At 45.2% G+C, this 144,179-nt stretch overlaps 1 protein-coding gene across 1 annotated transcript; it reads right to left on the bottom strand.

Moving 5' to 3' along the window:
- Positions 1-64,334: 64,334 nt before the first annotated feature.
- LOC119456809 (nephrin-like) lies at positions 64,335-121,377 on the bottom strand. The gene is made up of 12 exons (XM_037718626.2): positions 121,314-121,377; positions 120,228-120,548; positions 101,293-101,409; positions 86,283-86,486; positions 82,703-82,999; positions 81,751-82,041; positions 80,104-80,498; positions 78,621-78,933; positions 71,639-71,666; positions 71,349-71,437; positions 69,964-70,061; positions 64,335-67,831 (listed from the first exon to the last, which is right to left on the bottom strand). The coding sequence occupies exons 1-12, from the start codon at positions 121,375-121,377 to the stop codon at positions 67,610-67,612; spliced, it is 2,439 nt and encodes an 812-aa protein (XP_037574554.1). The 3' UTR covers positions 64,335-67,609.
- Between the last annotated feature and the right edge of the window lie 22,802 nt (positions 121,378-144,179).

Below are 144,179 nucleotides of genomic sequence, written 5' to 3'. Positions count from 1 at the left end.
TCGAGCACCAGGCGTGCGCGTGTATCTCGATGACGTCTTGGAATGGGCCGCCACCCGGGAAGAACATGACAAGAGCGCCTTCGTTGGGCAGTGGAACTACCAAAGCAGGCTTGCTTTGACGTTCACTGCAACCAAATGTAAATTTGCGGACACCGAGGTTGAGTTTCTGGGTGATATAATCAGCCAAGACGGAATAAAACCGAATCCCGCATTCAGTGCATCAGTCGCCGAAATGCCGAGCGCGGTTGATAAGACGGCGGTTCACCGAATGATTGGTGAGCCCAATTCAGGAAATATATTCCTCATCTTGTTCAAAAGACCAAGTTGCTGCGAGGTCTCACCAAAAAAAAGAGCAAATATTCGCGTGGACAGACACGCATGCCGCCTAGTGAGCTACTATTTGCACCATTGTAAGCAGCACACCTTTGCTGGCAATTTTTGATCCTGCTAAGGAAACAAAAAGCAGCTCTGACGCATCAAAAATGTGCCAAGGGTTGGACGGTTGCAGCGCCATGGAGATCGCTGGCGACCTGTCGCCTACGCATCACGTACCATGACTGAGACGGAGCAAAGGCACTTGGAAATAGCAAAAGAAGCAATATTCATAACATTTGGGCGTGAGAATTTTCACTATTGTGCCTACGGCCTAAGAATTATTGTTGAAATGCACCACCGCCCAATCCTAGCAATTGCGTTGAAAGGAATCAGTGATATGTCACCAATGCTTCAACGTTTTCTGGCCCCCCAATCATGGTCATCGTATTTCCTTAGCATACCAAGCTTCATCATCATCAGCAAATATTTATGTCCACTGCAGGACGAAGACCTCTCCCTGCGATCTCCCATTACCCGTGTCTTCCGCTAGCTGATTCCAATTTCTACCTCAAAATTACTTAATTTCCTCACCACACCTGCTCTTCTGCCGTCCTCGACTGCGGTTTCCTTTTCTTGGCACCCAGTCTGTAACTCAAATGGTCCACTGATTATCTACCCTATCCATTACCTGGCCTACACAGCTCCATTTCTTTCTCCTAATGTCAGCTAGAACATCGGCTATCCCATTTGCTCTCTGATCCACACCGCTCTCGTCCTCTTAACGTTAGGCCTAACATTTTTCGTTCCATCGCTCTCCGTACGGTCCTTAATCTGTTCTCGAGCTTCTTTGTTAACCTCCAAGTTTCTGCCCCATATGTCATCACAGGTAGAATGCAATGATTGTACACTTTTCTTTTCAACGACAGTGGTAATCTCCCAGCGAAGATTTGGCAATGCCTGCCGTATGCACTCCAACCCAGTTTTATACTTCTGTAAACTTCTTTCTCGTGATCAGGGTCCCCTGTGTGTAATTGACCTAGATAAACGTACTCCTTTACACACTCTAGAGGCTGACTGGCGATCCTGAATTCTTGTTCCCTTGCCAGGCTATTGCACATTGCCTTTGTTTTCTGCATATTAATTTTCAACTACACTCTTACGCTTTCTCGATTAAGGTCCTCAATCATTTGCTGTAGTTCGTCCCCATTGTTGCTGAATAGGACAATCTCTTTTGCAAATCGAAGGTTGCTGAGATATTCGCCGTTGATCCTCACTCCTAAGCCTTCCCAGTCGAAGAGCTTGAATAATTCTAATCATGCAGTTAATAGCATTACGGAGATTGTGTCTCCTTGCATGACCCCTTTTTGATAGGTATCTTCCTACTCTTCATGTGGAGAACCAAGGCTGCTATGCAATCCTTGTAGATATTTGCCAAGATATTCACATATGCCTCCTGTACTCCTTGATTCCGCAATGCGTGTATGACTGCTGGCATCTCTACTGAATGAAATGTCTTTTAAGAATCTATGAAAGCCATACAGAGAGGATAATTACAGCGTAAGTTGTTAAGGGCTCATTCCAATAGCCGTTTCAGTTGGCGGTGGTGTCACCGCCGCCGGTGTCGGTAACCGCTATCACCAGAAATAAAAAAAAAACGTACCCAGTTCCCGCCCTAATCGAACCCGGGCCCGCTACGCGAGACTCAGATACTCTACCACTGTTCCACGCAAGCGCTTGCTATCAGGCAGCGGAAAAATGCCCTATAAACGCGCCCTTGCGTGCGTGAAGACACGATGATGATGATAGTAATTTAATTGCATTCCCTGTGAAACGGGGCTGTTACAAATGGTCACCTATCCTGCTTGATTTATACAGGTATGCTATACATGTTTTATCTAGCATTTCTGTGTACATCTCCTTAGTCTTTTTTATTTTTTCTTCCCTCAAAATCTGCCTTGTGCCGCTGCCTATGACTGGAAGAGATCCCGTCGTATCAATCTGTTCCCTGCTTTTTTTTTTTTTTTTTTTTAACCGGGAGGGGGGAATAAACTTTATTATAAATAGAGGGGGGGGGGGGAATGGAGCCCAGGCTGGACAAGAGGACTAAATCGGGGCCCAGGGAGCCGCAACACTAGCGGACCACTCTGCCAGACTGGTTTGAATGTCCAGGTCGCAGTGTCGATTCCCACACCTCCGGTGCTTCGTGAGCTCTCTAGGGGGCGGATTTCTGGGGCATCCCCATAGAATGTGGTCCTGGCTCGCCTCTGCCAGGCCAAAATATGTGCATTTTGATACATTATCATCTTGGATGATGGCAACTAGGCGACTGGGGCTTTAAACGCTATGAGTTTGAGCCCGCTTGAGAGTTGTGGCCTGCGCACGTGTAAGAGAGTCGTGCGATGGCGGATCGAGTCGGCGTTCTTCTCTGTATACAAATACGCGCGATGCGACATGCGCACCGCGTAGCGTCGATACGTGCACATATTTCATTGCAGTTGCGTATTATTACACCAGTTAGAACGCCATGTAGCAGATGCACAGGTCACGGCACAAGTCAGAAGGTTTGAGGAAGAAAGAATTTTAAGGAGTTGTATAGATGAACGCTAGAAAAAACATATATTGTGTACCTGATTAAATCTCTAATTCTGATCATCATTATCATCATTATCATGGTATCCTGCCACTTGACTTGCGACATGAGATGCGCGCCGCATCGCGTCTATACGTGCACCATTTGCATTGCAGTAGCAAATAATTTCACCAGGTGGAACGACATGTAGCAGTTGCATATAGGTAGCGTTACAAGGTAGATGGAGAAGTCTTGTGTAAGAAAAAGAAGATTATCTGGATGTAGAAATATTGATATAATGAAAAACATGTATGGGATGCCTGATTAATTCAAGCCGGATAGGTGACTCTTTGTCACCGTCCAGTTTCAAAGGAAATGCCATTATATCACAATCATCATCACTAGCATCGTATCGTGCCATTTTGACACGCCATGTGACATGCGTACAGCGTAGTTTGGAGGAGGAGGAGGAATAAACATTTATTGTGGAACCAGCACTTTAAGATGGCCGGGCCTAAGCCTCCCATGAGGGGACGTCGAGGGCTTGCCTCGCCGCCGCCTCACGGGCGTGCTGGGTCACCCAGGTTTGGTCGTCGAGGGCGGAGCTCCGCAGAGCCTCACGCAACCTCGACGAGAGGGTCGTGGTGTTAATGTGTGTGTACTGTGCTGGGCACTCCCACAGCATATGCGGAAGCGTAGCCGGGTGAGTGCCACCGCACCGGCAGTTGTGGTATTGTAAACTTCAGGGAATATAAGGTGGAGGCGGGCGGGTGAAGGGTACGTGTTTGTTTGTAGCAGACGCAGGGTGGTAGCCTGCGCCCGGCTGAACTTGGGGTGAGGTTTGGACACGTACAAAATTTTCTTTGCAGTTCGGTGATATTCCACCACTGTGTCCCGACATGTAGCAGTTGCATATAGCAGTTGTATGCTGCATGTAGCTGGACCTGGTTAACTCAAGCAGGCTAGGTGACTATTTGTCACCACCGCGTTTTGAAGATGCCAATAAACCATCATCATCATTAACAACAGCAACATCGTACCGTGCCACGGGTCAAGGGACGTGAGATGTGCGCCACGTATTCTGGATATCTATTCGGTACAAGTTACGGCGCCTCCTCGCAAGGTACGAACCACTGCTGAAGAAGCGAATCGCTAGAGCTACGTGCGCGGCTGCAACCAGGCATCATCTAGCAAAGCAGACTGCGGTGCAGAGAGCAGTACATGCCGTGGATCGCCGTCGATGCCGGATGGACAGTTCAGATCGTTCTCGGGAAAACGAGGCGACGAGACTTCGCCGCTAAGACCCTGTTGTGCATGGTGTCGAAATTATAGCTACTCTTGAGCCGCTCCTCCAGCTTATGCTGTGACTGTGTTGCATGTGGCCACGCAGGCCTGTGACATTTTTTTTACAGCGAAGCTGTATATGGCTAGCTTGTGACCAAAAGTGCGTGTGTCGACAGGGTGTGTAGAAAAAAGTCGCGTCGATAAAGTTGAATCCACAGTAGCCTGCTGCGCGCCGGTGGTACTCCGTGGCTCCGGAGTGGATGGCGGAATAACAAAACGTCATTGTGTACCCACTAATGTCCATGCCTCGTTTTCTTGTGCCGTCGGCATCGCTCTAGCGATGTTATCAGTAGTGTGGTCTATCTATGGCCAGGACGCGCGTAGTCCGTACTGAAGAAGAAGAACATGCACGGAAAGAGCGCCGGCGTGAGCAACAGCGTGAATCAGTGCGAAGGCGACGGGAAGCCGCTATAGCCGAACGCATGTCGTCCGAAGGATCCGTAACGTCGGATAGTTGCGCCGTGACCGATGAAGGAAAACAGCGTGCCCGTGAGGATCGCCTTCCCGAACAAAAGCGGGAGTGGGCGCAAAAGCACAGGCAACCAATTGCAGTATATCACAGAGACCACCATGTAATAGTTACCATGGTGACAAAGTAAATAGAAAATAAAAGACGATAACAACGACAAAGTCATGTGCACGTGTATTTATTCAATCAATATACCAATGAACAATATATAACTCAACTTAGTTATCAACAAGTACTGCTTCGCTGGTCTTCCATGTTCACATAATGGAAGGGCTCTGAATTTTTTCTGCAGCACGGTGTGAGATGGAATGCAATTTTTAGGGGGGGGGGGGGGGGATCACTAGTTCTACATTTAGGCACGAAAGTCCTAACAAAAAAAAACGTGCAGAAGCGATGGTCGATGATTGTCAGTTTAAGCGAATAGCTCGAAAGCTTCTCGAAAGCTATTTGCGTTAGTAATGGCATAATGTGCATGCCTTTTAGCCTTTGAAATTGATGTGGTTCAAGGCGTATACTTGTTCCAAGGAGAACATTTAGGTAGCGTTCGTTGTTTCGTTGCCTAATTCAGCAGAGAATAGTTATCAACCAATACGTCGGTAATGGTACAAAGAAGCTCTCCTGCAGCCACTACAGGGAATGAGGTCGACTGGAGAAGAGGGAGGCTGTCATTCTAAATGCTAACCGACAGCATCCAAACCTTGAGACGCCCAAAAGCTCAATCGCGACAGCACGTGCTGGCAGGCCTGGCGGTTCGCCTATACGGACAACTCTAAACACACGATGTTACGAAGGCATGTCTGGAAAGGAGCAGAGTTCGAGCTTCGAATTGTTCATTGCCTATCTTCACGATCTTTCCGAATAGCCTGGGCTATTTAATAAAATTTTACCAAATTATTTGCAAATGCCAAATCTGGAATACATTAGTTTCCGAGAACTATATCCGCAAGAAAGGCTTTTATTTATACTGATATAACTACCGTTGGCGTTCGGTGACAAATGGGCCTCATCAATCGGTTACTTGAGAGAACGTGCCCATTGCATAAGTGACTTTGTGGCAGTGCTGGAAATCTGAACTCCGACTACCGCGAGCACGAAAACTGCTGCAAGTGTCAGAGCAAGAGTTTTGATTAAAAACACAGATTGAACATGATAGAGAATAATTTAAAACTCTCACGGCACAAGTTTCCGGCATGATGCAGCACAATCACTCAACAATTATCGCAAATAGGAAGCCTTCGTTTTCGTACGAGCTTCTAGTGTTTAATGAAGATGACTTTGAAAGGAAAACATTTAGGCTAAGCTCCTTTTAATGCGTTCCGTGCGACATTAATTACCGCGCAGTAACGAGACCCGTGCTTTAAAACCGCAAGGACGTCATGGTGTGCGACGTGCTGTGAATACATTACACCCCCTTTTTGTGTTGTTACTGTTTCGCGTATCGAGGTCTGAGAGAAAGTCGGGTGCGTGAGCAGGAGCAGAGTAAATAATCTGTATATCAGAGATCAGGTCAAGCAATTAAACAGCATGAACATTTCTTTTCTTTGCAATTATGAGCTAGGTTTGTAATTTTGCATCCCGGATTTTTAGGTTACGTTCTGGAACAGACGGTTATTATTCGTACGTGGAACAGCAATGCCTGGGTATTTAATTAAAAATATTTTGTAAGTACCTTTTTTAAATATTGACCTTGGGGCGCATGTTGCAATTTCGAAGTTGAAGCCGAGCAGTAGAGTAGCCACTACTGTATATCAGAAGTACTAAGGCTACCCCCACTTACGCACCACTAGTACGCTACTTGGTGATTTCTTCGTTGAAGGAACGTGAAGAGCTGTACCGAGAACTAAGTATCGTTCTTTGGTGGGTTAGAGACCGGTGAAGCTGCAAAATCATAAATATATATGGTATCAGCCGTTATCAGAAGCTTGCATTGTTCCTTGTAGCAACGCATTTTGCCCTTCGCTTCGACTACAATGCCATAGATGTAAACTAGAATGCAGCTGCTTGGTAGCTGTGCATGTGAATCGGTTGTAAATAACTAAGACGTGTCTTATTAATCTAAACGTCTTGAAGCGCGTAATGTTTCCACCTCTGAATGACATATCAGTGGTCTTATTTTTCTTTAATTACTGCGCGTTTAAACGTATAGAAGAAATCAGCAACTTGAATGCAGAGGTATGGCCTTCCACGGTTCTACAACGGAGCAGTATTAGAGGAGGTGCAATAAGGTACTGGCAATACACAGCGCGAAAACAAACACGGGGACGAATAGCAGACACGGACAAGCGCTTGTCCGTGTCTGCTATGTGTCCCCGTGTTTGTTCTCGCCCTGTTTATTACCAGTAAAAATAACCAATTAGCCCAGTCAGTCACCGCAATAAGGAAGCCCCGCCAATCATCTTTTGCAGTTTCACCATGAGGGTGCTCCAAAATGAACGAGTCTTCTCAAGACCAAGGATATAAGGGTTGCGTAAATACAAGAGGGGCAGCAAGCAAGCTATGAGCAAAAACCCACTGGAGAAGAGAGATCCAAATGCACAGTTAAACGCTGGAAAATCCGCTGCCATTTCTGTCTTTTTGTCAATGTTCTTTTTTTGTTTAACTTGCTGGCTGTCCACTTTTTACATAATGCTCCTTATTTTTATGTTTAGTTTTTAGTTTATACAAAAAAACTGTCTAGTTCTTAAAAGTTTGCAGGATTTCCCGATAACACAACTGCTTGGTGTGAGACCTGGCTCCCAGACTATAGCGACGTACGAACATGTTTGTTTTAACGTCCTTATTTCAACCCTGTATAAAGCCACGCATCGCTAAACAATAAATAAATAAATTGTAGCTGTCGTTTACTTCTTGATGGAAAGATACCAATTTATGGGTGGTAAAGGTAAGGGGCCGTAGTCGCAAATCTCATTTCGATGACATATAGCCGTGGATGTGACTTGCATCGTTTCTCTCATTGACAAACCCACACACACTAAAATCTGCGGGCTATACTCCATTGAGATAAACCGAACAAAAAGGATAATCTCTAAAGGAATAAGACGAGACAGTGGATGGAATACCCCAGGTGCAAAAAGACCTCCGGCCTAAGCAATGAAGAACAAAGAAATCTTTCGTGAAAGCCAGGTAATCCTGTCAGTGATGTGCTGTAGTTTATTAGGCTACTCATCAGACAATCGGCTTTGGAAAATCCGGTAGAGCCGGTTACGCTCCTTTTCCCGGTTCTACAGGAGAAGGACTACCAGGAAACGAAGGCGTTCATTGGCCTTGCGTAAGAGAAAACGAACATGACAACTAAACAAGTATAGCGAAGCGACACAGAAGCGTATGTATATTGCCGGCACTGGGGCAGTGCTTCATAAGGAGGAAACAAAATTACCTTGACTGCTTCGACCTTGAATCTAATACGTATATTTCAAGGTTGTACGAACACGTCGATATAAAATACGGTTGCTTTACCTGCATAGCGATATTCTTAGACGATGCAAAATATTGGTAAATTAAATCGTGAAATATATTTTAAGATATGCAGCAGGTCCAACGCGTTGAAATCTATATACAGCGAAGCTTTGTGTGAGTACATAGAGTCGAAACAAGAGTTTATCTTTATTTAATGTGCTCACAAAGGGACACAGAAGGCTTTATTCCGGCATTACAGAGAGGTTAATGGACTGCCATCGCCGTTGCCGTGGATGGGCGTGGTGGTGGTGTCACGCTGAAAAATGGGCCGACCCTGGTGATAGTGTAGAAAAAGTCCAAGATCAATGGCGCATACCCCAGCCATGTGGGCCAATCCTGGTGATAGCGAATAAAGGTACCAAGGTCAATGGCACACCCCTGTGGGCTCGGTGATCTGTTACGCGCCCTTGAACTACTCTTGTCGCACGTGGCACCCAAAGAGACATAATCACTAGCTCTTCTCCCGTCGAGAAAATGGGAGTAAGCGAAGCTTGTCGTTCGATTCTAGCGTGAGCGCTTCCGAAGCCAGGACGAAACGCCAGCGAAGAGCCGCTTACCCCGAGTTGCGGAAGCGCGATGTTGAGGCCAAACGTCAACGAAGAGCCATCGACCTTGAATGCCTGCGACAGTGTCGTCTTTCCACAGGCTTTGCTCACCCCTATTTTCTCGACAGGGGAAGGGATCCGCCTTGCGAACTCCACGGCTAGAATTTGTAAATTACAATAGGGATCATAAGGTAATTAGCTAAAAACTTAAAAAGCGAATTTTTTTTAATAAGTCACGTTTGCATTACAATTTTTTTACGCAAGTAAAGTCCGCCTCTTAGAGCAGACCAGGTCATGAACTAGAATTGTGCTATCTGCCACGGGAAACGTTTAAAATTTTTTGAAAGTGTTCGCTGAAACAGTCGGTATATTGTTCCACAAGCCAGCAGATGGGCATTAAAAAAAAGTCAACGCCCAAGCACTCCGTACAGATACCAGATAAGTTGAAACGTGCGGCCCTGGTGTTTAACTGGGTTAATCCCGACGGTTCATTAAAGTATTTCTCAATTATTGTTTATGTCCTTGTCTTTCTTAATGAGGTTACACACACGTTCGGCTGCGACGGAGCGAACGACGTCACTGACGGTATGCCCGTAGTCCATCGTTGTCGCTTGCGTTCGATGTCTCGAGTTTTATCGGCAGCGTGGTTAGCAGCATTCGCCCGCCATTGCCGCTCGCGATTCTTCGAATTTAAATTGCTTCAAAATTATATCTGTCCGTTACGTAATACAATGAATGGCTCATAGCCCCTTAAGCGATGGCTCATACCCCCTTCGACGACGACAGAAGAGAAGTGAAATTCTATGCTGGAATGATGAGCGGCAACGCAGCCAGCTGCGGAAGAAGACAACGACGACGAACGCGGGAGCAGTGGCACGAGCGCGTGCTGAGCACGAGCACGAGTGCAACCCGAGTAGCGCCAACGAACCAGCTGTGGAAGAAGACGACGATGCTCGTGACAATGCTGATGATAATAGTTTTCTGTACACAGGCGACGGACAGACGCTTTTTCGTTTCGCCTAGCCATATAAAGCTTCGCTTTAAAACTCGAGCAGAGCAGGTCGGTCGTCAGCGTCAACTTCTTTCCTGTAGCGAGCGAGTGCGCGGCGTGGCAATGCAGTTCCCTCGCTGACGTCACACGCGAGAGGGCGCCGCTCAAATATCTTGGGGAGAATAATAACTACTAGACAGAGTAAACAGGATTCTTTATACAATCAAATATGACGACACGTGTAAACATTTCAGCTTTTTCTTTTGTGCGTAAAAAAAAAAAAAACTGCAGTCTAGCACTTCCTACCAGCGTGCTATAAACGTTGCATACGCACTTTTATGATCATATTTATTTACAACTGCATGTGGAATTACAAAAAGCTGACAGCTTTATATCCCTACACATCAAAGCAAGCCAAAGATGGATCTGCTTTCAGCGTGAAGCCGTTAAAGTAAGTAAAATGACAAAAACGTCACAATTGATAATGAAGTTCAGCTAAAGCTGTTCTAGAAAGTTATGTACACGTGTTTTGTGCACAGATATCCGCTTATGAAGATAGCTGTGAAAGGTTCATAAAATGTTTTTCGGTGTTCCTTCGTTGTCGTTTATGTGTACATTTGGTTTCATCAGAAATCTGCTTCGGTTCATAACGCACACTTGGTGTATATGGCTTACTTACGCCACGTGTGCATTCTGAAATGAAAAATAGGACGCCTATTTGCGAAAAACACCCCCAACACGTAAGCGCGGAGATAGGATTTGGCCTGCCAACGCAGTTATGCAAGCGAAAGTCATCCGTAATATTGGGACACTGTTTCCGCATACAGAGGTTTCGAGTTCGGTTTGCCTGCGTCTGAGTTCTTACAGATGGTCAGGGCAGATATGGCTTAGCGTGATGTGACATTTGGAAATACGGAAATAATAACTAGAAGATAATAATTAGGCAAACAAGTTCAGGAATTCACGGCGGGGCGGAAAACTGGGAAGTAATTTCCAATCATCAAATTCAGGCTGCCATTTACACTATTGATTTTTTAACACACGCTTTTTAACGATACCAGAGAGAGATTGCAATGTACGAGGTAGAGCACTGCACGGGCCGATTTATTCAGCCCGGGCCCGACCCCGGTCGTTCTTACGTTGGGCTGCCTGCCCGAGCCCGACCAAAAGTTTTAGGCGAGACCCGGGCCCGGCCCGGGCCCGGAAATAATCTAACGTTACCCGCCCGGCCCGGTCCGCCACCCCTTTACTTAGGCCCGAGCCCGGCTAGAAAACGACCCGAACCTGGCCCGAGACCGAAAAAGATATGTTTTTCAGAGTCGAGACGCGCTAGGATAACTCGCTGCACGTTACATGCACACCACCAGATAGTCCGAGCCCGGCCCGTGCTCGCGTCATGAAAACTCGAGCCCGGCCCGGGCCTGTGTCAAAAAATCCCGAGCCCGACCCGGGCCCGGGTCAAAAAGAACATGCCGTGCCAGAGCCCGGCCAGAGCCCGTGAAAAAACTGCCCTACCCGGCCCGCAGGCCGGGCTCGGGCTTTTGGGTAAGCCCGATGCCGTGCACTGCTCTAGTACGAGGTGCTGCCCAAAAGTTCCGGGAATTTGAAAGCGTGAGCAAACTGCGTGTGGTACATATTTCCGCCGCTAGCTATGGCTAGCAGTACGCCTCGAGGATCAGTGTGCTGAACGACTTGCATCTAAGAAGAAGCATTGTTTTGCGAAGTGTTGTTTTGCAACGCGATGTTTCGCTTATGTGGCGCAGTTCTTAGCAACCATTATGGCAGACTTCAAGGGGCAAAGGAATTTGCATCATGTTTTGTTTTAAACTTGGCAAAACTGCGGCAGAAACTCATCGTATGCTAGAGGACGCTCTTAGGATTCGACGCCATGAGCCAAAGTAGGATGTTTTTATTGCATAAACGCTTCAAAGAGGGTCCAATGTGTGTTGACGATGATGAACGTTCTCGACGCCCGTCAAGGAGCACAATCCCGGAAACGATAGCGGAAGTTCGTAAGGCTATCCTTGATAAATCGAAGGCTAACTATAAAGCATGTCTGCGACATTGTAGGACAATCGTATGGTACAGTTCAGCCAATTTTGTCGGATGTTTTGAACATGAGGCGCATTTCTGCAAATTTCGTGCCACGACTGCTCAGTGACGAACATCGTGTTTCTGTCTGTACAGAATTGAAGCAAAAAAAGAGAGAAAACTTGTAAGACGCTTAAGCTTCGCTTTTAAGAGTGGAACGCGATAGCATTTAGAGATTCCTGACCGCTTCTGACGCTTCCCGACAACTGCAGCTTATGCAACCGTAAGGGTTACCGGTAAAACTGGTGGTGAACGCTATGCACGAAGGCGAGCTTTCTGGTAGAAACGCGGCCTCTTGCGTGGGCCGATCCCGGAAATAGTGCATAACCGCCCCCCCCCCCCCCCCCCGAAAAATTCCATCATTTTAAGGTTTCCGTTGTTGTTTCGCACTTTAATATTTCATTCAGGGAAGAGTTAACATAAAAGGCATGTGCTGTGGATGTTTCGTTTCGTGACATTTGTTTGCGTATTGTCATTCTCAAAATTCCAAAGAATAGCTTTTTCAAGAATGTAAGACAAGGTATGAGGAACATTAGTGATAGAATGGTGTGGCAATATAACCCGCATATGCCGCACGTCATATAGCAAGGCGTGTCATATACATATACCTGAATATATGCTGAAGACCTGCGTGGTTGGGGGTGATTTCCTCGGCCGCGGTCGCTGGCTCCGACGCCGAGACCGGCGCCGACGCCGGATTTGCTGTGACACGGGGCCCTTAACGCTATCGCGTTAGCAAGTCACCGATGCTGAGACATGAGTTTACGGCTACGATCCTGAAACAAAACAGCAGTCATCGCAATGGAAGTCGCCAAATTCCCCGCGGCTGAAAAAGGCGCTTCCAGTTCGTGACAATCCATGCTCATCCCTTTCTTTTGTTCCTACGTGAAATTGTTCACCAGAAATTCGTACCTCCTGGACAAACCGTGAGCTTTACTGTGACGTTTTGAGCCCCGTAAGGGAGAGCATTCGTCGCAAACGTCCGGAGAAGTGGAAGAACAACTGGCTTCTTCATCCCGACAACGCGCCCGCTCACACGTAACTCGTTGTTCGACAGTTCCTGACTTCAAAACAAATCACCGTACTTCCGCACCCACCATATTCGCCTGACCTTGCCCCTTGTGACTTTTTCTTGTTCCCACAGTTGAAGTTGAGGCTGAAAGGACGTTGGTTTCACACTGTTGAAGAGATCAAGTCGGAATCCCATGCGGGCTTCAACACACTGTCGCCTGGAGAGTGCCACGAATGCATGGAATCGTGGTAGAAACGCTGGGATCGGCGTATACGTGCTCAAGGGGACTACTTTGAATAAAACAGTGCTGATTAGGCGTTATGGTGAACACATTTTTTTACGACGGAATTACCGGAACTTTTGGGAGCACTTCGTATGCTCGGAATTTTGCGGACTCAGTGTTCAAACTTGGTCTAAATGTGGACTACATGGACACCTTGGAATCCCTTATAATGTGACACCCGCAAGCAGATACTAAGGGAAGTGCTTAATTACATAAACCAAGAACACGATGAAATTCCAAATTTTGTCATTGGAGAGGGTGAGATAGCATTGTGAAAAGCCGTCATTAAGGGAACAGGGTAGGCCCTATAGCTCGCATGTATTTTAGCCTATGTAGTGACCTTTCTTCTTGGTATCTGCTAGGATTAAAGGATTCGTGTTGGTATAATTGTATTTAGCTATATGTGTTCTCGTTACTGACAAGAATTACTGTTATATTTAGTTCATTTCTTTTTGCTTCTTCCCTTATAATGTGACACCCGCAAGCAGATACTAAGGGAAGTGCTTAATTACATAAACCAAGAACACGATGAAATTCCAAATTTTGTCATTGGAGAGGGTGAGATAGCATTGTGAAAAGCCGTCATTAAGGGAACAGGGTAGGCCCTATAGCTCGCATGTATTTTAGCCTATGTAGTGACCTTTCTTCTTGGTATCTGCTAGGATTAAAGGATTCGTGTTGGTATAATTGTATTAGCTATCTGTGTTCTCGTTACTGAACAAGAATTACTGTTATATTTAGTTCATTTCTTTTTTGCTTCTGTTTTTAGTGGACCGTTCCAATTCTCTAGCCAACGTGGACAACGAACAGCTTGTCGGACAAAATTGCCTGCAATAATTTCCATAAATCTAGTTCTGTAGACTCTCCCTTGTGCTGCATTGGTAGTGCGAAAAAATGATTATAGCTTTTGTGGTTCCAGACAAAAAAGGTCAGACGTCGCAAAAATTCATGTTTTGAGATAATTGGCTTTGAAGTGATACCGCAACGTCTAAGGATTTGGCTAAGAATAGAAAGCTAGGCAGCTTTTTGCTGTGCCAGGCGAGCAATAACCATTCCGCTAAACCTAGAGAAAGCCTGCGTTTTCCTTTCTAATTTTTTTTTCAACACGGGGGGTGTACAGATCAAGTACATGTGTAAAAGGGGTCGTGGCCGGACATCACCTAGGTTTTGGAGAAATTCGTTTTCAGGGTAAATAAATCGCACACGCGTAAACGACACAGTCAGCATTGTTCATGTAAGACTGGGGATTCCAAATGTGTAACACACACAAAATCTATTTTTTGCGGAATTTGCCCTACTCTGCTCCATGAAGTACCGTCGTTTTGTGGTATATTGTCCGCCTCGGCTGCGGAAGGTCGTGGGTTTTATTCCCACTGCCGCCGGGCACACACGGGTTCCTCGAAAATGGACACAAGCACTCCCCCGGCCTGGCACTCGGCTTTCTTCAGGGGTGACGTGCTCGGGTAAAGAGCCTACGCCCTTAAATCCCGTCGAAACCCTCGGGAGCCCAACATTGAGACAATAGTTTAACCAGTAGACTTGTGAAGCCGTTATTAAGGCAGCAATTAGGGGCTAGGCGATTAAAGGAACTATTTTTATGCAATCATCAATGAAAAGTGTACTAGCGGTAAGTTCTTTAACTTAAGGTTTCCAATATAAGCAAAAATAAATACAGGGGCCCCAGCAACGGGCCACAATGTCAACTATACATGTTTGCAGGGAATGTGAAATATCCCGAAGTCTAACTAAAGAATAAATTTCAAGGTATCTAAGATGTGCGGAGAAAACGTTGCGTACTGCGTTACAGTAATAATCAATATAAGAGCTGGCAGCAATGATATTGGATTGTAGAATACGCGCAAGAGACATAGAAAAGTTGTAGATTAGGATTGACTGCTACGAATGAACATGTAAATAAGTGGAACAATGCCAGAACTATATTGCAATTATTCTATCCCTTGAGCAAAGGGTTCACTAGGCAGTTTTAGCGCGGAACTACGCCAATAGTAGATTTCGAACAACCCAGTTTTGTAATGGAAGTTACGAATAAAGCTGCGGATTTAACGAAATCCTCCTTCATCTTATTCATAAAGTGTGAAAAGGCTTTCGATTGCGCATAATTTCGGGCTTCGTGCAAGTGCTGCGTGAGCAAGGTGTAAAGCTATTTGAAAAAGAAAAAATATTGTCAGCCACCCGAATCGAAGCTAATTTGAAGATCAGTGCGCTCACTCTTTCCACTTATTATAACATTAGATGGGCTATGAGGCTGACGGCAACGCGGCAACTCCCCAGTCGTGACGCTGCGTCAGCGTAGTTCACTTTAGATGCTCTCAAACGGCTCATTAGCCGAGTGGTATAGGTATATCGCAATCTTTGCTTATTCCGTGGCCTATTGTTACCAGCCAACACATCAAACACCGTGGGAGGTGTTAACATTGTCGCAGAACCGTTTCAGTGGCGTCGCATTTCGCGAGCACTGTACTGTGCTACGTCGGTAAAGTTTTGTTGCCAATCGCCGCGATTACCCAGTGGAAATGCCGTTCTGCTGCTTGGAACCAGAGCGCGGGTTTGATTCCTGACCACAGCGGCTGCAGTTTGATTAACAACTCTTGTGTACTTTGACGCTAAAGAAACCAAGGCTGTTAAATTATTCAGGAGCTCTCCACAACTGCATCCCTAATATTGATTGTGTTGCTTGTGGACGTTAAACCACTTGAATCAATTATCCAAGTTTTGTCACCCCTCTTATAGACTCAAGCGAACGCTTTGGAAATGCCCCCTTTTTGTCTCAGATATACTGATGCGTGCACTTTCGGCCGCGCTCTTTCTTATACTGGCCTGTTTGTCGATTGTTGTCATGCTGTACCAAGTTGATATTTTGACTAAAGAAACTTTTCACTTCAAGTCCAGCACTTCTCCTTGTAGCTCAAAACTCTTTGACGAACTTTCTTTGTTGCCCAGTTTTCTTTCTTCGTGCTTTTAAGAGTCGCCCATGCGATGTTGGCTGTACCCGCATGACTTAGTAATGCATTTAGCCGGATAAACATCGTGAAGCAAGCAAGAAAGACCGGAGAAAGCATATATTGCTTGTATTTTCGGTTATTGCAATACGAATAGCAGCACTAACTATCAAAACGGTAGAATACGCTCCAGCGTACACACAAATAAACAGGGGAAAGCATGGCGGAATGCCTGTCGGCATTAAGAATTGCACTCTTTCCCAAAGAGGTGAAGGTCAGTCAACTGAATTCTGCTTTGTGTGTGTGTGTTTGTGTGCGGTAGGGTGCGCATCTGTCCGATAAACTTTTGTAATCTCATCATCGCGGAAACTTGAATTATCCTTCGCCTAATTCTAAGACGAGAAAATGTGTAAGATCCATGTAGCCATGTGTGGTACCAACGCAATGACTTGTTGAATTCCAGTTCGTGCCCTGAGGCCCCGAAGAAATGCAGTCTCATGCTTGAGTTTTGTGTTTCGAAGACTTTTGCGAGTTGCACTTTTCAGACGGACCCATCGCAGCAGCAGTTGCTAATGCGTCCGAAAATAATCGGTTCCACCAACAGCTCGTGCTGCAATGTTTGCACGCGTTATAAATATCTGGAGCAGGGATAGACGAATAAGCCATACATTGGAAGGGTGCTGCCTGCAGACGTCCTGGATGGCCTCGTTAAACGTCGGTGGCTGGGAGGGCTGTTGAACCGGCGTTCAAATATTAAGGCACCGCATCAGGATTGGTGGCGTCCTTAGGTAGGAAGGCAAAGTGTGCTCGTTACCTAAACGGGGCCCTGTTACGAAATAGATGTTTAACTTGTAGGAATTGAGAGCAATCAGTATAATGGCGGCTTCTTCTTTACTGAGGCGTGGGCAATAGCTGGTGTGAAAGTGGGGCCGATAATGGTTTCGGGCCTGCGAGCTGGTTTGGTAACCGGCTTGTATGCCTGCGAAGGAACCTAAATGGGTGTTCGATTTTCCGTGCGACATATCTTCTGATCCACCTCGTCTATCAGTTTTCTGTCTACATGGTAGAGTGGCCGACTGTGGCAACATTGCATTGTGACTATATGTATCAACATTGAGGAAAGCGTTTGAATGTATTCTTGAGTATATTTAGAGAATATTTTTCTGACGTGAAAATTGTGCACCAATGAAGTAATGCACAGTGCACTTGCAAATGTTTAACGCCGGTAGCTTTTATTTCTTGCTGTTCTGGTTAGAATATTGCCGCCAAACAGCAGAAAAAGACTATAGCATTATGTCTTATGCCGGCATCGATGAAAAGGAAGTAGAGGTTCCTCCTCGTTATCTTGGCTGGTTGCTGTTACGTCTGTGCTACTCGCCCTACTTGTAAATATTTGTAAATACACGTTCTTTGTGCAACATTTTCTCGTGGAGGTGCTGGGTATGGAAAGCTCCGAATCCATATCCACTGGCATCCGTCTGAAGTTCCATCATAGCAGATGGGTCGAAGTGCACCAACACAGGAGAAGTCGTCCATGTAATCCGTGCAAATCCATGTAAGTCCGTGTAAATCGGTGGCCGAGGCATGAACCTAAATTTCTTCAGCGAGGAACACCCGGGTAATCGCGCAGAAACGCTGTTATGGTGACTTGTTCCGGTTAGCATGCAAGTTACACCCTTTCAAAATTACAGTGCCGAACGTACCACAAGCTCAATCTTCACACAAAAAAATTAAAAATAAATAGCTAGCGCCAGCCCGTAGGTCAAAACCAAGAAAATATTGCCGTACATATTGCGTTCACAGTGCGTCTTTCTGGCACTGACTTCTGAAGTAAATCGCAGGAGATCACGATATTATTCGCACACGTAATTCTATAACCAAAAATAACGTGACTTTATTTCACTCTTAGCATAACGCTTACATTACCAGATCAATATCACTTGAGCTGTGGGCGTGCTCCAGTTTCCAGGGCATTGTTTCAGAAGTGTGGGCAAGTGATGACTTTACCTCTGCTGGAACGAAGCTGCGTGGGTTGCTACTCCAGCAATCTATTATACCATTATACCACCCTGGTTATACGGGCGCTCGTGGAGAGAAAACGCTATCGCCACCGCTTTTCTTGCCACCGCTCAACAGTGCATGAACTGCTCCCCAGCGGAAGTTAGAGCTGGTGAGAGGCCCTTCAAAAACGCGGATTGCGTTTAGCTGTAACAAACGACCAAGTGCAGTGCGCTCAAGTGTTCTGGCTTCCGCTGCTGGCAGTGCGTTATGAGCACACCACAATGTGCACACTAGCGTTCCTTCTGGGCTGATGTGTGTTAAGCACTGCTCTGAGCGGAACGGGCAGTGAGCATTTAGCTGACATTGGTGACGCTCCTCATCGTGCTAGCATTTTGAGACGCCTGGTAGTGGCCCGGGCGCTGTTCATTTTACCCAGAAGCGGTTACCTTGCGCGCTACGCCACGTCGACACGTTGCACATGCATATAGTTAAAACACCGTCCGAGTAGTCCAAACGCAACCCTAACCTTTGATATTGCTGTCAAAGCTTCCGCCTTTGCACGAAAGTGGCAGTTTTTTTTCGGTAATCCACCTGCATTCTGGTAAAGACTTTGTGTGCCAAAAGGCGTTAACAATAGGCTCATAGGATATACGTAAGTGAGCTCCTAGCACCGTCACTTTCGTTACGCCTTGGGAGTACACGTGAATATTTTGTTGCGTGACGAAGTAGAAGTATCCTTCATATTGTTTTGCTAATTGCGCACTAGTGCCGGAAGGCCAAACCAGTGACTGAAGGACTCAAAGTTTTCTAGCTGTGGATGTCGCAGTGTGCATCCTTTTGTTTGCTTCCAAACCTAGAAGAAGGTTTCCCATCGAAAATCACTTCTTAGGCTCGAGGACATTATTAAATAACAGATTTTAAGGCAGATGAGAAAACGCGAAGTCCTGTCGGCACCCCGTGACTTGGAACCAGAAAGAGAGAGAACGAGAGAAATTACAATTGTTAATTCTATAGGAACTAAGGACCCACTCTTGGCCTCCTGGTAGGCTCATGCCTCCTGACGCCAGCACGTTATTGATATGATGCATCAGAGGCGGCAACCATGTTTTTTCAAACTTTCGTGGAGGAGCAGACCACTCCTCCCCGCTGTCGGGACGCTTGTACGGTGTTCTTTTTTTTTAGAGCATTTTGTTTCTCAAGGTGCATATGGCTTGGCACACCCACAAGGTGTGTTTTAAGCATGAAATGCTTTTAGCTACCGTTGTCAGCGACCTTCAAGTGACCTTGAGCCAAAAGCCAGAGCCATTATTCCGGCACTCAAATGAGAACATTCGGGCATCGTTGCCAGAAGAAAATGAGATCATCCAGGCAACCAGCCAAACTTATGTAAAGGCGGTCTCTGGCCACCAACCCTTTTTAAAGGAACGCATTACTTACACTAGTTAGGCCTGCTGCCCAAAAAAGTTACAAAAACATTGCTTTCGAGTTCTTCCTAATACTTGGTCACAATATCACTGGAGCTGTAATTTCTAGTACGCTGAAGTTTTATTTGTCATTTTGCAATAGCGACGTTCAAAACGCAGATACAGGACACCATACACGTGATTGTCATCTTTTTGCTCTGAAACAGGGTTGCGCGTGTTCTTTTCAACGCGAGCAGTCTGTGAGTTCCGCGGCGCGGGCTTAGCGCCGCCCCTTCGAGAGATGGCGCCACGCTGCTTGACCAGACAGCAGCGTCCGGTGCACCGCGGACCCTTTTGTGGCGTGGTGAGGTGTGCCCTTGCGAACATGCACTATACCCATTTTAGGATTGTAGCTAGTGTAAGGAAGAAGTGCGTCGTGTAGAGCTCCGCAGCCGCATCGCCAGCGCTACTGAAGTGGGGCTCGGGTTCGACGCTGTTCCTGGTGCGCCTGGCTAAACCTACGCTGTTGTGTCTTCCTGTCGGCGTTCTTCGTGTCGTCCACAGCCGTGTTAGACTTCCTTGTCATATTTCTTCTACCCCTCGCTGAAGACGGAGCCGCACAGGAGGCCTAAGGCGTCGTGAGGACGAAGGGCTCGTGATACGGCTTGAGCCGATCGACGTGGACAGTTTCGCGGCCTCGGCGACGCAGGTCCGTAGGGGGCATCAGAGGTTCGATGACGTAGTTCACCGGAGAAGTTTGCTGCAGAACCCGGTAGGGTTCATGGTATCGGGATACAAACTTGGAAGAGACATCTGGTGTCGAAGTAGGAGGCACCCACATCCAAACGAGAGCGTCAGGCGAAAACTGGGTGTGGGGGCTCCCGTCGTCATGACTAAATTTCCGTAGCGCTTCTTCTTGCGTTGTAAGGGAGCGAGCTAGTTGCCGACATTCTTCTGCGTACCGGGCGGCTTCGGAAACCGGTGTACCCTCTGATAAGTCGGGACGGTAAGGAAGAATAGTGTCAATGGGAAATGACGGTTCGCGGCCATATAGAAGAAAGAAGGGAGAAAAGCCCGTCGTTGCCTGGGGTGCCGTATTGTAGGCGTACGTGACATAGGGAAGAATGAGGTCCCAGTTGGTGTGGTTGGAGGCGACATACATCGAAAGCATGTCGCCAAGAGTTTGGTTAAAGCGTTCTGTCAATCCATTTGTCTGTGGGTGATATGCGGTGGTACAGCGATGAATAATGCGGCATTCAGTGAGAAGTTCTTGAAGGACATCGGCGAGAAAGACGCGGCCTCGGTCGCTCAGTAGTTCGCGGGGAGCGCCGTGACGTAGAACGAAGCGTTGAAGCAGGAAGGAGGCAATGTCACGAGCCGTCGCGGCTGGTAGAGCGGCCGTTTCGGCATACCTCGTGAGGTGGTCTATAGCTACAATGACGCAGCGATTGCCAGCAGCTGTGTATGGCAGAGGCCCGTATAAGTATATTCCAACCTGGTCAAAGGGTCGGGAAGGGCACGGCAAAGGTTACATTGGTCCAGAAGAGCGGCAAGGATCAGGCTTGCGGCGTTGACATTCCGTGCAAGAGCGAATGTACTTTTGCACAAATGTATACATACCACGCCAATAAAACCTATGACGTAGTCTGGTGTAGGTCTTAAAGAGACCAGCGTGTGCACACTGAGGGTCAGCGTGGAAAGCGGCGCATACATCAGTGCGGAGCTGCCAGGGTATTACAAGCAGCCATTTGCGGCCGTCGGAACTGTAGTTACGGCGATAGACGATGCCGTCGCGGATTGCGAAGCGTGAAGCTTGCCGGAGTAGCACTCGGGATGGTGGGCGTTCAGGTGAATCTGAGATGTAATCTATCAAAGATGAAATCCAGGAGTCCTTGCGCTGCTCCAAAGCCATGTCGACAGAAGCGAATGGGGGAAGTGGGTCGTCTAGGACGGAGACACTGACAATGTCGGCGTGGACAGGCGAGCGCGAAAGAGGCTCGGCATCGGCGTGCTTCCTGCCTGAGCGGTAGACAACGCGGATGTCGTACTCTTGGAGCCTCAGCGCCCACCGGGCTAGGCGGCCGCAGGGATCCTTGAGGGATGACAACCAGCAAAGTGCGTGGTGATCGGTGACAACATCGAAGGACCGGCCGTACAGGTATGGACGAAATTTTGTTATGGCCCAGATGATCGCTAGACATTCTTTTTCCGTGACTGAATAATTCGCTTCAGCTTTCGTAAGAGTGCAGCTCGCGTAAGCAACAACATATTCTTGGTAGCCGGGCTTTCGCTGGGTGAGCACAGCGCCAAGACCAACGCCGCTAGCATCCGTATGGATTTCCGTGGGAGCAGTTGGATCGAAATGGCGCAGTATCGGTGGTGTTGTAAGCAGGCGACGTAGCGTAGCGAAGGCCTCGTCGCAAGCCGGGCACCACGCGGAAAGATTGGGGTCTCCCTGAAGTAGCTCTGTCAGTGGTGCCACAATCGAAGCGAAATTTCGAATGAAGCCAATGAAACTACGCAAGTCTTTTAGAGACGTTGGCCTTGGGAATTCTTTAACAGACAGCACGGAGCTTTGCGGCATCGGGCAGAACTCCATCCTTCGACACAACATGCCCGAGAATTGTCAGCTTGCGTGCCCCAAAGTGACATTTTTTCAGGTTGAGTTGGAGGCCAGCGTCATTGAGACAGCGTAAAACCTAATCCAAGCGATCAAGGTGAGTAGGAAAATCTGGTGCAAACACTACTACATCATCCAAATAACACAAGCACGTGTTCCATTTGAGGCCTCGAAGAATAGTATCCATCATCCGCTCAAAAGTCGCGGGCGCGTTGCAAAGGCCGAATGGCATCACACGAAATTCGTATAAGCCATCTGGTGTAATGAAAGCTGTTTTAGGCTTATCGTCTGCAGCCATAGGCACCTGCCAATAACCAGAGCGTAGATCGAGGGAGGAAAAGAACTCTGCACCTTGTAAGCAGTCTAAGGCGTCATCGATCCGTGGCAATGGATCAACATCCTTTCGGGTTATTTTGTTTGCGCGACGGTAGTCCACGCAAAAGCGGGTCGAGCCATCCTTCTTTTTAACTAAAACAACTGGCGATGCCCATGGACTGTCGGATGGTTCAGTGACACCACGCTTGAGCATTTTACCTACTTGCTCATCAATGACGCGTCGTTCTGTCGAAGATACGTGGTAGGGTTGCTGCCGTAGCGGTGAGTGAGCACCGGTGTCAATCCGGTGGCATACAGTCGTCGTTCGACCCAGAGAAGTGCTATGGCTGTCAAAAGCAGGGCGAAATTTGTCGAGAAGACGGAGGAGGTCATGGCGCTGCTTGGGGTTTAAGGCGTTGTCGATGACGTGGCTGAAAACGTCTTCAGGCGATGTGGCAGGTACGGGACTACCGGAGAGGGTGTTGACCTCGGATGATCCATTAGGAAGTTCCAACGCGGTAATGGTGTCGTAAGGCTCTCCAGTGCCGAGAGATTCACCGCGAAGCAACGTAATCGGGAATGGGAAGTGGTTGTAGACAGTAAGGTGAGTAGCACCTGCGTGAAGGCCAAGCAGCGTGGTTGGGAGTGGTGAGATGTGGCGACGAACGAAAGCAGTGGAATGTGTGAAGAGTACGGTAGAGTCGGAGGCAATGGAACAGGATACAGGTGCCAGAACGGATGCGTGCGGAGGTATCTGAATGTCGTCAGTAAGGGATAACTAGGTGCAGGAAAGCGAAAAGTCGTAAGATATGGCATTGCCAAGCGAAGAGAAGGCGACTTCTGCACGGGAGCAATCAATGGCAGCTTGGTGACGAGAGAGAAAATCCCAACCTAAAATGATATCGTGGGAACAGTGGGGAAGAACGACGAACTCGACGAAGTAGAGCACTCCTTGAATTTCAAGTCTGGCGGTGCACGCAGCCACCGGCTGGACGTGCTGTGCTGTGGCCGTGCGGAGTAATGGACCGAAGGAAGGTGTCGTGACTTTTCGTAGTTGAGCGGCATAGTTTGTCGGCAATCACAGATATGATTTGGTGGAGGTTTCTGGGTATCCTGTAATCCTGGAATTGCGCAGCCGGATCCTCCCTGCCATCATGACCTCCGCAAGCGCCACGAGCTTACCACCACCTGCTCCCCAGTCCTCCGTGTGCCCCGCACACTCTGTCAGCGGGACGCTCCTATATTTAGCGGTGCTGATGACCACGACGTTGATGACTAGCTATCCTTATACGAACGCGTGAGTCTTAACAACAAATGGGATGACACCACGAAATTGACCACCGTCCCTTTTTACCTCACCGGAATTGCCCACTTGTGGTTTCGCAACCACGAAAGCGAAGTCCCAAGCTGTACTGTGTTCAAGACAACACGAAGTTCGGCACGAAGCTTTTGAACAGCCGCCCTACTGTTCAAAAGCTTCGTGCCGAACAGCATCTGCAGTCGCGCTCCCAGCATCCTGGTGAGACCTTTACGGGCTACATCGAATATGTCCTCGATCTCTGCAAACGCGTCGATGCATCCATGACTGAGGGCAACAAAATCAAACATATACTGAAGGGCATCGACGAGGACGCGTTTCAGATGCTGATTTCAAAGAGCCCCTCTACTGTTGCCCAAGTTATTGAACTCTGCCAAAGCTATGACGAGCTCCGCCGTCAACGCCTAGTCACCCGCCCTCCTGTTCCCCATCAGGAATCGTTGTCCGGCTTGAGCTCTCCTTTTCACGATTTCACGATTCCAACCTCCTCTCGCAGATCAAGGCTTTCGTCCGGGAAGAAGTTGCTCGCCAGCTCTCCCTTATCTCCAACCCGCCGGAGTCCAGTTCATCCCTTAGTCCGACCCTACGACACGTTATAGAAGATCAAGTGTCCGAGGTCCTTCCTCTGGAGCGGCGCCTCAACTCACTGCCCCACTGACTTACGCCGATGCCGTTGCACGACCACGCCCAACGACGTTCCGGGCTCCGCCTCCGACGCCTAGCCCTGTTTTTACCCCGCACCTCCACCAAATATGACAAGGAACTCTAACACGGCTTTGGACGACACGAAGGACGCCGACAGGAAGACACAACAGCGTAGGTTTAGCCAGGCGCACCAGGAACAGCGTCGAGCCCGAGCCCCACTTCAGTATATATCGCTGGCGATCCGGCTGCGGAGCTCAACACGACGCACTTCTTCCTTACACTAGTTTCATCTCCAACCAATCTGCTTTGCCGCTAGCCATTTCATGTTTATGTCTACTCTTGATTACGCGAGAGCCAGTATTTTTTCTAAGGGCAGGCTCCGCAGTGTTTACAAATTGTAGTGCCTGGGTCCACGTTAATATTATATGCATAGTGTTGTGTCAGTAATGCACTAGCTCTCCCAGTTTGCAGAGCCCTTGGTGTTGTTGCTACGTTTCTTGCTGCTATTCCACTGCCCGAATAAAGCCGCTTAACGATTGGTGGATGTATAGTGGAGACGAGACAGAGCCTTGTATCCTTGTAACTTGACACTCCAGCCCGTCTTTCGTTACGCCCGAAGAAGGTCGTGCATACACCGCTGCACCATTGACCTCCGTGGTCTGTCTTGGACAGTTGCGTCAAAGCAACCCTAGAATTTTCTGCTGCTCGGAGGACCATGACGTATGCTTCTGACGCATGAATGGCTCACTTCTTGTGAGCGGAGAATCGCAATCACGAGGCCGGCACCATGAAACTAAATGCTGGGGGTTTTCATTTGGGCAATGTCACCAGCTTGTGGTACCGAAACTCAACCATCTCATCATCTCATGATGTGTGTGGCCTTCGAAACAATGTTCATGAGTGTATTCAGGTGCCCCGCCTTTCACAAGCTGTGTACTGAGCAACGTTTGTGTGCTTGCGCGCAGCAAAGCTATAACCACTGTAGCAAAGCGGTCGGACATTCACCAGTTATATAGAGAATGTCGTCAACCTCTGCAAGCGCGCTGATGTCGCGATGGTGCATTCCGAGAACATTATGCACATCTTATAAGCGCTCTATTACGGCGGCTGCTGCGTATGGCGCGGCCGCGCGAGCCCTATCCTGAAACCGATCTGCGATGCCGACCGTCGGGCGTCTAGGCACTCCGAGGACCGATAGCTTCGTGTGCGCTATGTCCCCTATACGCTAGTGCGTCACCCGCGTTCACGACGTGAAACGTCACTGTAGCTTTTTACCTTTTGTTATGCTGACTCATTGTTTAGCTTCTGCGACTAATATCTTGTCTAATATCCCTAATGTGCAGCCTATGGACGCCCCTTCAATACAGCAGCGTAACCGCCCCGTTCAGCTGCCAGCGGTGTCAGTACTGGCATCGGCGTTCCCACGAGAAAAGTGCACGGTCTCTCAATGAATGATCATATACAAGCAAAAGCATAATGTATGTCTACTTTGTGGAACACATAAATTGTGTGCATGAGGAGGGTAGGAAGAATGATAAATAGGCAACAATTATCCCGTACTACGTTCTCCCTCTCGCTCTTTTTCGAAGAAGTGTGGTCGCTCATATCAGCGCGACTGAGAGTGATGCAACAGTGCTTACATGCCCAAAATCTGCGTGTTTTGCTATGTTTGACAGTGTTTGATGGCACTGATGCGCTGCTAGTATTATATCTCACGCGAGCGACGAACGGTCACTGTATCTGCCGATGTAAACAAATGCACCGTTCAGTACTTTGGATTGTCAGCGGCGTTCATCCGAGATGCAAATGCGGAAACCAGAGCTCCAAAACATTTTAAAGTGGCTATACTAAACACTTCCCTGGGAAGGGGTAAAACACTTCAAATAGCAATCAGCACGTATCAAACCATCAAGGGTTAGGTCTAACCTTGTTCCTTATGTTGCAGCGCGATATGTTTTGCACGAGTGGTGGCTCTCTTTGTAGCGGGCTGAATGCGAACGTTGATTCATGACTATTGAATTCGTCGGAACCATAGAATTCACTGCTTGACAGATCCGAAGAGCTGGTGCAGCTGTCATTGTCCCCCGAAGCTCCGGCGTGGTCGCAAATCAGCTGAGCGTCTGCACCTTCGTCGCTGTTTTTCGCCGCTCGGGCGAGAATGACATGACTTGCATGACAGTGAAAGCTCGATGATCTGAAATGTGTCTTGCGTCTCCAGGAAGATCAAGGATGCTGCATTGGACAATTTGCGATGTTAATTCAGGGGGGAAATACATTCGATCTAGACGACATTGCGATTGCCTTTGCTGCCATGTGGCCCCAAGATTTTCGCCATGCATGTGTACCCAGGCATCTGACCAATTGTAGTATTTCACTATACGAGATAATTCAGCTGCATGCGCATTGGAAGCATTTTGCCTTGCCCCTCGTGAGTCGCGCATAGGGTCGAGGACACAGTTAAAATCTCTAACCATGAAAAATGGATGGTTGTCTAACAAAAATGGGGAGAGTCTAGCAAAGAAGTCATTGCGATCTTAACGTACGGCGGGCCCATAGACATTCAATGTCCGAACTTTCCTCTCGCCCCAAAAGAAATCAAAAGCGATCACACGACCTTCTAAATCAAATAGGCGGTGACTTCCATGTAGAAGCACCTTACGAAAAACAGCTTCTACACCTCGACATCGCCCAGGGCTATATGAAAAGTATGCTTTTACAGAAAATTCATCACAAAACTTTTTAACTTCCTGCTTGTTCCTTAAGCTACATTCCTGGAGAAAGAGGAGGTCGACGTTTTTCTCGCGGGCAAAATGAATTACTTCTCTCTGTTTATCTCTGCTACGAAATCCCTGCGCGTTAAGTGTCATTATGTGCAAGTACATGGTGAATGCGTAAGTTGCGTACAAAATCGACTAAGGCAAATTGCTTACCATAGGTAAGTTGCGCACTGAATCGGCGTCGTACATCGTTGCAACAGCCAGAACGCAGCAAAGTAAAAAGTTGTCGCAGTTTCACCTGAAAGGCGAAGCATCAATTGCGATAGCAAATTTGTAGAGAGCTATACGGAGTAATGATATTAGCTTTATACAGTTTATACAGCTTTATCAGCTGTATAAACTTGGACATGCAGCAGCACCGGCAACACGCAGAACTATTGTCGACGCCGTCGGCGTTTTGCCCGCGTTCGCTCAAAATGCGTGCGGCGTTGGTGACTGTTGCCGGAGCCTCTGATATAAATAGGCACTTGGTGCCGCTATCGAGGGGCTTTAGGTGCCGCAGCTAAACGTCGCCTCCCTTCCCTCCCCCTCCCCCACGGCCTCTCGCACGTCGGAAGACGGCGCGTTTGCTCTACATATATGGTGATTGTAAAGGAGGAAAGAGACGCTTACTTCTGCAGCCCTTAAGCGAGCATGGCGCAGAACGCGCGTTTGTTCGCCGTGCGTTCACTCCCCGTGAAAGCGCGCGCCCCTCGCGCCCTTTCACTCGCACATACAGCGTTCGGCGCGTTTTTTGGCGCTGAGCCGTGCTCCCTCAAGGGCTGCAGAAGATAGCGCCAACCTTTCCCTTTCCCTCAAGAACCACTTACCACCGGCGACGATTTCATCTTCATTGACGTCATACGGAACCTCACGGCGACGGCGACGGCGACGGCTACGGCGACGGCGACGCCGACGGCAGAAATCTGCTTTTGAGTGTCCATATAATTGCTATCGCAATAAAAAAAGTTGTCGCAGTTTCACCTGAAAGGCAAAGCATCAATTGCGATAGCAAATTTGTAGAGAGCTATACGGAGTAATGATATTAGCTTTATCAGCTGTATAAACTTGGACATGCAGCAGCACCGGCAACACACAGAACTATTGTCGACGCCGTCGGCGTTTTGCACGCGTTCGCTCAAAATGCGTGCGGCGTTGGTGACTGTTGCCGGAGCCTCTGATATAAATATGCACTTGGTGCCGCAGCTAAACGTCGCCTCCCTTCCCTTCCATCCCCCTCCCCCACGGCCTCTCGCGCGTCAGAAGAAGGCGCGTTTGCTCTACATATATGGTGATTGTAAAGGAGGAAAGAGACGCTTACTTCTGCAGCCCTTAAGCGAGCACGGCGCAGAACGCGCGTTAGTTCTCCGCCGTGCGATCACTCCCCGTGAAGCGCGCGCCCCTCGCGCCCTTTTATTCGCACATACAGCGTTCGGCGCGCGGCGACGATTTCATCTCCATTGACGTCATACGGAACCTCACGGCGACGGCGACGCCGACGGCAGAAATCTGCTTTTGAGTGTCCATATAATTGCTATCGCAATAAAAAGCATAGGAGCATCACAGAAGCGAACGTGAAACAGGCACTGATTATGTTCCTCCCACAGGTTAGTCGGAAGCAAGCTGATTACTAAAATACCAAGGATGCAGAGTCTCGCACAGGGACGGGAACGCGATGTCTGCGCCAAGCATCATTCCGTGAACGCTGCGTCAGCTTCGTAGTGTGGAGTAGAGGAAAAGCAGCCCTTACGGGCAGCAGAAGCGGTGTAAGGCGCCATCGTTAGTACGTCTCCGAATCGGAGACAACGTCCATGGTAATGGTGTCTCGTGGCATTTTCTTGCATTTCTTGGAAGGTGTCGCCGTTGGTTCTGATGACGTAGAACTCTCTGAAGACAGAATTCGTTTCGCGTCTTCAGACGCCGTTTGTGAGCGCGTGCGTCTCTCCTTCACCGCCGCACTGGTACTACTCGCAAGCGCTGTCGTTGTCTTGACAACCGGCGTGATCTTCGACGGACCGGCCGAGACTTCGGAGACGCCGAGATGGCGTCCATCTGCGTCCTCGACAGCGTTCGGTGTTGTAGCACATGTAAGAAGCCGTTCTCGCTGTGATCGCGTAAGCGGGGCATCTAACGCAGGCTCCTCGTCATCTTCCGTTGCAGTCAACGACATTGTGGCAGGTAGCGTCTCGTTGCTCTCCTCGTCAGTAGAGGGAGAAGACGCTGTGTCGCCCGCACCGGCGGACGCTGGCGTTGGCACCTCTGGTGCACTTTCTTCTTCTCCTGGTTGATCGGTGGTTTGCGCTGTTCGTTCAGGTGCGTTGTCCTCCAGAGCTGGCTGGGCGGGCGTTGCTGGTGCCACAGCAGCAGCATACGAACGTGGTTGCACGCAGTCAACAGTGGCGTGCTCGCCATTGCAACGTCTGCATGGCGCATTGCACGTTGCAGTGGCGTGACCGAAAATGGCACATCGGGCGTATCGAGATGACGTGCAAGAGGCCCCAAAATGACCTTCTGTGCCGCACTTGGAGCACACTCTCTTCATTCCTTTGTATTCTAGCATTACGCGAAAGCCAGTCACCATGATGAAATTCGGTGGAGGTTTTACCATCTCGAGCTTGACCAGTCGGCTGCCATTGCTGATATCCGTCCTGTCCTTAAAAACAACATCGGAAATGCCTCGGCACTTCCCATACAGTGCAAGTGCAGCAGTCAGTACGTCGTCACTGACACAGGGTGGAAGACGATGAAACACCGTCACATAAACCACTCATTCAATCATTTGCCCATGCGTTCCAGCGGTACGACCTTGTTGGCGAGTAGCAGAGCCTTTCGCCGCCATCTTGGCTGCCTGAGCCGCGGAGCAGACAGCTGCCAAGAACGTTGCCGCCATGATGTTGCAGATACTGCAAACCTCTGGCACCTACGACTTCTTCGACGGAGTCGATGATGGCGTCAACCGGCGTTGAAACCGGTACATTGAAGAGAAAGCACTGGGATATCGTAGGGCGCTGCACGGGCGCTTGCCTGTCCATGGCTGCTTCACCTAAGCAACCACGACGCAATGCGTGGTGCCCAGGCTGATGACACGTATGAAAAGCAAGTTGCGAGAACAAAACGAGATCATCCGGGCAACCAGCCGAAACTTAACAAAATGCGGTCTCTGCCCCTCAATCCTTTGTACACGACCGCATTACATACGCTAGTTACTCTCCAAACAAGTTACAAAAAATGTTGCTTCCAAGTTCTTCCTAATGTTGCTCCACAATATGACTCAAGCTGTAACTTCTAGTACGCTGAATTTTTATTTGTCATTTCCAATTGTGACGTTCAAAAGGAAGATACAAGGACCTAAGTTCGCACATTTGCCGCCGGCCACTTCAATGCGAGAAGAAGAAGGGGCGACAGACGCCGAGTGCGTTGTATTGTTGCAAGAAGAAACGTGGTTGAAGGCAGCAGCCCCACAGGCTGAAAAATACGTCATATGGTAGCTCACATCTACTCTCGATTACGGGATAACCAGCAATTTTTTTCACTCTGTTCAGGCAGACTTCCTTGCGCGAACGAGAGCTTACACGGACAAGTAGAGGACGCGCCTGGTTACCGCGTAAAAAGTGCGTATCCCCACAAGTCAATAAATGCGTGGCAGAATAGGGCCTAAACGACAAGCTTTACCATAAATGCGCCGTTTTGGTGGCTGTAGAAAGTGTTTGGCGAAGCTTTGGGATGAACTTGGGAACAAGAATGTCGTATTGAATGTATCAAAATATTGTTCGAGGGCGTCCATTACGTCTCTCCTTTTACGTTTCGGGGCAGTCCTCTTTGGACTGGTCATCATCGGTCATAGAAAGTACTGAAAAAAACGTCATTGTTGAAAACTATCGTTATTCGAATAAAAACAAGAAGAAAGCACAGCCCCCAACGCGAACCTCGCCTTTCAAACGGCAGCTGATTGTGACAATGATAAAAGACTTGAAGTTAGGATGAAAGACCGAAAGTTGCGTCACTTACTTTTGTCGGAACTTTCCACCTCCGTCTCGCTCTGCTTCCTTTTTTTATTGCAGTTAGAAATGACAAGGAAGTTCACATAGCCTTATGGGTTGCCTTTTGCATTTTGTAAGATAACAGAAATATTGTTTGTCACTTAGCAAACACGAAAGTTATCAGATAATGCTATAAAAAAGGACAAACATGCGCCGTGCCACAATACTTCATGAGGTCCCAAGGGACATGTGGGTTTTCATTCAGAGAGAGAGATACACTTATTATGGTAGAAAAGGCAGAAAATCTGAGAGTCAAGCCTGCGTCAACGTTCTGACCTGCTACTCAGCAATGCCGAAGGGAGACATGTGTAAAGACAGAGAGAGGTGTTGATGATGAGGGTGAAGATGGTGGTGAGTGAAGCTGAACAGCAAATACTTCAAAGGCTCAAATCTATAGACCGCTCTCGTGCGAGAATTACTTGAGAGCCTTTACAACGTCATGCCGACAAAAATCTGACGAAGGTCCAAATATAACCTTTTCTGACAGAGGTCGTTTTCATTCAGGATCCTGTATCATATAGGGTTTTCATTTTGGTTCCTTCATGATCTTATAGTGTTATGGAGGGCATATAGATAAGGCATGTCGGCTTTCTTTTATTTGGTAAGTCATGCAACTTTTAGTGCACCTTGGCAGGCAATCAAACAAGATATTCGAGAACGTATCTCACGTATTGTCTGCATACTACAATGAAGAAATACGCATTTGACAAGCGCTGGGTGGCATGAGCTACCATCACGTGGGGTGAGGGCTACACGTGCATATATCAAAAAACGAGTCCCCAATTATATTGAACTGCTTGAATAATTAATCTTGCTACCAGTATCAATTCATGGGTACAAAATAACAGTACTATTCTCTCATATCCTCCTAAGAACTTTTGTGCAATATATTGCACACTGCCTTGATTTGTTTGTTCAAAATTCCCTGAACAGTGATTGCTCAAAATATTCATTCCTGAAATAAGGTCCGGAGCATGTGGAACTATACAGAATGTGTTTACTAATATTCTTTTCGAGATATTCGACACTAAGTTGATCTAGACCTCTGTGTTGTCACAGACGGCGGAAAGCATCCTTTAAGTGTGTTTCGAATTCTTTTATATTGCATGAATATCCAGGATGCAGCAGCAATATCGCAATGTACTACACGTAGTTCAATCTTCATTTCTGCGCTTATGCAATAAAATGCAGTTTTTACTATAGCAAACAAAAGGAGATTGTTACTTTTTCCACGTACATGGAGATGCAGCTTTTAGCATCTATCCATGGTATCTCAATTTTAAATAATGTTTTTAACATTAGTAACATACCAGTACACAATAAAAACCAGCTTGAAGAGCAATTCTCCCATAGCTGTGTTCGAGTCCCAGGAGGATATATCAAAATTTAATTACCCAAAAACTAAGTTTGCTGAAAAAGTGTTTTAATATGACAAAAATATGCTCTTTATGTAAAACAGATACTAACCTAACGTAATTATGTGAAATGACTTTATTCTTAACGTACTTCTTTTGTGCCTCACAAGATGTAAGGAATTTGAGCTGAGTGCAGCAAGAAAATTAGTATGAGAAAATTTCAAGACAATATTTGCACTGTCAACAAATTAATAATTTCAGATACGGCATTACCTCATAACATGTCATTCATATCTGCTTATAATAGACGGAAGTGCTGGTCCTGACCGAGCCCCAAGAGCAACGCACACTTTCAGTCGAGATACACAGCGGATGCTGCTTTACTGCTAAGGCAAATTCGTTTATGACACCTTTGCTTTCAAATTGGGGGAAGCACTATAAGCAAGACAGGTATTCATTGCCCTCTTTGAGATTAATCCCTTTCATGCTGAAAGAAAAATACTTATATAGGCGCGGTTATAAAACACTAGTATATAAGCATAAGTGACTCGCCTTCGTAGTTGTAACGAAAATTCATTTATGACCCCTTTGCTTTCAAATTGGAGGAAGCACTATAAGCCAAACAGGTGTTTAATGCTCTCTTTCAGATTAATCACTTTCGTGCTGAAGGAAAATATATACTTTGACGCGGTTAAAAAACACGAGTAAAAATGCATGTGCCTCGCCTGCGCTTCTTCATAAATTTATCAAATGGTGCGTTTCGAGTGGTCAACATGCAATGTTATATACGAAGTTTTTGTTCGCGCATAAGTTGCCCAGGTAGCAGTTGTTCTCACACTTCATTACATGCTACGGGCAAATATTCAATGTCTTACACGAAAAAGATCTAGCATTTATTTCAGGTACCAGTAGTGCTGTCACCAAGCAGTTGAGCCATCAGTACTCACAACAGGGACACAATGATTGGATTCGTAGAAGTCCCGTGCGTTTAATTATCACTATCAAAAGAGTTGTGTGGTAAATGGATCCTATATGCGCGTCTGAAATGGCGGATTCCATCCATGTCCCAATTTTTGCATATTTACGAACTCAGTGTGTTCGTACATGTTTTATTTCTAGCAATACCAACATTTTGAGTGTCTTGTATTTCTTTCTTTGCTCATTTATTGAATAGTAAACAGCATCGGGCATAATGCAGGTCAAAAACGTCTACACCCCTCAAACAAGAAAGAATTCTGGCTTAACAAAACTCGGACAGACGGTCGAAAAGTACTTTCGCAGGACTTTTCGCTGAATATAAAGCTGGGATAATCAGCCAATAGGTTACTCAGTAGTACACTTAAATATCAGCGCCCTCATGCACTTTCTTTGGCCTGTGTCTCGCCCTATCTGTCGACCTTCCAATGTTTGCACTAAGCCGTTTATTTGAAATATAGGAGTTTAAATGTAATGCGCGCAAACATTCAGAACAAACGAGGACGGGCAGCTTCTACATGCCGTGGAGGGACGCGATGGGAAATGTGGCGATCTCAGCAGACGCTTACCCCGACCGTCAAATACTCCGACGACTGGCAACACTCTTTTGTGCCCCGTGCACTGGCTGCATTCGTCACTGTCATCCGCGTGAAAGCCATGCCAGCCACGCGAGTCGGCCTGCGCTACGCCCGTACTGAGGACGGCCAGCTCGAGCGACATGGTGTAAAGAAATCAGAGAACAATCAAGCCGTTCAAAGTTTAACGGCGAGTGATTTGTTAATGCGGGTATATATCAGGCATTGGGCGCAGCTGCGTTATGTCAGGTGGGGTAACAACGCAATTACTCGGCCCCAGTGTGGTTTGTGTCACGACATCTCGTTATCGTGCTGCTGAATAATTTATTTTCTGAATATTACTGAGACAATACACTGCGCTATATATACACTACATACTAACAACCTTAGCAAATAAGTTGTAAGCAGTGGATGCCATTGCTTCAAGACTTTTTGGATATATTCGGTGTTAATTGTTTTGTGCGGAATTCGGGAGCTGAGAAAGAGCAGCAACTGAAAATACCACAGCACCGCGACTGTGTGGTGGACCAAATGCACAACCTCGTTCTCTGCCATTGACTCAAGCGCAGAACCATTACAATTAGAAGGCAAATGTCGGAGGCCCTCAAAAAAGATTGACTCCTTCGTGAGCGTCATTGACTTCATGCCGAGTGCACGAATTGAATGAAATCCCGGATTCGGTCTTCGGCTTTCGAATGTTTGAAGCATTATCGACGTAGTTGTTTTACGCTTTGATTTTTCCAAATCACATTGTGGCATTAAAAGAACGCAAATGAAAACCTTCTGGAAAATGTCCGGCATAGCCAATGAGAATGTGAACTTGAGAGAGTCAAGATGTAATACTGTGACGTCGGCAAAATGAGATGCTCTTTTTCGAAATCAAGCAAACAACTATATCGACAAAATTGAGGGAAGTCTACAAATTTATGTCTAAATTTATTTCCTTTCATGATGTCTGGATAGCCATTTGTTAGAGGCAACAATTACTGTGGGCTGAATTTCGAGAAATTATGAGCCAGCTAGCCTAGCTGGCTCAGTATTGACAGGTTTATTCACGACTCAGTGACTTGTAAATTTTGAAGACACAAAGCAACAAAAATGCCATGATCATTCCTGCAGAGAAAAAAAAGGCACAACAAAGTACATTAGACCGACAGTGCTATCTCAGTTGTCGAAATTTGCTTTATTTGTAGACCTTCGGGCACGCTTTGCTGCCAGAATCCACCCAGTCACAATAGCTTTTGCCTTTCTAAAACTTTCCTGTAATGAGGCACTCAAGCGGAGTTTCGCAAGTATTGTATGGCTAGTTCAACCTGTAGACAGCAACCTCCTATTTTCCCCTAGGGTTCTCTTACAGCAAAATAAGTGTGAAAGAGAATTTGCGGAATGCGGTCTAACGTTGTGATACTACGGCAGTGAAATGCTGATTGTCACGCAATGTACCTCAGAAATTGACTTCGCTACCACTGCCTTAATGACGGAGTACGTCAACACCGCTGCTTTACCCAGGTGACCGTGCCGCCGCGATTGCTCGCCAAGATACCTCATTTTGTTTTAAATGTTTCTAAGGTATGATTGGGGGCTCATATTTTGAGGTGAGCTTAGTTAACTGCGAGGTTGACATTAATAAAGAAAAAAAGTTTCAAGATATACTTGCACTAACTTGTTTTTTGGGCCAGCGTTACACCTACATCAAGCACTCGCGACATGAGCCGAACATTAGCTTGCTTCGAGCCCTACTACAGCTACACAACGTCATGCTCGCCTATGTGCCCTTGAGAAAGTATCGCGCTGGTGGACCGCTAGTGAGCAGAAGATGGGTGAGTCTGGAAACTGGCGGCCTGCCGAAACCAGTGCCGCCTTTCCCGGACCGGCACTGTCGGTTCTGACGGCAACTTCGGTCATTAGCGGTGACTCGAACGGGAGATAAATTATGCACACTGAGACCATAAAGCGCGCTGGTCCGGAGCAGGCCTAATGACTTCCGTTTAGTGTAGGATAAATCTTTTCATTTGATCAGGCGATCCGACTGTGACTACGCGCACTCACTTGCGCGAACTTCCTAACCAATGGCCATTCTGGTCTTTCAATTTTCTTTTCTTAAATTTCGACTAAGCGTCACTGATCATATTCTTGCTGACATATATACTGCACTTGTACTTCCACGCGAATGAACGTTGGTTCCAGAACCACACTTCGAGTTAAAAAAATAAGCTGCACACCTCGTCTCCACCGAAGCTACTCTTTGCGTACGGCCAGTCTCTACTCCGAACACAAATGCATTTTACATTTACATGCGCTATAGCGATACCATTAAATCAAGTTGCTTTACTTCTCCTAGCTCGGTATCGCTGGCACCTGTCGCATTAGGAAATGAAAAGAAAAGCTGATGGCGATAGATTTTCGCTGTTTGTCTTCGGTTTCCTCCCAGTTGGCGCGCTAGGAGGTGATATCAATACGTCCTTCTCACCGCAGATTCTTATTTTTTTCTGACCCTGGTATCCGTATGACACATCTGCGTTCCTTTTCCCGCCCGCTTCCGAAATGTGGCGGAAGTCCGGAATACTTCCGTCATGTTTCCGCCCGGAACTAGGCATATTTTTGCTGCAGGCTTGGCGCCGAGAGAAAATAGGCGCGCACGGTCAGGCAAGGGTCACTTCGTAAATGGGCGCAGGCTAGCTCTCCTGTATGTGAAACGCGGTTCCCGAACTCGCTACATGGAATTTACGGATGTCAGGGACGACCTCCTGTGGCACTATTTTTGTCACATAATCTGCATGTAGGGGACTTCACAAGGTTATATCCCACTTTACTAGCTTCCCTTTTTATAATGTGTTTTATTCTGCTGATTATTTATGAGCCGATTGCGGAAGCCAGGGTTTTATCCTGCTACATTAGAAGAAGATTAAAAAGCTGCGTTCCAAATTGATTGTCCTCGTGTTGGCCATTGTTCACCTTTTAAATATATTCGTTACTGACAGGATGAAAAGATCTAATTCTATAAGCGCAAAGGAAAGAAATAAAGCTGCCCAGAAATTCAGTTCATTGACGGTTAAAAGAACATAGTAAACCCGACTCGGGCAAGTGGAAATGGTCATTCCGTAGTGCACTATCAAATCATAGAGAAAATATGCATTGCAACCAGGCACTGACTAATCTCTGGGAGAAGAAAAGGATAAGCTGGCGACATGTAATGAATGTAGCAAGACTGCAGAAATGCGAGAATGCAAGATTGCCACTAACTCGTGCTCCTGTGCACATGATACGTTTTCGTAGTGGATTATTTCATTTGCCGCATTGATTTTCTTTTGCATTTTCCCCATGTACCCACCGTAGTACCTCATCGACTACGGTGTTGTGCCACTGAAGTAGAAGTCGTAGGTCCCATATCAGCCCGGTGGCTTTGTGCCGATGCGACGGCGTCCAAAAACTCTCTTTTACTTGGTTTTAGGTACACGTTAAATGACATTAATAGTCTAAATTATTCCGAAGTCCTCCATTGCGGCGGGACTCATAATCAGATCGTCGCTTTGGTACGAAAACTCTGATAATATAAATAATTTCAATAATAATTGTTTTTCTGAGTAATGCTTTTTCTCTGATTAGATAGTTGCTAGATTATTGGTTAGTGTAATCCTGTTGGCATCACAAAAAAAAAAAGAAATGGAGTATCTCATTCAGAGTATCCGTGGCACGCAAGCGCGATAATTTTTTGATTATTTTTGTTAATAACTTTGTTAAGCCGGAGTGCCCCAATACAGCAGGCGTCATATTCTGATCGTGGTTGTGACACTTAAAACCACCAAATTTAAATTTTTGTCTTGGTTCTTGTTTTGTGTTTCCTTATGGTAAGTGAAGTTCAACTATAGTCGATCGCCTGTGGTATCTGCGTCTTCTATTTTTGTCTCGTTCACATTGCGCTGGTAAACAGAATGAAGAGTGTCCTATTTTCTTTTTTTTATCATGTGGGTATGATTTTTGCTTGTCCGATCCATTGCTTACAATACACTCACTTGAATCGCATGCTGAAGAAATCACTAAAGCACGTTTTGCGATGTGCCATGAAGGTCTTTACGGCGCTGGGCCCTTTAGTCTTTTCGCAGCTTTTCCAAAAGAGCATCGTTCGAAACTCTGTCGGGACGAAGCAACGACCGCAGTGGGGTTAAGAACGTGTCTCTGGAGGAATTTGCGAGGATGACCGGTCGGACAGACGCACCCGCAAATGGGTGGAGAAAAAAAAAGAAAGATTAAGTGCGCCTGAACTCGCGTTATAAAGGAACTTTCAGTGACGACCTGTCACGAAGCAGAAAAATAATCGCGAATTCTAAAAGCAGATTTCTGTTCGGAGGACATGATGCCCCGGACTGTGCACGGACGAAGCAAATAAGTGCATATAAAGCAAGCTGGGAGAACGAAGAACGAAGGGGAAAACGTCGTGTCGCGACGAGGAAAGTGCATGACTTTAAAGTGGACGAGCGCCTGTCACCGAGTGCCGACCATAAAGTGTCCGGCGCGCCCCCTAACAAGGGAAACCGTTAAGAGCACCGGAAACGGGCATCGGGCCATGCCCTGTCATACTTTTCTTCCTTTCATTTCAAGTTTGTGTCTTTCACGGGCGCAACACGCGAACCTGCTGCTTCAAGCAGTTTCTTGACACGGCGGAAGGAGACCCTTTCGCAAAAAAAAAAAAAAAAAAATAACGCGCTCAATAAATTTTCTCAGCATTCCTATAATGTCGTTGTTGTTGTTTTTTATTATTTCTTGTGGTTGGAGAATCTCTCACTGTCGTCTCAGATGGTGCAAAACTAGGCACTACCAGAGCAGGGGAATTTCCGCGTGCTGTTTTCTAACATTTAGCGTTTTTCTTTTTTTCTAAACAAGCCATAAAATGGGCGTGGCAGGTAGAATCCTGTGTGATGTTAGGGGTTAAATATTGTGTGTGCTTCGGCCGATTGCCACTTAAAACATTCGTCATAGCTTTCTCAATCAGCTTGAACTGCGCTCGAGCGCTATGCTCCTACAAATCTGCAAATTGCAGAGGCAATTTTGATTAAATGTGATTAATTGGGTGCTGCGTACCGAGCACATAAAAAAACCCCACGGGCACTGCGTTTTCTCTACACTGTGAACAATTATTTACTTCAGATCTCGCTTTAGTGAGAAATAGCTTATGCAGTGGCGTCTATTGCACAAATGCTTTGCACAACATCTACGGTGGAAGATCTCGAAAAACGCCAGAGAAAGAGGTGAGCTCATTCAATAATGGCTGAAATCATGGCTCGCCAGAAGCCATCGTTTGGGGACGAGGTCCGGAACGCTTCGATATTTCAGCGGAACGCCAGATGACTTTGTGTCATGAATGTCTGACTTTCGTCCGTTTGTGCTCAGGAATCAGTTCTCCATTATCGTCATTTGCGAGCCGAACTTAACTGCTTGATCAGATTGTCCGTTGACGAGTTCTTCATCTCCACCATACACAGAGAATGCAGATATATTGTTTTCATACGACGTGATCTTACGTATCTCCACCATCCAGTGCCGCCTGAAAATGAAAACGAGTACGTGTGTCTGACAGTGAAGAGCAAGTTCACTTTCATAGTTAGAGCCTACATATCCCCATCAAGTCGGCTGCAATGCGAGCAGTTACGGTGAATGATGACAGCGTATCTTCAGCCTTGGGTGCTGACTGAAGATTTAATGCCGACATGCTGCAATGGTACACGGTCCTTTTTATCAGAACCCTGCGGGACAGCCTACCGGTAATCTGCATTACCTGCAGAACTTCATGGATGCAATCCAAAACATCCAACCCAAGCCCTCAAGACATGCCTTGGTCTACCGCGGAGCGCGTCAATGAGCGAATTTATTGCAATTCTACAAGATTACACAATCGGAACCCATATCACCACTGAAACCATGCGTATGCACGCAAGACACTTTGCTTGGACCCCTGCCTTGCCAGTCTCCTAGTACAAAGAGCCCACACTGTTTTCAGTGAGACTGTCTTCGCGCAATGTGCCTCACTTACAACAGTTTACGTGCGGCAAGGCCTTCGATTCCTCCAAGATGTGTGAGGCGTTCTCAAGTAAACCTCATAATCTCAGGACTTCGAAAAAACAAGCCCAACATACCATCATCTGCTCTCAAGCAACTTAGTTTACTCCTCTTGTATGAGAAATACTACCACGGCACACACGTCTACTCGGATGGCTCAACTACATAAACCGGTTTAGGGGATGCTGTAGTTATCCCAACAATGGGAATAACTCAACGGTTCAAGGCTTCCCATATCAAAACGTCTGTATACAGCTATACAGCTCGCAGCTCTCTGCAGTGCGTTTCATGGGATTGTTACAGAGAGCGCTGGAAAATGGGCAGTCTTCTGCAATTCGAAGTCGGCATTACAAAGTATGCATTCGTTACTCCGATATTGAACTCGCGATCAATTGACATGCGAAATCATGGAACTTATGCATCACTTGAAAAATAAAGGCCATGATATTTACTTCAGTGGATACCAGGCTTTTACGGTATCATTCAAAATGATGATGCAAATAAGGCATGTCGGACGTCTGACCAAGAGAACGGCTGCGTCACCATTCATCTCTGAAGAACAGACGCTGCGAGACCACTTCGCATTCTGGCACACACAGTCCCGTTAGCTAAGTGCAATGCCGCACATACAAGGCACACCAGACTTCATCGTCTTTACTTATTCCTTGACAAATAAGCTTATACGTTCACGAATGAGCGTTCGTGAAGTTACCGTCACGAAAGCTTATTCAGTGCTCGCTGGAATGGCTGACATCCCAGCATGTGATGTCGGCGGCTGCGAGGAGGACATCGGCCCCCTATTATGCCACTGTCCTCAGTTTGAAGCGCAGGGGTCATCGATGTCAAACGCATTGAGGAGACTAGATGATCGTTCAATAAAGGAACCGACATTAGCACAACACCGTCCTTACCGATCATCGTCTAAGAAGGCAGTGAAGGCACTTTTGTGCTTTCTGAGACGGAACGACTCGGGCGAGCACCTTTGCTTAGTGCTATCCCATTTCACTCTTTAGGATAACACGAAGGGAAGCGCCTTGCGATTTGAGGCTCGAGCTGGTTGCCTAAGGACAAAAACATATCGAAGCCAATATTCGCAACTAGTTGAGCCATGTGTATGCTGCAGCGAAAATGCGGAAACCACTCAGCACATCCTAATGGAATGCGAAGGCATTCACCCAGTGAGAGCAGTACGTAACGTGCACCTTCCAGAAGCTCTCAGGTTTAATGTGGACGGAAGCATCAACCGGTCAGCAGTCGAGATAAGCAAGAGACGTTTAGAGTATTGGTGGAAAAAAGCAGGGAAAAGATTGATACGACTGGATCCGTTACAGGCATAGGTAGCTGTAAAAGGTAGATATAGAAGTTTTGAGGAAGAGAAAAAAAAGATTAAGTAAATGTATACAAAAATGCTACAATGAAGAACATGTATAGCATACTTGAGTAACTCAAGCAGGCTAGGTGACTCGTTGTCACCGGCCCGGTTCAAAGGGGATGCCAATAAATCATCATCATCCGTGCACGTGCTCACATTAACTGCATTCCTTTCTCTTTCTCTCTCTATCTCTCTTCGCTGTATCCCCTTTTTTTCCTTTCCCGCAGCGAAGGGTAGCAAACGAGACTCCTGACTGGTTAACATTCCTGCATTGTTTGTTATCTGTTACTCACTTACGTAATGCAATGAGGCTGCGAGATGGTCAGTTCGACTGAATTTGTGATGCCCGCCAAAAGGGCCTACACAAAGGCAAAGGAACAGAAGAAAGTAGAACACATCTTAAAAGTCATTGTTGCAGTATCTCTATGAAATGGGCCTGCATGCTTATACTTAGCTCCATTATCACTTTAGCCCGCGTGGCAACCCAACCGCAAAGAAAAGAAGAAAAAAAGAAACGACACGAGACAGAAAACAATCTCACAAGAAAATATTAATTCGGTAGTCCGGAATACTTATGCACAAGGAAAATGACCAATTGCGACAACCAGTACAACCAAATGCGAGAAGAACCGAGAGGACACAAGCTAGCCAATGTGCCCGCTGCTGCTGGGATCAATCGACATTAACACACATATTCTAATCTACTGCATGTTATCCGTCGCGGTGGCTGAGTAGTTATTGCGTTATATTAAAACGGGGAGGGGGGGAGGTAGTGGCGGGTTCAAATCGCGGTTACGATGTATGCAAAATACAAAAGCGCTTGCTTACCAAACTTTTGGTGCACGTTACATAGCCCGAGGGGATAGAAATTGCCGTGGAACTTTCTAATGCGGTCCCTTTGACAGGCACAGTGCTGCTGACGAGTAAAACTCCGTCAGCCGCATCTGAAGTAGCAAGATGTGCATTTAACAAGGCTGACGCCTTAAGCTTGCTTTAAGCTTTCTGTGTCTGTCAGTCTAGTTGTTACTTTATTTATTTCAGTTCATGTTTATTCATTTTAGTTTTGATTTACAATTTATTCCTTTATTTTTTGCGTCATAAATATAGAAATGGAGTAGTCGAGATACCCTTTTCCTCAACCTCTCCACAGTGAACAGAATAGAACAGAGGAGCTGTGACAGGCTGCGGTTACAACTGTTTCATATAGAAACTCAGGCTATGCGTTGAAGCAAACGTTGCTGTGAGTGGGTGCCATGTCACCTTTATCACCTTCTCGTTTACAAGAATCTTGCACGTGGTGCTCAATAATGTCGAAAAAAAATCACAGGATATCCACGGGGTGAATGATGATGAGTGGGTGAAGCTCCGGAGGGAATCATCGGATCTCCCGCTTAAGGGGACGCTAGCACAAACGCGTTAGAAACGTGCAGTACTCTCTAGTAAGGGGGAGCGGCCACAGCGTCTTACGCAGCCATTTACACATGCCGGAACGTGCACCGCGTTTGCCGACGCCATCACATGACTGCTGAGAGAGTATACCCCCGTATTCATAAACGCTCCTCGAGTTGAACTTGACTTGCCACCGCCTTGGGCAGCGCGTTCGAAACGCGTTGAAGGTAAGGCGGAGAGGCCACAGCGTCTTACACCAGCTTCTTACACGGGCCGTAACGCGCTAGCACAAACGCGTTAGAAACGCGCTAGAAACGCGGCCTTTCCTTAATGTTGGGTATTTATTGCCATCGTGGTGCGTGTGTCTATGTGCGCTTCGTGGCGTAGTGGTTAGCGCCGCGCGTTCGGAAGCGAGGGGTCCCTGGTTCGATTCCGCGCTACGGACACAACTTTCGGAATTTTTTTTTTCATAAAACGCCGGAAGCTGGCTTCCGGAACCGGAAGCGGAACCGGAAGCGGATCCGGAAGTGGAAACGGAAGCGGAACCGGAAGTGGAACCGGAAGCGGAAGTCGGCTTCCGGTTATACTATACGTATACATATATATGTATATATGGGTATACATACATATACGGACACACAACGTCATCTATTGAGCAATTCATAAAACTAGACGTGGCTACCTACTACGACGGGGACGAACGGGTGCTGCTATAAAGAGCTTCGCCCCTAAAAGGGCACGTGCGTGCTGTTAATCGGCGCTCATTAATCAAACGAAAGGTATGTCCATGCAGCTGCGCGCATAGCACTTAGGAAGAGTAGAAATATCAGCGGTGCAAATTTCCAGCCCGAAATTTATGCAGCTATTGTCCTTCGCGGGAACCACGTGATGAATACTTGCACACTAAGTTTCACCTCCGTCATGCTGAAAAATGCACAATACCACAGAACGCTTTGTTGAGGATTGTACACTCGAATAGCCCGCTATAAGGGAAGCGGATTGCTACTACTATAGCGCCCTTCTAGCAGCTAGTGTTAGGCATAAGCGGTGTGCACATGCGCAGTAGTTGCGATGTGGCATACACGAAAGCCGCGGTGGGTGTGCTTATTTCGGTTTCCCTTGCTATTTCGATATACGGACATACTGACGTCATCCTGCATTCGCTGTCATGCCGTAATCGGCACGCCATCGAGGTCGTTCCATCGTCATCACTGTAACTTCGACATCCGACTCTCATCATGCCGCCATCTTTATACAGTTGTCATCAGGCCATCGCTACCACGCTGTCGTTTTGCCACCCTGATCACTTACGTATCGTGATAGTATTTTTGTCATGCCGTCGTGGTCATACCATCTTCGACAATCCACAGACGTCATTCTATCGTAATCATGTCGTCGCCATTCAACCTCAGCATTTCCCCTTCGTCATCCGGTTTTCCCGATATCGTCGACGTCATCTCGTTGTTGTCATGATTCTCCGTCAGGTTGTCGTCGTTATACTATGGTCATAATTTAAAACTAGAAATCTCATTGTCATCATGTAGTCGCCGTTATACGCGTTTGCCGTTCGAACGATATCATTTCTTCTCCGTCATTCCATCCTCACTGCGTCGGCGTCGTACAGTCGTCGTCATGCCTCCATGCTCATGGGCGACCTTGGAAATTGCAGCGTCGTTTTCAAAGCGGGACGATATTGAAGTGTGTGGGATATAGCCGAAGGAACGAATGTCTCAGAATTACCACTTCACGTGTTAAATAAACGTGGCTGTAGGAATATGGACAGTCGCTTCATAGATCGACTGATATTAGCATTATGGTCGATATTCATCGTGAGATGAGTTCTGCCGTACTATTTTTCCCAGGTGTTTAGGGGCCCAGACACATAATTTAAATCAGTTGACATCTATACTGTGTAACATTGTCCTGACTTAGGCGGCACTACAACACAACACTCTGTCTTCTCCGTGACGTGGTAGCGGCGACCTCCGAAGGGCGACTTCAGCTTTCTGATTTTACTTGCGTGACCGAATGAGTGTGTGAGCGAAAGAACTTTATTCGAGGTCCGGCGAGAACGCGAACTCGTTGCGCACCCGGCTAGTCCCACGTCGGGACCTGCCGGCCGTTCTCGTCGCGCTTCGGGACCTGCGGGTCCCGACGTGGGACTATAGCCGGGTGCGCGACGAGTTCGTTGCAGCCCAGTTGCAGCCCAACGGCCCGATAGGCTGCAAAGTTCCTCTCACATCGATCCTGGTCCTGTTTTGCGCACATAACACTATTTGCGAAGAACCAGCACGCCACTGTGTATCAGGCAGTCAGTCAGACCTTTTCGTGCTATTGGTGGTTATGAAATGATCGCACAGTCCCAGCTGAGATAAAAAGTCAGTTATTCTCTTCTTCTCAAAATAGACAGATTCCGCGAATAATTTCCCTTTTCTACCGCTGCCCCGATGTAAAAGTAGTCCTTAGCACCTTGAAATCAACTATTATAGTAGAAGCTTGTTGTGTCTGTACCATGGGCAAACCCGCCTGCACCTCCAGATTGGAAGATCAGGAAAGTGAGACTACTAGGATTCTACAATCGGAGTCTGGTTGAGCTGACTCCCCGCCCCTTCCACTGTCTCCTCCCAACTTCCCTCGCAAATTCTGGGGGAGAATCGACAATGGAGCTGTCCTCGCTGTTCGCCTTAATGTTTCCTTTAACCCAAGTATACAGCGGGGAAGTGCCGATGACAACTGTCATCACTGCGCTGGCAGGGGCGCTGCGCATATGCTCTGAACAATATGAAATGAATCTGTCGTGTCACCTTCTAAAGAAGACCTAATATGCTTTCGGAACTTATGCGTCCGGCCGTCGTACATGCCATTCTGGTACCTTCGATAGGCATGCTTCTGACGTATGCTTGTGACTGTACTTGAATCGTCTTTTATATGTTCTGATTTCTTCCGATATGCCGACGATTCTTGTTTTTTTTTCTTGCAAACCCAACAGACTGGCGATTTCACTACATTCAAGATGTTCTCTTTACATTCTTTATCTTCGGCATGTAACTTTTTTAGCACCGCTGCTCCATTGCTGGACGGCGTCATGGTATTCAGGCTCGAGATGGGTCGCTCAGGAACGAGCCGGATCTCTTGAGCCGCTCTTTTTAATGAGCGAGTGAGCCGTAGTTCAGTTAAAGTGAGCGGCGGTTCTTTCGGAGATGAACGACTCACTCGTTCTTCAAAAAAAGTGGTCGCAGTTTCACCTGAAAGGCGAAGCATCAATTGCGATAGCAAACTTGTAGAGAGCTATACGGAGTAATGATATTAGCTTTATCAGCTGTATAAACTTGGACATGCAGCAGCATCGGCAACACGCAGAACTGTTGTCGACGCCATCGGCGTTTTGCCCGCGTTCGCTCAAAATGCGTGCGGCGTTGGTGACTGTTGCCGGAGCCTGTGATATAAATAGGCACTTGGTGCCGCAGCTAAACGTCGCCTCCCTTCCCTTCCCCTCCCCCACGGCTTCTCGCGCGTCGGAAGAAGGTGCGTTTGCTCTACATATATGGTGATTGTAAAGGAGAAAAGAGACGCCTACTTCTGCAGCCCTTAAGCGAGCACGGCGTGGAACGCGCGTTTGTTCTCCGCCGTGCGTTCACTCCGCGTGAAAGACGCGCCCCTCGCGCCCTTTCACTCGCACATACAGCGTTCGGCGCGCGGCGACGATTTCTTCTCCAAATGACGTCATACGGAACCTCACGGCGACGGCGACGGCGACGGCGACGGCGACGGCTACGGCGACGGCGACGCCGACGGCAGAAATCTGCTTTTGAGTGTCCATATAATTGCTATCGCAATAAAAGAGCGGCTCAAAAGACAGCCGAAGGAGGCGAGGGGGTGGAGGCGACTCTTGCGAGGAAGGGCGGGAGGGCAGTAACTTTCTCGCACCGCTAATAGATGGCGCGGAAATAGCACCCTGCAGAAGCGACGGAACGGTTCGCCACGGCTCGAGATAGAGCCGGCTTCTCTCTCCGGAAGAACCGCCGCTCACTCACTTAACCACCGCTCCCTCGGTCTTCAAAAGAGCGGCTTAAAGATACGGCTCGCTCCTGAGTGAGTTCCGCTCAGGAGCGAGCCGGATCTTTTGAGCCGCTCTTTTGAAGAGCGAGGGAGCGGTGGTTCAGTAAGTGAGCGGCGGTTCTTTCGGTGAGAGGAAGCTGGCTCTCTCTCGTTCTGTGAGCCGTGAAGAACCGTTCCTAGTGAGTGCTCAGGAGCGAGCCGGATCTTTTGAGCCGCTCTTTTGATGAGCGAGGGAGCGGTGGTTCAGTATAAATCAGCGGCGGTTCTTTCGGAGAGAGGAGCCGGTTCTATCTCGTTCATTGGGCCGTGCCGGACCGTGTCGTCAGAGCCTTGTCTTCTGCTGGGTTTCGAGGTTTCGTTTTCTAACTGATGAGTGGTGGCCGGCGTGGGCAGACTCGCACTATTCGTACTCGCTCGCAGTCTAGTGTGCGCAGCAGTCCCTTTGTTTTTTTGTGCGTCCCAATGCCACCGAAGGGAGAAGTAAAGAAGCCTTAATTGACAAAGGATGGTACCGTTCGTTGCCTGCTGCTGTTCGAACGATGTCTCACGACTCTCACCGAAGAGTTGTTGCACCAGCGCACGGTGTGTGATCGAAGATGGTCTTCCGTGTCTTTATAGACAACAGGTGAACGTACAGTTTACGTCCTGGTCTTCATTTGTACTAATTAGCGTAGTCATGAAAATGTCGCCGATGGCATCCACTTCATTGCATTTTCTGAGCATGTATCATTAGCACGTCAATAAAACAAGGCGAATGATCTGTTGTGTTGTAATAGAACTTCATTTCTTCTTTTTCTTTTTTTGTCCTGGCGCATGATGGCATGAACGCCAGTATCGCGCGTGGGCTCAAGAGAAGAAAAAAAAAACGAAAGGTACGTGAGGTAGTCTTGTGGATCTTTAGTATGATTTTTGTATTGTACTTCAACAGATGAGTTCGATATTCAATGTGCATGGCGTTACAGCTCACTCATATTATATAGTGAGCGTGCGTATGAGAATAAATGAATAAAGTTGACAGATAATGTACAATAATTTTGTGTTCTTATTTTGACCAAAGTTGATTTTAAAGTACCACAAAAACATAAAAACTCCTGTAATGACGATGAAGTTGCTTTTTTTTTCTGAGAAAAGTACGTCGCATTCTGCCTGTTAAAGTATTATAAGCACTTTATCCTCAATATGAGAAAATAAAGTTTCATTACCAACTAAAAATTCATGGTTTTAAAATATGTAAAAATAATATCTAGACAGCGAAAATACCAATAACACGGTTATTCAATTATGGATATATCGTTTTTTTTTCAAAGCCAAATAACTATAGAATATGCATAACACAGGTGACACGCTTAAGTGAACTGGTGAGCCGTTCCAATGAACCGGTTCATTTCAGTGAGCTGAGCCGTTCCGAGCCGCTCACTGAAGTGAGCCGTTTTGCCCATCTCTAATTCAGGCTTGAGCGCTGCTCTTCAGCCTGCCGTCATGGCGAGGATTGCCAGCTCTATCGCGCGTAGTGAGGTCGTTGCGGATCATGTAAGTGCTCGATGCTTTAGCACGTCAATATAAGATGATCTGCACTCTTTTGCTGCATTGTTTATGTACGAGAAAACACGTTGAAATAACTGCCTAAAAAGCGTCAAACTTGGCGCAGATTATCTATGTTATCTTTACTTTGCTCAATAACTCTTTTTAGGGAATACACGTCGATACAATATATTCGGGGTCAGAAAAGTTAGCTGTTCAGTTCCGTATGCTTCTACAGAAAAAGCCAATATCTGATTTTTATCCATTGAGTCACTCATAAGCAAAAAAAGAACAAAAAATATTTTTTCTTTACTGTAGTGCACCGGATCTCTACTCGGCGTTAGGAAAATAAAGCGAGGGATATACGAGGCTTTTTCATGTGTAAAGGTGTGGCTCGGGTCCCGGATACAAAGCTGAAATAGGCAGCAGGCAATGGTCGGGCGCAGAGCCCGCCTGATACCTTCAAAAGAGGTAAAGCAGAACGTACGACGTCATAAACACAACAGGCGACAATGAAGTCCCCGAGGGTAGAGGTCGAAAATAGAGAGTAAGTGGAGGCAAAAGCAGTTTTTGACCTAAAAGTGGGTGAAGACTCGCCTCAGGAGGCCACATTCGAAGAAGGAACCATTGCACAACCTCCGTTTCGATAGAAGAAACATTCACAGCCTTTTGCTTGGAAACGGGGGTACCCCGGTCCTTGGACTTATGCGCTATTGCCTTATTCTGTTTTTCTCCGATAGCACTTTTTCAGAATGTTCTCCCCACTGACCAGCGCAATTGCGTTATTTGTTTCTTTTTTTACCAATAACGCGACGAAGTGAGCGAATAAGCAAGGAAACGTGTGCGCACGCACACACACACACGCACACACGCAAACGCACACGCACACTCTCACACACACACACACGCGCGCGCGCGCGTGCACCTGTGTGAGCAATTACTGATGTTGAGGTTCCTGACGCGATTAGCATTGTGGTGCGTGAGACAAGACTCATTCGAAAAATTCGGAACCCTTCCCCTGTCGAGGAAATGGGGGTAAGCGAAATTTGTGGCTAGACGACACTGTCGCAGGCGTTCCGCTGCGTTTACCCTATAAACTCAGGGTTGGAAACTCTTCGTTGACGTTTGGCCACAACATCGCGCTCTCGCATCTCGGGGTCCGCGGCTCTTGGCTGACATTTCGCCTGGGCTTCGGAAGCCCTCTCGCTAGAATCGGACGACAAGCTTCACTTACCCCCATTTTCTTGACAGGAGAAGTGCTGGTGATTGTGTCTCTTTGGGTCCCACGTGTCACAGGAGTAGTTCAAAGGTGCGTTACAGGCACCCGAGCCCACAGGGGTATGTGCCATTGAGCTTGGACCATTTCTGCACTATCACCAGGATCGGCCCACATGACAGGGGTCTGTGCATTGAGCTTGGACCCTTTCCGCACTATCGCAGGATTGACCCACTTTTCAGTGTGACACCACCACCACCCCCGCTGACACTTGTGAGCCTATAAACCTTCGCTTAAAAAAGGTTGCTAGCAAAAAAAAGATAACTTATCGAAGAAAACAATCGAATATACGTTGAAGTCTTCTGGAAACGAGATTTTGGAATAAACTATTTGACATTTAAGGTAATCACCCCACCTCTAATAAATGTTAATTACAGGAAAACATAAATAGACCATTCGCACATTTTCGTTTTCACTAAGGCAGGTGGAATTTTACGGACCTAAGTCGAGACTTGGTGAGTACTTTCGATATGCAGTGTTGATTATTTATCTTGGTGGCGCTGCCACTTGTCGACTAATTCGGTCTTTTTCTTATTTTCCTACACAGTAGAACACCTAACCAATCGTTACAGTAGGCCTAGATCTTATTCGCAGGGCTCGTACAATGATTTTCTTACTTGTGACACCGCTTTCCTCCGTTCTTCTTTGGTAAAATGGATGGCTATTATCGCTTTGATGACATCAAATCAGCCCATACAATATACAGTTCGGGATAATTGTTGCCAACTTCCCGAGCTAAAATTGTTTGATTATTTGTGGCTTACCACGCGTCATGGTTGGCAGCGTTATCTAATTAACAACAGATAAAGCTCGACAGCATTGGCAGGTTCGGTTCGCGGATCAGCATGAATTTCCGGAATGCGAAGTGGTCAAAGATGAAGCATTGCTTAATTTTCAAAGCTCGCGCGTGCGCGTAATTGTAACTATATTGTTGGATAAATGCCAGTAGAGCATTCCGACTTCAAGCATTCCGACTGTACCTGTTCACTCCCTGGAAGGCGTTCATCCAGTGTCACCGAATCGGCAAACTGCACCAGACGATATCTCGTTGCTGTAAAATTCATTATGACTGCATATACAGGTTTGGGAAACCTATGTGGCACCCGCGTTCCCACGGTGTTATGGTTGCTGGTTTAATCAAGACAGCTTAGAAAACCTTTATTGCGATAGCAATTATATGGACACTCAAAAGCAGATTTCTGCCGTCGGCGTCGCCGTCCCCGTCGCCGTGAGGTTCCGTATGACGTCAATGGAGATGAAATCGTCGCCGCGCGCCGAACGCTCTATGTGCGAGTGAAAGGGCGCGAGGGGCGCGCGCTTTCACGGGGAGTGCACGCACGGCGGAGAACAAACGCGCGTTCTGCGCCGTGCTCCCTTAAGGGCTGCAGAAGTAGGCGTCTCTTTCCTCCTTTACAATCACCATATATGTAGAGCAAACGCGCCTTCTTCCGACGCGCGAGAGGCCGTGGGGGAGGGGGGGAGGGGGGGAGGGGGAGGGAAGGGAGGCGACGTTTAGCTGCGGCATCAAGTGCCTATTTATATCAGAGGCTCCGGCAACAGTCACCAACGCCGCGCGCATTTTGAGCGAAGGCGGGCAAAACGCCGACGGCGTCGACAACAGTTCTGCGTGTTGCCGGTGCTGCTGCATGTCCAAGTTTATACAGCTGATAAAGCTAATATCATTACTCCGTATAGCTCTCTACAAATTTGCTATCGCAATTGATGCTTCGCCTTTCAGGTGAAACTGCGACAACTTTTTTTCGTAGACACGAAGCATCTGCAGCCCTTTTTGATTTGAGTATCTTTACAATTCTCCTTTGGTTTTCTGTTAATCTGCAGGTGCTGTTCTGCCGTGTATGAATGATCCCGAGAGACAGAGAGATAGAATTATATTCTTGCTGAGAAGTTATTGCCTTCACCTGTATCTGCGAAAGCACGATGCTTGCCTGTGTTTGTCACATTTGAAGGAAAATTGCCGTTCCACGAATCTACACGAATTATCGTCGCATGCAACTTGGAGGAGCCGGCTGGTTATTGCACCGGATTGAAAACTATATGTCAGTTATTTATGGACGTCGTTGCGCCTGATTTTTCGCAACCGGCAGAAGTTGTATTTCACTACGATAGTAGATGAATTAATCGTCTGTGCCAACTCTCAGTTCATTGTATTCGCAATTGTATAGATTTTCGTAGAAGCCCAAACATGCGAATTTGTTAAATTGTGATCTGTTGTTCTGATTTCACATTATTCCAGGCCATATAAATGAAAAGAACAAATATTTAGAATATTTACTCACATTTCATCTCTAACGGTGCTTTAAATGCAACTTATGCTTTAAAACCTGAAAAACTCATCCTTTCCTACGAAGTTCAGTGACTGCGTCGGCTCGAATGTGTCGAGGGTTACGACTGATAAGGTAAGTACAAGCTTTGGCTTAGCACTGCTGGCTGCTAAGCGTTCATCGACGATGGCCCACTGGTTTCATATTAGACTACCAAATAAATGTCTAGCGTTGAGATGCGTCATTCACCGTGGTAATTTTGGGTATGACACAACATTTTGTACAAGTTTACGCGCAATAATTGTGCGGTTTTTGTTGTGCGGTCCTGTGGATTACGGTTTCTTATTCAGCTACGTCATGTGCAAACGCCAGAATGTTTTTGGGGCTGTCAGCTGTCTGTTTTCAGTCATCAGATTCGAAACAAATGCCGGCACTTTTGCATACTGGTGTCTTGAAGTCTAAAATACTTTTGGTGACATGGACGAGGCCTAGTCATCTTGGTTCTTAATGTTCCGAACACTTAGCTAAAATTAAAAAAAAAACAAGACATAAAGTTGTCTTTTTTTCTGTTATGCGATAAATTGAAACCATTTCAGTAGTTACTATAAACATCCAAAAAGTTGTTAGAAGCAAGAAGAGCTAAGCTTCAGCAATATTTAGTTCCCACCTTGTACAAATTGTTTATTTTAGGCCATACAGATTTTTCATAAAATGGCTATAGGTGCAGCGAATGTGGCGTTTTTGCAGACGAGTCCCTGGGTGCGGTGGACATACTTTGCCGCTAATAACGTGAGCTTCAGAACATTAATTAACAAACATTTAATGTTACCTTTCTCTTTATTAGTGCCTTAGGGGTAGTCGTTTTAGATGGCGAATTTGAAGGCAGCCACAATTTAATACACCGTCATTTTTTTCAAAAATCTGAAATGGCGTACATAACTTGAGATACTTATCATCTAATTTCAAAGGTAAATCCTGGCAATATCAAAACCGAGCGCCGCAGGAGCGCAGGAAAGGCGACCCCGCTATCGGATCAGGCCAAAACACCTCGTGACGACAAGCTCGTGCGATATGGAAACCAAATTTGTCGGCCAGTCGCAGCAGCTACTGATGCGTCACGCTTTGCCTGGCAAGCATGTGCGGCTTTGTGTCGGGTAAGGATTTGCCGCGGCACGCTATCATTCGTTCAAACTTCGCGCCACACTTCTTTACGGGGCGTTGCCGTCTGACGCGCAGCGGGACGCGCTCAGTCTCGATATTGCCTCGATTGAGCCTTGGACATTGATGATGAATATATCGGAATGGGTGCAATTTTTAAGATTTTGAAAAGATATGTGTGCACAAAAATTTGCCTGCGTCCAAATTTGCCATTTAGATAACTGCTCCCATGGCACTAATAAAAAGCTAAATAATGAATCTTGGTTAATTACTCACCTGAAGCTCACGTTATTAGCGGCAAAGTATGTCAGTCTCACCTAGGAACTTGTCTGCAAAAACTCCACGTTCACTGCGCTCATTACTTTTTTGAAAAATCGCTATTGTCTAAAAAAAAGAAAAAAAAACGCCCTGTGTAAGCTGATTGAAAAGCCGTAGCAGCGCTGGACGTAGACACTACCGGTCATTTCTATATGCCAGTCTCATGCATACCAATACATATTCTTTTTTCAGGGGACACCGGGAACTGGCGAAATAAACCAGTGAAATAGTGCTCCGCATGCGTGGTTGCCTTCGGCGTTCATTCATCATGGCTTTGTCGTCAGCTGCTGTGTCATTAACCCGTAGTGCATGCGCGGGCAGCGCCAACAGATCACGACTGCGGTCAAAATTAAGTGCGCTTGTTTTGAACAGGTGTATAAACAGAAAGAAAAATCTTGTCAACAGAGCAAAGCACACGGGTAGGGTGTGCGCACCTCAATACTCTTGTATAGAATCCGATCAACAAAGGGAGAGACGCTCGAAAGGCTAAATTAGTTCACCGGCTGGCTCACATTAAGAGGCTAGATGTCGTGTTTAGGTAGGATGTTTCCTTCCTGTTCTTTTTTTTTATTTTTTACGTTGTGCATTCCTGTAGAAGTTAGTGATGAAAATGACTTTATGGTTTGCTGAAAAAATGCCTGCAGAACCCATCTCTTCATGACTGTCGACATTAATACGATTGACATTCACGCAGCGTAGCAACACACGCATTGCTGAAGACACATTTACTTTTACGATCGGAAGTGGTTGTTCTGTGGTTTTCATTGCTTGGGATACATGCTGCGCACACTGTCTCCGGCCCACCCTGCTATGACGCTCGCCCACTAGGGGCGACCGTGACATCATGACTATGATAGAATGACGAGAAAGAAATGACGTCACTGGAACGACGGAGTTGGTATGACGATGATGGCATGGCGTCATTCTGAAAGGACTATGGTGCAACGATGACTGCGTGACATCGACGGCATGATGACCATGGCATGACAACGAGGCATACCACGACAATCGCGTGACAAATGTATGATTACGATGGCTTGACGGTGACAGTATGAAGACCGCATCACGACAATGATATGACTACAAATGGGTGAGGATGACCATATACGACGGCACAGTGACAAAAATTACTTCACAACTGGCAGCAGGGATACGATGGCAGGATGAAGAAGGAATGACGTAGAGGGAATGATGAAGGTTGTATGCTGACAATGGCATTGACGAGAATGGGATGAACCTACATTGCTTGCACACTAATCAATTCCTCGAAAATAGGTGGACTTCAAGGAACTTCAGCTGTTCAATGTAATCCGGAACTTCTACTTTAAAGGGACTCGCATAAAGAAATTAAGCAAGTATTCTAGCGAAAAGCACAAATATTATCAAAGTCCACTTACTGTTCATTTCTCTGATGCTCACAGATTTCGCTTACTCGCTCTACTCTCAAAGTACTAGCACAGCTCTTCCTCTTAATAAACAAGTATGCATCTCTACAATGCCGGCATGAAGTTCCAGCGCCACAACAAAAATAATAAAGATTGCGTCATACAGAAAGCAGCGCACAAGACTCCTCAACGGCGAAATTGTGTCCGCACGAACGCGCCTGGGCTTGTTCCTCGCATCGACCGTGAAAGTTGTGCCGCCGTCATTGCCAGATCTTCATCTCGAACACCGGAGAAGGGCAGCCTAGCGGAAAGCGCGAAGGCCGCGCTCAGGCTTGCGCATCATGGCCTCTGAGTTTTAGTCCTGCTTTCACTTCGTGTGGGCGCGTTCTATAAGCGCACTGCTGGAGTGTGTTGTCTGGCGCACCGTTCCTTGTCTTCTAGCCATTTGGGTGGAACTACTTCACCCATTGCTTCTGCTTTACCGCGTCTTGTTATGGCTGCTTGCGTTCACCTTGTCCTTCGCGGAGTATGGAAGCTTATCAACACGCCCGATTGTATCGAACACCCACGGTATCCTGCTTATTCTCTTGTGCGCGTAGTTTGGCTCATGCAGACAGTGCGCTAAATAGTATGGCGCGTGCTTGTTGTTACGTCGCACGAACGGCGCTCTGATGGGCAAACGTCGAACATGGTTGCATGTCTACTACTCTTTCGTCATTTGCGGAAGTAATCAGCGCCTCCGTAGAAATACAGGGCTTCAATAAGTTTTGCGCGCACGCCATCATAAGTGCGCCAAGCGTGCACGCAGTCATGGATGCCTAACGTTGTTGCAAGTTTGTCCTCAGTCCACTCAAGTTAAATGTAGAACTTCAGCAGGCCGCGTTGAACATCTTCAGGCCTCACGCATGTACTCAACACCGTGTAATTTCATTAAGTTGTTTATCGCTTAGTTGGCCCTTCCCTAATACATTATCCATAATGCTTTAGACAGCAAATAGGCAGGAGACAACGTACTGAGGAAGGCACAGGGGCACTATCGTGGATATTCGTTGAAGGTTCTAGTTTCTTCGAGACGTGAACAAGTTTATTGAAAATCGTATTTACAGACTGTAGCTACTTCCTTTATTACACACCCAATACTTTCTGAAGAGGATGCTGCAAGCTTCTCACCAGTATATGAGTTGCCTGCATGTCATAGATAATCTAAACTCACACGTACTATGAATATGGGTCCCGCTATACTTGAAGGTACATAACTTACTTGAATGAGCAACCTTGGTGCAAGAGAACAAAACGTTAGGAGGTTGTTCAGTACATGTAAGCTCAGGAGCGTGCCGATTAAGAATAAAGCGCAAGCTGACTGGTGTCTGTCATACCTCAGACATGGTGACGACTTTTCTACGATATAACGCCTTACTGTTGCCACCTGCGGTTTGTGTGTTCTGGGATCCCTCTGCATCTGCTCCAGTCATTAACGTATATAAACTTTCTCACATTTATCTTCTAATAGAGATAGAGATAACAAATAAAATTCAGAGAGCTTAAAAAGCCTGCACCCAGTTAGTTACCCTACGCTTGGGAAATGGAAGAAAGGGAAAGGAAGATAAGAAGGACAGAAGAGGCATTTGTGCGTTCACCCATAGGTTACATGAAGTTACATGGAGCGCATATAGTCATCACTAGGCGCTCGTATAGCCCGGTGGTCTTCAAGAGGCGCATTAGTGCTTTGGTGAACTTCTGCATACTAGAGGACCGCGGCCCAGAATATTTGTTTCCGAGTACGGTATGTCGTCTTAGCGGCTGCGATTGCTACGCAAAAGAAAATGTTCATAGTCGGTGGGCGGACTGCTCTGAGCACCTTGATGACCTTGCTTGCGAGGGGAATGGTCGCGATCGGAATGTTGCATCCTCGCAACATTTGAAGAAAAAAACTTGTGATAGGGGGAGGCGGGGTTGCGAAGGAGCACCTTGTCTAGTTACACACGCAAAAAAGAAACTACATTAATGTAGTGAGCACAACACATAATGGTAACTCGATTCTGATGACTGGTCACACGTGGCCTACGACGAAATTCTCAGCAGAGTTAGCGCAGCCCTTCATTCTTGTCACGACGGTGGCCAAATTCTCTTGAGAGAGGAGAGAAACTGCGCCTCGAAGATAAGTGCTATGGCTTCTACAAAAAAAACTATAATTTGCGGCTACACTAATCGGAGGCCGCGGTAGGGAAGCACGTATATGGCAAAACCATAACATTAATGAAGTAATTCTTTATATATATATATATATATATATATATATATATCATGCATAATGTTTGAACATTATATTTTGAAAACATAATATGGAAGTGCATCATTCGCAAGTGTCTCTCGTGCGCACTTAGTTTAAACAGTGAAGTCATGTCTTATGCATATTAATTGCAACAAAAAATGTTGGTTTGCCGCAATGAATTGTAGTTTATAGTTTCTTTACTTTACAAACTTTTAAAATTAAACCAGGCGTCGATGAGTTATTTAGTTATTAATGTGCATCACATGATCGGGAAACGACAAATTATCTTGGCCTCTCAAATAGGCCTCCCAGTTTGCTCTTTCCCATTCTAACAGCGGAGCTGCTTACGCTTTTAAGCGAAGCTTTATAGGCTCACAAGTGTCGGCGGCGGTGTTGGTGGGGGTGGTGGTGATGTCACGCTGAAAAGTGGGCCGACCCTGATGATAGTGCCGAAAGGGTCCAAGCTCAATGGCAAATACTAGGGACAAGAAAGTACGAAAGAAAGAAAATACGAAAGAAAGGAAGGAAGGAAGGAAGGAAGCAAGAAAGAAATAGAGAAAAAAAAGAAAGAAATCACGTGCAGCGCACACCCGCATTGGATATGCTATACGCGTCATAACGTGACACGCGTGATCACGTGACACGCGCGCGACCAATCAGGTTCGTTTGGTGCGTCGCGAGGCCCTTAGGGACATGAAAGGAAAGCGGGTTGGCGCACGCTCTCCGGGCTTCCCTTGCCTCATATCAGTTTCGATGAACAGATGGGAAGGCCACGCATGGTGCGCTCTGCAAAAGAGCAAGCTGCGTTTGATGAACGCTGGCGGGAACTCGCTCGGGAAAGGGCTTGTCGTCGACGTGCCGATTCTAGCTTACGGGCTTCCTTAGCCAAGCCTCGCCGTCAGCGATGAGCAGAGAATCCCGAAGCGAGCGCTTCCGAACGTTACCCTGACCAAGGTCAGATACACAAACAAGTTTCGCTTAGCCCCATTTTCTCGACAGGGGAAGGGCTGGTGATTTTTTTTTTCCCCCGCGTAGGCGTTCGCAAAAACTCGCTTAGCGAAGACGTCACTGCACGTTGGCTAGCAACCACCTGCCACAGCTGCGCCTCACTTCTCTTAGTTCCGGCAACGCTCCACCACCGCCGCGCCAGCGATGACGTCACTGTGCGTTGCATAGCGCAGCTTGCAACACCGACATCGCATTCCAGCAGATCCGCTCCGTCAATGCGGCCACCCAGCTTCTCCCAGCCATGTCATTGCTTCGCGCCGCAATTCTTGCTTTGCTTAGTAATGATAACACTTTGTGAAGCTTGGCCATGACCTCACACAGATTATAAAGATCATGTCAATGCGACGGCGACACACACAACTCTTGTAGACTTTGCACTGAGTAAACGTAACATAGGACGGCCGAAGAAGTACAAGACTCTCGAAGAAGAAGCTGCTCATCTTGAACCAGGGCCCGCGGCGAAGCGAGAATCAGCGCGTCGGCGGCGAGCCGATTCGGAATACCATGTCTAGCAGAACTTAGCATTTCCTAGCAAAACTTAGCCAAGCCTAGTAACACCTGGAAGAAGCTAGGTCGATCACCAGCTCCGCTGTGTACTCCACTTGCACCACTAGTGCAAGCTGCCCACTTTTTTTTTTTTTTTGTTAGCGCTGAATCCCTTATTCTCATAAGTTAAGCTGAGGCCAAAAGATACTTACAAATATAGATAAAAAGTAAATGCCAACTTTCCATGGCTTTACACGAAACGCGCATTTTTCATTTACAGACTATATTCTTATGGTATCTTTTCCAGCACATTCTTTTTTTTAATAGAACCAACTTACCGTAGTATGTGCTACACCACCGAGAGTGGGCGAACCAACATCTCCAGCCAAGTGCACGCGACCCGTAAGCATTAGATCTGCCACGGCCACTCTGCGCTGCGACCATGCCGCATTACAATGCCCTATCTGTTGCAGAGTCAGCAGAAACGTAGGAACGGAGATACATATGGGGCGTCACCGTCAAACGCTGTACAGACACCGCCTGTGGGGGATCCACAATGCGCGCCACAGGAAATTGCGATCAGGGCTGCCCGTCTGGACAGGGCTCTGTCAGCAGTCCTCAACGAGGAAACGGAAACGCAAAAGCACCCGCTGTCGCCAGGCACACGATGCCTGTGCGAAAACAGTTCCCTGCGAGCGCACTGAACGCGTTACACGGCCGTTCCCCCGCAACGGCCGTTTGCCAACGGTTAGAGGGAGCGAACAGTATGCTTTACTGGCGTGAAGTACTGAAACGCTGGTCGTAAAGCAATGATGGTCATTGGTAAAAAGTGACGGCAGTCCGATGATATTTGAAAGGGACGTTTCGAAAAAAAAATAAGGAAGGACCTAAATATGCCTAATACTATAATGTTGATATGGTAGACCAATGCTCTTCACCAGAATATGGACAGAAACAATATGTGGGAATTTTATTTTCAAGTTATTTTTCGCGGCAATGATTCAAAATTATTGATCGCCAGGCATACATTACAGGATCCACTAATTCTGACAGGAATGTAATTTTTCGGAATGTCAAACATCCCATCTCATTGTAAAAGCTCTTCAGTTTTTTAAATACCCTCTTTTCACATTTTTGGCACCGCGTTTTGTGATTGATGTTGCCTGAAATTTTATTGGCACTCAGCCAAAAAACGTTCTTATATCGGGAAGTTTACCATAAATCTAAGTACCGATTACTATAGATGTACCAACGCATGTGTTTTTTGCCATGCAAGTTCATTTGTTTGTGAAAAATAGGCCGCAACCACAACTTGTCGAACTTCCGGTAGGCTGAAGATACACTATAATGCGCCTCCTTATGTTAGGGGTTTGTGTGTAGGAAGATGAAACCACTAAAGTTTATATTTTTGGCGGCAGCACTTAACAAGTCGATGATATTGTGAACACTGCCGTGAAGGGACACTGGTATGCCAAGAAAATTTATTTGGCGACTCCTAAGCTAGCTATTAGCCAATTTGGTAACAACACCCAATAAACAACTGCTTACCATCAATTAGGCCTGCCCACTGAATCTGGAGTTTACTAGCATCATTCCGCTTGAAAATGGCATGAACGGCGTCGGCCGCCTTCCAGGCATTGCAAACACCTTGTTTAATGGAATACCGCTGTTATAGCTGAGCGGAGAATTAGGTCGTAAAATTGATGAAGACCCTGCAAGGAAGTGTTGAATGCTTAACCTCCCTCCGGAAGTGAGATAGACCGATAAGGTCACTGAAGTTAGCTGACATCCACCAGCAATAGAAGTTGTCCATTAGTTTGATGTTATTCTGTTATTCCCGTGCCTTTCCCCGCTAACAGCTTCTGCACACGGTCGATCGTAGAACCGTGTCTAGGCTGATGGCAGTCTGCCTTGAGCCCTAACGACTCAGCTCGTTCGTCTGAGGTGCCGATGTTCCTTCAGGAGAGAGGCATTTGTAGAGAGATTTGGCGTATGAGAATCCCGAAAGCCAGGAAGAATCGTTTATTAGGCTTAGTATTGGCAGGTGCAGAGGCGCCCACTACATCTTGGTGTGCGCGCGTGCCTTGTTGACAGGACGGATCAACTTCCTTGGACAAGCTCCACCTTGCAAGTGAGGGAATATCGCTGGCGTTGGAGAAGAGGTGCGGGGAAAATGTAATTCCGCTTTCATCGGTTTAGAAGACGTTCACGCTATCCTAGCGCTGCTGAGAACCGCGGAAGCATTATGATTCCCGCTCCCGAAAGTCTTCATGTAATGCCGTTCATCGCTATTCGCGGACGTTTCTTTTCAAACTCAGGCTGTGTGAGTAAACAAAAAAAATAGCTACATAACCGTTATAAAATTCGCTCAAATAAGAAAAAAATCTGACATTGTTGGGTATGCCATCACCTTTACATTTTGTTGCAAGAGAACCGCGTCTTGGCAACTCATCCAATGTTTGACAAAGAATGTTTTGATATCGACATTCTGAGACGTTTCACAGGCTCCATCCAGGAACTTCTTTTCCATAAATACAAGACAGGAAACGGTGAGAAGGCGATTACGCACATCAGTATTATGTTGTGGTAAATGTCAAAGAGAATGTCATTCAACGAAGATTCCTATATAACTTTGTAGTCCATACATGTGCACACTCAGGAAGGCCACATGGTCACATTTAATCTAGGAGCACTCCACTGCAGCTTTCCTTCTATAGATCGATGGCCTGATAGTAATGCACCGAGTCTTCTTTTTAATAAATCGATATAAAGGGTAATGAAGGGAAGGCTGTCCTAATGCCGCGAACAGTACTCAGGATTGAGAAAAACCAGGAGAGAAGCAGATGAAAACAACATCTCTTGTTGTTATTGTAAAAACAAATGCCACAGACCAACTGCAATGTGAAACGTGTATCTCTTCTTTTTTTTTTGTCTAACGCTCACACAGAATCCTACTTTATAAAGCTGGCACCTCCCTTTATACTATGCGGAAAATAATGGTCCTTATTAGTATCCGATGACTGTGTCAAAAACGTGTTTTTATTAAATAACTGAACCAATGCGCACATAACGAACACCCTTGAGTGACTGAAAACGTAAACCACCGACGTTACCACAAAATACGAATTTTTCTGTATTGCATACGTCGGGCACTCCTGCCTTGTTTTGAACATATACCTGACAATAAATTGTTCGAAAAAATCTAACTTGTATTACATACCAGCCACTAAGAACGCTTTCCAGAACTTGAACGAACCGACTTGACGGCCACCGCTATACAAAAAAAAAAGAAAACACGTATTGGCGCAAGAAACGATGCACCATGGCAACGAACGGATCTAGAGGATTTAACTGCCTTTCGAGGAGGTAGTGATAATATGGTGCTAAAGTATGTATCTAGTTTAACAGCAACTGTCTGTGTACTATAGTTTTGTTCTGTTGTTAAGACTGGCTTACTGTTTATCTTCTGCGACTGTGTGTGCATGCGTGCGTATGTGCGTGTGTTTATGTGGGTGCGTGGTGCGTGTGCGTATTTTTTTCTATGCACGCGGGAGCGAGAAGAGATGCGCATGTGTTCACTTATCATGACGAAAATCCGTGGATGAAGAGAAGACTGAGGTACAAACTTACCACAAGGATGAAACTTGAGGTCTTCAAGACGTAATTCCTGCGACGGAGACCGCGCATGTCCGAACAAGGATGTCAGGAGTGAGACTAGGCGTACACAGTTTAGGCAGTGTTTCGGGGTTGTTATTATCTACCGCAGACTTCCTCCTTCCGAGACAGTCGCTGGCGTACAGGAACGGTTGGCCATGAGAGCCGATCGATTCTGAGAAAGGAGCGTGCACTAGGACACATCCTCGCACATTGGGCCTGCCCAACAAGCGACACTGAGTGGCGTCGCGTGTTTGACGTGCTAGCCTGCCGTTCTGTCACATGTACTATGAATGCATCACCATGTTTCGCTATATAGGTGCGAACGTTGCTTCTCCGTGCAACTGTCCTGTGGGCAGGCTCTACTACTGCCTTAGTGCTATGAAGTGTTTGTGGTATTTAAAGTGTTTCACCCATGGTTGTTGTCGCTGGTAACTGTTGTTGGCGGGAGTATATAATTCCTGTCCCAATAATTCAGATGCATTTTGTTGTTTCTACCACGCACAGTGCTGCGCAATCTTATCACTGAAACGTTGTTTTTTTTTTCGTTTCGGTTATTGCTAGAGTACCGGTGATTAATAAAAATATTTAGACCAATGTAAGCCGCAACGTCCGGTTTTGCATACGGTTATATTCTCAAGTCCGTGCAAGTGCAGGAACCCTCCTTACTTGAAGGTACGTTTTGTCCGTATTCAATCTGGGAAATACCGAAATACACCGACTTATTGCAAGATATGTCTTATTTCACAATAAAGTTCACTCAGTTTCTCTGAAAATGTATTATTAATTTAAGACTTTTTTAATCTTCTCGGTTGGCCTAACGGCAACGTCTAGACTTCTACTCATGTACATCATTGGTGTGTGCGGGTAGTTTCATTTATTACTTAAATGACACGCCCTTCACTCCAGAGGGCTTTATAAGTCCAAAACCAACCAACGAGAAGCGCTGTGTGCCACAACATACGAAATCGATTTATTTCGTTCAGAAAGAGGCGCGAGAACATTGCAGCGCTCGTAAAACAAAGCCTTACATGGTCACCGCGTAGCAGAACATTCTTGGCGGTTCGAACAAGTAAAAATGCGCCGTGAAGACTATACTAATGTAGGAACCCTGAAGAGAACAACATTGCTCAGAGAGAAATGCCCTCCACCTACTCAAGAGTAGGCGGGAAACACTTCACGGCAAAAACGGGTGATCACGCGGCACGTTTCTGAGGCAGAACGCTCGCGGAGGGTTCCACCTAACGGCAAGCTACAGTTCGCGTTGTGTCCAGCGAAGCTGCCACTGACAAATCCTCCTACTGGCGCTGTCAACTACAGGCGTTCTGCCTCGGGAATCTCGCCGCGGTGCCCGAGTGGGTCGACACTTCCGGACACGTGGCTGTAAGTTTATTGGAATAAGGTCCGAACCACCAAGAGGGAATGTCGAGTGGCCGAACTCAGAAAGCTTTGCGTTCGTAATCGCTGTTCACTATTTGACCGCAGATTTTGCTAACAATATTGATAAAGCTTCCGTATCGCAGCACCGGGCCAGGAATTGCCCATCGCGATGTCTTAATGCCGCGGTTGGGTAGTAACTGATCTTACGAACACTTCTATTGTACCAAAGGTTTTTTTGTTTTTTTTTAATACATGCTCAGGAGCAAAGAGCAGAAGCGCCCGGGGCGACATCCACAGTGAGTCCCACCAGTTAGTCTGAACAGCTGAGTCCGACCACGGCCGGGATTCAATCCCGCGATCGAATCCCGGCCCAATCGAATCCAGGCGAAATGCAAAAACGCCCGTGTGCTTGCGTTGTAGTGCACGCTAATGAACCCCAGGTGTTCAAAATTAATCCGGAGCCCTCGACTATGGCGTTCCTCATAATCAAAACTGCTCTTGGCACATAAAACCCCTGAAAGACGAAGAACAGTCCGACCACCATTAGTTTGCGATTTTTTTTTTTGATTAGTTGCATGCCCAGGTTGGTGGTGTTGACCTACATTTACTTACCTTGGACCAGACTTATTTTCGTAACCAGCAGGAATGCATGCCACTCAGTAGGCAACGTAGAATAGTAAAATCCGAAAGAAGCAGAAATTTGAAGTTTATTTCTAACATCAGAGAGATATCCCGAAACTATACAGAGCACATTTCGCGAAAAAAAAAAAAATAAGACGACAGACACAGACACGACTCGAGGCCGGAGCACGTAATACTAACAGTGTGTCCAAGCGTCAAGCACAACAACGTCCTCCTCAGGCCATCTTCGTAAACATTTGTCGCCGTCAATTGTGATATCACAGTGCCTCAAGGTTGCTAGTAATAAGGAAAACGTCACAGGAGTCTTAACACAGCTTACTGTACAGGCAGTGTGTTTTGTTTCACACTGCTCCACGATTCCCTCGGCGTCGTGTTAAAAGGCCGGGAATGGTGGCGCAATATTTCACGCGATTTCGCATGGCAGCGGAAAGGTAATGACGACGCGGCCTTCAAGAAAAACTTCCTTTGACCTGAGTTACGTTTAAATCTCGAGGCAAGGCTAAGATTGGAGCATTGAAACGTTTGCTGACAGTTTGAAATTTGTTGTGGTGGTGCAATCCAAGGGACACGTTGATGACCTAATGCTTCGTGATTTATTCGCAATAGAAAACATATATTGCTTTACTTGTCTCAGATGCAAATAAAAACACACATTATTTAGCGAATTTTAATGATTTGAACTTGCTGCCGGGAAACTTTTCTACATGGTTTTCGAAGAAAATCCAAGACGTGCGGCTAAAACGCTAACCCAGAAACCAGTTGGACAAAATAGCGCATACCACTGTTTACTGTTGGTCGAGCCTGCTTTCTTTACGAGCGCGTTATCAATTTACTTGCAGTTTTTTTTTTCATTGCTATTGTATATTTTAGTTTAATGGCACGCCGTTTGTGCGAGTAATATGAAGAAAAAGAGCACGCTTTAGTTTAAACAGAGCCAGTTAAAGACTGACGAGGTGCTCATTGATGGAGCTACTCCACACCGACACAGAAAGAAATGCAGTGAATGTAGCCTGAGCAACCTGTACGTCGTTCATCCCAATTTTGAGGGAAAACGTTCGAATAGAACAGACAATTAATTACTTGCAGCTCGCTAACAACATATAAACTTGAAATGTCCCTAAGATTCAGTATTTGGAACATTTATCTCCGTTACGATATTTGGTCGCGGTTTATTCTGATTTGACATGCACAATCAGTCAAGTAGACAGAAAGCAAAAAGAAACGGTAAAGATTTCTGCTGTAGTGTATAATTCTACTGGAAACGCACCACTCCAGTTAGAAACCAGGAGTTGGATTACAGTATGAGCTTGTGAACTGCCCCATTAGAAATTTTACAGTAACAGTTAATATTGGATCTTCAGAAAGGTATCATTTACTCACCGCTCCTCGATTTCACAACCGCATTCAAAAAATTCCTGTATCTGCATATTTCATACATGGCAAGTGTTAGTAACCGCAATCCTGAAAGCATGGGCCTATTTGCAGCCGAAACCCACAACAAGTTCCCACATCTCCGGTGATGCAGTGAGTCTTGTGGATATCAATACGGAGAGCAACTGTAATATTAAAAGCTATGTACCAGGTTGCTGGGAGTTCGACCCCTAAGGATCATGCGTTGCAGCAGTATGCCAGCTTAGGACGATGGCAAATGAATGCCAGAGGCTGACCCAGCTTGACGTTACCTAAGCAAAAGTGGGTTTCACGTGGTTCCTTACCATAGCTTTATTCGGACATCACCTTTTAAAGTCACAGATTCTGTTTGTCAGGGCCAACCAGAGAATGCTCGATCTCACATGTGCCCAAGATTTCTGAAGGCAAGTCTTGCTTGTTAGAAGCCCGGTAATTGTGAAGTACTTAAGATAGAGCTAACATCCCTCGTGTCTGGGCGCACCCTGGGCCCTCTAGCGTACACATAATTATCCTTGTACCACAGAGGCCATCATCACAATGATGCATATTTCTCTTCCTCCCGCAAGTTCCTTCAGGAAGCGCCTTAGTTAATATTAAAGCCCCCATCATACTTATGTAGAGCACGGCAGCAGTGCACACCAAGTTGTGTGTGCTCGCTAGCCAGACTTATCTAAATGGCACGTGGCTTCTACTCGCGCCTTATAATGTGTCACACTCATGAACATTACAAAAGATGAAAGCCGCTCGCGTTATTTATGGACGCGTTGTTTCTCAGCCTTGCGAATACCTATTGAAATAACAAGTATTACAATGACATGCCTAAATTTTGCGCCGGCTTGAAACGTGCTCGTGGCTTCTTATTTTTTATGGCGTACATTTACTTACATAAAGTTGATATTTTTAGGAGTTGTTTGCCTGATAATGAGTACTTTTATTTGGTGTAACTGCTTAGTGACTACTTTTATTTATTTGTTTGTTTGTTTCACGAAAAGAAATATGAGTAAATTTAATCGCTATGATTGCTTGATGTCCATAATTTGTCTCAAGTTAGCAACATACATAAGCGAAAGTTACGTATTTTTACTATTGCATTGAGGCTTACTCATTGGATTGAGATTATCTATACAAATTTATTTATGTATCACTTTTAACCGCTTACTTGTTTTGAGGGAACCTTTTCAATAAATCACAGAAGTCAGCCTAAACAAATAAAGAAGGCGCCTATGTTAGTCTTTCTGAACGAAGCCATGCCAAATGTAAGAAAACTTGGCGGTAGTGCTAGTCATGATCTCAAAAGTAGTTCAGTGATTACTGCGCCTAACTTTTGTTCACCAATGCTTGTATAAAATTTTGTGCTATCGGTAAGCTGTGCCTGCCTACTGGGCAACTAGTGGCGCGAAGAGCAGATATGCCGCTCATGTGCACTGCATGCATCAAGTTTCTTGTGTCCAATTGGTTCCCAGAATACACAGCACTAACGCAATGCAACATACACTGCTCTCATGCTCAATATGATTACGTTGAGGGCTTAATGGCATGAAATTCAATTCGGGTTTATGCCGTGATCTTCTAACACATGTTGCACTTACTGCATCGAACACCAATGGAACCCGGGAGGAGAAGGTAACCAACGCAGAGAGTCAGAGTTCACAAGACTGCGACCACTCGCGTGACCGCCCGCTGAAGGGAAGAGTAATGAGTTCATCTTTGTAAGCACACTGCAGCACTCTTCCGTGAAGTGAGGATGACGCATCACATGTCGTCACCTAGCTGTCACTTCCTGCCCTTACGCGATGGCTCACTCCTGGCCAGAATTCAGTGTGACACTTTCCGCCGAGGAGTATGTGTCACTGTCAAGAGCAGCAGCACATGTGGTGCGGGATGAATAGCGTAACACGTGGCTTCTCACACTATTGTCTGGCGATACTTGAGCGGAGGCGGCACCACCACGCATTCTGACACTTCGTCCGCACTCGTATCGGCGCACAGCGCGGAAGGAACGGCGACGGCCGGAACGGCCACAGGCGTAGAGACCACAGTGGACACCGGCTCGTTCAGCACAGCTCGAGTCTGTCCTCCATTCTTGGACTGGTATTCCTGCAGCGGAGATCGTCCAAGCATCGCTTTCTGCAAACGGGAAAGGCGAATCAGAGAGAAAGCAAATGAGTTAGGGTAGACATGAGACAAGGTCGCTAGCGATCGTGTGGGACGTTTTCAAATTGTGCTCCGTGTTCTTGCGCTGCAGTTACATATCATCAAAAGTGTCCTCGCCTGGGAGTGTGCATGCGTCGATAGAGTAAGTGTCACTGACAGTGACGAAACACGTTCACCTGCCCACTTCTATGTGCGTACTCATCACTTATGTGTTAGTGTTCTTATACAATGTACAGTTTTTTAAAATATATTTTACCCTAGCAAGGAAATTTATCAGGCCCTGCACAAAGATTTTATTAGTAATGTGTTCCGTCCGAATCACGAACTTCGGGAGTAGGATGACCACCGAATCCTTTACGTCGTAGTTCGTTCCTTTCGAAATTCGTTGGAACAGAGCAATATTACATGCTATAGATGTGGTTAGTCATCATTTCTCTGAATTTAATAATTTGCCTAATCTAATCTGATACTTAATCCGTGGGCGCTGAGAAGCCCTGAAGCCATCTCTGATAGCTTTATGCCTTCGGTTTTCCCTTCTAGGATACGCAAGCAAAGTTGACAAACACAAAGTGTAATTATGAAACTATGCGGAATGCTTCGTTTTTACTTGTAGCGCAGTAGCGCTATTTATGCGCGGAGCCCTACTATACGGCACTCTGTCATAGCCTACTGTCTAGCTTTTGATGTTAAAACACCTTTACTGTAGTTATTGTACTTGCCACTTTTTTTTACTCCCATTGAGTTGAAGTATAACTTTCTGTGTGTATTCTTTATTGGTGCTTCACGAACTCCTTTCCAAACCTTAACCAAATTTTAATCGTCATAAACAAATGGAATTTAATGTTTTTTATAACACTGCGCAGTATAACTGGCAGCATCAGTAACCAATACTTCCGAACACGAATGAGTAAAAGAAATGTGTCCCCGATGTGCCTATTTTAACGTATTCTGCATTTAAACTTCAAAATGAAGTAGGTGTGTATGCCTTGAATGGCGGCGCGCAAATTACAAGTTAAATTCCTGTGAAGATATCGAAGAGGCGCAAGAGGAGACTTTATTATAATATAAATGCGCGGTGCTATGACCTCGCTCTTTATCGTCTCACCTGTGTTATCACTGCGATATAAAGATAAAAATCTAAAAACTAAACGATAGCGATCGCTTGAGAATGGCATTGGCTATACCCATCCCACCATAATTTCTTGCCGAGGTCGGTTACAGTGTATGGCATAAGCAGAGTACGCGACAAATGAAGAAACCATCTTCTCTACAAGAGTGTGTGCATCGCACTACACAAGAGTGCATAAAGTAGGTCACGGCTGGAACAAGCCTGAAGGCGGGCACTTTGTTGCAACAAGGTAGGGCGCGCAAAAAAGAGCCGACCTCAGAACAAAAAATAGATATGACCACTATTGGCCATAGCCACTAGCCGAAGCACGAACACAATTTAGCACGAAGCTTGCTTCACAACGCAGATGCGAATGTCAAAGCCAGCAACGTTATTCCTCGTTCGCGTTCTTTCTTCAAACGTTTGCTGCAATTTTATTTCTCAAGATAACACTACAAAGGCATGGTTGCACCACACGGTGATGAGGCATGCCTTGGTTACTTGCCTTTTATGCAGCGAACGCGTGTACTGCAATAAAACTTACTTGCTGTCTTATACTGAGGAATAGTGCGTAAATGCGACCATGGCTTGTAAAATTTATCGGGGACCACAAAGTCATTACAGGAAACGAAGAAAACTTTCGTGGTTCATCACGCACGTTCTTGACAAATTGCATTTGTAGACAATTGTAGACAACCACGGAATTTTAATTCTCCTCCATCAGTGGCGCAGTGACTGCGTCAGGAGTGCAACGTTGTCAATTATGTCCCTCAAGTCTAACCATTGAGTCTATTATGCTAATGTTAGGTCGAACCAAACAACTTTGATTGTTTGCTCTTTCTCTCTCCCTCTCTCTCTCTCTGTGTGTGTTCTCTTGAGTATGCCTGGTGTACTTCTCATTTTTGATATTTGCATAATACTGCAGGCGCAAACAAAATATATACGATGTACAAAAGCATCACAAAAAGAAAAAAAAAACGGGCTCAGCGACACATACGTCGTGTTCAGCATCAGCTTCTGTCCAGCCTTTCCACCGCACGGCTTCAGACGGTCGATCCTCTTCTTCCTTGAGCCGCTCGTCGCTGCCACTTACATCTGAAATCAAAGCAGAAGATGGCACAGAAAGTCACAAATAACGATGTTTCGTATCGCCTGAGATTGGTAGCCCATGTAGAGGAATTATTTTGGAGTGGGATTATGGCGCCCAAATTATAATAAAATAGATGGCATTTGAAAATTTATTATAAAAGTTTAGTTTTTGACGTGAGATTTCCGTGCGACATTACTTGATTATCACTAAAAAATTGTACGACAATGGTAAACTATTATGAAATATTCACTTCGGAATCTCAAATTTCGACCTGAATGGCTGTATAAACTGTGCATTTTGGCATTATTTGGTATTATAGTACGAAAAGTTTTTTTGACCCAAAATAGAAAGCCACTCTGACTATTTGTTCAGCCTAAGAGTATGGACCATTTATAAATAAGCTGGCGTACCTAAGGATTAAAGCAATTCAAGGGTCGAGCGGACCTTCTATTGCACGAAGAGTATGTGCAAATACTTGTTTACTCCTTGGTTAATTATTTCATATTTCAAACAAGTATTAGGACTATATTTAAAACCTTAGAATAATCTTTATTTATGTATATGTAGGATGCTGCGATTTGATTTGCTAAATTCGCTGATAATGTAGTAACCAGAAAATGTTGTGGAGCCCGCTGCAGAAAATTGTTTCATTAATAGAGTCATAGGCCAAATTAGCGCGGTGTCTTTTGTTTTCAGCTCTTAGAATACTCTTCCTGCCTCGAAAGATTCCGCACTATTCCCTAAAGAAGCTAATATCAGCATCAAAATACAAATTGTCGTAGAATTTCCTTGAAGTAGAGAATCGTATAGGCTTCCTAACTTATTTGATACTCACATACTTCGTAAAAGGAGGAGAATTCATAAATAATGCAGCCGCGCATAATCACTTCTGCCTGTACACTCGTTCTGACCGATATCTTATATTTGCTTGAAACATTCATTTATTTTCCTCTTGCAGTCAATGAAAACAAAATTTATGCTTTGCATTCTCCAGAGATAGATATAATTTAATATTGGCATACACAAGCGCTACGCCATTTATTGCAGGGACGGCTCTGAACAAATGCAGCTAATAAATCATTAAGTTACCGCTCTAACAAACTGTAAGTTTCCCACCTTAAGAAATGCTGTTTAGTTTCACATTTACGAACTATTTTTACTGCTACAGTGGAACAGTCAGTGCGGATAGGTCGGTTTTATTTGCTGTCGAATAAAAAGTTACCATCAAAAGTGGACCATTAGTATGAAAGAACAATATAAGGCAGTAAAGAGCAGCGCAAGAACTGGCCTACCAAGGACAACATCCGGGCACTTTTCTTCGCTCTGAGGGCTGCGGAGTTTCAACACGCCATCAGGGTACTGGTGAAGAGGGGCGATTTGTCTGAAAACGCAAGCAGAAACAATAACGCTGTAATCAAAAAAGATAAAACGATGAGATAATGACAATCAAATCTCTATTTTTATTTACATTCTTGAACTATGCGGGAGGAATGACACAATTGATTTAAGTGGTAAATTAAGAAAGCTTTCTGTGGCCCATTGATACCATAGTGTAATTGAGATAAAAGAGAATGTCACTCACAATTCGTCATCTCCCTTGATTGGCTCCGCTGCGTAAAAAAAATAGAAACGTGTGAGACAAGCCACCAATATTATTATCTTGTCAACATCTTATAATGAATAAACAACTTTTCTTTGAAAACGCTCAACAATTCCTTTCGTAAACCTCAATCGATTGTTAGCGCTCCATGAACTCTAATCTGTTGCTAGATAGCTGCAAGAATTTTACTGACAACATGGCACAAAGCTGACATAAAGCTGACAGAAAGTTCACATTTCTTGAGAACTCACTGGCTTTCATTCATAACTGCAGCATGTTTTCTAAACTGTGCAAGTGATGTTCGAATTTTCATAAATTACAACAATAATCTCCAGTTATGTCATTTTTGATGTTAACTGAGTCTAGTAATATGTCCCCGAAGAAATAGGTTCTTTATTTTTCTCTCTCCTAAATAAAGTCTTTTATTAGCAAATAGAATGCGTTGTTAGTGCGTATGCAGATATACCGGCTCGTGCTGCCTTCAACCGTCAATGTTGACGCCATATTGCGGTTATTTGTGCGAGCGACAACCATATAATTCATGAGTGATCTCTCTTAAGCTATATTTGTACAATGTCGACTATCACCTGTCCATTTTTATCGCTATAAAATATTGTCATGAATGCATCATGATACACCGCAATTTTATTACCATAAAATATTTTTCATGACACGTGATCGGAAGTTCTAGCTGTGTTCTTACTGATTCGTGAAGCCGCTTATCCGAAGCCTGTTGTATGTCATATCGGCCTCCGATATGAGCGATCATGCAAATATTTGCATGCTATAGCAATTAATCCGCATTGTTGGCCAAGGATTGTGCCCTCTTAGCTGTGGTCTGTGGTGCGTCCTAAGTGTAACATCATCAAAAAAAAAAAAAAACACGCGAGAGAGAGAGAGACAGAAGAAAGGGGAAAGGCAGGGAGGTTAACCAGATGGGAAGATCTGGTATGCTACCCTAGGTTGGGGAGGGAGGGGAGGGGGAGGTAAAGTGACAGGAAAGTGACGCGAAGATATGCATTGTGATCTCGGAGGCAAGAGCTGTTGGTCGCCGGATGCAAGCTAAATGGGGGCAAAGTAGAGCACCGAAGCGAATAGGACGTCTACGTGTGTAGTATCTACTCCCAACTAGCGCAAGTCCGTCAATTGCCTCCTAAAACAGTAATTAATGAGCAATAGCAAGTATTTCAGTGGCAACGTGTCCACTGGACACAAAAGTGACCACCGGGAGTCATTTCAGTCGCAGTTTTACGCAACAAGCCTGAATAATCTCTTTCATACGTAGCAGCCAATGCTACAAAGGCTGGAGACGAGCTAGCATTCGCGACCAAGAAATATTTCCTGATGACATATGTACGTGTAATGTCACGTCATCAAACATTTATGTTGAAAAATTAGACGTAACTATTACTTGGAAGGCGTATCAGACATGAACCTTTTAACCACCGAATGAACAGGGTGACACATTTCTGCAACCGTCGGCCACAGCGCACCACTCCCGAGAAATCCATATTACTTGGGATACTGGCAGCACAAAAAAGCGCAAATATTACGTGACTTGGTGTAACCTTACATCCACAACTTGTAGTTGTAATATATCAAGCAGTTGTTCCTTAGAGAGCGTCGAATATCAATAGTATAAGATATAGATTTTTTAAAGGAAAGCCCGAGAGGTCAACCTGAGTTAGTGTGCTCTAGTATGCTACTCTGTATTTGGGGAAGAGGTAAGGGGCGTGAAAGTACATGGGATTGATGATGATAATAAGAGAAATGGTATGTGCTTATATACATTAGACGGTGGCCCCACTAGAGCCGCTCATCTAGTTTCGTCTACTGCAGAAACTTCAACAATGCTTTAATTACCCGCATTGAAGTTGCCGTTTCAGGCCATGGGCCGTGAATAGCGTCCCCCGAGAGTGGTAGCCTGCCACCGGTGGCTAGGAGACTTTCCAACGTCCTTCGCTACAGAATTTATGCTGGGCAATCGCACAATATGTGCTCCAGCGTTTCAGGCCTCTGGCAGTATGCGCAGCCAGAGCTGTTCGACTGGCCGATGAGGTGTGCGTAGCGACAGGTGAAAGCAACACCCAGCCGAATATTGTCTAGCAATGTCGCTTTGTCCCGCGTAACCTTCAGAGGCAAAAATAATTTACCATCTGGATTGATTATATGTAGGCCTCTGTGGATATTGTCAGCATGGACTTTGTATGCCTTTGTAAGGTCCTGCATCAGTGCCTTGACTAAGTACACTGCGAAACCTACAGAGTGAAACTTTTATGACTCCACTTTTTGCGTATCTTCCTTTGCGGTGCCTGCTAAGTATGAAATTAAGTATTCGTTTATAGCACAGGGGATTCCATGCTTCGTCTCAATTTCTAGGCTCAAACCTCGCAGAACATTGCTCCTCAAGTATCTGCCGGGGTGCAGAAGCCAGAAGTGTTTATTGTCAAGTTTCAAAGCTGCTGTGGTCCTCAGAGCATATCTTGTAACGATTCATTACTTTCTCCATTCTATTCGCCCTTCGTCAACCATGCAGTCGCTATCTCTGATTTGAGGCACTCATCGCGGCCTGTGATACGAAGCGAATTATGAAATGGAGTGCTTTAATATACAACTCTTGATATCACTTCGATTCGTTAGGAAATAACACGTTGTGACGAATATTGTAGACGTAAAATTCAGTCTTACCCGCTTTTGAGATATGCTTTATACCCGACAACTAAAATAATTGTTTTCATGAATATTTAATAATCTTGTTTTCAACAGTCACCATGCGAAATCATCTTGCTAAATTTTCTGCTTCCTCGAATGGAAAATTTGCGTTTTTAACCAATATAATTTTTGCGTCATCGGCCAAGAACAGCGGTTCCTTTTGGCCTCACTTTCAAATTGTATTAACTGCTAACTATTGACACTATTTACAAGCACCCTGGCATCCTTTTACTGGTAGCTAAGAAAAAAGAAAACTATCGCCAAGCGCACCTTACTATTGTCTAACTTGACAGGTCTATACAGCGGTATTACTCGCGCAACAGCGGTGTCATCCATCTTCAACGAATCATGTTTTAGCTTTGTCGTATAATTCTTACACACTTAGGCATCATTGATCCAGTTGATATCATTGCGTAATATCAAATTGTACATTATGATATTCAATTCAAATTAGTATGGTCCCTATATAAACAAAAAGCTCTAACAAAGCTTCCCGTCTGGGGTAATTTTATTCAATTCTGACAAAAGAACTGCAGCATCGTTCTACAAGTTAGAAAAAAAAACAATGGGTTGAAGGTTATCACGTACGCTGAAGGCATTCACGCACCGCCTGCTACAGATATGAATCATTTGCGGGTGTACTTTAGGATTATTGAGCTTGTCGGTCCTGCCTCTATTTGAACAGTATGGCCGATGCGGGTAGGAAGAAACAAAACCCGGAATTTTGCCGTTGATGTGCGATCATTCATTTTCAATCAACTTAAAAAAACACAGAAACACAAGCTGATGCCTTCAAACAAGAAGCGCCCTTGTCTGTAGAATTTAATGAACTGAGATAACGCATGACAGAGCGGATGAAGGCGCCGTCTGCGTTTCAATTTGTTCCGACCTGCTCGTTTTCCATATTAAAGTTCTGGTCTCCCACCACGAAAAAAAAAAAACGTACGCTACTGCGGTGAGGACCCATCTTCGAAGTAAGCAAATAAAGAAAGTAATTTAGCGTTCAGTGGGAAAGCAATTCAAAGAAGACTGGGCGTAATAAGCAAGCACCTCGAAAAGCTATTTGGGCTCTGGGATTTTTTTCTTTTAGGTTTTATTCTTAATTGTTTTGAACTGCTTGGTTTTTGTAAGACGGCAGCGCTAGTGAGCGCAGAAAATGAACCAGGGAGCCGTAAATCAATGCTACATTGCTTCGCTTCCATGGGGCAAGAAACAAGATACAGGGTTGGGCTTCTCAGACGTCCGCATGTGAAGTGAAATGAAGGAAAATAGAAGGCGGGCCAAAATAAAGACACAAAATGAAGAAGCCGATAAGAGGAGGTGCCCCACACACTGTCATGCACTCTACTTCAACGCTTCAAGAAGCAAAAAAAAAAACAAGACAAATATATCTAGGTGTTAAGCAATTCTTATGCAAACGATATAGAAATAATAGCTCACTCATGCAAAAAAAAGTTTACGTTATATACCTTGCAATCCTCATCGATTACTTTCACCGTTCAGCAGTAAAAGCTTTGTAAGTCACAGAAGAGGAAAGCGGAAACGAAAGGCAAATAAAATTATGGACAGCCACTGGCGTACGTAAACACAAATTATGTTTTGAAAACTGTGAGTTGCTTACGTCACAAAATCAGAAACAAAACTTGGCCGAATAGGTTTTAGTACTCAGCGGATGTAATACTCGCAAGTTAAGCTACAAATACTCATTTGTACCTAACGCACCAGGGGAACGTTTTGGTAATATTGAACGCTAATCAAACAGAGAAATGACAGAGCAAACAAAGTAAATCGCTTTTCATGAAAGTGTCAATCCGTTATAGAAGTACAGTTTTTGCATATGCATGAACAAGGTGGTATACCACTGAAGTTGCAACGTTTTAGGAAAAAGACTAAAATTATTGCAGACCTTTACACAGTTCTTTTGACCTCAGATAAAACTTATTTTGAATAGCTACGCGATAAAGGTAATATAAGAAGTATAGATCTTGACAGCACATTTTAGTTCCGAACGCTCCGAGGTGCCCATTGCACACAAGCGCGCCGATTGCGCAAGTATCTTAGCGCTATACAAGAATATACCGCATCTAGAAATTACGCTCGTTCACCTATATCTAGGAGCATATTATACAATTCGATGAGACCGAAACAAACTTTAGCTAAAGCATTTCTTGTCCGCATACAAAGCACAACGAGTCATTGAATGGAGCCATTGTACTGGGGAATTATTCCGCGTCCTGTCACCAGGAAGAAGTGTTATTTGGTAATTTCCATAAAAAGTATGCTATCAAGTCTTGACTCATGAGGTGCTCAAACAAGGCACTGATAGGATAGATGCATTAAGTACGTTCATGTACAAATAAAGGAGTTGACTTTCCGCAGTCGGCTACTTCAATGAAAATCATGGATCGGGAAAAAGAAGTTAGAACTTACATGGCCAAATATGTTTGACGCATACTGTCCAAAACTGGGTTTTCTTTTAGGTGAGGCCACTGCCTGTTTAGTTCGTGAATCAAGCCTGAATTACTTATTGTGAACTATTTCCCAACAATAGGGAGCCTACATGTAAGCGCTGTTCTTGCATGTAGGTTCCCTACCCAAGTGTTCTTTATTCAGAATCCAGTCCCAAGGAAATGAAGTAAACGGACAAGACGGTCAAAGTTTGCCGATAGTACTCGTTAACTACAAAGTTTATTAACGCGATAGCATTTAGGGTCCCGTGTCGCAGAAAATCCGGCGTCGGCATTGGCGCCCGCGGCCGAGAAAACCACCCCAAACCACATTTAGGCATGCCACGCCATTCTGTCATTAATGTTGCTCATACTTTGTCTTGTATTCTTTGCAAAGCTATTCCTCGGAATTTTGAGAATGTCAATCCACAAACAAACGTCATGAAACAAAACACCCACAGCGCATGCCTTTTATGTTAAATCTTCTCAGACTGAAATAATAAAAGTGCGGAACATATACGGAAACCTGAAAATGATGTAATTTCTTTGGCGCGTTGTGCCCAGGCAAGAGGCCGCGTTTCCACCAGAAAGCTCGCCTACGTGCATAGCGTTCGCGGCCAGTGTTTGCCAGTAACCATTACGGTTGCATAAGCTGCAGTCATCGGAAACCATGAGTAGCAGTCAGGAATCTTTGAATGCTATCGCGTTCCACTCTTAAAAGCGAAGCTTAAGCATCCTCCCAATTTTTTACTTACTGTCTTAATTTGAGCGCGTCATCCATATAAATTGATTTGACGAAATGAGTCTCAAGGCACCCACGGCCGTTCTTTGATTGCGATGATTTCTCGCGGGCACATATATCTCATGCATTATTTTCGCTCTTGTTGACTGCAGCAAAGTACGCCAGTTAACAGTATATAGCGACACCACAAAAGGTAGCAGAATGTCAGAATGAAATGTCAGCCAATAAGCGGTGGCCGAAATGGACAGTCTACTACTAGGTGGACCATCCTCCTCCCCCCCAGGAGCCGTGTGACTTAGCAGGCTTGTAAGCACACATAAAAACAAGACAGCGTGGCGCTGGCGACCACTCTCAGGACCACATATAGAACGCGTACTTCGAATACCGAGCAATATGGACGGGAGCATACCAGCAGCGGTAGCTCACTTGGTGGAGCATCGCACGGGAAGTGCGGAAGGTGTTGGTTCGACTCCCACTCACGACAACGTTGAGTTTCGTCCACTTTCATTTCCATTTTCCTTAATATTTCTACAATGCAAATAAAAGCAAAGTTAATTTCATCTATGCTTTCCTTCTCATCATTGTCTGTTGACTTCGAATGGTTAAACCTTGCAAAAAAAGGAAATGAGCGCCTTGGTTCCTTTTCTTGGTGGTCATTCCAAACAGGAAAGGTTTACTGGAAAATGGATACCTGAAGTATCCAAGAGTGGTCTAACGTGAGCCATCCCTGGCTTGGGTCCTGCTTTTGCATTGATTAAGACAAGTATCTTTGTCGTAACGATAGCTCCCCACTGAAACGTTCCGTATGCCACTCCAATTCCATACATTTTTCTGGTGCGTTCAGCATAATTCCTACTGAACCCTTATGAACTTTCATAGTTTCCATTTTCATAATAATTTGCATAGTTATTGTATGGAACACATATAGAATAATTCAAAAGCATGCGGAACGTTACAGCAGGCTCCAGTTTTACACAATCCCTATTTCACCACTGTTTATCCTGATAAATGCGTGACGCAAACACACAAATTGCGAATTAAAATCGTTGACATAAGGACTCACGCTTGTGTCTCTCCTTGGCGCTGCGGTAGCGCAGCAGTAGCGTGACGAGAAATGCGATGGCTACCAGTCCAACGGCGCAAGCAATGAGTGCCACCAGAATCGGGCTCAGGCTGCCCGACCACAGTGGCTCTGTCAGGGACTGAGAGCCAGCCAGTGTCTTGATGCGGAGCAAGGTCAGTGCGCTGCGGCCTTTTGACGTAACAGCGTAGAGCACGAGCGACAGGCGAGCGCCGCTGCTCAGGCCGCTCACAGTCCAGGCTGGACGGTCGGAGGCATTCACGTGAAGCACACTCCTGTTGAACTGGTCAAGCACCTGGATAGCGAACGGCACAAGAGGCGAGAAGGTCAACAATGCTTCACCACTTTTCATGTGAAATAAAAAAATGGACACGCTTAAAATAACGCTGACATGAGAAAAGGAACTAACGTGATTACTTCAGAAGTTTGTTTCATCGTTCTTTTAAAATACAGTGAGCCGTTGGCGCTTGCCAAGCAATCTGTCGTTAGTGGCAGACGACTTGGGTTGCAAGACGGTGCTCGCCAGAAATATTTGTTAATCTTTTGGATATAGTAAGCCTTAAGACAAAACCCGTGATAACAATTTTTCTGTATCACATCGTTTCCTTCAACTTGGTGATTCATAACCTACGTTATGAAGTAAAACTCTACCCTCGTCTGTGTACTTGACTAGAGGCACCTTCAGTGTCAGCCGAGCGCGAAAACGGGGAAGTCTTCATAAACGGCGCATAGTCAAGCTTAACAAGCTTGCTTGTAAACTCAACTCCCCCACCAGACCCGCGATGTGCACAATTCAAACGAAAAAGCCAAGTTTGTAGCTCGCGCATAGTTAGTTACGTTGGTGGAGCGAAGCAATGAGACCGCCGTATGCAAATCACGAAAACCGAGAAAAGTTCACGTAGCCGCTCTCTCTTTCATTCTTGTGTGCCGCGTCACTTACGCAACTGCTATCCGTGCTTTTCGAATCCCCAACCTTCCCCCGTGCGGAAGACAGTAAAATTCGTAGGCCAGATCGAAAAGACTGACGCTTGGAGAATGAAGAATGCAGATATCTCAGTGAATTGGCTGAGCACTGCGCAGAACTGGTGGAGATTTCTGTTGCGTGATCATCCTGATGCTACTACAAAGTTTCACAGCACAACGTTCTAGATTGAGTGCTGCCAGAGCACCATCCTCCTACGGGCAAAGTGATCCGTTTATTAGAACGTCATTTTAATGACATAACTATAAAGTTGGCATGTTTGTTGGCTCTAGCTACATCTCACCGCAAGTGAAGAAAAATGAAATCACAAAAGTGCATTGAAATAAACTGAATATAATCATAGCATAAACTCAGTAATCATTCTGCAGAAAGGTCCAGGAAAGATTACTACACACGAATACGAACAAACATGAACAACCATGTATTTATGACGGTTTATAGAGTGGTGAAAATAGTGAGGGGATCGTATCTTGTACTTCTCACCTGAAGCACGTACACGGGTGGCATGCCTCCGTCATCGCCTGGCTCGCATTCTACGGCGAACGCACTAGAGGTTCTGTTCTGTAGGCTGCAGTTGCGTGGAGGTTCCGGGTCTCGCGCGGGCACCAGGCTGAACGCGCACGGCTCACGTTGTGTGCCAACGTCGTTGGTGGCCCAGCAAAGGAGCCGCTTAGTGAGATCCTGTGGTATGCGACGGGGCACCAGGGTCACATGACTCATGTGGCCAAAACTGGTGAAGTTGGTCAGTGATTCGTTGCCCAGTCGCCAGTGGAAGGACGTTGGAGCTGGCTCTGACTGCACCTCGCAATTGACTCGCACTGGCTGGTTGGACGCCGCGCCGTACACTTGCTGTTGCCCGCGGCGGCAAACAGGTGCATCTGCGTGGAATTTCAAGCACGGAATGTTCGCGCAAAATTATTCCTGTGAAGCAGTCATGATTGCAATGAGATTACAGTTGTAATTGTGTCGACGTAGCCGGTTACCCTTTATACCTGTTAGCAATTGAATTTCCATAGACGGAAGGTTTTGGCGGTTGCTCATAGGTTACAGCAGAATTTTATAGATTTTAGAAAAGCGTCGTCTACATTTTAAACCAAATGGTTCCATTGGCTACCCTCTAATGCTGCTGTACAACTGTTTGAAATCACCGTCGTTAGGTTAATTAGCTGTCTCTTAGCTTCCTTTGGTAATTTTTCGTTGTGATAACGCTAACCAAAGCAGTGGTGCTGGAAGAATAACTGTTGATCTCTGTTTGAGGTGCCATCAGAAGTCGCTGTTCTCGAAAGGAAGGTACACAGAAAGAAAGGAAAGGCAGGGATGTTAACCAGTGAAAAATACTGCAATTACAATGTTATTTTTTGCAGCTTATCATGGCGCCGACTCTATATATTTGCCGCCGATTGAATCGAAGGACCCTTGCTTACAAGAAAAATTATCCACACTGCTGCTAATTTGGTTGCGTCTGTAAGATCACAACACCATGTTGCCCTTCTCTCTTTCAATTCCTAATAGTCGCCCTTCTTCAGGTTAGTACTGTGACAGTGCGTTAAGTATCTCCTTGTTCGAACGTTTTTCACTCATCTGCTGCATTACGTACGCATGACATGTTGTCTCGCACACTACTACATCAGTCTATATCTCGTTCGTTTACAGTTCGACTAAGCTTTTATTGTTAATTATGAGATCTACTGCGAGATGATACAGTCATCCGGCGCAAATCCACTCAAGGGAGTAAGTGATAAGGTTAGCTGGTACAAAAGTGTGTTGTTTCGTTTCATTCTCGAGTAAATATAGTTACCTCACTGAAGATCTGAACAAGTTAAGGCGCAAACATCCAGCCGAAAGTTTCGCGCGCTTTGTACAGAAGCTGCATAGACGGACATGCATTGGGTGCCACGACATATAACAATCAAATCGCAAATGAAAAGAAAGAAGTTGCAGGAAGTTACGGTTGACAATTAAGCAACGCGACACATTTCTGTAAAGAAAACAAGTAGCCAACATGTCTGCCTCACTCAATATCAGTCAATAAACAAAGAAAAGAAAGAAAGGAAACCAAGTTTATAGACTACGTGAACGTAAATAGTTTTCAATGAAAAAAGTTCTTGAGTCATGTACTTCTGTACTTACACTGGAAGTTGAGGAACAGTGTGTTGCTGGAACCCTGCCCCTGCGAATTTGCTGCACTGCAACTGTAGGGCCCTCTGGCGTCGAGCCGCACCTTCTGAAGCACCAAAGACCGGTTGTTGACGAGGACACCACCCGTGGAGTCGGTGAAGAGCTCACGTTCGCCGAACCACCAGCTTACATCGGAGACCAGAGGATTTGCCTCGACAACGCATTCCAAGTAGACGTCTTGACCCTCACGCAGCTGTGAGCGTCGCAGGCTAGATGCGAGGCGCAGCGTGAGCTTCGGTGGAACTGGAAATTGTTATTAAAAGAAAGGGAACACAGCAAGTGACGTGAACAGAAAAATTACTCTAGGGACTTCTTTGGGTAACTTGTCGGATAGTGCGTAAACATTCTTTCCAGTAGGTCACCTTGCACACATACGTATCTGACAACTCTGACGTATACACTAATGTGTCTGGTCGCATGATGGCGAAGTTTGCTCGTTGTTTTTTTTTTCTTTTACACGCACACACACGCGCACACACGCACACGCACACACACACACACACGCGCGCGCGCGCACACACACACACACACGCATGCACGCACACAAATGAAGTAGGCCGCTGAACAGTTCCAAGAAGCCTATTACATCTAATCGTACTATATGTGCGTGTTCTTTAAATATTGTTTCTGTGGTTATTGACAAATCACATAGCGGTCCGACCTCCTGTCTTCATGTCACAATTGATGTAAGGCGAAAGCTATCCCGGGCGGAAACCCGTGCAAAAATAAAGCATTTACAGGCTGGAGCACAGGTTACTGAGTAATTGTTATCTCTACACTCTTTAGTTAATTAACGAATCTCTAAATGCAACGACGATACCAGATCGGGCAGGGATAGTCGCATGCAGAAGACGTCAAATAGCAGAGAACCGGCTAAAAAAAGAAAAATCTATTGAATACTCACAAAGCACCTGCAGCCTGAACTCTGCAAAGATGTCCGAGCCCGGGATCAGGTCGTTGTCGGCCCGGCATCGGAGCATGCGACCGTGGTGTCGCGCAGTTGGGCGCAGTGCGAGCCACGAGAGGGTCACGTTGCCGTCCAGAGACTCGTTCTGTCGCGCACCGCTGAGCACCTGATCGCCCAATAACCACGTGATGCGCGATCGAGGGCGCGAGCCGACAGCGCGGCACGAAAGCCAGCCCGTTTTGCCGGCTTCCAGCGTCGGGCTCACCGCTTCCACGCTGACCTCGAGTGGACGGACTGCGAAGAAGTGTTCAGTAGGATTTTCCTAGGAAAGCACCCGACAGTTCATTTCAAACATGAGAATAGTCGATGCCCGATGCCTATGGAAGCTGTGATTATTGCCTTTATGGCTAATGAAATGCGAGGCGGTTATTATTGTAGCGTGGCTTATTGGGGCGACACACTACTGTCTTTTACCTCGGGACCGTGACAGTGATGTATCGGCAAATAAAAACAAAATATGAAAATGTAATGCTTAACTATGGGTGTTTCTTGTTTTGTTTTTTTCGTTTATGGTATGCGCGTTTATTAAAAAGTGCAATTCTGAGTGATTCTGTAGACAAATGTAGCCGAAATCCTAGTCCGCACTGGATTTTCTGTTCCCAGTGCCGTGTTTCTCGCAGATACGTTAAAAGCGACTTTATAGAGAAGTCTGTATGTTTATGTATTCTGTTGTTTTGTAGGTTATTTGTGTAATAATGGTTTGTCGTATGTCCTGTGTAAATCTATTTATAATCACATTAACCCATGTAGCACGATGGCATCCTGCAAAGCAAAACCACTTTCTTGCTTTGAGAGAGAGAGAGAGAGATGTATCTTTATTAAAGATACATCTGTGTGTGTGTTTTAAGCTGTAAAATCTTAGCACGCTCCTTGTCTTTGATTCAACGGTTTAAATATTTAGCAAGCCTTGCATATATATATTTTCTGATCAATCTATGGCAAGCTACTTTATACAGAAAGTTCACCGACCATGACTTTCCAGCTGTCAAATCAGAATCGCGTACACTTCGCGGAAACGCTCCCGCCGCTGAATGTGAAATTAGCCTACCTAATGTCAAATTTATTTATGAGTATTTCGCAACAGACTTGCTCTATAGGAGACAAAACATCGTGCACTTGTCTTCGAATACGAGTGTCTTCACTTTTCTAAAATGTGTATAACTGTAACTGCGAAACTTAAGAAGTAAATAACAAGGTTTTTTTTTCTGCAAGCTCTACTTGCTCGCGAAAATTGTGACCGTGAAAGCGCATAAACCAACTGTGCAAGCAACATTTTCATTGCTAACATATTGCATTGCCCTTATTAAGCCTGCGGATACTTTAAGTTAGAATGCAGCATGCAGGTACTCACTTCACTGTTCATACGCACAAAATCATAACGCTATCTTAAACAGATTTTTTGGGATGTAGAGAGTACAACCATTTATGACAGCTGTGTTATGTTTATTACGAGTAACAGGAGCGTTAGGGCTTAGGTTTGCTGCATTATACGGATTTAATTTTGTATTAACGTTCGCATGTGCTACAGGAGGGGCCCGACATTTTGTATGAGCACTTATGCACTGACTGAAACGAGCGAAATTCGATCGCACACAGAAATAGGGACACTAAACGCAAGTTAAAACTCAGTGGATGAACCGCTCTTTGTGTTTATGACTTGTTTCTGAGTGAAAGCAGATTGCTTTGCACCAGTAAGCACGGTAAACGATGCGTGGCGGTTTCCAAGCCCGAGAGTTCCGTTTTCCTCCAAAGATAGTTTTTTTTTTTCGAAAGAGCATTTTCGAGAGCACTTAAAAACAATGAAACAGAATGCGCCCGAACTGCACTAGAATTCAATTGGAGGCCTGTTCTGGCGTTCACATGGCTAGAGCTCTAAGGATTTTGTACGACCTAGTGGTTCTTCTTTTCCGTGCACCATGCAAATGTTTATTCCGTTTCCATTACAAGAAAAAAAAACAGATACCGGACTGTTATCCGAATGTCACTACACTTTTATCTAGACTACATGATTAAAGATAACAAACCACTCAGCGAGGAGAATGGCTCGGAGAGCTAATGACGCAAATAAACTAAAACAAAATTAACGCTTAGATGACTGATTATCTTGTTTATAGTAACCGACGTTGTCGATGTATCTTCTGTTTTTCTATCAAACGGATCATTATGGACGAGAATTTTTTAGTATGCGAGCGTACGCAGGTTATTAAAAAGACAGGCTTTAGAATAAACATTTTGATTGCACACGCTTTCTCTGGAAGCCTTACAGCTCTGCTGTTGAGTTTAACAAAAGGGTATTCTACGGGAAAACCGGAAATGTTTTAGAAGGGAGCAATTGTTAGGGGAGATGATGTTAGTCGCTGTATAATGATCGGTCGGTGGGGCTCTTCTACAGCAATGTAAGGCCGCATGCATATCAAGAAAGAAAAATAAACGTCAGTCACGTTCGATAATTTATGCTTGCTCTGTAAATAGCGCTTATTTACTACTATAACGTCTAAAATAGAAAACTTCTGAAAATGAAAAGAAAACTGCATCTCGGAAATTACTCTGGTGTATGAGCGAATTGACTAACACTCTTCATTGAGCGTTTCTTGCCAGAAATCGCTGATCTGCTCTGCTGTACACTTAATAGTTTAATGAAGAATTCATTGAAGAGGTATGATGACGCCATTGCTTCAAAAGCATATATGTGAACGAGAAGATAGGGAACAGAGGGGACCAATTTGCAATAATCACAGCATAAGAAGTCAACAAACAACAACACCAAGACCGAGCTAAAGGGGAAATTACTGATACCAAATAAATGAAATAAAGAAACGTTAAATAATAGTAATGAAAATGGATGAAAAAACAACTTCCGCAGGTGGGGAAGTATCCCACGTCTTCGCATTACGCGTACGATGCTCTTACCAATGCATCTACCGCGGCGCCGATTTCCCATCTACTTTCCAAGGTATTTATGTTTACTACTAGAAATAACCATGTGAGTGTTAGTCATCGACACCACTCACAAACCTTGGTGGCGGATGAACATCCTTTCTGCTGCTGGCATCACGAGTACATGATCTTTTTGGGTGAAGGCAACTGCTCAATAAAACAACACATGCTACCTGTACCTACTATGTGCATTACATTTTGGCACCTAAAACCCCATAATTAATATGCAGTACATTATAAGTTATAGACAACGCCTTCTTGAAAGATTAGATAGCACTGACGGTAATCGAATCTGGAGCCATTGCGCAAAGGTCAGTAACTCGAGTTCCATCCCATAGCCTTTTAAGTAAGCACACTTAAGCCTCGAGTTGGTGAGTTACTTCAAATAGTGCACTTCTCAAAAACCTAGAGAAGGCTGCGACAGAAATGCTGTCGTTATAGTTAAGAAATTTCAATTGAGCTACCCTTACAAATAAAGAAGACACCTCATTTGAATACCATCAATGCTCGACGCGAAATGCGCCGTTTGGAAGACTCTCAAACAAAATAAATAAAAATGCATAAGTAATGCTTCACTCACAGTTCATGTCAAGTGTCACAGACGTCGTGAGTGGCGATGTTAGGTTTGAGTTTGACGCCTGGCACACTAGCACAGCCATCAGATCCTGGCGACGAAGAACGAACGGCCCGAGCGCACTACGGCGGACGCCCGGCCGGTGCTCGGTGAGAACGCTCTCCAGTGGGACGCTCTCTCGCCACCAGGTGACGCTAGGCTCGGGAACACCTGCCGCAGGAAGAACCACGCGTGTGTCAACGGCCAAGCAGAAGGTACCTCTGGTGAACTGAGGACATGTGCGTAGACGATCACCAATGCTTCATCTCACCTTAGAGCAATAGTTGACAGTGCGATCACATGCATGCATCGCCGCCTCATCACACACCCTCGAAAGCTATTACGTCGAGAAGGCGAGGTAAGAGGTGATCTTGAACTGAGTTTCAGCAGTGAACATGACTGTAGATATAATCACACTTGTTACTAACCGCTGGAATTTTTTCGTGGGACTTTTCGACAAAAGTCGTGTGAGCGCTCCTGCACCGTTAAATCGCTTAACACCGCTTATGCAGTGTTAAGCGATAACCGCTTATGCGGCGATCATTTCTGACCAAGTGCAGATATAATACGGTACAAAATATTGAAGGGGAGTGCGATTAAAAGTTATCGTCGACTACGACAGTGATTCCGAGAAATATAATCTACAGTAATAACACCACTGCATAGATACAAGAAATGTTCAATGTCCAGCATTATTGCACGCCCATAATTGGGGGGCTCATTATTACGTTTGTTAGGCTAGTGGCCAACTAAGCATTGCATCTACTCCACAACTATCTAGGAAAACAACCCACAATGTCTACATCCCCATAGCATTGTCAACCTTTGGTAATTTACCAATATTTCTTCATCCCAGAACACACAAGGTATTAAATAGATAACCAAGCCCCAAGTTCGCGTGAACAATCAAGTGTGATAAATCATAATTAGCGCGTAGCTGTCACGGGAATATAAGTAGTGATAACAACCTACACAATGACCTGGAGACTCTGATTATTATGTATAGTTTATATTTAACATTATGTGATAAGTTTTCTGTGCTGAGGTCACCTTTACACAAATTCACGGCCACATTTGTGAAGTTATGGTCGTCAGCGTGCTCTGCAATTTCTATGTGGGCGCTAAAAGAACTACACAGTAATTTTACAAATATTGCCTTATGGAAGCGTCTGTCGAATAAACATTATTTATTGGCATAACCATGGCGTTTCTGGAGACACCACGACTGCCATTACAAGGGCATCCTCGAAAGTGAGACGTGCGCCTCAGACGCAATTTGCGGGTGGGCAGATTCCTGGCGCACAATTTGACGTCACTGTTCTTGATCGCATATGTAAAGAAGCCCACCACATACCTTTTTTTGGAAGCACATTGAAAATTATGTGCATAATAACTTACGAAGACAATACGTTTGTGGCTTTGCCACGGCCAGGATCGAATCACGGCCGCGGTGGTCGTATTTCGAGGGGGACGCAATTAAAAAAAATGTATTGTATTATACATTTGTTCATGTTAAACAACTCCAAGAGGTCCGAATTAATCCGGAGTCTCCAAATTCGACGTGTCTCATACTGACATCGCGGTTTTCGCGCGTAAAACCCCATACTTGGTTTTTAATTCTAGTCTACTGCGTAGCTCTGTTCTACATGATAACGGGTGCCATTTATGTGCGCTAGAGTGCAATGTATGATGCCATTGTTTGCATTCTTAGTTTTCTAGTTTTATTACATCGATAGCTCTGAAGGGTTCCTTTAGTAATAATGTACCTCCTGTCTTTGCACAAAAACTCTTGGTCACAGCAAAACTAAGCTTGTGGTATATGGAATATGGAAGTGTGGTAGTTGCAATTAAATGCATACCACAGTACTTAAATAAAACTGCAAACCCGAAGGCTCAGAAACCTTGAGGTCCTGTTCTTGCATAATCGCCTGCTGTTGTAACCTTAATTTTTCTTCCCAGACATGCGGCAATGTTCCGAGTACACAAGCGAGTCACAAGAAGCATCTTGCAAAATCTTTTCGTTTTTGTTCACTTCCCACATTTTCTGAAATCATAAATGTCGACCGTTCCACATCCAGAAAAGTACACATTGATCTCGTATGCTGAAGGTTATTGTTTGCCAATGAAATTGGGTAAAATTCATATAATGAAATTCTGGAATAACCTTGTCAAAACAACGTTTGCACTGATCAGGCCAATGCGTTTTGCTAGCATGACAAATTATTAACCAGTATAGCAACACGTGAACGAGTACTTCTCTGCGCATGACCTGCGTAGCACTTTCTCTTTGTTCGGCGCGGTCGGTACTCGCTAATGCGTTTTCAAGAGTAACACAGCTGACACTAGAGAAAAACAGCACACGCAGGCACGTAACAAAGCGGCTCCGAGGCGTAGCGAACAAAGAACACCGTCTCCCTAATAGTCAGCACTCAAAAACACGTGTCTTTTCACGCTGAACCCTGGAAACACGAAAACCGCCTCACAGCTCCAGTCATTAAAGACTGCCTTGTTCAAGGTAATTATAGGATGAAAGCGAATTCGAAGTACTCCTCGACATGAAACTTCCTACAGAAAAGAAGGCAGGGGGGATACAGCACGTAAGACAAAGGAAAGCCACGAACGCTAACAGGAAATTGTGTATACGAGCGTACAACGTTGTGGGAGAACAATGTATAAAAGACTGACAGAGACTGCGCCTCGGGCAGGTCGATTAATTGTGTCTCCGGGGACAGGCACAACGAGGCTTTATTCAGATGCTGCTGTCCCTGTTGTCTGCGAAATGAGTCCGGAGCGCGACAGTCGGGCCCAGTAGGGGGTGCACGCCGCGCAGTTGAGGGTGTAAAACGCGCAATCACTGAAGCATATTCGGTCAGTAAAACCTGCAAACTATTCCGCAGGATTGTGAAAGCAGAGCCCATTGGCAACAGAGCAGCGAAAGACCACTGTTGGCAAAACAAAAACAGTGTGTCCTCGGTACGGATTGAAACTCTCAGCTTCTGTGTGACTCTCAAGAATCTCCAGCAACGTTGCGTTTCTGCGACAAATGGGGCCCGCGCGGGGTAACCCTCGAGTTGCAGGCAAAGCTTTTCTCCCAACATCTTCATAAGTGTCAAGGTGACAGAGAATGTATATAGTTTGTCTTTTTCTGTACGTTTTTTGCTTCGGTAGCTCCCAGACGTCCCTGTTTCGGGTTGCCTACCGTAAAGCGCTTGCGCTAACGAGCCGTGGTGTCGAGGAGAGCCTCTCCAACGCCGGCGGGCTATCTACGTAGTCCCACCCTCTTCACGTCCGCTGGCTTCGCTTTGTGCTCGGGATGAAAGAGAATGCCCCGCCACCACCGCTGGAGTCGAGCGCCTGTGCGAGCCTATTGTTTAAGAGGTGACGAGGGCTGCTCTTTGGGTCCTGCGGCTGCCTCCCGCTTTCCACTGGGCTGAACAACCGGCGGCAAAGTTCCCGCGTTGAGCGGGCGCTGAGAAGAGCTTTTATTTGCTTGTTGTTGTCTTCGAGCGCGCTCCCACGCGTTGAGCGCTGCCGGCGCCTCAACTTCTGCTCTGCGCGTTCCCACTTAGGCTGCTTAGTAAAGGAATCGCGTTTAAAGTCAAGCAAGTCAGTGGGCAAACGCGTTGAACTTATTTAACTTGACCTTCTTAATTTAGTAATTCACTAATGTGGAATAGAATGCCATTGCCGCATTCACAGCATATACCGCATTTTTTTTTTGCAACGTTGTTGCTCGGATCTCTGAGTAGAAATTCAAGGAAAAAAAATAGAATTAAATAAAATGAGTAATTTTACGTGCAATACCCGCCGTCCGATTATGAGACACGTTGTATAGTGGTGGATCCAGATTAATTTCGGCCACCTGCTCCTTTTTTCTGTCTTTCAACGTACCTTTGAATCTAAGTAAAAGAGCGTTTTTTGCATTTAGCTGGCATTGTTACGCAGCCGCCGCAGCCAGGACCGAACTCCCGACCTGGATCTTGGCCGCACGACGCCATAGCTACCAAGAGAGAGAGAGAGAGAGATAAAACTTTATTGTGTGATGATAAAACTTTATTGTGTGCATGATGGGGTCTGGGGGCGGCGGGGGTTGGGAGACTAACCCCCAGGCCTCCCCTTCCTCAGACGGCGGCCAGCCCTTGCTTTCTGGCGGCGTCTTCGGCCATCCGGACGGCCCAGAGCTGCTCTACTGGGTCCAAGCTGAGCAGCAAAGTCTCCCACTGCTCGGCCGTAGTTATGATGCGTGTAGTGTTAGTGCGGTGGGTGTTGGTGGGTGTAGCTTTCTGGCATGCCCAGATTATGTGATCGAGGTCAGCGCGTGCCTCGCAGGCTTTGCAGAGTGGGCCATAGCTACCAAGCTACCAGCACGGGTGAAAATTATGTGAGCATTGTGCTTATATCACTCCTTAACCTGCACGCGCAAGTATACATAAATGGCGGTATGAAAAGGTGCTACTTTATATAAACATGTTATAAATGTTATTTGCGATGACATGTCATATCACTTCACATCCTGTGGCAGAGAGAGAGAGGGGGAATAAACATTTTGCAAAAGAGCACACGAGCGTAGGTAGCTCCTCCGCTCTGCAGTGAGTGGTCCCCTCCATCCAAGAGTCCAACGGCCTTAGCTGCCCTTCTCGCTCGGTTGACCAGGTTGAGCTGGTCCGTCGTATCGGAGCGCTGCGTCCCATTGGCGTGTGGTGGGGCTTGTTATGAGTGTGAGTTGTGTGTTTGCGCAAGCACATACCATGTGGTAAAGCGTTGCGCATTGATCGCAGTGTGGGCATTTGTAGGAATACAGCGCAGGATGTATGACTTGGTAGAGATTCAAATGTAGATATGTGGTTGTTTGGAGTTTTGGCCATGTTACGGCTTCCTCTCGGGTCAGAGCATTGTGAGGCGGTGGTGATGTTCTTCGTGAAAGGCGATAGTGTTGTAGGATGTGCGTGTAGGTTAATGGTATGGGCTCGGGATGTAACTGCTCGGCGCGGTCATCTCGCGGCTCCCGGTGTGCATGCGCTCAGGAGTAGGCGTGTGCCTGTTGATTGGCGCGTAAGGACTCATGCGCCGGAGTGCCACACGATTTGATTCTACAGTGGGAGCTGGTGCGCTCCATTGTGAATGCGATGTGCGGCCCTGGATATTTGGGTCCTGGAAAAATTTCTGCATGCTGTCTGAGAGTCCGTCAGAACTATGACGCACTCCCAGTACGGTCTCTTCGTGATGGCTAACGCTATCGTTAGTTTCTCTTCCACCGCAGCGCTCGCTCTGGAAACCAACGACGCATTTATTTCGGTCCCGTGATTGTCGACTACGCTGGTGACGAATGACGTGCTTCTTGCGGTGCTGACCACGCCTACGTACAAGACATTAGGGTGGTTCTTATACTTTCTCGCGAGTTCCTGCGCTCGGACTTGTCGCCGTCCGATGTGAAAATCGGGGTGCATGTTCTTGGGAATCGGTGAGACGTGCATAGTTTCTTGCATTCGTGTTGGGATTTTTGTCAGTGCGCTAGTCTTCCGTACGGAATATCCAAAACGTTCCAAGATGCAGCATCCCGCTATTGTGCGTAGATAGCCTTTCCTTCTGGCTTACCAGGTGGGCCTCTATGACTTCCCGTGCGCTGTTGTACACCCCTGCCTCCTCGAGGCGAAAAATAGCCACTCCGGGTGGGAGTGCAAGCCCTTGGTTATACGCCTTGCGTATCAGCCCGTCGAGTACCTCCACTTGCGCGTTACTGAAATTTATATATTAGGCCGAGTACGCAATGCGGCTCACAATCAGAGCCTGCACTAGTCGGATCAGGTCCTGTTCCTTGAGTACCCTCTTCCTGTTGGTAATTCGTTGCATCATGCGCAAAATCTGCGTTGTCGTGTGCTAATTGTAGCTTTGGTATGGCGTATCCTCGCTCCCGTCTTTTAAAGATGATAGTCTTTCTTGGGGAACTTAAAAGCTGAAAATTTGGTCTGTCTGTCTGTCTGTCACCCGATTCAGCCACCCGGCCAAAGTTCGACCACTTGCTTACCGGCCACACTACTTAAACTGGTACGGCTGTTCATACTTGTGAACGTTATCGATCACAACGTAAATATTACGCATATCTGAGGCGCAACATCACTAGGTAAGTATTAGGAGGTGTGTTCCTTTAATAGAAAATACATAGATACGTAACTCTAAAGACCCTAGTTTCTTAAGCTGCGCTGAAAATGCCATGCTATGCGCGCCCACGAACGACGTTCCCGACAGCGCGCCGACGAGCACCCTCTGCCATGGAGGAAGGAAAGCCTCTGCACAAGCTCATGTTTCCCGATGTATTGCCAGATGGCGTCCATGTCTCACGCAGCGCCTCCTCAATTTTATCAATGCCAGCCAGATGTGGCCGATTCAACATAAAGGAAGCGCTGTCTGAGGCAGGGCAAAACATAAATGGCCGCTTGATGAAATAATGCGGTAAAATGAAATCTGTTCAAACAAACCTCCATTGCATTTATCATGCCAGGACGGAAATGGTACGAGAACAGCATCACGGGTGGCCGCGGATCAGACCAGCACTCATGTAGTACGGCCGGCAGAAGACTATCGTCTTTCGACGACATTTGCAGCGAAGCACGCAGATACGCGGCAATTTTTTTGTAAATGTAAGCCCACGATACGAAGTCTGTCCACCTTGGTGATTTCTCTAGGACCCTATTCGCAGGTGGATGGTTCGTACCGGGGCTGTTGGTCGTCCTCGTGAGCGCTTCTAGATTATGAGGAGCTCCGACTTCTCCGGCGTTGAAAGCTCCGACTCCCCACATTGAAAAGTATCGGCGACAGCACTGCTCCTTGTGGCGTTTTAAATTAGTTTACATCCCCTCTCAGATGGCGAAACCCGGAACCGCTGTCGTAACACGCGACCGCGCAGCCTCTAACGATGGCGGCAGCTGCCATGTCAAGAAAATGGCGCAAGCGGTGAAGCCGGAGGGCACTGCACATGTGTAATGGGGACTAGACGAGTGGGCATGGTCCTTTCCTGGGCTACGCAAATAAAGCGAGTGCTCATTTCCAAGTATTGTAAGTTTAATTGAAATCAGGAGCAACAACTTCACCATCAACATCTGAAACAGTTTTAGCTATGCTAACGAATTTTTCAAACTGCCGCTTTAAGTTTGGTGTGGTCATGCACAAATCCCATGAAAACACTTCACCCATCAAGATGTCGATGCCGTAAAAAACGTTCAAAATGCCTCCCTTCCACAACAACGCAAAGCATAAACCGCTCTCGCGTCGACTCGATAACTCTACGCAGTACTGCTGGACGGACGCTCGCACATGAAGATATTATCCTGCGCGAGCGTCCGTGTTTCATATTATTGACAGCACGGGGCTCTGTTGCATAAACTCTATATTTAACGTAGCCACCCCCCCCCCCCCCAAAAAAAAAAAAATCACAGCATATCCACGGGGTGAATGATGATGAGTGGGCGAAGCTCCGGAGGGAATCATCGGATCTCCCGCTTAAGGGGACGCTAGCACAAACGCGTTAGAAACGTGCAGTACTCTCTAGTAAGGGGGAGCGGCCACAGCGTCTTACGCAGCCATTTAGACATGCCGGAACGTGCACCGCGTTTGCCGACGCCATCACATGACTGCTGAGAGAGTATACCTCCCGTATTCATAAACGCTCCTCGACTTGAACTTGACTTGCCACCGCCTTGGGCAGCGCGTTCGAAACGCGTTGAAGGTAAGGCGGAGAGGCCACAGCGTCTTACACCAGCTTCTTACACGGGCCGTAACGCGCTAGCACAAACGCGTTAGAAACGCGCTAGAAACGCGGCCTTTCGTTAATGTTGGGTATTTATTGCCATCGTGGTGCGTGTGTCTATGTGCGCTTCGTGGCGTAGTGGGCAAACGCCGCGCGCTCGGAAGCGAGGGGTCCCTGGTTCGATTCCGCGCTACGGACACAACTTCGGAATTTTTTTTTCTCAATTTTCTCAGACTGGTTACACACTACTACTACTACGACGGGGACGGAATGGGTGCCGCTATAAGGAGCTTCGCTCCTAAAAAAACATTAATGTCGCAGTTTCACCCGAAAGGCGAAGCATCAATTGCGATAGCAACTTTTAGAGAGCTATACGGAGTATAAACATGGACATGCAGCTGCATAAAATTATCAAGTAACGAGCGTCTGAGAAAAGCGTTCCCAGTTGTACCAAGGGTTATCTATCGCCGCAACAGAAACTTTGAAGACATGTTAGTGCATTAAAAAGTCAGCCAACATCATTCCCCCGTTATAAAAGCATGTTCTCGCCCCAGGTGCAAAACCTGCAAGCATCTTCAAAGCAACCTTAAAATTAAAAGTACCGCAAATGGCTACACACACGAAATGAAAACTAGCTTTATTTCCACTAGCTCCGATGTAATTTATATGCTTGAGTGTTCCTTCTGTAAGAAGCAATATATCGGTGAAACGGGACAATCAATGAACATCAGGCTAAACGGACATCGCGCGGACACAGCTAAAAAGCTTCCCAAAGCCGTCGCCGAGCATTTCAACCAATCAGGTCATAACTTTGATGAACTTAAACTCTACATACTACAGTCAAATTTTCGTTCTGCGCGAGACAGAAAATATAGAGAATCGTACCTAATTCATAAGTTCAATACATTGCAACCAATAGGCATGAACGTTTCAAAGGAAGCTTTAGAATTTATTCGCTATGCTAAATTGAAAAGCATAGGCAACAGCACTTAGTTATTGTTCATTGAGTTGCTTAGTTTTTTTTGTTATTGGATTGTCAGTAATATTCCAAACTCCCTTTGCTTTCACTCCATCCTATCGTCCTTTTATCTATATATCTACGCCCCCCCCCCCCCCCCGGCTTTATCATTTGTTTATGTGCCCGAACAACATTTTTCCGCCGCTACTTTTATTCTCCCTGTGAGACACGATCGTTCACTGACCTCCAGCGGAGCAGACATCCCCCCCCCCCCCCCCCCCGCCTTGTCCAGACCCCTTCCATGAAAAGAAGAACCTGCCATGACACGTCAACCTGCTAACACACGGCGCTGCCTCAAACTCCTCCACCGACTATCAGTAGTGCATTATATTTCTTTTCAATTCTACACCCTCGCCGCTATCACATTCTTGCTCGTTACCTCACCCACCCGCCTTACCTTCTCTCCCCTTTAAAAGAACACTACCTATATATACTGTGCCGAGGAGAGCATATGTCACCTTGAAGAAGACAAGTCCACTTGTCGAAACGTTGGCTCCTGTTCTCACCTTGTTCTCGTGTTATTCATCGTCTTGAATCGCCGTCTCCTTCATTCACCTAGTTTTCCCTGTATAAACTTGGACATGCAGCAGCACCAGCAACGCGCAGAACTGTTGTCGACGCCTATTGTTGTTTTTCCCGCTTTCGCACCGAACGCGCACGTCGTTGGTGACTGTTGCTAGAGCCTCTGGGGACTACTCGGTGGTTTTCGACATCAGAAAGGGAAACTCGTCGAGCAGTGTCGGAAGTATTTACCACCTGCTCACCTCGCAACATTTTATTGCGATAGCAATTATATGGACACTCAAAAGCAGATTTCTGCCGTCGGCATCGCCGTCGTCGTCGCCGTGAGGTTCCCTATGACGTCAATGGAGATGAAATCGTCGCCGCGCGCCGCGGTAAGTGGTTCTCGAGGGAAAGGGAAAGGTTGGCGCTATCTTCTGCAGCCCTTGAGGGAGCACGGCGCGCCGCCGAACGCTGTATGTGCGAGTGAAAGGGCGCGAGGGACGCGCTCTTTCACGGCGAGTGAACGCACGGCGGAGAACAAACGCGCGTTCTGCGCCGTGCTTCCTTAAGGGCTGCAGAAGTAGGCGTCTCTTTCCTCCTTTACAATCACCATATATGTAGAGCAAACGCGCCTTCTTTCGACGCGCGAGAGGCCGTGGGGGAGGGCGGGAGGGGGAGGGAAGGGAGGTGACGTTTAGCTGCGGCACCAAATGCCTATTTATATCAGAGGCTCCGGCAACAGTCACCAACGCCGCAGGCATTTTGAGTGAACGCGGGCAAAACGCCGACGGCGTCGACAACAGTTCTGCGCGTTGCCGGTGCTGCTGCATGTCCAAGTTTATACAGCTGATACAGCTAATATCATTACTCCGTATAGCTCTCTACAATTTATATAAATACGCATTTCGTGCCGCCGTTATACGTCGCCTCCCCTCCTTCCGTCCCTTCCCTCCGTCCCCCCATGGCCTTTCGCGCGACGGAAGAAGTCGCGTTTGCTATATATATATATATATATATATATATATATTGTGAGCGCACTTTGTGAATGTTGTCGTCGTCATCTGTACATACGACTCATCATCTTGTGTGAGCGCTATTTGTGCATATCGTCGTCGTCATTTGTACATACGACTCATCATCTTTTGTCTCGTGCGGTGCTTCGTCCCTGACTCGGGCGGCGGCTCGGAAATAAAGGCATCGCATCGGCCGACGTCTCACAATATATATATATATATATATATATATGGCGATTGTAAAAGAGGAAAGAGACGCTTAATTCTGTAGCCCTTCAGGGAGCACGGCGCAGAACGCGCGTTTGTTCTCCGCCATGCGTTCGCTCGCCGTGAAAGCGCGCGTCACTCGCACATACAGCGTCCGGCGCGCGGCGACGACTTCATTGCCGTTGACGTCATACGGAACCTCACGGCGACGCCGACGGCAGATATCTTCTTTGAGTGTCCATATAATTGCTATCGCAATAAAAAAGTCGGCTGGAGAAATGTCAGGGGATCTCGGTGACCGAAACATTGCTCCTGCACGCCTAATCCACTTTCGTGGAAAACGTGTATCTAACCAGCTCTTTGCCCTGGTGGAGAAATGTGGTGTTGCTCCGTCGTGCTGGAACCACACTTGGCGCAGGTCATTCAGGTTAAGTTTGGAGGCAAAGTCGTAGACAATAACACCTAATATTTCTTCCGTGTACATATTTTCGTTCAGGTTGTCCTCAAAATAGTAAGGTCCGATGATCCTGTCCCTGAGTATGCCACAACACACATTCACACTCCAGCGAACTTGATGCTTGTGTTGCCGCAGCCAGTGTGGATTTTCTTCTGAACAATAATGCGCGTTGTGATTATTCACAGTGCCATTGCGGCAAACCAGAGCTTCATCTTCCAAATTATTCTGTGTATAAGTCCTTTTCTTCGTCAATTTGATCAGGCTCCAATGGCAGAAGTAAACCCGCCTTTCAAAGTCCGCCACACTTAGGTTCTGGCGAAGGTAAACATGATATTGATGGAACCTATGCTTTTTTAGCACATTTGCGACTGTTCTAACGCTGCGACCGCCCTGATTGGCAATCTGTCAAATGCTGAGTTCTAGCATCGATGTTACGCACGTGACAACATCGATTTTAAAGTCTTCATCGATGATTGTCTTCCTGGTCTGTCTCAGACGATGGGCTGACCCTGTTGTGCGAAAGCGCCGAAACACGTTTATCAAAGTAGGCCTAGTTGGAAGGGGACGGTGTGGGTGGCGAGCCGCGTACAGCCACATTGCCAATGAAGCGTTGCCATTCATCTCAGCCATTGCAAGTACCGCGTCAAATTTTTCTTCAATTGAATACCTCGTCCCGCCAGAAGCAGTCATATTAGCACGAAGAGGACTCCACGTGGATATTTTTGGCTACCCTTTAGTAAAGAGGCGCCGCTATTCCAGAAGCACTCTATTAAATGACAGTGAAGCTAGAGCGTTCACAAGATGATGTCCCGGTGCGATCTCAAGTAATACAAAAATGTGCCGAAGAATTATTTCCTGTTATCGCGTTTAACAGGATCATGTGTACTGCGTACGGCACATCGCGCTGCCATATTTTGATTTCGCCAGCCGAGAGGGCAAGGGAAACAGTTATCATCTTTGTCTATGCCTCCGCCCTGTTGTCAGACTAAATGCCGCACGCAACAGCCGCGTCACATCAAGGAGGAGCTTTGCGCCGATCCGCACTCTCTAGCATGCGTAATCATGAGAACGACAATTAAAATTTGGAGTCGGATATCTCGGAGCACAGACATGCTAGAAGAATTCTTCCAAGTGAAACTGTGTAGAAACACGACTGCATCTAACTTTTGAATACATACACACTTACTGCAGTCAATAGAAAGTTAATTATTTCATTTTAGGTAATTCGCCTACTGACAGCGATAATTACAATCTCACTTTGTGTCCCCCTGGCCACATAACTTATTTGCACAGACGCTTTTCGCGTGACTCCCTGTGCCTAATTTTAAGAAAACCATAAAGCTTAACTTTGAATACCCGGTATGTAATATGCATGTATAATGTGTATCTGCGTGAATTTTTTGCATATGTATGCATCTCGTACTTATCTGATGTAATAGAAGTCACTTTTCTTTCTTTATCCGGCATCGAGTGCAACTGCAATGTTATATAATGTGCCCCTTATTGTGTACGTTATTGTGAATGCTGTATGAAATAAACGGGGGCAAGGGCCCTGACAGGCTGTTTCAGCCTTTAGTCTCTCTCTCAGTAGGAAATGTCCTGAAATAAAGCGATTTTGGTTTGATTTGATTTGATGATAGGAAATGTTAGAGCACAAATATGGACTCGGTTACTTCTTGGCTTTTGAACTGTCTGTATTGTTACCTGTATAGCTTTGTGTATTTTTTCACATAGTAGTGTAGGAGAAAGACTGGAACACTTAATGTGCACACAATGACGATATCACATAGCAGTAACAACACCGCGACATTACAAAGGAACTCTCATAGCAACAATGCGAACAGCAACAGTATCCCATGACTTATCGACATTAAAAAGAAAGATTCAAGGAACAATGCGAACCCCAATCGCAGATGTGATACACCGTGAGAGTACAATTGAAGAACGCTCTCATAAACGTAATTGTTTACCAACGTCAATAACGCCTAACAGTGCCGCTAGCCTTAAAATTCTTTAATTCTATAAAAGATACTTTTGCGCTACTCTTATTGGCCACTGGCGCTATAACTTTTTCAACTCACTATTTTAACAGAAATGGAATGGCGTGTGGTGATTTGGAGATTCTGCAGGATTAGCGGGAAGCGCGGCTTTTTCTTTTCTTAAGAACCCTTTTCTTAAGTCTATTTGTCACAAGTGTTTCTCTTATAAAACCATGAATGCTTGTGCTAAATTCGTTATATAGCAAATTTCGAAAAGTTTAGCAAATTAAGAAGTTTTCTAAAACACTTCCGTTTTGCTCGGAAGCGTCAAACAATGCTTGCTGACTCTTCTTTAAGTATACGTTTTACACGAAAAAATTCACTTTGTGTAGCCGTAATATTCTGTATTTCACATCGTTGTGAAATACACAACAATGGCTCTGCATGAAAATGGCGCCTGTACCTTGAAGAATTTCGATATTTTTTTCCTCGTAAAGTATCCATTCGGCAAAGAAGGCAAGTTCACTTTCGTGCTACTGAGTGATATGCGTACAAAATAAAACAAAAATATTCAATGGAATCTAAAATATGCATTTTTGTACCCGCGTTGATCTCTCGTGGAATCACCCAGCGGTGATGTAGTATATCCTTGTCGGCGTTTTTTTACCTGATACTGATTGTACTCGCAGTACATTGGACGTCGACAGGCCATAAAATTGGTTTTATTAACACAGCGCCACGTTCAGCTACTTTTGACCTGGTTCTGTTTTTAGCGCCGTTACAACCAAGTTTGTAAGTTACCAACCTGTCCAGTTCAATACTCTACTGCTGTAATGCAGAAAGTTCGTTATAAGACAGTGGAATTTTAAAGTGCAAGAGTGACTTGTATCGTAATTTATAATACATAGCCGATTGCTCCTCAGGAAAGGCTACTCTAAAAAAAACCGCTGATCGCATATTTCTCGTAATGTTAGTACCAGCTGCGTCTTACAGAAATATTGTTACGCGAAGGACGAGTCAGTTAGACGAGCAACTATTTACCGATTATATTTACAACAGCGGTTGCAGCGCTGACCAATTGGATACACAGCGCGAGCCCAGTTCGTTCTTCCTCTCCTTTTCTCGAGTGATGGCTCCCGCACGACTCGTTCAAACAACCAAATACAACACGCGTGTAGCAATATGAAGTAAGAAAATGCTATCTTTAATGTCCCAAAGCTGCGGAGTGGGCTTTTATGGAATCAACAGTTGAGCGCTTCAGAACAGCGTTTAACAGCGCTCGTTTTCAACGCCATCCGCTCCCACCCGAATGCAACCGCGGCGACCGGGAATCAAATCCGGTCGTGGCTCTCATGCTGCGCAACGAAGAACATTCTTGTACTCAGCCACAAAGAACGATAGAGCCACTGAGTCACCACGCGAAATCAGTGTGATTTCGACGACCTCTCTTCCGTGCATGTTGACTAATGTTGACATTGTCATGTTACACTTCAGTCGATGTGCGCTAGCTCCTAAACAATTATCACAGAAAACCCATAGTAGATCGGCTGAACAGGATGCCCAACAACACAATCAGTTGGCGATCGCTTCTCCGTTCAAAAGTGTATAGCGAAGAGAGTTAAGAGCTCCTCACGAACCGACGTATGATTTAACACGCATTAGAATTACCAAAAATGTTCTGCGGTTCATGTAAACGCCATTTTCTAATGAAACAGCGTCGTCGAGTTACGGCAGGTCGGCCATCCCTACAGCTTAGTATATCGACGTCATTTCTTAAGTGTATTAACGACAGGGATGTTTTCACAGAGTTTTCATCTCAATATAGCGAGCCTATGCCAATTGTGCATATATAATTTTTGCTCAGTCGTCCTGTTTTTTTTTGTATGTTTAAATGATAGTCTTTTTGTCAACATGGCTTCTGACGTGAATGGTAGCGTTCATTATCATCTTCACTGACACACAGCTGTCGAAATTGAGCCCACATTTCATCTCATACAATGACACTGCTGTGTAGCCTTAATAGAGGAACGCGACAGTTGTGTGCAGCGAACTCACCACCCTCGACGTCGCACACGAGGGCCAAGCTGTCTCCTTCGTTGTATGGACCGATGAGACTTCGGAGAGGCTCCCGGTCACCGACCGCTTCCCTTATCACCGGTGTGCCTGGTGGCTCTGCACAACAAAAGGAAATCAGTCATACGATGAGTCACAGTAAGCCGAGCATAGTCTTTGCAAATGAGTACGATTGATTTTAACTAAAATATTGGTCTGCATTGATTGTTGAGCCTTTCGGTTTTTCATACACATATAACTTCATATTCTCCATGTACCCCCATCGCACTAGTGCTTTCTGATGTACTGTACACCTTTTTCCGACGTGTACGGGTGGTAAAACCTGTCGAGTACAACAAATTAGCCTAATACCAGTTTTGCAAGGTGGTGCTTTTTTATTACAGGTATTGGTGAAAGAAAGCCCTTGAAGGCTATTTGTAGTCCATGAAATGAACTACAGATAGCCTTGAATTATGCTTGATGATGCTGAGCCGTGATTATGTTCTTCTACAGGGGAAGCGCCGTTGGCGTCGCGACCCATTCCACTGGTTCCACGCAAAGGAAGCAAAGCTTCACCAGCAAGGTGAGATATTATTTTTATTATTTCGTATTTCAACTTTTTTATTATTGAAGTGATAGTGCCATCTTCTCGGTACCTTCATTTTTTCTACACGACGTTATCAAAAATATCTGCTCTAGAGACAAAAAGCAAGAGATCTGCGCACGATGAAGTATCACATAATAACGGAGCACCGAATGTGCAGTGATTTCTGCAGCAGCGCAGTCAGCTTTGGTTTTACTGCGAGTTCTTGGCACAGCGTATGCCGTTCCTCCCTCTCCGCTCAAATGCCGCGTTCACACGTAGGACCCATGGATCGTTCTAATAAAGCTCATACGCAGAAACGACGCGTAAGAAAACAGAAATGAGCTGTAATTCCTATCTAAATGCACCGACCAGGAACGAACGGGGACACAAATTTTCGATGAATTATCGCTTCGGAAAACTTGCCCCAGTCGTCATTACCAATGATCTTCACAACAAAGGGCGGCAAACATTGCGCATTTGTAGAGATTCTTTAGCAGTGCAAGGCAAAGGCACGTCCACTCGTGGTGTTATCGCTTGCTCAGGGTAGCGCTGTGCTCACGCAGCATGTGTTGTACTAGCATTTCGCAGCCCCTCGCAGTTTCTAAGCAAGTACTATACAACCATTTTAAATGCTCGTAACGTCATGCGAGACAGAACTGCTAGTGGCTCTGCAAGTTTCGGCAGACATGGAGCCCTGCGAAGCATCAACCATTTGACGACGTTGAACAGGTTGCTCAAACTATGGAGTCCTGATCAAGTTGTACAAGTTCTTCAGAAGAGGTGTGCTGGAGTAAAGAGGGTTAAAGGCAGTCGGGGTAGCCATAGATATTGTGCCCAACCCACAGCAACGGCTGTTGGCCTAAAATGCTAGCACGTGCGACTTCTCGAGCCGATGGCGACAAAATAACGCTAGGTACTCTGACATTCCTGCGCGTACTGCTACATCTTGCTATTCACGGCGACGCTTCGCGCCTGTCACCGAACATACAGAAACTTAGCGAGGAATTGTGCTCAATTTCAGAGCGCCATCATGTCCTTTAGTGGCGATGAGATGTTTTCGTTATACCATGTTTATACTTTATTCTTTGAAAACTTCTTTTTGATTTTTCAAAAGGGCAGTAGCGAAATTGTACTTACCGAAAATATAAGACACAACAAAAAACACAATCGGAGCGTTTCAGTTCCAACGCGATAAATTTTGAGAGAAAAATATAACGATGTACATTCAAGGTGGCATGCTTGCAATCGAGTCACAAAAGTGTGTCGGCTAGTGCTCGACGCATGCGATTCGCTCGCAATTCCTGCTTGTGATCTTGGAAGGAATGCAGCCTTCTTCTGGTAGTGCCAAGGTAAGTTTACCCCGCCTTTTATTTCCAAAATACATCCTCCAATGTGCTTGCTTCTCATCTGCGCGAAGTCTGGTGCTTTTTTGGCCTTTGGTAGCGCGAGGTGCACTTTAAGTGCTGATGGTAAGTGACGAAAGTAAGAGGACTCTATAGTGTAATAGTAATAGCATCGCACCTTCGTGAATTTTCAATGTGATATGAAAGCAGTCAAGCACTATCAAAATGCGTGAATGCGTTTCTATTATCAAGTCAAATCAAATCAGGTTTATTTTTCCATTAGAGGTATGTATGCTTTTTCTAAGGTTTTCCGTCTCATACGCTTATGTTCTAGGGAGTGAGCAAACTCGTTGAAATGTTTGCGGAGACAGCGGCTATGATAGTGGTAACCTAAAGGGTTTCTGTCCTTGCAAACAATGCTGGCGATTATACAATACTGGTATAGCTGCGGCACATCATCGCAAAGGCTGTTAACTCACGTCTTGCCAAAAGTATATTTCGCTGACATTACATTGACTAACTCTGAATTTTCGAGAAAATGAAGGGGAAGTTCGTAGCTGATTTTGACCATTTATGCATATTTATCATTATAAATGCTTCTTGTTATGGTGGGTTGTCAGAGACAAATATCGTTACAATTATTCATCGAGGACTGTTAATCAAGTGAATGTTTCACTACGTCCGAAACAAAAGACTGATACTTTACACATCGTGAGGATTGCGAGGATCACACGACAGTACATCCACGTGCTTTCTCGTCGCCTCAAGCGCGCTTTCCGTGGAATCCACCACTAACCCAGAACAACTTCGAATGTGTATGAGCACCTTTGTGTTTGGCAACACGACACATTGCCCGACATTTCGGTGACAACAATCTCGCAGTTAGAGACGAAAAAAAAACACAATAATTATGACAAGAAAACTGCAATGCCAATTAAGACCGAAAGTTCTTTCACTAGCTCTCCATGCCTACGTATTTAATTAGCGCGGCAAACCCGACCAGCCCAATATGGGCCGCTTCCTGGGTTTAAATTAAGCTTATGCTGAGCTGTTGTTATCTGCAATACAGCCTGCATCTTAAGGGGGCTTCAGATGCGTACTGCGAGGCGATTCTGACCAATACTTCAGCGCAACGCCCGCTAACGATGTTGGCTGCCCTACAGAGCGTTTGGCCCTCTCCTTTGTTCCTCATCCGCGACGGATCGTCTGGGGCAGACAATCCGTTAATTACGGACGTTGATGGAGGTCCCAATTATCTCAACAGTATAGGGCTGGTAGAGAATGCTCCGCTACTTTAAATTCCACGCGAAGAGGAAAAACGCGCCCGAGTCCTCAACGGCTTACACTCGGAGTCTCTGGAACCTTTCCCTCTATAATATGCGCTGCAATTCACCCGTGTACAACCCAGCGCCTGAATTAAAAGATATGCAGTTTTCTACAAATTCTTCAGCATCATTTCTTGTTCCATTTGTCTGCCACCTTCTCCGGTTGAGAGCCTGAGAGCGCATTGGTTTGTGATTCCGCAAAGGCACAGGATATAGGTACTGCATTTGTAGGTTGCCGTTTTAGGGTGTGCTTGAGTGTGTTAGTGCAAAAGTAGTAAAGAGGAGAGGGTATATATGGTGGGACTGAGAAGTCGCTGTGCATCAGATTTTTATTTTCGCAAAATTCAGACCTCCCATCAAAACGGCTAGCAGTGGTAATTTGGAATTCAGCAAAGTTCGCTCAATGACAATGACCATAAAAAATGCATTATATTTTTTGGCACTCGTTCCCTTTGTGTGAATATTAATCAACAGGAAAATCTGAGAAATAAATGAGAAAACAAAATGAGCGGAGCTTTGTGCATTATAGCAAGTTTTTCTGAAATTACCTATTTAATACTGCAGGTTCATTTTCCCTACGTTCGTAATTTTCATTGCGGACAAAAAAGGACAAAAGTCCTTTCTCTGTCCTCCACTTTGGGCCAAATTAAAAGTTAACAGCCAGCTGTCATCCATTCGCGGTGCTGTATCTTGTTCCTTAACAACCATTGCATGTTTTGTGGCTCATCATGATAGGAATATAGTTGGCCTTCTTGGCGATACCGATAACACAGAAATCATTGTAATTCCACCCAAAAGGGAAACTTCAAGACGTCGGTGATAGTTTTTTTTTCTTTTTTGAGAGAAGCTTTCTTTCCCTCAGCAAGCATCCCAAGAATTTGCATGAGAATATAGTTGTGAACAATGTTGTGCATAAACGCAAATGTCTCAGTTATTAGGTTACGTAGAATGAAAATTCACCGTTATTTCTACACCATTTAATTAACTGCTTCACTAACTCTTCGCTTCTCATAGATTCTCGCATATTCCGATCGATCTGCATTGTATTCTTTTTATGCCATTGAGCGTGCTTGAACTTTAATTCTTGCTTCCATGTTTTCGGTTTGCTAGATATAAAAGACGAGAATCACAGGAAAAATACTCTCAGAGCATAATTCCTAAGAGACCAAAATCTAAGCGGTGCCTATAGAAGCACACACGATTTATTATCGTGTGCGCTTGAAGAACATCAATCATGTTCTTCAAGGCTAGCTGAAGTAAGCTCCTTGTGTACGGCTAACTTAATAAGAAGTTCACGAAAGAGCGTTGGAAGCAAATGATACTTTTCTCTATTATTTTTTTGTTTATATGCTCCCTAACCACTTCTATGTCACTGGGTGGTTAGCCAGTTGCCTAGGCAACGCTGCTGACTTTCCCAGAGCTAGAGCAAGGACGGCGTGTTCTCAGCAGAAGAGGCAAAGGAAACGTGTATGAGAAACCACAAGGGAAATTGCGGAAGGCGTAGTTGGCCACGCACTCCCCACATACACCACTCGACTCTCATCAAACACGTCTGCTCGCTTAGGGAGTTGTGTGTTGCAAGGCCGCTGATCCCTTAAGAGCGTACAGACGTGCTGCCTGCTAGGTGCTGTACCGAGGCGTTTCCGTGCAGCTGCCATCCATTTGTGGTCAGGGCCAATCAAAGCGTAGCGTAATAGTTGTGAGCCAAACTGACATGAACTGGTACTGACTTTCTAGTTAATTGAGCAACGTCATTGCCCACATGTGTGTATCGAACGGTCTTTTTTTTTCTGATGACCCCTCGCTTTATTTCTGCTGTTTAATCTCTTCTTTCATGACGACGCTCGTTTATCCTTGTTTCTTTCATCCTTCTTCAATGTAAAATGTGCATGCTACTCTAGCCATACAGTTGTGTGCTTGGCATGTTGGTAAATGTATTGGAGAGCATTTTAGCGCTAGCAGACAAGGACAAGGGGGAGGAGTAGGCACCCCGGTGTGCTGATAGGTATTCAAAGTTACCGAGAATGCACGGCTGACCCTAGCACAGCATGGTGTTTCTTACAGCTCTTGATTGGCGCCGGGTAGCGCTATAGAATGCTCCCACAACAGAAGGTACCATGCAAACAAGCCCCTGTAGCTACCCTTATTGACCTAAATAAGTGCTACCCTTGCTGTCTATGTGCGTCTCCTTTCACGGCCTGTCTACATCAGCTCGTGCAGTCATACGAAATAGCTCACTGTGGCTCACGGCAGATGTATATTACACTACTATTCAAGAAGGGGCACAATTTTCAACAATTGCCTCTCTTTGAGGAATTCCTTTTGTCAAAGGGGAATTGTTACAGCGCGAAGTTTGGGCAGTGCCTTTATAGACTCTTGTTATATAGAATACATTATTTTATAAATTTTTTCTGACAGATGGTGTAGGTTTTGGCAGTATGAGATGCGTCGATGGGCGTTTTTGTTGGTTGATACAGCAGAAACAAAGGCAACAGTATTCTTTTCTTTTTGTTGTTCTTCAAGTATCCTGATATTGCACTCTGAAACATAAACATACAACCCAAGGAAGCAGGCAATTATGGTAGACTCGATTGCGTATATGCTCAGTCATGGCACGCACCCTGCAAAATACGTGATGGCAGGTGACAAACTTCGCAAGGAAAAGCATTCCTGTGATTGTGCAAATATGTTAACCTCAAACTTCCTTATCGCGCAAGCAGTTTTCTGTTTCTGGGAACGCTGCCTAAGCGCATTGTTTCAGCCAAATTTCGGCTGAAAATACACCGTGCAAGAAATAAAAAGGTGTTTTACCAAATATTTGGTTCATGCACCGAGTTCACGCGCAACATACCCCTGTGTACCATGCCCCCCCCCCCCCTTTCTTTATCTATCAATGATTGATGGCGCACGGCAATAAAACTGAAAATGCAGATGCAAAAATACTTTTTGTGACCCCACTTGAGTGGAACTATTTGACGACTGAATGTGCTGAGTCGTCGGACAACTGAAGTCACTGACTAGACTCCTTAAAGCGCTCTGCAATTTGTCAAATAGAGTTGTTCTTTACAGAAACTTGCGCAGGCCCTTTTCAAACAAACGGCGTCTTTACTGTTTCCCGTACAGAGGCTCACGTGCAATGCACAAGCCCACTATCAAACGATATTTCTGCGCCTCTTCTACCCTGGCAGACTTCGTTCTTGGTGGAAAAATTCACCTTGGTCGGCGTCTTCTTGCTTTCGCCATCTCCTAACCTACCAAACACTCACTTTTAGCACACTTTTTTAACGAATTTGTTCTAGATCATGGTACTAGAGAACACGGTAAAATACATGTACTAGGTAAATACAGAGTGAAAACTGCGTGGAACTCGTAAGAGGTCTGGAAAGCATGCTCTGCTTGACCATCGAAAGAAGTAGTAGCCTCTGCATGACCTGAATGACTGACTTCCCTCATGCCTGTTTGTCACGCCTATAGGCCCAGGCCTTGTCACTTTTGTGAAAAACTCGTCTGACTTGGTGCGCAGAGCACAAATATAGCTGGTCTACAGAGAGATATGATTACATTTGCTATTAAAATGATCGACCGCAAAAAAAAAAAAAAACATTAGGATGTAACCGTATTTGCAGGCAGTGGCACACAGCTGGTAATGATGCATTTCCCCTAGTGCGCGTATTGCAGTTGAGAAAGCATTAAAGCAACCATTTGCGCTAAGAAACCGTCCATATGCATTACGGTTCCCATAAGAAAGTCATTGCGACTTTCAGCGGAAATAAAAATAAATAATTCAAGGTAAGGAACAAATTTGGACTCCTAGGAGTGGTAGTCCCTGGAAAGGGGAGCTATTGTGTTCTTAACATGCATCACCAAATGCATTTCTCGTGGGAGGACAAGAACATTAGGCAACGTACGGGGACTCAGGAACGAAGAACACGACCAAAATGAAACATCGCACTAGCAACAAGCCAGGCAGATGGGCCGGCAAATGAAAGAGGAACGAGGTAATATGAATTCGGGCTTGATAGTGAACATCGTGCTCAGCATAAATAAAGTGAAGTGTACGCCTGAAAGGGTAACTAAGCACTTAGTACAGGAAAAGTTATCAATAAAAAAGAGCTATAAAAGGTAAAAAATAGATAATTTACTTCAGCAATGCGACGGAAGAGAAGTGAAGCTTGATTACCCTAAGCGTCGATTTGCATGCTCTGAACTCAAGGCTTTAAGGCCGCCGAGAATTTTCGGGGCGAAGTAATGTACCGTGAGCGGGGCCAAAAAGTTATTACGCTCCAAAGAGCAATATGCACTGCTTTAATCACTTTCGCATTTCGCTGAATTTCACCAGCCGCAGCCGTGCATTAGCGGCGCCTTTCGACAATGACCTTTAGGTAAAACGCAACGACGTGTAAGTATACATTGAAACACCTCTGCTTGGCCATATTTTGCCGCCATTCAGAAACGTCAATGTGCGTTTATGGACACGCTTTACGCCGAAAATCGTTTATGCTTAGTAAGAGAGATATTTTTTTATGTGGATTTCAATGAAGATTAGAAAACGTTTTCTTGGAAATATACGCCGGCACTTGCCAACTTGCATTGAGATGATAGAGCGCGTGTTCATCATAGAGTAGTATCTCTATACAAAAGTAAAAAGTGTCACAAAGGCACCTGGTCGATCAAAGCCATCGAAATGGGCGTGCGAAAGTTGTCCTGAAGCTCTTTGTAATTACCATGTACTGTCATTACCATGCGCACCTAACTTTCGTACGTAATATTATTCCGCGAGCTGGTTAGCTGGAGCCCAATTTTCATCGGTTATTAGTGTGAGCGCTAGTGACAACGTTTTAATATATTTTCTTGCACATATATAGATGTTTTACACCCTACTATATTTATTTATTTAACTTGTTCTCTCTATCTTTCTTAGCACTCATGCTCTCTGTATGCCCTATGTGTTCGTCTGCGGTCATATCCGTTTGCCACTGAGAATATAGTAGTCGGTGTACCTTTTGTCAAGACGCCTATCTTTCCGTTTCGTTTTTTTTTAATAAAACGATCTTTCTCTGTCAAAAAAGGTCACATAAATCTTGCAAACGCTAGTGACTCTTAGACCTCAGAATATTACTGTGGCGGTATTTTGTGATAATTTATTTTGTTTACTTTCTTCTCTGCCTTTAGTCATATAAAATAGGTTCACAGGTAGCCGCCCGACCGGCATTACTCGGCTCAGTCACTCGTTGTGAGAGATGGTTTTAATATAAATTGGAAAATGAAGTGTATTATTACAATGCATAGTCTCTGGCATATAATCTAGAACTATGCAGATATGCTTTTCAATGCGGCGTCACGGCCACCAATTTCAATTTTCGTCGTGCATCATTCAAAACAGAGTTGAAGGAACCAACTTTGCGTACTTTTTTGTTGCGAGCTCTGCATGGCATTTTTGAGTGTCTTTCTTTTTAAATTTTTTTTGTGGCACAGGCCTTAGTCAAGTCTTATAGAATTTACTCCGTTTGTCAGTCTTCTTCTTAATATCTAAGCGAAGCTTTCCTTGCTTCTTGTGCCCACTTTAAGGGTGGTGGCTGCCGCAATCCTGCTAATTTTGCAACATCTTAGGTCATAGGGTATTTCCCATAAGGTATTTGCACAAATAGACAAGTTGCGTCACTTGGCATGTACATCTGGGAATATTCTATAGTATATTTACGGATAGATAGGAATTTAGCTAGGCTGATTTATACGCATCTCGTTAAAGTTACTTCATCGCACTCTCTTTATGGCTGAAGTGGTTAGTTACTATGCAGCTGTCACGAACTATTCTATTCTATTGAGTTCGGATAGCAAGACACTAAACACCTACATCATTTCTGCTTCCAGTGTAATCAAACATTCCTCTACGAGTGTTGACTTAATAATATATCCTAACATGCTTTTCCAGTTACACTTGAACTCAAAGAATACCTCTGCGGAGTGGAAATCTTGTCAAGTCTGTAATGGTGTGTTTTGTAGCGCTTTAATGTTCGTAACTTTGCAGAAGACGCACTCAACTTATGAAATTTAATTCTTGTATCACGACTAGCAAAACATGTTCCTAGCCGGATGGAACTTGCGTGGCTTGTCATGTTTGTGAGACGCTTCACTGAAGCAAAGATCATTAGCCACTTGTCGACCTTTGGCGGCCGTACAACTTACATACTGTCACAACCGCTATATATGTGTTACTGGTGAGCCTTATAATGCGCTGATATGTGATAACGTACATCTTAGGGACAATTTTATAGGCTTTACTGTCAGAAAGCGCTCTTGCGCTTTAGGGTCTTCAAGAATATTCCAATGAGAGTGCGTCTTTTCGTCATGTTTAGAGAAATTTATTGTTTCTCATCTTGGCATCGAGATTGAATTTCTTTCGGCAGATGCATCAGTTATACGACGCTTAAGTAGAAATTCGTCGTTATTTTTATGTCTGTTTATTTACGAAACCAATTATCTGGAAACTACAGGTGATGGTTCGTCATCACTATCACCGTCGCTGTGCTACTACATATACGATTCAAGTTAGAGACGTTAGCGCCCACGCGCCGTATGCTATGAGTGCGAGGCCGTGGCTGCGCATGGCGACCTGCGCACCGTATTTAGGAAGTAATCAACGGTGGGTGCGAAGACTAAGAGTGAGTCTTGCTGGCTAGTGGCTTTATGTGCGCTGTCTTCCCGCGCACCTAACATTGAATGTCGCGCAATATAAAATTTTGGAGACGCGTTGGAGAGAACTACAGCACAAAGTTTTCGCTACCCGCTGCCACCACTCATTACGCGAGCGTTGTGACTGCGTGTGCTCGCGTTCATCGAGTAAGATATGATAATGTGTGCCTGTGCGTGCATGACACGATACTTCGTAATTGAATTCATAGTGAAGATTTACTGCGATTTTTACCGCCGATAAAATTACGAACCTTACTTCGTGTAGTTGTCTGAAATATTGCTATCGTTATCAATACTACGACTTTCGAAAAAAAAACTGCGGCATCTCTTTTTTTAAGGCTTCATGTCAATTCATGTCGTCTTAGTTGTAGCATAAGGGACCCCGAATAATTTTTTTTGCTTTGACAAACTTTTCAGACAAGTTTCGAAGAACATTAGCGCAACTTTTTCGGCTGAGCGCCTGAATAACATACCTACATACATGGCTTTATATACAAAAATATGAATTGGTACTCCTAAAATTGATAAAGTTACTTGTTCCTACAGCTCATCTCTCCTGGAATACGGCGATATAAGGGACACATTATAAAGCTACATTCCATGTGAACCGCTTGTGCCTCTGATGTACGTTTCTTTGAGTAGCTGTTTCACACGGAGTGTTCAGAGAGAGGACTGCAGGCACGAACTGAAGGAAGACACGAACACGTAAATTGACTCTGTTGAAGATCATCTGATAGCACAGCCGGCTAAATTGCAGTGCTTAAACGTATTCCGTAAACTCGGAAAGCCTACACAGAGTTTGCTTCGATATCTAAAGAAAATTAAAGAGAAGTACATGGAAATAACTTTTTGAAGAAGTGGAGTATTCACAAACCGACGACCCCAAATATTTTTATGTATAGTGGCGGCTTCCGATGCCGTTTGATCATTTCTCTTCCCCATACATTATCATCAAGAAGTTTTGTTTATGTCCTACGCTAAGATTGCTAGTTTCGGCACGAGCTCTCACGGCTTACTTATTTCAGCCGACGGCATTTCTTTTATTGCCCTGTCAGCAATGTGCATGCATTTATTATCATACGACGCACAGTTTGTCTTGCCACGTTGTGTATGCGGTATTTTAAAGTTCAGCTTTTTGTACTTTACTCTTTGCTGCGCCATCTCTCAATTTCATGGCTCTGTCATGCCTACGACTTCCTTTCGAATGAAACGCAGCACTTCCGCATCTCTCCAACGACAAGCGCTCAAAGGCAACCACTGTGATTGGAAATACGGGCTTGTTTGATGACTCGGTTCTTTGAGTTCCACTTCCGAATTGCTTCTCACTGGCTTCCCGTGAAAAGCAATGTGAGATGGAAGAGATTAAATAGCAAGGTACCTATTCACGAGAGGCATTACGCTATAAAATCAACCAAAATCGATTAGCGTCTGCATCGTTGCATCGTAAAGAGAACTCCAGGAGCGGTCCTGGTTATCCCGAGGTTGAATATTCGAGGTAGCCTGCATGGCCATTATTCAACAAGCTTCATCATAATTCCTAGGAACTTAGGAGGAGCGTTGTGGGAGAGATAAACAAAATCAAGTTATTGTGAGCAGACAACGATAACTCAGTGTGAGCCACTCCAGCCGTCTTTCTTCTGTATATTCGGTGAAAGCGATGTTTGAATAACAGGTTCCTCAGCTTCGCCACACCAACAAGCTAGTTTTTTTTTTCTTCGATAATACAAGCATGGGCTGAGTCATTTCGTTTCATTGTGCATGTGCACAAGTATGGAGGACCGACGATGGGGCAAGTCCAAAATTGGGAGTAATAAGGCAAAAGCACTTCGCGTGGCAAGTCGATTATTCGCTGCCAGGTAATAATGTGGAAACCGGGAAACAAAGCAAAAGTGTCAGGAAAATAGTGGCTCCAAGTCTTGATCCCCAAAGATAATCATTCACGATGCCGTAAATTATTATAATGAATTCGCTTAGAACAATAAGAAGCAATAGTAAACATTAAACTTAAACATCTTAAATTCTGTATTCGACAGTAAATAAAAGCGTTAAAAACAACGAAATACATCAAGCGTGATTTCAGATAAATTAAAATCACACTAATTGCTAATAGCATGGTTATTATCTTGTTTATTTATTGGAAGAAGGTGGGCGCGCGAGCGTATTAGTTTCAAGAAGCAAGGTGTTGCATAGGTCGGATACGGCAAAGCTTAATAATTATTGTTTAGGTTCATCTTGCAAAGAATACGCAAGCATTGTTACCGAATAGATCTATCTTGCTCTACTTTTCGTAAACTACCCAGGAGTTTAGACGTATAGTTTTGTGGATGATATGAAGGCAAAGTCGATCACAAAATTTACTGACCATGGTACCTAAGCAAAAAGTGAATATCTGCTCAGCCTCGAAACGCAGCCTGATATTCGCATTTCCAGCCTCTACTAGTATATGCGAACCACATCGTGTCGTGCTGTTTTACTACGCTTGCACACTGCTCGGAAATTAGTTTTCTTACATCCCGTGAATAACTTTTGTAGTCGACTGTATGCTCAATGCTTTGAGGAGAATATTGACACACGTACTTGTTTATCATTTTCCGGTGACTGTCTTTCAGCGGCTAACAACTGCTACAAGGTTATCGCTCGGCGCAAGACATGCTTTTGTGCATCGGAATTGGTGGAGTATAGTCGCCCATTCTTGCAGCGAGGGAACCTTGTCTAATTAAATTGTGTGCGTGACGCACATAGTGATGTACGCCTGCATTCTGGAACGCATGCGACGACCAGCGATTACGCGCAAATGAATGTACGGCGAGTAATGTAAGAATACCCGATTTGGAAAGTCGTCTACTGGATTTGGCCCGTAGATAAGATTTCGACGACCAACAAGGGTGCTAGCCGCTATCTTCGCGTTCCGTGTGTTACATGTTTTGATGGGCACAAGTTTGTCCAATAAAGAATTGGTCTCCTGGCTTGCTGTAGTGCTACTCTCTAATTTTTCACCGTTACTACTGCGTGACAATATTCATTACGCGAAATGTTATATGTCGACGTCTGTACACTGCTCGTCGCTGAAATATATATTACACAGAGTGAAAATTGAGGCTACCTAGAATGTGGCCGCTCATTCACAGAACAATAGGAAATTATGTTTTTATAACTACACAAACGCAACACGGGTTTCTTTGCGTGTGTCAATGATGCAGGCTTTCAAGGTGAAAGGGTATAAAACTGCTAATTGCAAGAAAAAGTGTCCCTTGTATAAAGTGGAATATTATCCAAATACGTAGTGTGTAATGGTAAAATTATTGTGCGAAGCTTTGTGAAATTCTTAAGCATTCGGGATACTATTGGCATGATAACTTGAGATATGCGCCTACAAACAGGATATGACCAGAAATAACTGCTAATTTTGTGTGGATATGTCCCACCTTTCGGTTTCTTCCCGTTTCTTAGCAATTCTCTCGAACATCATCCAATTAGTTCAGTTTCCTACCATGTTGGTATAGCCATTCGGCTTTCCATAAATTAAATAAGCAATTTTTATTTCTTGAAGGCCGTATTGAGCATAAACACAGGCGATCGGTGTAAGGCGACTCAGACCAACATACTGAAATAACAAACACCAATTGTTATATTAAGTAGTTGATGATGTGAAAACACATTAGCTAAAAACTTCTAAGGTGCCAAGACAAAACAATCGTCATCCTCTGATTGGTCCAAACGCCGTCTGGCAGGTTCGGTGATATTGAACGAAGCTGGGTACCCTGACGAAATACGACAAGACAAAGCTCAAAGAGCCTGATGTATAATATGACCAAGCTGAGAACGACATAATGGCTCTTTAAGACAAAAGCTTGCCATGGTATTTTTGTTCATTTTTTGTAGTATTCTATTGCCTTGCGCAGTACAGGGGAGAAGGTACTCTGTCAACTGCAGGGGCATTAAATAGGTGTTATATAGACAAGTCTAATTGCAGTTCGATCCACTCAGACAAGCGCTTTGCTGTGATTTTTCTCCGGTTGCTTTAGCAGAAGCCACCGGAAAACCTCACCTTCAATTTTGTTCTGGATTTGAATGAGTGTTTCTACATCCGGCTATGTTGATCTCGTTGTTCTCAGTGTACACCTGCTTACAAAACTGCTTGTATATAAACTATTATTCCATTTAAGTAAAACGTGCCTGTCACCTTGTTTTTGATGTAAACAAGAACAGCTGCGATGGTAGAAGAAGAACGCCGAGCTTTCTCTGACTAATTCGGTCAAGATCTGAAGCTCTGGCAAGGGCAGCAATATTTTACCACGAAAAAGTTTTCATTTCTCTCTGTTCATCATCAATGAACAAATCAGGGAAACTGCGAAAAGAAGGTATCGCAAGAAGGGTGCTATGAATGGCTGGAAATACTCATCGGAGACAACAAAAAGCGGCAGCAGCCAACACGCGCGCAGCAAATGTTATTTACATCCAAAGTAAAACACAAATCACGCGCAGCGTGTGTTGTCTTTTCTTGGCGCATCTATGTATTTTCGCACTCTTTACTATTTCGCTGAAACCACATTCACCATTTGCTTCAAGGTGCGCCAGAAAAGCAAGCTGGAAAACCCAATTAACAAGCCTTGATCGTAGAATGAACAGAAACTATGGCACAACAAATTACTTCGTACTTGCTTCCCTCTATTCAATTTTTCTTTCTCCGCAGGGATTCCCAAATAAACAATTTTTAAAGTTATTTTACGTTTATATTGAACTGTCTCGTTGGTGTTGCTTTCTATAACTAACGCACTGCATCTCACCGAGAACGGAGCGCGACGCTCGACAACAGAAAAGTTAAAAGACTACGGCGTTGATTTACCGCTTACTAGACACCCCTGCAATACGTGCAAATTATTGAATAATATTAGCACTTTCTTATATGACATTCCGAAATAATATCATTACACAACAAACATTTTATGTTAACTTTATTAGGCGCCACTTATTTCTGTTGACTGGAAATCTAATATCACTGCTGTTCATAAATCTTCAGAATCTTAAAAAAACGTCCATCTGCAGAATAGAATAAGAGTTTTCTATTCCTTAGAGTTTTGTTAAGCTCACAGAATGTGGAATTCATTCGAAAACTCTATACAGGAATATCAGGTATGAAAACATAGCACCTACTCGGCCCCGTTTGACTAAAACATTTTGCACATTTTATTCAAAGTTGCAGTACAATTCCAATCAAAATGTTTAATTATCTATGCCATATATTTGACATATCATTACTTTCATCCATACTTTTGCTGTTGATGCACAATCTTGGCCTACACAATTCTGTACACAGCTCCTTCAAGGATTAAAGAAAATTACGTCGCCTAAGGAGGAAGTACATCGCCTGTCCTGACAATCTGAGTGACATTCGGACACTGTATGCACCTCTGGCCCTTTGTGCTATATTTGTTGCATACATAGATTCAAGAAAATGTGTTTACCGATATTCGACAAGCGCGTCTATACCTCTTGAAAAGAACCAGATGATAGCAATACTCGAAGTCCTGATTCGCTTCTTCACCTGTACGCGAAATGCTAGAGTGCAACGATGCCCGTGTAAATCTTGCATAATACAAACAATGTGATAGTTGAATGGCGGTAAATATGAAAGTGAAACGTGTAACCGCCAAACAAACAGGTAATTCCTTGCTACGTTTCTCCGCGTATCTAAAGCAAGGGTGCAGTTACCACTGACACTCAACTTCCATAACGCACCGCCTATCCCCACACTACATTCGCTTTGTGCAACGACTGTGGAATACGGCGCTCACACGATATAAAATAGATACTGTGCGAGCGAATGTATCTAGGGTCCTACGACAGGGCTCCTGCATACGCATTGAATACCCGGGGCCTAACCCGTATATAAAAGAAAGCGCCATCCGAAAGCGGATTTAACTGTTTGAGGCATGTCATTCTGACATATACATTGCTGGCAGACGTGACAAAATAGAATGTGGAGGCGCGTGGTGCGCTGTAATTATGAGGCAGAGTCGAGCATAAAAGCAGGCTTGCTTTTTTACGCGCCCTTAATTAACATCTAAGGCAGCCGACAACGGCGTCATGACGGTGTAAAACGTGAGACTCAAGTGACGTAAGTTTACGCTTTAACCCCCTCGAGTGCTTTAAAAACTATTCGGGCTCGTTACGTCAAATTGCGGCCTCACGTATTGAATGTCACTCTCAAACATACTGTATATCCCCCCATTAGGCAACTATTTATGAGAAATTAGTGTCTCCTCTTCAGACCACCGAAGTAAAAACGGCCGAATCATCGGTTCAACTCAAGTAGACAAAAAATGCAATGAATAATCACCATGCTTCCCCGAAGCAAAAGCCGCAAGTGTCCTAAATACTGTGGGGAATAAATAAGTTTCTTTTTCTTCCGATAGCAATCATAATGACACAATAGGCAGTTTCTCGCCGTCATCATTGCCGTCGCCTTGACATTGTGTACAAAGTCCAAGTGCGATAACATCCGATCGCACACCGCGCGCCGTATATTGTGGACGCGAGAGAAAGCGGGCGAGGGTCGAGATAAAAGGAGGATGGCCTGCTTCGCGTGTCCATTTTTGGAGGCCATGTGATCAAGCGCGTGCTAAGGGGGAAGGGAGCGGGGGAGCTCGTGGGGACCTGATGCACTCACCTCTGCCCGGCCGTATACCTGCGCATGGCTGTCCACGCGGTTGAGTGTATACGCGGTCCACGGGCCATATCGTGAATGAATGAAAAACTTCATTTCATGAGCTTTTCAGCGCATGCGCCGGATGGAAGTGGTTCCCACTTCACGGGAATGAAGGTAGTCTGCGGCAGGTACAAAGTTGAGAGAGCCGAGATGTCTGGTGGCTTCATGTTGGCTGTCTTTCCGCACGCCCAGTGTTAGAGGTCACATAATCTCAAGTTTCGGAGACGCGCTGAAGCGAGCGATAGCCTGAAGCATTCGCTCCCCTCTGCCGACGCTTTTCACCAGCCATCGCTATGACAGCGAGCTTTCGCAGTCTTTCAGTAATAGTTGTTCGCGTTCGTCTGTGCGTGCGTGACAACATGCTCATTAATTTAATTAGCATGCTAATGTTTATTACAATTTATGCGGCTAATCAAACTACGATCGTTCTCTCAGATGTCAGTTACTTTGCTGTCGCTAATAAAGCTTTGCCGTTCGAGTGAAACTAGGATATTTAGTGCACCTTGTGTAAACTGGCATGTTCATATATCTTGACCACAAATAAACAGCTTAGTAGCAGAATATTTTCTTTTATTATATATTGCAGGCTGAGGTCCACCGGTTCTTGTTGAAATTATGCTTAGATACCTATACAGGTTTGACAGTTGTGCGAGCTCGTGCGAAAGCATTGGTGCATCTTTAAGCCATGCTTTCTAACACGGTGCTCTGGAAGTATACTATTAAAGGCGTCATCACTTTCAAACAAATTCAGCCTGAAGTCTATGCTCGTCCGTCCACTTTCTGTTCTTGTGTCCCGTGTTGCCATGCAGCTCGTAACAATCTCATAAAATATTTTTGTTATCCCATCAAGACTTTTACAATCAAGTTCATTCGCAAATAAATGGAGAACTTACTAAAATTTCTTACTCAAACCAATAATCGCACATCAGATTTGAATTCGAAAATTGTTATATAGGTGCTCTTTATCTTTCTCATTCACCCGAAATATTATTGCAAGATTTCCACTCTCAAAAACAAACTTCACCGTCGCACGCGTCTAAAGTTGGAGGTTACTTATCTGTACGGATGATAACCAAATGAATCGAAGGCCTCGAACAACTTGTTCAAGTGCAGGAACTTCAATGCATGAAGCAAACTGAGTCGACGTGCGCGCCTTGTCTGCATTTACCAATGGAGAAGCAGCTGCGGCCTGGATGCGTACGGCTTCTCTTTGACGATATGAACAAACAGTTACGACGAGTACAGCTCATGACTGGTAGTTAAAGGGTTAAACGCACACGCAACACCTTACCACACTATCTTGCAGATGCTATTAACCCCACAAAACCCAATGTGTAATTTTTGATACGCTGATTTTGGCACCTAAAACTCTGATTTAAGCACTGGAAACCCTATGCACTGGGAGCCCCCTATAGCAGTAAATAAATGTGAATAAGCTGTTTTAATTTTCTTTGATGTGGAATGGCATTCGGGCTTTGTGGGATTGATGGACTTAAAACTACATTAACTTCACTGAATTTTATTTCAGATAGCGGGAAACGTGCAATAACTGCTTGGGTACAAATCATTTCACACAGTACATCAAGGATGAACCAGAGGAAAAATATTCACTCCATACAAATTTGCTCTTTGTACTCTAAAAATGCCCTGCCTTGAATCTTCACGACCGCCTGTGCGAGCACAATAGCAGTGTGAGCGATGCTAACGGGTTATTACCCAGTCTCTCTCACAGCTGTGGTTTCAGTCATTTCTTTGAACAAAGCACTGTTACCGGGAAATTAAACATCATATTTACCGCACACACGAAATCACTGAATCTTGTCAGATGACACGGGAAGGCGCACTGTGTCTTAATGAACCATTTATGTATTCATCGCTGAAAGAAATGTCATTTTTGGGAGTGTGTGCAACTAGTATTGCTGAGTGTGTGCAACAGTATAAATGACAACAAGCCATGTTTTCATTTGTATTTAACCTGCGCTGGTCTTTTCACCTAGTTGATTGCTGTTTTCCCTTTGCAACATGTAAATATCTCTCGTTTTCAATAAAGATTCCCAGCATGATAGTCAGCGCTTGTCCTTGTGTGCTTTCGGTTCTGCCCTCATCATAAAATCATGTTGGTATAAGTTAAATTACGCAGAATGAACACACCCAACCTTCGACGGTACTAAGTTCACTTTTCTGTTAGCTCTTGCCAAACCTTGTCAAAGGAGAGAGCACGCATACAATTTAGCCAACGCCGTTACCTTACATAAGGGAAAGAGCACGAATTCGTCACTCACCGATGACAAGCAGCGAGGTCTCGTGGTTGCGCGTCCGGTCCTTGCGGAAGTCGACGCGGCACCTGTACACGCCCGAATCCGTCACGGCGAGAGCCTGCAGCCGCAGTCCGGGCGTCGGCTGGGTGACGAAGTAGGCGCGCGTCCCCCATGCGATGGACGAGTGTCGCGCCTGCGACACGTCCCCGCGCCGGGCGTCCACCGAGTAGACGGGCGTGGGCAGCGCGTCCTTGTACCACAGTACCAGCGCCACCGAGTCGTTGTCCGGGGACAGGTCGCACGGAAGCAGGGCTTCGCCACCAGCTAGAGCTGTTACGTGCGCCACTGCATAGACGGAGAGCGCGGAAAAGTGTGCTCAGTTGAATGGGTGCTTCGCAAACATTTGTTTCAGGAGGCACTTGTTTGTAGCGCACGAGCCGGCAAGGGTTGGGCAAAGCGGTTTGAGGAACTCTCAAGAAATACGAGATAAATTTCTAAGATAATAAGAAGAAACTGTTCGAGTTTCGCATTTATTTCAATTTTACGTAACCTGAATGCAAGAAAAGAATATTCGCTTCTCAAGTCTAGACCGCTAGACCGGCCTCAAGTCTAGACCGTACCAACCATCAGAATCGGTTTTGTTGTGAGGGTTACAAAGATTACGGAATATTATTATACAGAAGGAGGTCAGGTCTCAAAGTCAAATACCGCAATGGGACCTATTAAAAAAAAGCATAAAGCACAGATTACAGTAGTTGCAACAATTCGTGAACAGGAACAATTAACAAATACATGTTTTTAGCATAAATAGCATAATTGAAAATTTAAAGCTGCATAAATAAGAAGCATGTAAAAGAGCACTGCAGCATAATCTGGTTAACAACTAATAAATTAACCATGTAAATGACATGTATCCTTAGTTGGTTTTCTGATCTACTGTGATATCGTTAGGTTGAATTCAAATATCAGTTTCACTGACTATTGCTTCTTGTGCATTGATATCAGAAAAGCAAAAAAGGTTGCTGCTTCATGCATCTCGAGAAAGTTAAGAGTAGGGGTGGTTCGGCACAATATATTGGTCGTAGACCACGGGAAAGCAGAGCACGATACTCTCGCAGCACATGTATATGCCCATGAGTCGCACAACGTCAGTCTGGCCCCCTATCATGGTCATCGTGTTTTCTTAGCACAACAAGCTTACCACAGGACAACGGCCGTAATCACTGATCGCCAATCCCTTCGAGTATGTCCCCATGGCGGCGAACTATCCAATATATTGGTTATGTTCTAAGCTCTCAGACTTCCAGGAGCGAGCTTTCCTATATTTTTCGACGGACATTCGCTTTCTCGAAGGCAGGCGTGTTTCGTCTTATGCTCATCGGATGTTCTATCCAGGAGGAGTTTCACCTAGTTCCAGATTTAGTATAATCGGCAATAAATCTTGCACTGTGTCTGGCATCGCTTTATTTAATATTATGTTGTTTTCCTATTTAGGCAGAGAAAATCAGTTGGCATTTTGTAATTTTACCTGATAAAACTTAAAGTAAGCACATCTTTTCAGAAGTATTGAATTCATCTGTGCAACAATTGCCTAGAAAAAGTACGAGTTTTGCAGGTATTTCTTCATGCACGTTCTTTGTAACTGCCCATTTTGCTCTCAAAACAGAAGATGATCCTAGTTTATCTATCTATTATTTATATATATACACTTTTCTTCTGTAGTTTCTATTGCAGGCATCAGGTAACGCTATTGGCTTTCTTCGCTCCCTGCTGTTCTTCATCCATCTCATTATCTGGCGTCTTTTGTTCCGTCGACTGGTAAATGCCTTATTGTCAGATAAATCTTGTAGCCTAGAACTATTTTTGACTCATCCCCATCGTCCTCTATTACCCTTCTGTCATAAGCATGAAAAGTAACGCAAAGAAATCTCGCGTACAGTTTCCCGAATATTGTATCCCAGGTAGCACAATTACCTTCTCTCTTTTCTTTCGTAAAACTTATATTTTCACGTACTTCTTGTAGACGTGTTTTGTACAATAGCTTCCGCTTTAACGCGACACACTAATTGCTTTTATAAAAATTGTTTAGCGGGTCAATGCCTTATTTTACTTTGAGTATCAACGCCACTTTTGAAAATGGTTAGATTTTAGAAAAAGCTGAAAATCCTTTTTTTCTTTATAACTCAGTAGTTGACATTCCAAACAATCTGTTTAACGAAAAGCTTATGCTAAAGTAAAAACTAAACCATGGGGCGAAACGGTGTTTCTGTTGTAAAATTTGGCGGAATAAAATTTTCATCATCTATAGTACGCAGAGCGAGATCTCAGCCAGATCTTCGCATCTATGTGCATGTAGTTACGCGTGCAATACGCCGTGCCGCAGAGCTTTGCGCTCGTAGCTGAGTGCTTTATATGCCCCGCAAGGCACCACCACGCAACTGTTAGCCGCTCGTGAATATCGTGAGTTAGTAATAAAGTATGAACACGCAGCGTCGCCTGGGAAGCTTGATAAGAAAATTGGGCTGCGTCATAGCGCGCACACGAGCTGTATAGTCCGCGTTACCAGCACGTTGTGTTTTCTGGCGCAGGGAAGCGCCTTACCAAAATGACTGCGGCAGCTTGGCTAACGTTTTACCCTCGGGGGAATTCCCCGCGCCAAAGCCAGACATCGTTCGGGGCCATTTCATCGCGTAAGCGTGCTTTAGTGGCGTCATCCTCCTTGCTTGCTTAACGGTCGATGTGTCCAGGCTCGCTTTCCCATTCTAGGAGGGAATTCCTGAGTGCCAGCCGGTGTTATGCGAATTTATACATTGCCCGCCGTCCAAAGCAGGTAGCGAAACACCGGCATGACAACAGTCAAGTACGGCTCGGAACGCTTCCATGTGCGACTATGCCCATCTTCCGGCAGAATAGCTTGCGCCTACTGGTCGAGGAGAGGTAGTCGGAATGGAACGCTAAGGAATGATATTCATGAGCTGGCGTTATTTATCGCGTGCCTAAAGCTCTCTAGGCGGACGTTCGTCCAGCTTGCCGAAATCGCAATGCTGGCACTGCCACCGGCAATCAATCTCGAGACATTGTAACCAGCAGCAAAGAGTTGTAGCCACTTAGGCACAGCATTAGGAGAAGAATGAAAAGGACATAGAGTTGGAAAGTCGGACATTTTATGGCAAGATTGTGCCAAGTAGGGGTAAAGACAATACCGGTAAATTGCAAACTATGAGATCCCATATCAAAGGAAATAAGATTAGGTTTGCTAAAGATAAAAGCGACAATGAAAACCAATTGTTCTTCGGTGACTCTTCGGTGAGCTCAATTTACCAGCGTCTAACAATTCTGGCATGGTGAGAAGTGCAATCCAACAACGGCACGGAAGACACTGCTCTCGCTTTTGCACCGAAACGCACTGCGCGTCTCTGGTGTGTCCGAAGACATTATAACCCTCCGTGCGAGGCCGGTGCACGCACCATCGACCCTTACAGCATGACGGTGACGGCGCGATCGCGCCTCAAGTGTCCGTGTAATTGCTATCACCATTAAACTAAAAACTGAAGCGGTGCAAAATTTCATTCAAGCAAGCATGGATCAAAATCGAGCTGGGGAGGTGCCCCTACGTTATTAAAACCACCAGTCAAATTGCCCTTCGCTTCTTCCTTTTTTTTTCTTTCCGTCCCGTCCTTAATTTTGTTCCTTCTGTTTCTTACTTCTGTTCGCAACCTGCCTTATGAATCTCGAGGACGCACGTACACCTTTACTAAAAGAAAAAGCCGTGGTTTTTTTTTTTATGCCATACAGGCAAAGCCCATGGCACAAAACCCAAAGATTCACTACAAAATTAAAGCGTGCTTAACAGACTGAACTGTAAAGCGAAATGCTTACGTCCAACGTGCACTGAATTTATTACAAATATTTCGAGCCTTCTAGATTGGCGCTTATTCTATTCCACAACCAAAACGTTCCACACTACGTCGATTGTCTTTCGGATAAAATACAGCTCTTCTCTGTGAGCCCGCTCGCACTTCGCGCAGCTATCGTTTAATGTTTCAGTAAATCCTGCTCAAAGGCCAACGTGTAATAGAGCGAACGAAGCACTAAGGTGTTTATGCAAAGTGCGATGCGGACCTAGCCAGAGAGACAGAGATGATAAAATTTTGGTCATTAGACAAAATTCAAGAATGCACGTGTGCGTAAAGACTAGACTCCCCCAGAGCGGTAGTACTAAAAACGGCACACTCAGTTCGGAGTATCAAGGAAATCGTATTGTTCTAAAATTCATCAAAACCACTACTGCACCAAATTCTAGTTGCGGAAGCTAATGGAATGACGAAAAGTGTATTCATGAAGAATTGTGGAAACGAACTCCCAAAAAAAATAAACAAGTGGCGAAAAAAGTGCAAAGCAATGCAAGTGCAAAAAGAGGAGGAAAAAAAATAAAATAAAAGTCAAGTGGCAACGAAAATACAAACATGTTCTGCTATTCACTCTTTTCGCAATATTTCCGGTTAGCGTTAAATATATCGTTATGCTGTTTTCTGTCTTTCTTTTAGGACACGTTGTTCTTGTTCTATCGTAACCGTATCACCTATTTCCTGCTTCGCCATGTATTTCCCCACTCCTGCAAGCTAATTTGCCAAGAATAGCATTACTCTCTCCTGAAGTAAGAAGAAACTGGTTCCGTCTACGTAATAACAAGTAGGACACGCCAAAAGGCATGCGAAAGAACTGAGAGAGAATGCGCTGCCGGAAGCAAGCCATAGTTTTTGAAGCCAACCAAATCGGGGTTTTTGTTGCGAAATCAACTATTCGTGCGACAGAAGTCGACAATGCAAGCAAGAGTTGGTGGTGCCGAGACAGAAGGAAAAACTGAACTGCTCCCATTTCTCGTCGGAATTGAGAGCGTAAAAGTTTTATTTACATCTTCTTTATTTGAAAGCTGAATAACGGAAGCCCACTGTGATTCGTCATCTGTAAATTTGTACTCACGTGGACACAAAGATTATAATGCATATGAGCAGTGGAGCGTGAATTACTTCTTCTGTAACTTACCACATCGCAACATTCGTCGGTTTTTCTGCATTGCATTTTGTTTGTGGAGGCTTCTTTCGTGGTATGCCCCCCTTCCTATTTCTTTTTTTTTTTGTTCTTTCACATGGACCTGGCAATAGTACGATTTTTTGTACGTTAGAATATCAATCATTTTTAGATATTTTTATTATCCCTCCATCAGACTATATTACCTCGCTCTTTCTGTTCCGAGCAGGGGTGGGCTAATATACCAAGTTTCGAATGTGAATCGAAACGCAACTATTCCGTATTTTCGAATATACTAAACAAACAAAATATTTGGCAACGACACAATGATAGTCTGGTTCACAAATTGCCGCAAATATCGCAATTAATCAAAAGTGAGACAACACCCAAATTTTAGAATCAATGCAGAAAAAGCCGGCAGATCACACGCCCTGTGGAAATCGATGTAATGCGAAGCAGTGTGCGGGGAGCCAACCAAGTTAACGAAACGACCATGGGAGCACCGAGGCGTAGGTGGCTGTTTCATGACCTGCATGACACGCATGTCATGACATTCATGTCATGAGTCCTCAGGAGTCCCTTTAGCTACACCGAAGAGACCGTAAGGCGAAATCCTTACTCATGCTCATGAATATTCTTTGGTTTTTGAGTGTTAATCATTTTTCGCTGAGTCATTCTCATTTTGCTAAGTCATGGTCATGACTATGCCTTCTACCACAATCCTTTAGTGCTTCCTTCACTTAGTGCCCACGTTAGAACCCATTTCAGTGGTTTTCTAGCGATAGCTACATTACGCCAAGTGTTCGCCTCTTCGCCGCCGCCGCACTTTGAGCCGTGGCCGCACTGTGACGTCACACCACGGCCCTCGATTTTCCAGCAACTCGGCTCGTCGCAGTCGCCGCGCAGCCACTGCTCCTGCCGTTGGGCGCTCGCCGCGCCCTCTGTGTGACGCCACACCACGGGCCTCGATTCTCCGGCATTTCGCCTCGTCGCGGTCGCCGCGCGGCCACCGCTCTTGCTGTATGACGTCACACCCCACGCTCCCAAGCTGTGATAACCGATAGTATAGAAGGGGAGAGCTCGCGTCGCCGCAGCCATAGTTGAGGCCGCAGTATGGATAGTGAGAAGTCGGCCAGCCTGAAGGAGGCCATGGATTGCCGTAGAACTGAAGTCAAGAGGAGACAGTGCGCTGAAGAGACTCAAGAGGAGCGTGCCGAACGGTTGGCCAAATGCCGTGAAAGCGATGCCGCTAGACGGGATCGTTTAGCCTCTAACGATTAATCTACAGCACCGACCTCTGATGATAAATGCTTCTCGAGTTCTGCGTCTCTGAAGGCAGCCCACCTTGCAAGACGTGCTGAAACTTTGAAGAAACATCGTGCCGAAGAGACCGAAGAGGAGCGTACCGAATAACAACATGTCTAATTAAAAGCGAAGCCTAAGCGCAGCCGGGGGTCTGTAGCTATCGCTACTCGTCTAGGTTTAACCAGAGCTGAACCACCACCAATTTTTTAGGAGCGAAGCTCCTTAGGGTCTCACGATGTCCGTTGTCGCCGTCGTCGTCGTAGCGCCCCGTCGCGCACGCAGCGCGCATACCGACCGCGCTCAGGTGTTGCGCCGCGCCGCTCTCGCTACACTTAGCACTGCGGTATGGAGGAGCGCGAACGTAGGCGCAAACGTCGTGACTCTGATCCTACACTTCGAGAACGAGACGCGGCAGCCCAACGGCAACGCCGCGAAGCTAACCCCAAGCTACGAGCACGAGAAGCAGCAACACGCCGGCAACGGCAGCAAGACCCCGAAGCGAAAGCTCGAGCAGCAGCCGTAATCGTCCAAGGAGCAGCAATTTTTGAGTATTATTCCTTTTTCGCTAAGCCAGTGTCATTTTTGCTGAGTCATGCTGATGTTTATGACTTCTATCATCTTCCATTAGTGTTTTCTTCACTTACTGCCCACGTCCGAACCCATTTCAGTGGTTTTTGAGTGTTATATAATCTTTTTTCGCTGATTCATCGACGTTTTTGCTGAGTCGTGCTCATGAATATGACTTTTACCATCATCCTTTAGAGTTTCCTTCACCTAGTACCCACGTCAGAAACCATTTCAGTGGCTTTTGAGTGTTAAACATTTTTCGCTGAGTCATTGTCACTTTTGCTGAGTCATGCTCATGACTATGATTTCTAGGTCATTCTTTAGTGTTTCCTTCACTTAGTGCCAACATGCGTGCCCATTTCAGTGGTTTTTGAGCGTTAATCTTTTTTTGCTGAGTCATTGCCATTTTTGCTGAGTCATGCTAATGAATATGACTTCTAGCACCGTCCTTTAGTGTTTCCTTCACTTAGTAGCCACGTCAGAACCCATTTCGGTGCTTTTTGAGTATTAATCGTTTTTCGCTCAGTCATTGTCATTTTTGCTGAGTCATGCTCATGAACATGACTTTTACCATCATTCTTTAGTGTTTCTTTCACTTAGTACCCACCTCCGAACCCATTTCAGTGTTTTTTTTAGTGTTAATTGTTTTTCGCTGAATCGTTGTCATTTTTGCTGGGTCATGTTCACGACTATGACTTCTACCATCATCCTTTAGTGTATCCTACACTTAGTACCCAAGTCCGAACCCATTTCAGTGGTTTTTGAGTAGTAATCTTTTCGATGAGTCATTGTCATTTTAGGCGGCTGTTTCATGGCCTACAAGACGCGCATGTCACGCCCTATCATTTATGTTCGTCATACACTCTTGTCATGCTGTGCCAATTTTAGTACCTACCAAGGTAATTAAACGACTAGAGCGCATCAAGATGTAGGTGGGTGTTTTATGGCCTACATGACAGACATGTCGTAATACACATGTCATGACCTATCATTTATGTTCGTCATACACTACTGTCATACTATGCGAATTTTGGTACCTACCAAGTTAACGAAACGACCATGATAGCACCAAGACGTAGGTGGCTAGATAGATAGATAGATACTGTCAAAGTGGCAAATGTTGGCCAAGAAATGCTTCGCATTTAAAACGACCATGAGAGCACAACACGTAGGCGGCTACATATATAGATAGATAGATACTGTCAAAGTGACAAATGTTCGCAAAGAAAATGCTTCGCATTTAATAAAACGGGACGTGCAAGATTTTTTTTTTCGGTTTGGCGGGAGACGCCTGCATGACAGCCTGTAATTTATTTCAATAATTTGCCAATTAGTTAGTATTTCTGGCAGTCTAGTTACGTAGTTTCTTTATTTTTTATGCTAGAACACACGAAATGTTTCTTGGAGTGGGCCGTTTTACAAATATCTACAGCACACAAGTCCTTCGGTCACTGTTTTTTCCCCGCAACTTCTGATCTGCTTTCTGGAACTATTTATTTAATGTTTTTGGAAAGCTGGTCAAGCAGCAGCCACTCTTTCGTGGAATGCTTGTTTGCAACCACGCTCTAAACTTGTTGAGGGGCTATTAGTACACGTTTTTTTTATTTATGATGATTGTACAAGTTTTATTTATGATAAAGCTTTTTATTTGTCCCTGATAGCTGTCTTTCTTGCGCTTGTCAGTACGGGCATGGTACATAGTTACACCGAAATAAATAATCGTGCGGTAACTATATTCGTCTGCGTTTGCCCATTCGATATTCGATGCCTATTATTCTTATTCAATTCGTATTAGCAAAAGTTGACATTTAAACGATGCTTCCTTTCTGTTCGACGGTTCTGCGCACTTCATTTGATATCAATTTTGTAGACGTCCGCGTTTTGCGTAGGACTTTTTACGGTGCTAAGGTGGACGTAGAAATCAGGGAGTTTCAGTTAATTTATTCGATCTGCACAGAAACTTTGGCGCACTGTTTTTCCCGCCCGGTACTCGAACAAGGTGCCTCGTCGGCCAGAGTATCTCATAATCCCCTAAATGCACTGCTACTGCTGGTGTACATTAGGACGGCGGTGAGTAATTAGCTACCGTTGCAACTTGTGACGGGACTTTCACTAAGGCCGGCTCAATGACCAAAATAGACACGATTTAAATTAATTTTATGAAAGCGTGTTGCTACTACTTAAGTCTGCACAATAATTGATTGAACGTATGTGTGTTAGTTTAATAAATAAAATTATGGGATTTTACGTGCCAGAACCAAGATCTGATTATGAGACACGCCGTAGTGGGAGACTCGAAAACCGCGGGGGCGTGCAACGGGGAGCTAAAGATGCCGCTAAAGCAGAGTACTCAGCGCAGAAGAGTTGGAAGAACGATTTCGTACACATGTCGAAAGGAATCCACAACTTTGAACGGTCACGCAAAAAAAAAATTATACAAAAAACTGTGGCTCCAATCCACGCTGTGAAGGTGGCTGGACAGTGAAGCTGTAAAAACGACACCCACAACGATTACCCATTGTGACGTCACTTAAATTCACACACGAGGCTCTACAAACAGTGAAACCAGAGACAAGTGAAATGTAGTTAACCACACCCTTTATTACTTCACAACGACATTATATTGGCGCTGTTCTTCTGGCGTCTTTCCTTTCCGTGGTCTACCCATGGTAGCCTGGAATGAACTGAATGAGTTGCTAGACCGTGGTGACGTCACTACGTGATTTCTATGCTGTTGGGTACTTATCCATTCGGAGTACCTTACGCAACCATAATCTTTACCGAAGAAGACACGCGGGAGAAGGAACGCTGTAAACAACACCCACAACGATTACCCATTGTGACGTCACTTGAATTCACAGAGTGAAACCAGAAACACTGGTTTCAAGAAGGTTTTGAATAACGTCAACCCCTTTCGACGCAGCTGGAAACCTATTCTTTACCGGAACGCGTGGGAGGGTGTTCCCATTCTGCACACGCGCCTTATCATCCATCATGTGGTTTTGATGCTTGTTTTGTGGTTTGTCTTTTGAAAACGAGTGCTGACCTGTATGCTGTATGCCTGATTTCAAAGGAGATATGCTGTTTGTAATCAATTTTTAGCCAGGTGTTAGTTACGCCAACGCGAAAAATTCCTTGGCTGGTAGAGGTATACAGCCTCGCTATAAAAGAAATCGATGCTCGCCGTCAACACCGAGTAGCCAGTGCCAAAGCCTGGTTCCTTTTGGAACCATGCAATCAATGGCTATTAAAAAGCAGTTTTGTTCGTCATCATGACACATCCTTACCACGTACACGTTCCATTGGCGAGGTGAGTTATTGTGGTTTTGTGACGTCGCGTGACAAACAGGTTGAGTGGGCACGGCCCGAAAAATTTGGACCAGTTAGTAGAGGGCTAATGCCGCAAAAGGCTTAGAATCGGAAAGAACTTCTTTTTCTTTAGTTCGGGCTAATCATTCGTAATCAGTGTGTGCACATATCAGTTGGATAGCTTTCGCAGTTTTCTTGACGTCGTGTGACATACTTCAAGTGGGCGTGGCCTGAACGTTTCTTATCAATCGGGGTGGTCTAATAACAGAAATTGAATACAAAGAGATTGAAATAGCTTTACGTTATAGCACTCAAGCTCTGCACAAGGAGAGATGCTTTGTTTTTCAGTGCTTTGCCTCAGCACAGCCTAGTAGCACATCTATGCCTCTGTATACCTCAATCTTTGACGTGTTTCTATAGAGTGTACTAGAGTCTAAGCTCCAACGTTGTTGCCAATATACTTTCATAATACGAGTCAAGGTATTTTGCTCATCAGAGTGCCTCAGGTCGATGTTTGTTGTTATTACTAATATTTTCCTAATTACGCTATAAATACACCAATGTGTGCGCTACAATCCCTTAACAATGGTTTAGAGCAAGCAGAAGTCAAATATTTCCAATGCTCAGTTTGCACAGCTGAGCAAAAGAAAGCAGCCTTGTAGATGCTTTGAGTTGCTGACAGAAGCTATAGTATTCCTTGCAATTGATTTCTTTTGTGAAACATTGTGACTTATTTGATGTGGTTTCTTTTTTTAGAAAAAGCTAAAGTTTGGCAGCATGAAACTGCGACTGAAAGTAGTTGTGATAGAAAGTTTAGATCTCTCTTCCACACGGTGCCACACATGGTAATATTTCAATTTCAATATCTGAAAAATTTTTCAACTTCAAAATCTACAGCGCCTCCCCTATCGAGGATAGAGAGGTAAGCGGAGCTTGTCGTATGTTTCTTCGGTGTTCCTTAGAACGAATGCACTGACGAGTAACACGTTAGAGAGGTAAGCGGAGCTTGTCGTATGTTTCTTCGGTGTTCCTTAGAACGAATGCACTGACGAGTAACACGTTGTGCTCCAACCACAACCGGTCATACACACTGCAGCTGGCTCCAAAGTTTCGATAGAGAAAATCGCGTTGAAACCTGGCCGTCGCACCGGGGAAGTTGGCGCTAGCGTTGCCGAGGCGTGCACCACCGTTGTTGGGTTCCTGGAGGGCAAGACGACGCTTACGTTTCGCCTGGGCTTTGGAAGCCGTCACGTTAGAATTGGCACGTCGATGACCAGTCTTTTCCCAAGCGATTTCATGGCGCCGTTGCTCAAACGCAGCCTGCTCCTCGGCGGAGCGCACGACTATGAATCCCCATCCGGTTGCCCAAACTGATCTGAGGTGAGGGAAGCCCGGCGGAGCGTGCGCCTGAAGACCTAAAGGCGCACGCTCCGCCGGGCCTCCCTATGAAGACCAAGTCAGCAGCAGTGGTCTAAGAGGAGATGTCATGGAAGCCAACGTTTCAGCAAGGGGATTTTCGTTCGTCAAGGTTTTGTTTACGACGAAGACGCCTTGTCTAAACATTGGGTTCAAAGACATCTCTTGTTCCGCCACTGTTGATAACTGTTCTATGTAGTTCGCGAGCACCCAAATACCGAGATGCGTAGCGTTCTTCCTTCCTCTAAATAAACTGTAATGTTAACCAATCAACAAGTCAAGCCATCAAGGCTCTGTTAGAAGTTTTAATTAACAGATACCTAGATTCAAGGCTGTGAACGGGCCCTTTGAACGCGAAAGTTTATATATTTGCATGCTACTGTCTATCCTCACAATGGTTCCTCATATTTATCTTTTTTCCCACTTCCTCTCATCAGAGTAGCCGGCTAACTTTCCCAATAAGTTTTCCTTTGTCTATACAAACGTCTTACTAATAGCGTAACTGGGTTGGCTTTCCAAGCTTTATGACATTGTAATCCTCAAGTTTACACAAATAAGGTAGCAAGAAATGCAATAACCAGAATTTTCTTATTTTGGGGGATGTGCTTTACACTCTAGAATTAGGTTCTGCAAACACGTGGCAAACGGGCACAAGTCTAAAATTCGTAGAAAATTAACCCACTACGCATTCTCTGTTCGGACCGAGATAGCAAGTAATTTTCGAGGTGCCCAAACGCGCACAAAAAGAAAGAACGTAAGCGAACAAAAATAGGAGTTCATCGACCACCGCAGATCAAGAAAGCACGAGGTCGGGTTCCACAGAAAATGCAAGAAAGGGGGCACGAAGAAAAATTGGGTCGGCGGTGGAAAATAGCGTTCTTATCACGCGTCGTATCATCTTTTGGCAGGCGAAGTGCAGAAGAGAAGAAACTAAAAGAATGAAACTGTCAGTATTTCTTCTTTTTTTTGTTTTTGGCTCTCCGGCGCGCGTGCATCGGCCATCTTCCGATCACCTAACGTACTGCGCGCGCACACCCACTCCCCTCATCTATGCTGGTGCGCACGGCGATGTTTTTTTTTTGGCATTCATTTATTTTATTATTTTCTGAGAGTTACTTTTTCTTGTGGCAGAGCAGAAAAAAAAGTTATAAAAGGTTGTCGAAATAGATGAGCTGGGTTTCTTCTGCCTCGCCATTGATCACATTTCTTTATATATATGTATAGTTTTTATAGCCGTTCCGTATTTGTCGATTTTTCCCCTGCGGGCCGAATGAAACAGAGTGCGTTCGCTATACATGTGGTTTTCTTGTCACTCATTTTTAGTATCCAAACCTTCCCACTTTTTTTCCGGTCTTGCGGCTTTCGAGGGGGGGCGGGGGGGGGGGGATAATACACGTACGCGCGCGGCGAACGTCGAGGCCGCAGTGGCTCCGATAAGAAGGACCATCCTTTGCGTTATCCCGAGGGCACTGCACCTTTCCCTCGCTCTTCGGATTTTAAGGCACTCGCTGTGGCCGCATTTTTAACCGCATCATACAAGCTGGTTGTGTCGTCATTCTCTGGAGCAGTTCCTTTGCTTTCTCCTGATGTGTGAAATAAACCTGACATACCCTCAGTATCTCTTTTCACAACAGTGCTGTCGAAAGATTGACGCTTTCGTCTGCTTAAAATTTTTTTTCGCTCACAGGGATTGCGCAGCAGTCGTAGGACTTGACAACAGCGTAGGAATGGGTATTTACTGAATTCTTTTTCCGGACTTTGTGTGTACGATGTACGGGCTCAGGTTACGGACAGTGATTTGTTCTTGTACGCACAAAAACGTGAAAAAATAGCCGGAACATTAAGCAACAAAATAGTTAAGAATCTCAACAATTTATGATAGCTTTTTTTTCTACACTGCCCTGCGTATTTTCACATCATTTAGCAGTTGTCTCCAGCTTTCTTCTCTTGATAGTGCAAGTGTTTTCTCTGCACCATTTTAACTCTGACGGCAGTGCTCGCTTTACAGGCCTAAGAAAGTAATAAAGGAATGGCTGGGAAAAGACTTGGGACAAGCGTATGAGTACTCCGCCAAAAATTGAATCAAGCAATCGTTTGCTGTTTACGTATTCAGCAGTTAGCCTGCAGTTTCAGAGAGCGGATTTCTCTTGGCTATGCTAGCTGTATCTGTGTTCTCGCGCAGAATGCCAGTGGACATTGGACTACTTTCTGATATGCATGCTTTACGTTCGTATGAAGAAAAAGAGGTACGGGCCTTGGTTGAAACTCTCACAGCTGCAGAAATTTGACAAACATTTTGCATGCCTCTGATGCTGCTAAGTGATACAGTGGCAGGTGCCTTGTTCTCGGGAAATCACAAGAAAAGTAGAGGCTATATATATATACAATACGCCGGAAACGAAATACAAAAATGCAGCAGATCCAACGAGTAGGAATCTATATACGAGTACATGGAAGCTTTGTGTGAGTGCACAAAGAGTCTAAACACAACTTTGTGTTTATCGAATGTCCGTACCACATGACACGGAAGGCTTTATTCAGGCGTTGTAGTGAGGGTAATGCAATGCCGCCGCCGCCGCTCCAAAAGCGTAAAGGCAAGCTTTCTGGTTCATTTTTTACTTTCCCCCGAACGGCCGCCGCGGATGCGTGGAGGTGAGCGCCATCTGGTGGTGGTGCAAGGAATCCATCGGCGATGTAGCGCGCGTCCTCCGCTGTAATTTCTTGACCTATTTGTCTAGAGAACAGTCACGCAACAATCATGGTCACGAAAACCCGGCGATATTAGCAAAGAAAAGCTTCGCTTCTAAAGCTGCACTCGAGTCGTTTGCGCACTCCACCAGAAACCTCCTAGTCCTCTACGTAGTCTACATCCACCATGTTTCTGGGGTCTTTATCAATTAAATTGTGCATTGCCTTCCCTGTAAGCATTATTTGTGCGTTTGCAGATGCACAAATAATGCTTCCAGGGAAAGCTCCTTATCGCGACGGTTATGTGTCATGAGCGGGCAGATTTTCCTCTGACTGAACTCTAACAAAGCTATAGCAGGAGGGATGATCATGTCATAATGGCAGTGGCCCCTTGACTGCTCTTACCCAGGAGTCTCTCTGCAATTTCTCGGAGCCGTGATTTTTCACACGGCATATTTACGGGCATGCATGCACAGAACAAGTGATATGAAAGTCCTCATTTTCACAAGTAGCATTAGTCAGAGCTTTCAGTTAGCCTCAGGTGCTTATATTTGACCTGGTTTAATTATGTCACTGAATGAAATGTCCACGCTCCGTCATTTTCAAAACAGAAATCAGATTACCTAAATAGAGTATCATTTTCTTATCACAACGCCCAGAATAAGCTTGTTGCCTGAGTGTTTCTCAGGCGACCAATGACGATTTTGTGTAGTTAAGTAATGCATACCGCAAATAGCCGGTGGTTCATTAGGGTACCAGAATGGCTGGCAATAACTGTCAACGTAATTCAGGAGGGCAATAAATACGTTGGTGTGATCACATTAGAAAGTTTGCAGGCATAGGAGAGAATAGGCTGACGGAAGACAGGAGCAATTAGGGACCTCTAGGTGAGGCCCTCTTTCCACAGTAGTCTACAGAAATGAGGGTCCTCCTAATAATGATGTTCAATATTATTTACGTTTTATCGGATGCCACCATTTGCCAACGGTGGATTTCTTTAAAACATTATTTCCTGGATAAAGTAAGCGAGCTTCTCCGCAATAATCAGGCTAGACGGCAGTGCATCCTTTACAGGCGTCATTAAAGTGCAGTCTTTAAGTGCATCTTAAGCAGAAAATATAAATTTAGAAAAGAAGTTATAAATGCGGATACTTACTTTCTGCATTTAATGGAAGGTTATCGTACGGAAATTATTGGGCGCTATATGGGACGTATGTATGAGGACAGCTCGGACTATTACCTGGCTGCTTTCAACGTAACAGTCGGAGGAGGTTAATTAAGGGATGCTTTGATTGTACTTAATGTTCCGTATAGCAACGTTCGGACTCCTCTAGAAGCCGTAGCGTAGGACTTCGCACTAATGATTTCTACATGAAGGTAATAATGCATGTAAAACATTGGCCCACGACCACTCCTGTTTTCCGTCCCATCGGAAAACAAGTTTCCATAGCCGGGAAATAAAATTCCAATCATGTGCTCAGAATACGGTTGCAATAGCCACCAATACATGATTGCGGGTAACAAGAGGAGATGGTAGCATGCACCTTGGCAGATGGCAGTGGTCATAACTACGGTCAGGTTGCAAGATAGGTCACTCAAAGTGAGAGCGCGTCTGGAGTCCGATGCAACGGACCGGGACTACCTACATCCGACGAGTAGTAATATAGTGGCCAGTGTACACAGCTGGTTGTTAAGCATGTGGCTCCCATCACAGCAGAAAGTTGTGTACAAAAAGGAACTGTATTTTTACAATTTATGCTCTTCTCGCTAGAAACTGCATTCCTGGCACATCTGAAGCATGCGTATCTTACGGATATGGAATGTTTCGTCAGTTTCATCAGTAGTAAAAATGTACAATCACGACTACAGTAGATGTGAACCCTATTGCGAGTTGAGCGGCGGAATTTGCCCAGCTTGTGAATTACCATATGCATGTGGTTTCATTGAACGTGAAAAAAAAGTGTGAATTTTTTTACCTAGTTCATGAAGACTGAAAAAAATAAACACTACTACCTGGATTCTTCCTACGTACCGCCAGATACTGTCTTCAGTTTTACGAACGCCCCTGACCTATTCATTGTACTTGTTACCTGCCATTTGGTCAAATGCATGAACATTAAGATACACCGACAGAATTAGGATACACGCATGTCTTAGGCACGAACGCGCTCCTATACGGGGAAGCAAAACCACGTGATTTTACTCTTTGGCGTCGCAACTAGACCAATACATAATAAACTAAGTTTGAGAGCTGAATCTGGTGTTATATAACAAGTAGATTTCTTTCAATCAGCTATACTAATGCTTTGCCTTGGGCTTAACGTCTAGTTGTCGTTTGCAGCACGCCCTTGAGTACAAAGACAGCACACAGTCTTGCTCTACGACTTCAGGTTTGAAGGTTTACACCTACACGTTCTTCTCTACGCGGTGTCCATCCACTTATTTACGTTTGTGCAGCACACGAGGAATGCGTACCGTTCTGAACCTCTTATATACCTTTTTCTTTTTTTCTGGTTGGTTTTATGTAAACAACAGCCAAAATACGCAACAGTAGGACTGTCAGTCACTAGTTTCAGAAGGCTAATTGATTCGTCTTAAAAAGCGCATAAAATGGTTCAACATAAATGTAAACATAGCCTAGAAAGACACGGCCTGAGCGCTGTTGTCGCGCCTGTTCAGTGTCGTGTCTTTTTAGTCTATGTCTAGATTATTGCTTTACACTGTTTCTTACGCCTTCTAGAAAATCGAATATGAAGTGCTGTACACAATTAGGGGAAGAAGCAGTGGTTTAGGTAGAAGCATAGCAGAACAAAACTTCCAAAGGCGTCAATTCAATTTTGTTATTCGTCTAGATTTTATTGCAAAAGCCCTCCTGCCTTGTTTTTTTTATCAGTGCTTAAATGCAACGCCCGTTTCAGCTTTATTGTTTGAAGCAACGCTAAAGTGCGCTCTAATTTCGTTTCCAGTGTCTGTATAAAGTCGCAGTTTCGCCCGAAAGGCGAAGCATCAATTGCGATAGCAAATTTGTAGAGAGCTATACGGAGTAAGGATGGGTACTTTTAGGTTATACAGCTTTATCAGCTGTATAAACTTGGACATGCAGCAGCACCGGCAACACGCAGAACTGTTGTCGACGCCGTCGGCGTTTTGCCCGCGTTCGCTCAAAATGCGTGCACTGTTGCCGGAGCCTCTGATATAAATAGGCACTTGGTGCCGCAGCTAAACGTCGCCTCCCTTCCCTCCCCCTCCCCCCCTCCCCCACGGCCTCTCGCGCGCCGGAAGAAGGCGCGTTTGCTCTACATAAATGTCACAGTTTCGCCCTAAGGGCGAAGCAATGAATGCGATAGCAACACAGCAATGTCATACGAAGTAAGGTGAGCGGCTTTGGTAGCAACAACACGCAGAACTGTTGTCGACGCCATCGGCGTTTTGCCCGCGTTAGCTCAAAATGCGTGCGGCGTTGGTGACTGTTGCTGGAGCCTCTGATATAAATAGGCAGATAGATAAGTGGTTCTTGAGGGAAAGGGAAAGGTTGGCGCTATCTTCTGCAGCTCTTGAGGGAGCACGGCTCAGCGCCAAAAAAATAGGCACTTGGTGCCGCAGCTAAACGTCGCCTCCCTTCCCTCCCCCTCCCCCACGGCCTCTCACGCGTCTGAAGAAGGTGCGTTTGCTCTACATATATGGTGATTGTAAAGGAGAAAAAAGAGACGCCTACTTCTGCAGCCCTTAAGCGAGCACGGCGCGGAACGCGCGTTTGTTCTCCGCCGTGCGTTCACTCCCCGTGAAAGACGCGCCCCTCGCGCCCTTTCACTCGCACATACAGCGTTCGGCGAGCGTTCTTGAGGGAAAGGGAAAGGTTGGCGCTATCTGCAGAAGATAGCGCCAACATTTCCCTTTCCCTCAAGAACCACTTATATCGGCGACGATTTCTTCTCCAAATGACGTCATACGGAACCTCACGGCGACGGCGACGGCTACGGCGACGGCGACGCCAACGGCAGAAATCTGCTTTTGATGTCCATATAATTGCTATCGCAATAAAATACAGTTTCCAAGTACTAGGTTCCTCCCTACCCTCCTACAATGACTGAAGAGAATTGAGCACGACTAAACAAGTCGTCCTTGATCACACTTCGTTCTGATATGCGCACAAAATTACCCATAAAGCAAAACTCACGAAGCCGTGCTCGTGGGAGTGGTCAAGGACTGTGCACGACAACACACTGCACTCATAGTCGCTCCCAGCATTGTATGGTTTTTCCCTCTTACTACTATGAAAACATTACCATGAAAGCAGCATCGCACTAAATGTCACCAGAAGGCACATGAAGTACCCCACCTCAGCACACAATGAAAAGGGCGTGCCGGGGATCCTATTCTTGACCCCCTTGCTTTCTAGTTTTTCCGAACGCGATGTCATTGACAGAACTTCGCGTTCTCTACTCAACAATAACTACTTAGGTGAGTTGTTGTTTCCTTTACCTCTGTGTGTGTCTGCTTTAAACCTGAGCGCGGCATTACACATTGTAACTTTCCGGCGCTCCACCCAGGTCGTACGTTTATGGGACACCAGCACGTTCGAAGCCTCAGTTACTGCGACAAAAGCTCCTTACGGTTTCGCGCCAGCTTCTCCCTCAGGCATTGTCTCCCAACACCTTGCTTGTCTTTCTTTCCTGAGATTTTTTTTCTGTTCTCTTTTTATCATTTGCTCTTCTAAAGTGACCTTCGGTCTCAGCGCCGAGTTGTTATGACGCGACGTGCTGTTTTGACAAGGCGCGCCAGACTCTTCCGACGTGCCATGTTTTCCAGAGAAGTCGAAAGCAGTGTTTTAGCGCTTGCTTTGTCTCTCACAAGATATTTTTATCTCCCTGCCTTTATTCCCAAAGCAAGAGGCTTTCTTCTCGGCGACTTCACTTGTCGCCATGCTGTTTCCACGGGAATCGCATAGAACATATCAAGCATCCTGCTACAGAATTTTAGTGAGGAAACGTTCATAAATAACAATCTGCTGTTTGCACAGCTACCTTATTGTTCCAAAAATTGAAGGTATAGTCAGAGATGGTAGGTGTTTTTTTTTGTTGTTGTTGCCGCAAGAGGCTCTGGAATCATAAATACCATTTTGTAAGATGATGCAGCGAGTAACATGGAGTTGCGGCCTCAAAAAATCTACTGTGAATTAAAACGTATAGGCAATTATACATAAGCAGTGTAATATGAAGACCGAGAAACGAAAGAGAAAATGAGCGGGCGTTCTCGCAGAACGGCAGCATAAATTTAGAAAAATATGATGACGGCTAGATGGGCACTGCTCACGTCGTTTCACTTTATATTTATGACTTAAATGCATAAATCCAACCACATATATACATCAGGGGCGAAATTTTTGTGCACTCGTTAACGTTTAGGCTATAAGTTAAAACTCAGTATGGCACTGCATAGAGGACTACGTTCCTCGGTTAACGTTAAAATTTATATTAATATAGCAGTAAAACAATAATCATTGTTCGAATCTCCTAAGTAAAGGTCAACGTATTCACCAACTAAATACTAACAAGCTACCTATAACAAAAAAATGTGGTTGATCCCTCTTATATAGGAATCGGTATAGAACACGAAAGTGAAACGTGTCTTCACAGAAGTAGTGTAATGTTTATTGCACATTGATATATAATGTCTATTGGTGTTTTGTGGCTAAAGCGCCCTTAGGCGTTGATGCACCCACGCTGACGCCTGGTGGCACGTCTCCTCCATCACGACTACCAACGTCGATGACCATGAGCAACCGTCGTGCATATGGAAGCTGCACTACGCTGCACACGCTAGCACAACGCGAAAGACGAAGCACGTAACTGACACACTAATACAACGCGCAAGACAAAGCACGTAACTGAATCGTCACCGAGTCAAATCAGCGCGTACAGCGCGTCGTAATTGCAGCCTCCGCGATCAACTTCAGAAACATTTTCAGAGCTAATTGCGGAGGCCACGCTCCGCTGAGCTGAGTACGGTGAACGCCACCTAGGTGGCGTTGGTAGTGCTTCTTGATGCCAGCGTCCCTTCGAATGCTGGCATCGAGGCGTCGTAGTGCTGAGACCACCGAAGCGTTCACTGTCGGTGCGCGTTAGTGTCATAATGTAGTACTTCTCTTTTCTGCTCGTAGGCGGCGGCACCGCCCCGAGCAAGAGCGCGGGTACACGGAGGAGTGTTAGATATATAAGGCGCGTCTGTGTAGCTCTCTGCAAATGCGTTTGTGGCGCAATGGGTTAAACGCTCGGCGATCTATCGTCGCGGACCGAGAGGCCGTGGGTTCGATTTCCAAATTTTGCATGTTTGTGGAACTTTTTCTTCTGGTTTCTTTCTTTGTATTATGTTCTATGACGTATTTCCGTGACGGAAATACGTCAGTGAAGTCTTGGTGGACCCCGGCATAAAACACTTTCGTGTTAAAATACTACCTTCTTATGAAGTGAGTGATAGTTCATAATCTTCACTACATGCTTAGGTGAGAAATAGCCTTAACTCAAAGACTCACATTGAGGACAACACCATGCTGTACTGACATGGAGTGCTGGAAAGCGGAATGGCCAACCGCGTGATTATCGTACTTTCTGTGCATAAGCTTTTCTTTTTCTTTAAACATAGGCAGATTCTGTGTGTCTTAGCATAAAATTCCTTCACTCCATAAAAGTATTTATAGAGGAGTCACAAATTTATGCGCAAATTTTACTTATTTAAATTAGCCTGCACTTCATGTACATCTGAAATCAAACAGCATATTTTTGTCTTTCTTAAGAAAACGCAATCGCTGTACTGGGCCTTGCTTAAGGACGCGTTTGTCAAATTACTTGTTTGATTTTCGGTTCCATCCTCGGCGTCTATCGATATACAACCGCTGGCGGACAAGTGAACCCGCATGTGGCGGAAGGTAAACATGGTGCACTCAGCGCACGGAATTATGTTGTGGAAATAAATGTCACGGATGGCGTGCGATGTTGAAAACTCTGCCGCTTGTCCTTAGATATACTGTTGCTCACAAGGCTTGTGTACTTCTGCCGCCGAAAATTGTTTGCATTTACTACGTACGCACCAGGTAGCAGAATATCCAGAGGACCGATGGCCGGGAAAGATTAAATTTGGCAGTGGCTGCAATATGAATCCGGGAGTTTTGGAGGCCAGTGCGGTGGTATGAACATGGCAGCATGGGCTTCATTCAGCTTTGATATCTTCCAAGGACGATGCCTTTTGCAAGACAAAACGTTTCTTATGAGCATAAGTTTGCGAAATCTCACATTGCAAGCAACGAAGCCTGTATTGGTCTCTCGCCATTTTTTTCTCTATTCTTGTCAGTGAAGAGGAAAATTTTGGTTTAGAAATATATGTGTGTATTTAGTTCTTAAAGACTGCTTGGGTTTTTTTCATTTGAGTTTTTGATTTTCGAGCGCAAGATATTACTTTCATTTGTGTGTCTGTTTCGGACTTTTCTATAGACTTATATGAGTTCGTGTTTTGGTGTTAATATGATTGTGCATGAATGAATTATGTGCATATTAGACACACATAGACTCGCGCGCAAGCAATACAATAAAACATGAATTCTGAAAAAGGCAAAAGTTCGTACGCAAACAGACTAGGGCTGATATAGAAATTGGCGCGGGTGACCGAAGGTAAGCGAGCTACGTGGGAGTCGCATAGCAAAAGCCCGCTGCTGCTGCACTTGTATTTTTTTTCTTTCTTTTTCTTTTGGCTTTTGTTTTTACGAATGATTATCCGTGGTCATCCCTTCCCCCCCCCCACCTCAACTCCCTTGCGAGCAATGCATAAAATACACCGCATCCCGAAGCTAAGTTGCTGAAAAGTTTCGTAAATCGCACATGGCCTCTGGTCGTGATTGAAAGCACGCCGAGCCTCAACAGGTGAATGAGCATCGCAAGTAAGGCTTGTCGGAATTCATCCGAGGATGAAGGGTACAAGATACTCTGTCATCTGAAACCGGACACCGCTTGGCAGCATCCAAAGGTCGAAAGCAAGAATGAGTAGAGCGTGCACTTGAATAGTAGAGAGGCGCCATAGAAAAGTACGGCATGGTAAAATTTAAAAAGAAGTGCTCGACTAAAGAAGTATATTCGCAAAAAAAAGAAAGAAAGGCTGCTTTGTGTTCGGACTAGGTAACATCTTATTCGCAGTGAAGTTGAATTTATTTTCATCAGTAGTACAAAAAAATATAAAAGTTGAAGTATAATTGTACAATCGGAGGTCCCGATGTAAAAACTGTCGGGGGGACCTCCTAAACAGGAAACAAATGGGGGTTATTACAATTGTGGCAACAGTAGCAGGCTACATCATGCAAAGGTTGTGTTTATCAGGGAAAACAAAAACAAAACAAAAACAAAAACAAAAAAGACAGGATAAAAAAAGAAAAGAAAAAAGAGAGCTTTGAGTACAAAAATGTGGTTGTTGTATGTAGAACATGCAACACAGAAAAGTCTCTATCGGGAAGAAAAAAAAACAGCGTTATAATACGAAACTACGAGGTGGTAGCATGGGGAACAAGCAATGCTGTAATGTATTGATAGGGACTGAAAAAAAATAAAAATATAAAAAGAAAATTAGGAACAGTGCAATACAAATATATTTATAATGTTTACATCGCACACTAAAAATACTAGGAGTTCGGTAATGAGTTAATATATTATATTTTAGCTTTGCGCTTGAAGGCTTCAAATGCACATGATTTAATATCAGACGGAATCAAATTCCACAATGATATGCCTGAAAACATGACAGTAAATTTCCCATAGTTAGTTCTCATTTTAGGGAGGAGCAAATTGTGATGTGCGGAAAACCCTGTCTATTATTATTAGTGAGGTCAGTAGAGGTAAAACTTTCAATACCTAACTCCGTATTTATGAGGCGGAACATTATTACCAACATCTTATGATTGAATAGCATGCGCAAGGGGAGAAGGTTGAGGGAACGAAAAATAGGAGCAGAGTGAGATGTAAAAGGTTGAAATGTCATCAATCGTACCGCTTGCTTTTGTAAAGCTTCTGCTTGGTGGAGATGAGTGAAGTATGTATTACCCCATGATGACAGGTAATATGAAAGATGATTGTGAATGTACACGTAATACAAAGGCAAGAGAACACTTGGCTGAAAAAAAGAGCACGATTTGATAATAACGTGAATGCCAACAGAATTTTTTTGCACAAGAGATTGGGCATGGCGGTTGAATTTTAAGTGTTCATTTAAGATAATTCCTAGAAATTTGGTTGGCCCAGATCTTGTAATTATGTGATTGTTGGGTGATACAACTAAGGAATCCATGAATAATGTTTCAGGGGAACGAAATACCATAAAGGTTGTCTTCGGTGGCTTGATGTATAACGTGTTTTTCAGGCACCATGCATGAACATTAGCGAGATCATTGTTTAGTTTGTGTAGAAGTGTGACGGAATTTTTGTAGGATACGAGAATGGTTGTGTCATCAGCACAGAGAAGGCAGTGGGCATGCGTTAATATTTCCGGCAAATCAATAATGAACAATAAAAATAACAATGGCCCAAGTATTGATCCCTGAGGGACGCCTCTATTAATAATTTTAGGTGAAGAGAAGGAACTATTCACTTGGACTATTTGTGGTCGGTCTGTTAAGTAGTCAGG

The sequence above is a fragment of the Dermacentor silvarum genome, chromosome 6, assembly GCF_013339745.2.
Source record: "Dermacentor silvarum isolate Dsil-2018 chromosome 6, BIME_Dsil_1.4, whole genome shotgun sequence".
Lineage (NCBI taxonomy): Eukaryota > Metazoa > Arthropoda > Arachnida > Ixodida > Ixodidae > Dermacentor > Dermacentor silvarum.
Note: the sequence above shows the minus strand (reverse complement) of the source record. Positions and strands in the feature narration are given on the sequence as shown.

Coding starts and splice junctions, on each gene's coding strand:
- LOC119456809 (XM_037718626.2), bottom strand. CDS start 121,377: ATGACCATGATAGGGGGCCAGACTGACGTTGTGCGACTCATGGGCATA. Junction 82,042..82,702: donor GTTCAGGCTGCAGGTGCTTT/GTGAGTATTCAA, acceptor AACAATTTCCAG/TTCCACCGAAGCTCACGCTG. Junction 71,438..71,638: donor ATCAAGGGAGATGACGAATT/GTGAGTGACATT, acceptor TTGCGTTTTCAG/ACAAATCGCCCCTCTTCACC.